Genomic DNA, 144179 nt, shown 5'->3' with positions numbered 1-144179 from the left:
GACTGCTGGCTGTAGCCTTATATTTAATGCATAGTCGTAACAGCTGATGTGTTTTTTCCTAAGTGTTACTTTAGTGTTATGAGCAATACGAGCGATTTAATATTTAAAAAATGTTTTGACTTATTCAAGGGTGTGTTCTTCTACCCAGGACCTCAGTATTTTCTGGGTACGGCCCTGGTTCCTCTTAATCTGCCCTCCATCGGTTCTTGTGCCAAATCATCGGCTGCTGCATTAACAATCTTTTTCCTTATCTAAACCAGCTTCTCTATTGTAGGTGATGTCGGAGATAAATGGCTGAATAAAAAAAGAGAGAGCCCTCTCTTAGTAGATGGGTAATGGACCTGATCAGCCCACTCAGCGCTGGCTAATACATCAGAGCAGTCACTCTGCCATTACATAAAGCACAGATAAATAAATAAACAAAAGCCAATTAGATTATTTGACTTGCGAATAAACATTCTGACATATATTGCTGCTGTTGTAATATCTCAGCCACTCAGCTAAAGTTGTGTGATTTATCAAACATATCAAAAAGTTATATATAAAAAAAAATATAGAAACATCTGAAAATGATTAGCTCCATGAAAGTAACATTTATTGCAAGACTGTTGCAATAGTTTCAGCTTGTAGATATCTTACCATCACCCGCTTGGCAATGGAACACTTTCCCTACTCTAATCCTAAAGATTACTAGATACTTGTTGTTGCCCTTGTGTTTAAATGAAGATTCTCTGACTTACAAAAAACAGCTTCTCTTGAACGCTATAAAATACTTGCTCAGATTCTCCAGCAGCTCCTGTAGAAAACACCAGGTCTGAGAAAGTGACTTCACACTCTTCACACGATTATCTACTGAAAATAAGGCCTAATAAAAGGTTTGAAGAGAAAAATGTGTCACAACACAATAGCAAAATATCGATCCATTAACCTCTGATGGCCGCGGGTGGAGACGCAGCCAATCCCAGTTAACGTTTGATGAGAGGCAGTTTATCACAGGGCCGACATTCAGAGACAAATCACCATTCACTCTCACATTCACACCTCCATTCAATCTAAAGTCTCCAAGGAACTTAACCCCAATCTGCATGTCTTTGCTGGAGGAAGCCTGAGTACCTGGAGAAACCCCCCCCAGGCCTCTGGATAACATGCAAACTCACGCAAAAAGAACCGAACAAGCTTGAACCTGGGAACAGGAACCTTCTTGCTGTGAGATAATGATGCGACTGCAGTTCTAACCACGGCACCACCACTTTTCAATAAAGAAAATAACATGATGGAATAATTGTTTCATATTTTCATATTAGGAACGGTCTGGAAGACATGCTGCTGGATCAACCTCAGTTGTATAACTATCTGTATGAATCTCTTATTGCTTTAAGTACATGCTACACAGTTTACTCAGGGCTCTTTGCTTTCACAGCCAGTGGGAGACTTCCTGCAGGAAACCCTTTCTCTTTCGTGAATAAACTTCTCACAAAGAAAAGTCAGTATACATGCGCGTTGTATCATTTCATCCACCAAAAAAAACAGTATCTCTACAGTACCATACATCGTACTTATTAACATGACATGAACATTTGTATGATTTTTCCCTCTCCCCCCCCCCCACGTTTCTTTCTGAGCTTGCTAATTTCCTACCTTTTCTCCCTCCTTCATTCCTTTCACTGCTCTGCTCGGTTTTCATTCCATGAGGAATGTTCCCTTCATTAAAGTGTCATACTGAGTCTCAACATCCAGACTTTGTCGGGGCGGACGATGTGTCACCATGCCAACCCTCTCATAATCTGTTCAGATGTTCACAGGCAGTATGCAAACACACACTGGAACTTTCATTGACATAAACATGAAATATGCACACAAAAAAGGGTTGGTTTATGGAACATATGAATCAATATGATAATGATCAATTGTATTTGTTTGTATTAGACACATTTTACAAGTTTTACAAGTAAAAAATAAAAAGTTGAAAAATGATATTTTAATCATATTTTGGCCTAGCCTGGAAACTGGACCAGTCAGAAAGCTCCTGTTTATTAGGCCTCACACATCAGTCTGGTGATCATAGTGGAGCAGGTGGCAGCTATAACACCATACTGGAGTCCAAAACAGTCCTCAAATGAAAGTGAATAGTGGACTGACACTTGTCAGGTGTTCCAAAACAAACTATTACTAATCTCGCTCTGCCTACTGATGTGTGATAGTTTGTTAACACATGGTTTACGGTGATATAATGTTGAGAGTCAACAAAAAATTATATTTATATTCATACGTCTGTAGAGCATACCAACAGCAGCTGGAGTAAGCAAAAGCAGGGAAATCTGTGTGACATCTATTTGTTGAAATTAAATAACTTGGAGAATCAACAAGCCAATAAAAAACAGTCAGACACTTGCCGAGACGTGGCTGCAAACTGCAGTGTTTTAGATATCAAGAGGTATGCATGCCAGCTACAATGCAATGTGTATATGTGTATGTGTGTGTGTGTGCGTGTGTGTGTGTGTGTGTGTGTGTGTGTGTGTCTGTGATTTTGCAAAGCCCAGTACAAGAACCATTAAATGTGATTTAGCCTCCAAAAGACTTTAATGTTTACCCTAAATATGAATATAGGCATTACTTGGCACTTGAGTTTTTCAGTTATGAATCAGATATATTCATACATAACTGCTCAGCTCTCAAACATTAAGTAAACGAAACAGTTTCTTCTCAGCCAAAATATCAGCTCCTACTGCGCTATTATTTTGAAAAAGCTCCCATGTTGGGAATAAAGAATCTGGGTTACTCCAGTCACATTTGTACTAAAGTATGACAAAAGAAATGTATATGCTCTGGAGCTGAAGCAATATCGATTTTTACCAAGGCTCAGTGGGACTGCCTTTGACTTTGAAATTATGAATCAAGAATTCTCATACGCACTTGGCAGATTTACTATTAAACCAGAACTACCTACAGAGAACATCAGGGCTTCCAACTCTGCCATGTGATGCTTTTGCAGCATGTGCATCAGGACGGTGCTCATGCACAAATAGGAGCAGTACAGTGAAGAGAACAGCACTGAGAAAATCCAGTGCTGTTCCCTTAAGGGCTAATATTAAAAGCACTGCATCCTGCATCGTGAGACCGATCCGCACTACTACATATCCTAAGTGACAGAAGAAATGACTTGATTGTGGATGATAATAAATCTCTTATGCTCAGGGTTTGATGGTTGTAGTAACGCTGACTGGAGTGTCACTCCTCCTCCAGGGTCATGTATTTTTTAAAGCCTCGCTTCACGCCTGTACAGACACAGCACAGTGACTGAGAGAGAAAGAAAAAAAGAGTGAGCGTGAGCTCCCAGCTGGAGGCAGCCATCTTGGAAAGGGTCGTAAGCATAATACTGGTCACGCTGTATCAGCAGCAGAGGAGAGATAAGGAAGCGAGGGAATGCCAGTGCAGGGAAACCCCTCTGCAGAAAGAGAGAGAGAGAGAGAGAGAGGGGGCATGGATACTGCAGATACTGTTGCAGGCAAATTAAAAGGCTGGGCAGGAGGAGGAGGAGAGTACAGTCTCTTGGGCTTTTCCACGGAAATGTTAGGAGTCTCATTGACTCTGCATCATATTTCACACAAAAGAAATGGTTAAATAAATCAGTATAGGCGCTGTACTGTCTAGATGTGTGCACTAATCTGACTAAATTCTCATCTGTCTGACAATCGCCCATGTAACATTTATAAGGAGGCAAAAAACATCATAGCAGGATTAGGTAGAAACAGAAGAATTTAGAACCTAAAGACTGAACCTAAAGATTTCTCAGTTTGACTTAAATAACGCTTGATCTGTGGCGGCTCCGAACAAATTTACACCATGTCAAAGATCCAGCAGTGTAGCAGCATTTGGCTAAAACAGAGTGACCTAACAATCAAATGTATACTGTGCAAAAAGCTCAGTAACAACATGGCCTACCATTTAAACACAGCAGGATAACTAAAACGTGGCCAGAACAATTCCACATTTCTCTGTTTTACAAACTCTGAAAACTCTGTATCTTAGCAGAGATGGACGTAAGATAAGACACATTGTGATACATTTAAAAGAAGATTTCAATCAACCAAGAGTTTCTCTAGAGCCAGAGTTAATAGTGAGTGACTAGAGGGTGTCACTTTGATCATGCAACAAAAGGGAATCCACCATTGCATCACCCATTTCTTGAGAGCTGTACTTTTGAAGCCTTGACTTTGGCATTTTGTGCAGCGCCATCTTGGATTTTTGAGCCCAGAGGTAAATCATATTTGGAGGGGCAAGGCAGGAGCTCGACTGAAAGTTTGAGGATGCTGCACGCACACACAGTCACACAGTATCCATGTCCCAATGCGTACTGCATTAATTTAGCCTGACGTTGTCATACTCACAATTCTAGTCAGAATGTGAGTGTGAGACCGCTCCATTGGGCTGTGATTATTGGGCGTGTTTCAACTGACCAGAAAAAAGAATGCCTCTTGTCTCAATTGGATAGACCTATAACCAATCAGATCAACGTAGTATGTGACGTATGTTAAGCAACGCATTGTGAGTTATTGACTAACGCCGGGTTCACACCGGACGCGGAAGCGATGCCAAAGCGACGCTTAAGCGCAAAAAAGCCTTAAAAAACAGCTGGCTCCCATCCACTCCCATGTTAAAAGCGAGTTTATCGCGCCAGGAAACACACTGATAAATGATTTTAAACGATATTGATGACCTATTTTATATGATATAAATTATCAAATATGCATCCCATACTTTGAATTCCCTTTCTGTTGTCCTGAAGTTTTAATTTGACCAATGACATTATTAAATGTCCCCCTCTACCCATCCACTACAGACACACAAGCAGTGATACAGATAAAAAGAGAGAGAGAGGGGGCTACGTATTCTCCACATAGACTGGAGAATACGTAATTTACCCACACCCGACATTTAACGGAGCAAACAGCAAAGTTCTTCAACATGGATGACATTAAATTAATAATTGAAATGGAGAAGTACAGTGAGTTGTATGATCCTCGGAACATGTTGTATAAAGACAACACCAAGAAAGACAAATGTTGGGACGCTGTTGCTTAATGTTGGAGTAACAAGTAAGTATATGCTTTTATACTACTGGATCAACAGAAGATTTTTTATTAGTGCTGCCCAGCGCCTCAGCGTCCGGTTTGAACAGCCAAGCGCCGGCATGATAAGGATTAGCGCGGCGCTGCACTTTGGCGTCGCCTCCAAGTTCTCTGTTCCTCTTTCTGCTGTCGATGTCTTCTAAAACAGACTCAATGGCAGCATCTACACATCTCACCTCTCCAGCGGCAGGCATGTTTGTTGAAAACGAATTCAACCCAAGCACACTTTAATGACGTGGTTGATTATGTCACCGTTGATCATCTGTCAATCATCGTATAAAGCCTGCCCTGACAATCTGATAGGTCCGAACAGTTTCTGCTCAGGCATAATTTCTCTATTATCTCTCTTTTTTCTCTCTTAAATAATTCATCCTCATCCCTTATGACATTGACTATTTGGCTTTTGTGTCACTTCTCAAAAACTATAAGATGGATTTTCATGTAAGTATACTACAGAGCCTGTGTGGTACCCAAAGGACGAATTCTTTATATTCATGATCCCCTGACCTTTCATCAAGGGCAACCATGAGGTCAACATTGTAGGTTATGAGTAAAAAGCCTCAACTATTTGATGGATTACCATGGCTTTATTTATACAGATAACCTTACTTTTATTGGGTCGACCTTTTCTGTTGTCTGTTGTTTTGTCCCCCTCTTGGTTCCCAAGCAGCTGTCATGAGCAGATTTCCTTTTTAATAAATGAAGAAGCAATTCTTCATGTTGGGCTGAAAAAAACCCTCAGAGATCCGTTTTATAATTCAACCGTGTTTCTCTGGAGTGGATTCAAATTACAGGATGACCAGCATCTTGGAGAAATGTAGTAAAAACCAAACCTTTAGCTAGTGAAACTAATTCAGGCACCAAAACATAAATTACTTTTCTAAGCAGGGAATCTTACAAAGGGTGAAGGCCAACTGTCTCCCCATTGTATTCAATATAAACATGTTGAACTCAAAAAATAAAGCTTTTCTCTGTGTTTATTCAGTATTTAATCAATTTGTTTGAAAGTGAGTTGGAATTTTGTTCCTTATGGGTTCTGTGGAGAGTTCTCAAATCATGCAGCTTGTTTTTAACACTTAACCTTATCTATCAAACCACAACCACCACAGGCAGGATACCAAGATTGCTGCCTTTGATGAGCCATTCAAGGCCAGGAGCATCTGCTCTGGTTGATCAGCAGCAAAGTGAAAACTGTTTATATTGTCAGCTTTCGACAAGATACTGGTGATGGGATGTTTTACAGAGAAAACTGCCTTTGGCCAGTGTCCCTGGAATGGCAAACCAGCTCACTGTTTACTCTGCAGTGCCTTTGGTACAGGAGGAATATTTTTTTTGTCGGTGTGAATTCAACGTTCTTTACGTTGAAATCCAAGACTTAAGACATGTCCTCAAGAGCACACCCACACACATCATACACGCACACATAGACGCACGCATACGGCTGGTTCAAGTGAGTGACAAAGTGCTGTTCTTGCCTTTGAAAATGATGTTGCTGTCACCACAGGAAGCAGTGTGACAGTGCAGAAGGAGGCTGTGATCATTATTATTTTCGTTCATTCTATTTGAGGAATTTGAGGCACGTCTCTCGTGTTCCATTTTTACCCACACTCTACCCTCTTTCATCTTCCTGCAGCTATTTTTACTTCCTCTCGTTTGAACAAGCGCAGAAGCGCATCCTGATGCCAGCAGGTCAGACTTGATTAGGATGTTTGCCGTAGTTTACTTCTCCAGCTCTGGATCGTCTGTGCGCAGTGCTGCTTTCCTCTGCCGTTTGAAATTAAAATTAGCCTGTGTACAACTGACATCTGATAAATATGTGTTCAAGCAGTATGGAGCTAGACCTCACAGTAAGGTGAGCTCTAAGTGTCCTGTAGCTTCATGTCTTTGCTACATTTTTTACGTTTGATCCGTTTAGTTTTGGTTTATTTTGTTGGTTTAATTTATAGAGCAGACTAAACATTTGCATATACATACATGTGTCCTGTCATCATCAACTACATGCACTCTGAAACTAACTGGTTTGTAGACGGGCATGCGTCCGATGTGGACATATTGGATGTTCGGCTATTGTAGTCGCTATCTTTTTCAAATAAAGTGCTGAAAATAAACAAACCGGATCCTGTAAATCAACCCAGTAAATCTTGCGATATTACTATCAGCCGAATGTAGTCAGAGGCAAGCATTCTTGCAACCTGTTTCTGCTCCTTTTTCATCTTCTTTTGTTCAATGCTGTGTCCACTTCCTGCAATTGGTCAAAGAGTCTGAACTTTGTTTTCACATCCAAACCATGGTTCAGGTTTTTAGCCTGTTGGCTAGTTTCACACCTTTGGTTCAGACTAAACGTCAGTCTGTTTGTATCAAAACAAAACATTGCCACAGCTTCACATTTGTAAGAGTCATTCTCCTTTTTCTTAGAGAACATTTTCACATTTTATTTACTATCTAATTTTACAAGAAATCTCAGATTGTTATAGGCGATCTAGCCAGACTTTAAAAAAAGCAGGATAGGACAAGATCAATATTAATCTGTCGACAAATCAAAGGCCTTGCAGAAAGGATTGGTCCTCCTAGGTAAATCTCCGACATGGTCTCAGAATGGAAGAGTGAGCTGTAGCTGTGGTGCTCCATGTCTGTAGTCTACACTGACCGTGTTTATGTGACACTAAAGCAAAAGGCATGCACATGGCAGAGTGGCTTGTGAAAACTGCATGCTGAATAATTGATTGTGTACATAAAGTATGGTTGTGGAAGCAAAAGAGGAAGAGAGGGCTGAGAGACGGAATGAAGGCAGGAAGAAAGGAAGGAGGCTACTGGAGCAGAGCTCAAAAGAAATCCACACATTATCTACAACAAAGCCTCGCTCCAGCCATCAAGTTTCCCTGCACCTTCGTTCTTCCCCCAATCACATGGGATGGATGGTTTTCTCAATCTGAATATTTCTTATAACATGGTAAGCAGACAGTAACTGGCTTCTTAAAAATGTATCACCCTCAGCGAGGAGGCTTGGTGTCACGTCCGCTGGAATCCCTCGGGGGCCTGTGTAAATGCGACACAGCTTGCAGAGGGAAACCTGCCGCTGCTTCAGTGACATAAATTAGGAAAGATGTCTCCTGAAATTGGGTTTTGGATGCAGCGAAGTGCAGGCCCATGCTTTGGGTCCGTGTGACAACATTAATGGTGCAGCGGGAGCAGTTTTCTCTGATTTGCCAGCTGTGGGGATAAAGGTTGTTTTTGGATCAACATGCAGCATCAGAACACATTTTTGCTTATGAATATTTTAGCTGCCCCACCGAGAGACCTTTTGCATGCATTTTTGTGCATTACAGTCCGCAGTGCAGACAACTGCTGAGCGGGATCCATCCTTGTGAGATACAACATTCAATTACGAGACATTTTCAGGGGCAGTTTTTTCCTTCTGCACCACCGCATCCACTGTATTGCCCCAAGGCTTCCTCCTGGGGGTTTGGCACACAAATGCCCTGTAACACTGATTCTATGTACTGTACAAAAAATAAAAATATCCAATTTGTGATGAAATGCATTTGGCCAACATAGACTGCGCATAAAGATGGGAAACATGACTAACCACCCGAAAGGGAAGCCAAAGCATCTTAATCACCACCTCGTGGTTGACTGCAGTATATGTCATAAAACATACCCCCTCCATGTTAGAGGACAGGACAAGGGTCAAATGAAAAAGCTTAGGATAGTATGTTGAACATTTGATTTAATTACTAATTTGATGCGTTAAAACATATATTTGTGTTTCGGGGAGACCTCTCTACCATGGCTCCATCCCTGATAGCTGCAGACTGTCGCTCCAGATCATATGACCAGAGCAATATGGCAGTGTTCCTATTTAGGGACCGAGCACCGAACGGAGGGAGGCCCTATTGAATCTGTAAGGAGTATTAGGGCCTGATCATCTACGGTGGGAGGCCCTATTGTATTTCGAAAGATTTTTGTATTCCCCTTATTCAGGGCCTAGACATGCTCAAATTCATTCCAAGGTTTGCAGGAAATTCCAAACTCCCAACAGTAATTGTATTCTGGAGTAATTTGACTTGGGCATGGCAAAATGGCTCAACCACGCCACGTTAGATAAATACTAACTTGAATTTCCATTTTTCGTCACACACCATATATTTATATTAATTCAGCGTCATAGCGCTGAATTAATAATAAATAATATTAATTCAGCGCTGATCAATGTGAAAATGTAATTGTTGTAATGCTATATCAGAGCCCTTACTTGAACAGATCTATAAGTATGTATGTAATAATATTGATGGCGCCACCTATTGGCAACAGGAACTAAGCTTTGTTTTACAACTATCATTAAATGTACATACAATTTCCACCGTGTGATCTGCAATTGACAGCGTGGACTGTAATGAGCAGTTTGCAGGCAAAGATCGACATTGCCTGAAGGACACAGCAAGTGAAGCAATTCTCCTCGCCTTAGTACTCAAAACGCCTGCAACGCGGAGACGTGCGCTTGGTCATTGATCGCCCTCTCCAGCCACCGCAACAGGCTTCAAAATGCATGTGCTGAAGCCCGTTAGTGCTACAACATAGCCCTATTTTTATTTAGGATGTATTGGCTCCATTTCAGTATCAAATGAGGGAGTGGAGAGGTGTTGTCCATCTTTATGTACAGTCTGTAGCTGTGTTGCAATTAAGGGGACGGATCCTTCAGAGGCTGAATTTGTCGACCGATTTTGCAGCAGTAGCAGAACTAGACAGTTCTATTTTCAAGGTTCCTTCAAATGCATTCTTTCATCCCCTTGAAACAAAGGGTCCAACAGGTGGATCGTCATGTGGCCAAGCTATCCCAGGATTCATTGTGCTTTTGTGACAAACAAATCTCACACTTTAAGCCAACCCTTGCTGGCAAAATGTTCCTCTCAATGTAAAATATCACAATATTGATCTTTGAAGATGTACGTCATGTGGTAAAGTTTATTTACACACTGTTGATCCTAGACACGTTTTAATTTTCTTGTGTGTATGACCAACAACCTGCCAGCTTAGAAATGGAGCAGACAGCTGACTGTGTGTAAAGTTAACATCATCCTGATCATTGATCAATTTTAAGTGGATCATTCACATTAACATAACGTCCAAACATGTATCTACACGTGTGATGGTGAAGACTTGCATGGCGGAATGACAAACGACGGCATAGGGTGACTACTTCTAAACAAGGACATATGAGTCAGGTCTCAACCCAGGTGCTGCCTCCTTCACAGGACGCGATCTATATGGCGCACTGTGGAAGCAGTCATTGTTGGCCAGGTAGAACAGGAAGGCCAAACCAAAATGGAATAGTCTGGTAAACAGAGGATTTCCATGATTGGCGTCAGCAGCTTGTCCCACCCTGACTGCTGTCACCTTGCAACAGAGCTGCAGTTGGACAAAACATGACAGCTTTATTGCCCCTTAGTTTTTGTTGCATGCGTACTGACAGCTGTTCGAGTTGAAGCAAGATTCATCCCAGCACCCTTGTCTTTTGGAAAAAACGGTTTGTCAGCAAAGTCCGATGACTCATGGGGAAGGTTAACCAGAGAAGGATCCTTCCGTTGGAGCCTTCATTTCTCAGGGTTGAGAGGATGCAATATGTCAGGTTACATTCTTCGTAGCCTTCGAACGGGGACCATTCTAGACTCTAGACCGCTGTGACCCAATCGGTTTTCTAATGCAGCCTCAGAAGGCTGCAGGCCCTGAATCGTTTTCCAAGTTCTGTCTTCACATGAGGTTTTAGTTTAGTTTATCTGTTGTGAATAATGGAGCAGTTTTATTTCAATTTCAATCATTAGAGCTTTCTACATGGAATCACACTTCATACTTTCTTCTGTTGTGCACATGGACCGGCAGTGATTGTGTGTTGCGCACTGAGCGCTTCTAAAACGTGGGTGACCTGCACACACTCCAGCCACTTGATGATTTATAGCGCCTACTAACTGTAGCACTAAATCACATCAGTAAACACAGCGGGCCTTAATTTCTTTGTGTGCGCACACGGGAGGCAAATGTACAAAAAGGCCCACACACTAACAGTAACGCAAGAACAAATGCATGTGGTAAAGCAACACATTCGCTCAACCCTACACTTTTGTACACACGCACACAAACACACACACGCACACAATTACACAGCTGACGTGTCACATTTTTCATGACAATCGATCCTGTGCAAAGAGCCATGGTGAGAAATGACTCACGCCACAGTCTGATCACACACATGGGGGCATGGTTGTAGGCATTTTCTGCTCCGCCGTGATATGTAAAGCATTAATAAAGTACTGTGGGAGGCTGGGATATTTACTTTGACTGCTGCTGAAATTACATATTTGACAGTGACAAATCAGAATGCATTGTTTGCTACACGAGGGGATGGATGGGAGTCGTACACTTAAGTATTATTCCAGCTACACATGTTAGGGTGGAGAATTTAAACCTACAGGTTAACAGATTGAGGAAGAAGTACTGAATCTGTCACTCTTGGTCCTCCTTACATGAAGAAATCAGGAAAATACTTATTTACAGCTAATTCAAACCTCACCAACTCTCCAACTGTGTTTCCCCAATGGCACACATACCACCAAATGCCACATCCACACACACACACACACACACACACACACGCACTCATTATTCATCCACCAGAGCAACCACCCCCACAGTAGAAAGGCATGCACAAATACACACACATGAGACTGTAACTACAGCATTTCCTCTCAAATATTTCCCCAGGGCCCAGTATAATGTTTCTGACTAATGTGGAAGCATACATCATGTGTCGGGGTTGGTCCCTTTATGGCTTGTTGCATAAGTAAGTGAATGCATTTAAAATAGCTGACCTGCATTTAAGAATAATTTGTCTTAAATATGGTCATTTCTCCATCTAAATTAGAATTCAGATAGACTTAAGATACAAATCATTGTATTGTTCATATTGAGAAGAACACTATACGTTTTTTAAGTAATTTTGTTGATGTGTTCAGCTACACACAACATCTATTCCACTTCTGTCTGTCCCCAGATGGGATCCCTCAAATGTGGATCTACTTGAGGTACGTTTTTTCCCCTTCGTCTCGTTGAGGGTTAAGGGCAGAGGTTAAGCCCTATGAGACTAATTGTAATTTGTGAATATGGGCTCTACACATAATCTTAGATTGATTCATTGACTCGCCAAAAAGAGCTCTGAGAAGAGATGTTGATTTGCATTTTAAGCTGGTAAGGGTTCCAGAGTGATTCAAAAGAGTTTAGATACTCTCAGTCCAAACAATTTCTACAAATCTCTACAAATGGAGACAAGATAGTACAGTGGTCAATCACCCTGAAGATTGCGTAATGAGATTTAAAAAAATAAGCACAGAGTTGCAGTCAAAGGCCTAAAGGGTAATTTGGGCAGGTTAATATCTCTGTTCATTGGTCATGAATATACAGAGGAAATTGCTTATAGTGATCACAGATATGGTGATCAACAGTATATATGGTGCAAAAAGCTTGGGAAAGAACCGTTCTTATACAAATACTGTTTGGGTACAATGTTCATTTGGGCTCTTTTCATACATGTTTGGCCAGTAGAAAAGTTATGTATTACTGTTTTAACAGGCTGTGTCAGTAATTTACTCTGTGTCTCTATCATTCACGCTGGGCACTTTCAATGAATGGAGGTACTAATTCTACATAAGCTGTTTTTTTATTGGTTGTGTCCCATTGTTGCTGCTCAGTTTAAATGTGCCATATCAATGTCAGTCGCTTCATACTATATATTTGCTGCCTGTAATTAAGTCACATCTGAGGGTTTTTATCTAGACATAGCATAGATGCATATCATTCACAACTCTGTGCTGATTGGCAGCTGTATTTTACTCATTCAGCATGAGCTTAATACACTTTGGTATATATCGCTCAGTTAGCACACTTGGTCGCACACTACTTGTCACGTTGCATTGTGGGATACAACGAGTCCAGTATATACATTATAAAAAGTATATTTTAAATTAATTACAATCCCTTTACAATCTTTATATTAAACTAATGAACTGAGGTGTCACACTTAACAAGATGCCAAAGTAAACAAAGCAGTGAGAGAAGCTCTGGGAGCTTTTGAGACCGAGCTAACGATGAGCCCTCTGAGCCGTTACCATGTCACCAAACCTCCAGCTGACACCAGGCTCCAGCAGACACATTATCAGATTTTCCATTGACATAACATTATTTCTACAGACTGCGTATAGTTATAAGACACATTACCTTTAGATTGCTACATTATATAGGGTCATTTAAAACTAGGGTTTTTTGATTCTTTTTATTATAGTTTTTTCAGAGGACTTCTATTAATGGGCTCAGAGGGCTTGAAAGAGGATTTCATCAAATATGACAAACACTGGCTCACAAACAAGAAACAACCCATGATGCACCGCTTTTAAGTTTAATGTTGTGAGTTTATCTAACACGTGCTGTTTCATTTAAACCAACATTTAACTCACAACTAAATTTAAACCCAGTATTCAGGCAACACCTCCCCTTTTCTGCTGACTCATAGAATCCTTCAAGAAGGAATTAATTTAGCAGGAGAGCAACAGGAGACTGGCCTTGTTAACAAGGTAATGGAAACCTGCTTTGGGGAGATATCTGCTTTGAAGCAGAATTATGAATAAATGGTGTGAATCAAGGTGATGGAGGAGAGAAATGAGGAATTATAATGAGCAGTTGCGGGCTCTAAGACTAAAAACTATATTTACATACAAAGACTGTGATGGGAGATTTTATATTTAGATATGTTTCATGCAAGGAATGACAGAGTTATAGATTGAAAATATTATCCTGATGTGTTCCTGTGTGTTTGAAGCCTGAAACATGCTTCTGCGACTGCGTCTGCGTCTTTTCACGCCGCTGTGGCGCAAGACTCGTTTTCATTCATGCTTCCCCAACCGTTGCGCGTCTTACAAAGCAATTCTGCGCCAGAACACTAGGCGGAGTAATGCTTTTTGTCGAGACGACCTTAGAGACGCCTTCTTTCTTCTTCGTCGATTGTTTATTTACATAGCCACTGCGGCTCATCGTAGCCTTTTTCTGGCGGACAAATCCGCCAGTCAATGGCAGGTTATACAAGTGATCATACTATCGGATATCTTCTGCCAAGTGCTCTTCTATTTGGTCCATATTCGTTCTTCTAAATCTTCCGTGATTTCTGCCGGTATTATGGGGCATGAAACCGGAAATGCAGCTCCAGAAGGGATGTGGAGCAGACCAATCACAGCCTTGCGGGCTGAGTGAGCTTGCGGAGCTTTGCCGTTAATTTTAGAAAAGGGGGTCGACACCCGTCAGCACGTAAGGAGGGATACATAAGCACGTAAGGGACCCGGAAGGGCTCTTGCGCTTACGGGCCCGTGAAAACGCAGAAGCATGTTTCAGGCTTAAGACTGAAAACATGTGGGGGTCAGCTTGGCAGACTCAGATGTGTATTCGTTGGAGATACCTCTGTGCCTCTGTTGAGACAAAAGGTCTTAACAGCAGGGGCCATCCTACTGTCTGCAGTAGAGTGCATAGGTGTTACAGTCAGAGACAAGGGTCTCTGGGAAAACAGGTTTTAACACTTGGAGTCTAAGCAAGCCTGATGCTATTGTAACTTTCGAAGGGGTTCTCATTCAGATTGGGGGTTCACTGAATCTAAGTCTGAAGACAACACACAGAGAGCTGATTGGATAAACATTCTACCTCTCTGAAAGGAGGGGCTTATTTAGTATAAATCAAATGTGATTACATTGTTCTGGGCCATTGACTCCAAGTCAGACAAAGTGACATGGGTGCTCTGGTCCCTGGCCGCAGCCAGGTAGAATTGTATGAACCAGAATTGATAATTGTTTGCTGTGAAATGTAATTAAATATACCATTACAAGACAAAATATGAATCACCCCACAGTTGAATTTATTGATGGTCATGAGAAATCATTCCACAGCACTTGGTCTGATGGGTAGAAACAGTTAACAGTAAAGTGATCCCGGGGATATGTTTTTCTGTTGACAAGCAAACCACTCCCCGGCCTGTCTTGCATTAAACTGCAAAGACGGATTGATGGATGAATGATACAAGAGTTGAATGATCTTTGGCTGGGGCATGTTAGAGTGCGAGGCAATTCCATAGATATGGATTCTGGCCTTGACCACATTTACCCCCTGCATTTAGTCTGTGGCCTCTCATACAGGTCAAGCCAAGGTCACCCTGAGGTTCAGTACAACACTGCTCTCCGGATGGTTTGAGTCATATAAAACCAGGAGACAATTTCGAAGGATAGAGAGAATATAGTTAGTCCACTGATGGCTGTTTAAGCCTATGCAGTACCACCAAGCTTCCTCCCACACTGTTATTCAGAGGAGATCAAAGAGACGCAGGGAGGAGATGTTCCATTCCAACAAGCTGCAGAGATGAGATAGACATTGGCTTCCTCTGGCAATTCATGAAAACAGAATGACGCCTCACCACCTCTGAAGGTCATCAAAGCACACAGACCTAAAACTGGTCCATCTTTTTTCACGTTTGCCTTCACCATGGCTTTAAGGAGGACTGATCTCGAGGCAGCTAAATTAAACCTTTCTTTAAAACAGGTGTTAAACCAGCATGGCTCTATGTTGGATGGCTAGTCTGTGACAATGATTGAGAATTAAATAATGATGGGTCTCCAGTCCAAATTGTTACGATACATCTCATTTGGTCAACGCTATTATCCAAAGAGACTTCCAATTGGTGCATTTAACATCTATGAGGGGCCATTTAGGGGTTCAGTATCTTGCCAAAGGTCACTTTGGCTTGCGGATGGGGAAGACTGAGGACTGAACTGCCAACCATCTGGTTCAAGGACGACCCCTCTTTCATTATCATCGTAACGAGCTAGAATCTGTGCAGCATAAACAAGGAGGCCAACCGCCCTATCAAGTCCTGTTTGAATATATTCTAATTAATTGTGATCCATATCAAATCTGTTCGAATTAGATTTTTGGGAAAAATAACGGCGCTTCTGCAAATAAATCTTTTAACGTAGCAAAAATGTACATGTTCCAGCAGAGGCGTTGGATATATCTATTATTTTGAGGTGAAGGACATCGATAATGACGACCAAACAAACTTTGCTTTGAGCCTTCCATGATTCATTAACCAAACTTCTCTCAGCTCCTTCATTAAAACGCTTTATTTCAAGCAAAGTCAAGAACAGACTGATGGATCGCTCTGAGATATTTATTCTAAAGTCTTGACTCATTCCATCACGCTCCCTCTGTCTGTTCTTGTCTTGTGGCTCCCCTGCTGTGCTGATTGTCTCTGGCATACAGCTGACTGTATATTAACATCGTATTGTTATACAAGCAGAGCAGAGGACGACAGTGACAAAAAAAAGGTGCCTTCCATTTTTGTCTCCCCAGTGCATCATTCATAAAGCAGTATGGTTTGCATGTATGAAATGGTTGATGACTGGAGAGGAGCAGAGGAAGGGAAAGGAGAAAATGTTGGGTTATGGTCCCAGCAGGCAGAACCTTAACAGATTTGTTGTTTTTAATAAGTACCCACATTGGACCTGTGTGTTTAGACAGTACTGTATAATGTGCTGCTTCTCATAAATATTCTAGTGTTGTGGTATAAGCCTTATTTTTCACACTGTGAATGTGGTTCCACTCCGATGTACAAGGAAATGATTTCCTAAGTTCTTGAGTTCATACTTCAGAGGGCCTGTTTGAATATGCATGGAAATATGAAAATGTACCGTTTCTTGTGCAGCTCAATCATCCGAGTAATTTTTTTAATTTGAAAAATCGTATTAAAGTACAATCCAATTTCTCCATTTACATTTTTGTCAACCACTTCACCTCTGTAGCACTACAGCTGCCCCCATTCATAATACTGAGGGGTGCTGATTGGATTAGTTCAGTGGTGTTTAGATGATTGATATGTTACTATTTAGTTTTATTCAAGGTCCAGTTTTTGAACTGTGTGTACTATTTGCATTTAACTTTTCTTTTTAAATTGAACAAAAGACATTCTGGATTATTTAAGGTTTGCCAAATATAACAGACCATATGCAGATTTTGTAGTTTTGAACTTCACCTCATATACCTTACTAATCAGAGTGTTCATTTTAAGGCTCATTCTTAAAGATCTCTGCACTGAGAACCTGTTATCACTCCCATTAGGGCAATAGCCATTGGAAATGCCTGAGAGCAGAAATAAGGAAAGTAGACCCACCATGTTTAGAGGTTGTTAAAAGATAGTTCAGAAAAAGGTTGTGCATATCATTGCTTGCTCTTCTGCAAGGCAAGGCTAATAAGTACCAAAGCAGTTTTTCTGACATTTACTCACATTTAAAAAAAAGATAGAATTAATTAACTAATTACACATCTCCTAGAGCGAGTGAGTAGCACCAGGATGAAACCGAAAGCATGAAATATGCCAAATCTTTCTAAAGGTGTTCACCCTTCCATGTAACGAATGCAACACAGGTCACACATCCCATCTGGCCACATCTGTGTTTATATGATAACCTACGTGTGCCTTCAAAGAGGGTTCAGTGGTGCATCCCTGTGTGTCACGCAACACAGAAGCCGAGGTGGTCCCACAAGACCTAATATCACACAAGCTGTAACCTGTGTGCTTCCGTTGACATGGTAACTTCTCCTTACCTGCACTGCATGTCAGTTTCTAATCTCTCATCCTGTCTCAACATTATCTTTACTTCATTACTCACTTCATGAGCGAGGTTTATGAATGGCATCATGTCACTTAAATAAGAATTAGGCAGTACTTATAGCATAATTGCATATTTAATCACTCAATGAAACCTATTGAAAACATTGCCAAAATGCTTTATAACCAAGAATTCAAGATTACACCCCCAGTTTAACATCTTTCAGCGGTACAGAAATACTAAATTGTTTATGGCTTGTGCTGCAGGAGGCTGTGCAGGCACATCGAGCTTGATCTGACATTTTTGGCAGAATACCTCTTTGCTTCAGTCTGATGCAGTTGTCATTTTCTCGTCCAGCACCCACATTATTAAAATTGCAAATGCTAGTGCACCTATCGGAGCCCAGGAGCACTTGCTGGTCTTAAAATGAAGTGTGATTAGGTGCATTATGGACCTATGGCTGAACTTGAGACAGTAGAAAGCAATCATGCTATAAACCAACCACTGGCATGATATTCTAAAGTGTTAAACCACATGAGTGGATGCATGACATGATCGAACTGTGCACTTCTGCCATTTGCCTTTGATCATACCCTTGGTCATTAAAGTAGATCATTTGGTCTTCTTGACTGAATTCTCCTAAGGGTTGACAGCTAATTAGTGTTACTTAGCTAGCAGCAGCTTCCAGGGAACTGCTGACTTGATGTAAGGATACGGTGCTAAACTCAATCTAAGAGATTTACACAAGCTTCCTGAAGGGCTGAACGTGAGACTATATATTTCATAGTGCATGAAGTTTCTATGACTAAATAGAAGAAATAGCAGTTCACTTTAAGCCTGTCAAATAAACAACTCACATGAATGAAAGAAACTTATTTTTTTTACTCTACAGTAATCTTCAGAAATGTAGCATTTTGTCGAGTTGTCAGAGCAAGTGACAGTTACAGTTGAGAATAATCATTCCGGTGCCTGACCCTTTGTGTTTGATATTATAAACTAGTAAGTATCATGTTGGGTAGGATTATAATGTCAAATGATGTACTGCTACACTAAAGTAAAATGAAGCCAGCACAGTCTCTTGAGTTTGTATGTGCTGTGTTAAACGCAAAATATTAATGATGTTTCTGTTTAAGGCTTAAAGAAAAGACCCAAGTAAATTGATCTGGTTTCTCTTTTGGCCTTCTGTCCTAATGTTTTTGTATTCTATATTGTTACCATCTCATGTCCTCGGGCAATTATCTGTTACCTGCTCTGAAAAAAAATAATTGCTGTTTCTTTTGAAAAAGCGCAGATTTGTTTTTTTTTATTTAGCTTGAGGCAATGTTCTCTTAAGACCAAAATGTTTGATAATTAGGTCAGATGAATACGAGGGAATAGAAAAAATATCTGGTTAACACAATATTACACTGCTGACTCAAAAGGACACAAATGTCCCACTGGCAATCAAGAGGTCTGATTTTAATGTCTATTAAAATGTCAAAAACAAATTGTATTTTATGCTAAGAATAAATATATGAGAAAGAGACCTTTCACTGTTACTTTCAAAACCATAATAGAACAAGCTGTGAATGTGTTCAATACATTACAGAAGTAAATTTGTGGCTCAGACGGTAAAGTGGGTCATCAACTAACCAGGTGGCTAGTACTGAACCTCAAATTGACCCTAAGAGGTCATTAATACTAGAAAAGTAGTTTACAAAAGTAATTCACTATTTGATCACATTCATTTATTAATCTTAAATTGAGGTGTGGTCAGGTGCATTATTGAAAAATTGCTATCTTGAGGTGCTGATTTGAGGCAGCAAAGAAAAACCTGTGCTTTTGACCAAGCAGGGGCACAGTATTATCAGATATTTTAAAAGGTACTCTATGAAGATAATGTGTACTGAAATAAGTGGGTGTACAACACTCTTCCACTGTGCACTAGCCATTTGCTTCAGATCTTACATTGTTAAAATATAGTGCTTGCTAGAAATCCTAAAAACACACAAAAATAACCTTTGTCATAATGAGTTGTTTCACATTGATTGATTTACAATTTAATCAACAATGTAATAAATGCCTCCAAAAGATGAATACAACTGCAAATGTCCCCATACTGCAGATCTCACTGATTCCCCGACTTTTCATCCAGTACCATCTTAAGTATAAAACATACAAATAAAGACATTGCTATTAGTTGTAGTAGTTTACTTTTTTGTGCTTGTTACCAGCATGGTAACTGTTTTAAAAATTTGATTGAACATGGTGCATGTTAAGACATGTCATTGTGGCCATGCCAGTGTTAGCATTTACCCAATGTTAGCATTAACACATTTTTTCAACATTTTATAACGTAGACAGTTGATAGGTTTTTCCCCCATGTGTAGTTACATTTAATTTAAACTTAATTTATCCAGTCCAGTGAATTTATGTTTTGCATTGAATTGAATGCAAAAAAAAGTCTAGGAAAGAACAAGGCTCCTTCCCCTTGTCTCTCTCCTTCATGCTAAGCCAGGTTATCTACGCCGTCAGAGCTGTGCCTAACACATAAACATAGTCATATGATCGCTCAACCTTGTTATCTCTGGCTAGGAAAAACAGTAACAACATCCACATCTCTGTGTATGGCTTCACATCATATTGATAAACTGACCAGCTGTTTTATCTTCCTTATGGTGAATAAACACAGAAAGGAAAATCACACTGTAAGCCATAAGGTGCATGTGTATGTGTGCGTGCATGTTTGTGGAAACACACAGTGGCTGTTTAGGTGACTGTCTTTTGTCTTTCAAAAGCAAAATAAAGACCCACGGTAGCATTTCACAAAAGGAACTGAGTGGAACCAGTCAAAGTCAAACATACAACAGCAGCGTTTGCCTGCAGATGAGATACAGGCCCCAGCCGATCATTCCCGAGAAGTCCAAAGTGCTGCGGGGATATGAGGGGGTGGACTGAGGGGCAAAGCAGAAAAACAGGAAAAAGATGGCGGGAAAAAAAGGAGAGAAAACTTTTTGGCCACTAAAGCAGCACCATTGGCAACAAAGATGCTCTTAAATAAATGAACCCAATTCCCAAGTGGGCCTTCACAGGGGTAATTTGCCAAGCCTATTGTTACTGCTGTGATGTCGTGTATTGATTAGCTGCACATTTACATCAAGGTGAACTCTGGGAAAGATCACCGGGCACAGTGTGTCCAGGGGGGATATAGAGTCTGCCTTCGCCTCTGTTCTGTCTACTTGTGCTGGCTCTGGGCGGGGGCTGTCTCTGATGTAAAGGATGCTGACTCTGCCTTCTCGTCTTGAGTTGAATTAGAGAGAAGGAACAAAATTGGCAAGAAGCTTCTGATTTGATGGCAGGGGAAACTGAGCGATAAAGAAAAACGAAAAGCGAGGGATTTAAAAAAAAGAAAAGGCGGAATAGGAGAGGAGGAAGATGATAAGCGGCAGAAAAAAAAGAGAAAACCAAAAACACAATTAAAGAAGGGGAGAAGAACAACAGGCAGAGCAGTGAGGAGAGAGAACAATGTGTAGCTGCCGCCCCCTGTGGCCTCTCATGAGCCTCATAACCTGACAATAGAAGGTGTTTCTTCTCTGTCTCTATGAGCGAAATGCTGATGCAGCAGCCTGTGTCCTGCACAGATAGGCCCTGATGCTGGCTGGCACATTCAGAAAGGCTTGCTGCTACACCTCTTCTTTTGCTGTTACAAGCTGTAAAGGCGCAGCTGAACCCCAACCAAACTGGATCCGTATGAACCACAGCCAAACCTGAAACAGGTGCAGCTAAACTGATAAACGGTCAGACAGATGCTAATTGTCTTTGCTGGAGAAAGAAGCGGGGATGTGACTTTGTGGCAGAGCCGGTTTGCTCTGGCGTCGCTTCGGGAGGTCACAGCTGCCCGGACCCTAACAGAGATTTCTACTGTCTTACACATAGTTTACGGACAGCAATGCTGAAGGGGCTACAGAGGAGATACTCAGGTGCACGAGTTCATCTACAGGAGTCACATCATTTCACACCAGAATATTGATGTGTCTCATGTAAGAATCACTCGAGAAAAACACAGTATTGACCTGTTCTCCAGGACTCGAGAGATTGTAAAATTGAGGGGCAGAAATGTGAGTGGTCGAGTTAATACAGTGTGCACCATAGATACAATTTGGATAGAGCTTAGGATGCATCATTTAAAATCTTGCATAGTTAAAGTCTGATTTGTTTATATATATAAATATAATTGGTTATTTAAGAAGGTGATCAAAACATTTATATTTTATTTAAACTGTTTCTCAGGTTTTTTGACTGCATGTGTTTGTTATTTAGCAAGTTACCATGAAAGTTGGTGGAATGAAGGGGTGTTAGTCCTGAAAGAACCAAATTACATTTTGGTGTGGAAGCAGATCGGGGGTGGTTTCAGAATGATCTTTTTTGCTATCTTTAACATTGTCAGATGGGGCTTTCTTTAAACATTTTTGTATATTTGTAAGAGAATAAACAATCTTGAAAATATCAGGCATGTTTAGGGGACTTCTATTTATGAGTGTGTCTGAGATTTGGTGCAGATATGAAAAAAAATCCAGAACTAGTGAATTTGAATGTGGTTTCATAACTGTTGGGCCTTGGTACAGCTATGCACTCTTAAGGCCAAATTATAGTCGGGTTGCACGCACGCACGCATGCACGCAAGACACGCAACACGCCCCTTTCGAGCCCTCTGGCGGCTTGAGTGCGTCCGCCAATTTTTCTAACTACACGACAAAGCTACGCAAGCCTCACGCAGCCCGCAAGGCTTGTGATTGGTCTGCTTACTACATCCCGTCCGGAGTCTAGTCTAGACCTCAGACCACAATAGGCACAGCCTATGGCAGAGCACTCATAGGTGCATAAAATCACGTGACTCCCGCCAATTTGCAGAGTAAATACAACAATTAAATGTTTGTTGCATGGTTGTATGGAAGAAGATTATTTGAGATTACGTAAATACATATTGTTAAGAAAAAAAAATCTTTTGTATTTTCAACAGATGCAGATAAAGTCGACAACTATATATTTTTTTGTAGAACTAAAAACATACATATTTATTGTTAATATCATAGCTATAATTTAGTTACATTTACATGCTCTCACAATCAATTTTATCAGTGTAATAAAAAAGTTCAGAACACAAGAAATCCCTCAAGGGGATATCAAAGGTATCAAAACTGTATGGCAAAAATCCCTGAGAGGATCAAAGGTCATACACATGGTAGCAAAGAAATGAAACGCTGAATCCAAAGGTGTCACGACAAACTGGTGATAACTAAAAAGAAACTGTGTCCAGGATTATCCGCTCATTATTTTCCTTCAGTCTGTGCTGTGCTACCCTGCTCTACTGGTCGTCCAAAAAAAAAAAAAAAACTACTGTGTGAGAAATATTAGGGAAATACAAAAAACAGACCATTTAATAAAAAGATTTGTATAGCACCTACTCCCAACATACACACAACATGCAGTCTCTCAAGTTACGTTATATGTAGTAAGGTCAACAAATTAGAATATTATAGAGAAACCCAACAGAGAGAAAAAAAACTCCCTTCAGAGATACAACACACCCACCATGATTCACTCACTGACAAAATGGGTGGAATGTTTATGATCAGAGGGTAAAATTCAGGGCAAAGCTGTGCCGCAATACACTAATTTATACACTCACATGTCACTGGAGTGTCAGCCGGTTCATTATGATCTGGTCAGTCGGACATTGCACACACCTCACAGCTTCTCCAGATGATCTCTACATTACTTCAGGGTCATGTGTGAAAGCTTCCTAAAGTGACTGTCTTTTATGGAGGGAAGTTTCCTAAAAAAGGCTACTGGATTTGTCGAGTAAATTTAAATAAGCAAAAAGCCCAAGAAATGAAGTCGTGCTAGATGTACAGTCATTGTTGCCACTAATTTCCTTAAAAAATACCATCAAATACATAAAATTTGTTGAATTGTATTTTACCTGTGATTGAGTGTGCAGCAAAGGGGGACAAATTGTAACTACAATTTGGTTATTCTGAAATGGGACAGTCATATTATCACTCAATGCAAAGTGCACTTACATTTTACATGGAAGAAGTAACAAGTAAAACATTGAAATGCATTTCATACAATGTCTTTGTAGAATCTAAGACCTTTAAAGTTTGAAATCTATATTTTTTGTAGAGAGAAAGATTTTTCCTTTTTCAGCCTCTGGCCTTTTATGTTCCCTGGAAAACGCAGAATAAAAATAAACCGCAAGAAAAAACAAAAAATCTAACAGCCCGCTTTGGTGTTAGAGGTCACGGCTCCACACATTTGCCTGCAGCAGTGTGGGGAACCATCTGGCATCGGTTTTTATAAGGGGAGTTACAGCCAAAGGGGATGAGCACGGCGTATTGATCAGTGATTCATCTTCAACATGCAGGAGCGAGGGATCCTGTGTGGGCTTTTCACAAGCATGTGCCTGTAGCAGAGTACAGTACAAATATACTGTATGTGTGTATACTCTGCATCACCTGGCAGTTTTTAGCTTAATGCATTTATGATCCTGGAGAGCTGAAGATCCCACTGGAAATAGCTGATAAGCAGCGTGATGAAAAGACCAAATCTTATGATAAAGCCAAGAGGCATGAGAGCAATGAAATTAAAGACTGTCATCTAGTGGTAAATATGTAAATTACATCTTGAAAAAGGGCTGATATGAACCATTACACTTGGTGAATGGTAGGAAAGCAAACTATTGGCTTGGGTTGAATACTGCACATGCTTATATTTGTCTTTAGCTTTGTCAGGATGAAAAGTTGAATTCTGTATCTAATCAATCTAAGTAGTGAATAGTGTAATTGGTCATTGTTGTACCTGTCTGTCAGGATCAGTAATCCAGGCTCCAGAGGGATATTTGCACATCCAGCAATCACCATGAAGCTCCCATTTACCCGCACAGCAGTTAGTACTTAAGACTGTATTGATCAACCTGAAGAGATTGATAATGAATTAATGGTACAGCCATGGCTACTGGGAGTCAATATGTAATGCCTTTAACAGATTTGGATACAAGAGCCCAAGAAATCAATAATTAACATTGGATTGTGTATTTCCAAAATGTTTGCCTGGTACGCTGAGCCGAATGGAAGTGTAGAGAAAGGGAAAAGGCCTTTTCTGAGAAGGGCCCAGATACTGCAGCTTGGATAAAAACATTATCAATGAAATGAAACAAATGATCACAAGTAGATTCTTGAACTATTTTTTATTTATTTTCATACCTTTTACCTCACTGTGTAATATTGAATGAAGGCGAAAATGTACAATCTATAAATGAAAGGATTTATTAACAATAGTTTGACTAGTTGGATGACGGCTCCTTCTAAATAGGTGTAAATCATTGACTGTATATAAAGATTGATGACATGACAGCTCTCCAAATGTGAAGCCAAATTGCCTCTTTCACACCCTCTGGTGGCTGGTTGCTGTTGAGGCCATAAATCTAACCTCTTCCATGTTAGTAGCTGGGTCTTGGCCAGTCTTAGCAATTCAAAGTACACATCACAGGTTTTTTTTGTCATTTCAGGTACTTTTTAATCACTCTGAAGTTTGTGCAAGCGTTTTCAGGTAAATTGGATTATAAAAACGGGGTGAAGCGTTATGATTGGCAGCTGAGACTTGCAGATGGCACAGTGTGTATCAGCGAAACCTTGCCACTGTCGCTTCATTCTCAGATGGCTACAAGATAGACTCTAAACAACATCATTGGCCTAAGATGGCAACGTTCATATGCCCATTCACTGATTTTGTACGAAAAACCCTCCATGGGAATGATGTGACAAATAATTGTTCATGCGGACATGAAGTCATGAGACTTAAGACATTAAATGAGCATCAGTAGTCTTGTCTTTATAGTAAAGCAGTGAGGTTAAAAACACTGTCCGCCTCTGTACAAGCCATGTAAGTAATTTTGCTATTGTCTAATATTAGCAGGCCACCAAAGACAGTTCTGGAGAAACCGAAAAGTCTACTTCTCTTCTTCACAGAGATACAATTTCCCCTGCAGGCAAATCTGTGACAGGTGCCTGGGAGAATGAAAAACTTATAATCCTGGATGCCTCATTTGTCATAGTAATATGAAACGACACATTGCCTCGGATGGAACCATTGATGGCATATAATGGATACGGTAAAGGCGGCACGGGTCGAGTAAAAGAGACTCCATTTACACAAACATTATACCGCGCTTAAAACTTTCTGAAAGCTCCTATTTTAGCCTAAAGGTATTTACCAAGTTGTCTGAGTTCAGGAGTGATTGAGAAAATGTCTCCCATCAACTCTGAGAAACAAAAATAATCCAAACTTTCATCTTAATGAGGAGGTGTGGCTGACCCCATAGTAACTGCATAATAAGTATTTTAAAGCTGTGGTTGGTATGTGAGTGATGATAAGGAACTCAAAGAATGTTTTTACTATAGGAGCAAATCTTTTCTCTGGTACACTATCAAATAAACGGCCCCAGGCATTCAGGCACGTAAAGGAACGTATTCATTGAAAACGAAAAATCAAGCTTCTGGTTTCACATGAGTAAAAATTCAGGCCTAAATAGAACCAGCTAAAAAGATGCACTTTTGATCATAGGTGTCCATAAAATGTCTGTAACGTTTGATTTGAAATGATGTACAGGTTTTAGGCATAATACTGTTAGTTAATGTTTTGTCCTGGTAAATGTAAATCCACTAATTTGTCTCTTTCAAGCTCTGTTTTAGTCTCCACCCATTCCTGCGAGAAAATCCTCCATCATGCAAAAAAATCTAGTTCCTAAGATAAACTGTGATTTGCTGCCGTCCAGCCTGGAGAGGGTTTATCAGAGCTTGTGTGCCAAAAACAGTCCCCTGCTGCGGCTGGAAACCGCAATAACTTAACCAGAAGAGTGAAGGAAGCGCTGGCCTTATCACACTTAAAGAAGCTGAATGAGGTTAAAACATATTGTAGAGGTCAGCATACCCATACGAGAATATTCATGAAGGCAGGGGTTTAATCACAGTATTAACATACTCTCTCCTTTAAATTTTCATGCCTCTGTGCCGGAGACAGCCAGTGGCTAGGGTCTATTCATCCCATTCTTGTGAACATGATATCTCAACAAGGCCTTCAGAGATTTTTTTTTAATTTGGTACAAACTTTCACTTGTCAAGGTCACAGCAAGCTTGCCAGACCTATTTTCGCCTTGTGAACATGTTGTCTTAAGAACATCTGGAGAGAATAATTTTAATACTGGCAAAAACGCACACTTTGCTTTACAGAATAATAGATTTGATTTGTGTGGGCAAAGGTCAAAGTCATGGTGGGTACACAGAAATTTTTTTTGGGCTCTTAAACATGATTTCTCAAGTTGTTATTTGGACTCAGAGATGAACAGATTAGTATTTCCGTGGTCAGAGGTAAAAGTCATGGTGACCGCAATGTTGGGAAAACATCTATCTAGACTGAAACTGCACCGGTTGGGAAAGGCATACAACCACAAGGCTGTGATTCTGCTTTCTTTTTTCCCCACATGGCCAAGTGTGGTGATCTGTGCTGCAGTATGTCTCACATTTATCTAGCCCATTAACAAGCATGACATAAAAAATCATTACAATGCCATAGCCAGGCCAAGGTCTACGGCCTCAGGTTGGATTAAAAAACACAGATTAAAATAAGATTAATCAGTGAACTACTATGTAAAAGATGTAAAATCTGCTGTAAGCCGTCACATTGGTTATATATGAAGTGTTGTTGACGTCACCAATTTTGGAGCCACCAACAGTTTTTCCAAACTAGTATTTCAACTAAGGTAGAACAATGTAAGAGTGTCACCTTGGTTACTTAACAAAATGATTACTATAGTTACTACTCAACTATGAATATGACCTTTGACAACAGCTAATGTTAAAGAAATGGAGGGCTTTGTTCCCACGTGATTCTAGTGCATTGCTGCATTCTCAGCAGCATGGATCACTCTCAGGATTATCAACAAAACCTAAACTGTAGTGAAGACCTCCTCCACTCCGGAGCCAACCCTCATTGAATGCCTCCACCAGGTACTGTTATGCCCAGAGAAACCTAACCAGGTCAATAGTCTCTTGAACCTTGCTTGTTAGTTACTGAGTAAAGGTGCGTTCACACCAAACAAGTAGTCAATTTTTTTGCCTGATGAGATTAAATACAAAGTCAAAGAAAAGACACAAAAACAGACGAAATTCGTGAAAGCCAAATCATCCTTGAGGCTGAAGCTTACAGGAGACAGGTCCTGGTACCGATCTGAGCTGGCAGGTCAAACCGGCCACCGGTCAGCCTGAGGTGGTGCTGGCATCATGACGGGCTGTCTTCTCCAGGGTTACTACAAAAAGGTAAAACATAGTAATTGTCAATTTGACCAGTAACCCTTACTGTGCAAACATTTGTAGGGCTGCGACAACTTGTTGTTTTATTTGATTTAAAAAATAATGAGAAACTAATTAAATAATCGATTAGTCAGGGTTTCTTCTTCTTCTCCTTTTCTTGGTTTACTGATGGATCATCAAGAACTTTAGGTTGATACCGCAGAGATGATGTGCTGCTGTGTAATGTCAAATCAGCTTTGCACAAGTTTTCCTTGCGTCGCTAAAGAAAAACATTCACACATGCAAAACTACTGAAGTAGGGGTTAGTGAGTGATTGGGTGATGTCAGACACAGTCAATGTCCTGTTGCTGTAACAGCACAGTGAACCATCATTAAATAAAATTAGACGCTCTTCCCAGCCATTATAAGGGAATGGCTTCCCTGAGCAAGGATGTTCACTTTTCGCTTGGTGCCTAAGATCAGCAGCCTCTTAATTTTTGAACGTCAGTCAAATTCAATGTGTGTGGCATGAACAAAAACAGAGCTGAGAGTGTGAATTAAACATAACTCAAACTGAGAACAACTTTTCCCTGTGCCTTTATTACTATTGCTCAGTACAGGCATACCCAGCAGCACCATAGACGATGTGTCTCCACTTTCTCCTGTTGTACAAAAATGAAGCTTTAATATCTTGGATAGGGGGGCCACCATTTAGTACGTTTGACTTCTGTACAGTCGTGATCGTCCGACCAAAACACGCTCTCGACCATATATCAAGACAGTCTCAGCTGTCACCCCCATTGCTGAAGCCAGTAACTTTGTAAAACCAAACTTACCTGAAAAATGAACTCTTGCAGCTACATCAGTTTGATAGATCACAACAAAATTGACCATATTAAGATATTTAAAATGTATTTAATTTATACTTTGACTTTGGTCTAATTTCCATCTCCTAGCATGGAGTAGTCAGGGTTTATGACCTATACTGCAGCCAGCCACCCACCAGTGGGCTGATCAAGACATTTTGCTTTCACTTTTAGGGAGCTGTCATATCGTCCATTGTTATATAATATCAAGGAGCAGCACACATACCTGTGCCTATAGCCAATCACAGTTAGCATCTGTACAACTGTTTGGGGGCAAATAAACACAGACATGTCAAACATTCCAAATAATGAAAGGTACTGAATGTTGACAAGATTGGAGTCTTTAGCTATTTGTCCAAGAAGTTCAAAAACCATTTCTTCCACATGACTCAGAAATGATCAAATATAAATATCACCACAAGAAACAGCATCTATGGCTCACCTAGCATGTAACACTATAAGTGTGTAACACCAGTCAGCTCCTTTCAAACTCTCCATCTCACTCCCCAGCAGGAGTTCACTGATGCCTGTTGCTCTGGGGCTTGAGCAGGGAGGCAGCAAGGTGGTCACACATGAGCTTATCTAGCAGGCCCAGACGCTGCTTGACAGCCAGTATCTTTTTACACCACTCTATTTATATGCAAATCTCCAAGAGGGTTTAGAGGAGCGGTGTGTGTTCGCATATGTGCGTTGTGTGTCTCAACCGTGTCTGTCGCCGCTGATCTTCTGCATACACATGAAAAAACACACTGTTTTATCACACTTTAACCTTCGCTAGTCCCAGCAGTTAACAGTGTCAAATTATACGAAAATATTAACTTTTCGTGAGGTAATGTCTACGGTGGCCAGGAGAGCTTAACACCCTGCAAGTTCAAATTAACTCACAACACAAGCAAACTCTGAAAACATCTTCATCAATTTGCGCCATTTGGGTGCAAACAGTGGCACTTGTCCGTGGTGATGGCACGTCACTAAGCATTAAACTACCAGGTTCAATACTGTTTGATTCCCCTGGGAACTCTTCTGTTGTAATTTTCTGTATTTGCTTGTGTTGTGACTTTTGCACTGCATGTGTTGTTAAATTGAAGTGTTTTTTGCTAATTTGAACATGTTTTTTCTATTGGCATGTGTTTCCTTAATATTCACTGCGTTCAGCTCTCACCGTAAATATCTTCTTTAGACTTTCCAAAAGGAAAGGGAATAGACCAAAGTTTCAGAAAAGGACAACACAGTGTGCTATTGTATTATTGTTTAACTGTGAATGTCAGCATGGCCTACCATCTGCAGTTCCATCAGGAGAGACTTCATTTAAAGAATGAACAAAAACTGATTACCATGCACAATAAAATGAAAGTGATTTGATATAAATAAGAGTCGATTTGGCGTCTAGGTCTACATCGCTGGTGGTGATGGGATCTAGGAACTGTTGAGGATCCGACGAGTGGAGATGAGTAGACTGAGCTGGGCTCGACCAGGACACTGGATATAGTGACTGAGGAGGAGGAGGGTCGCAGCAAATCACTGACATGACAGCGACACAGAGGTGAGCTGATATAAAGATTGACAGTAAAGACACGAATGCAAAAGAACGGTCTTGATTGAACTTCCACTTAGCTTCTATTAGTGATCCAGCATTACATTGAAAGGTGGTGAGACTATGAACATTTGTGAAAGTATACTAGTGCATGGACAATCACAATGAATCAAATCCTATTTTATCTCGTAGAAGTTCACACATTGCAATTATTATTAGCACCACAAGATGGCACTTTTGTAACATGAAATTGATTTGTGTGAACGTTGTTGGATTTTTTTTGGGGGGGGTTTTGACAGAAATGTCAAGGTCCATTTGAGCTCCTGGGTGGAGCTCAAATGGATTATTTATCTAAAAATAGATAAATAAATCAGGTACAGGAGCATTACTTCATTTCTTTAATAGTATTATTATCATTATTATTTTCATTCAGTTTTTCCACTCATACTAAAGCACACTGTGTTTTTTAGGTTTGTTCTTTTTTCAGTCATCTATGATCTGAACACAGTGAGGAGCAAGTGATCATACACAAAAAGCTGATTATTTCTGTAAGGACAAACTGCATTTAAAAGACTAAAATGCCTCCTGTTACAGTGCAGACTAGCGAAAAGAAACATTCTCCCCATGCTGCAGCGGATCCGCCTTTTAATGTCGACTCCAGGGAGGTAAGAGCAGCAGCCCAGTGTGTGATATTGAAGCAGTAATTCTGTTTTATTTGGTGGCTTCAGAGCCTAAGGGCGTATCGATTAAGTCATTAACACTGATCTTTCTGGATCACACAAACGACCAGCACAGCACTGGGGTGACTCTCACAACTGAAGGGGGAATTGCACTGAACTGACTTAAATGAGTATTAAGCTAATCATTTAAAATACATGATGCACAACCATTACGCAGAATTGGAGCACTGGGCCAGAAAACCCTTTTGCTCTGATAAATTAGCAGCATTCTGAGATCGATGGTGCGATGTAACAACGTTTTTTCTTCGGAACTGCACAATTTTCATTATCTGTACTTAGGTCGATTTATTTTAAGGTACTTTTACTCAGCTAAATATATCAACAAATATCTGTACTTTTCTCTCAAATACATTTTTATAATGCATTACGGAACATGTCCCACTAGACCCCGCCTCCTTCACTGAGTGCAAAGCATGTTTGCTGAAATGGATTTTGCTATGAGCCTCAGCCATTACAAACACCCCATACATGGCTGTATTCAAATTAGTATTTGTATATGATAGTCTCTACTATTCTTGTATTAAACATTAGAAAAAGTAAATTATGTAGTTGATTGTTAGGCCAATCTGAGCACGTACTTTTTACTTTTAATACTTAATGTTCTTTTACAAGCAGGTACTGTACTCAAGTGCTTTTAATTGGGTGTCTTTTTGTCTATTTGTTTGTACTATTACTTGAGTAAAATGTTTGACTACTTCCTCCAGTACTGTGCAAGAGTCAGGAGATCAATTTACAATGAAAATACCACATTTCAGCTGTTTATGATAGCAGTTGTGAATTTTGGCCACGTAGAATGACAATATTACATTTATTGCAAGAATGATATACCAAATAATCACATGAATAAATCGGTACAATGTGAACAATTTGTATACTCAAGTGTAGTAACCCCTTGAGCGATTCACACTGCAGCAAACATTACTTGACATTAGAACTTTAGAAGTCTTTCCCAAGTTAATGCACTGTTACTTTTATTTCATTAACTTGTTCAAATAAGAATTATTCACAAATAGTTGTGCCAACGAAAAAAAAACTCCAAAGGAATGCAGCAGTTAAAAAAACACGACAACTTTGGGTTTATGTGGCAGTCAGTCACACAGGAAATATTAAACAGGTTGTTGGAAGAATAGATTTAACTAAATATCAGCAAATTCTGGATTCAAATGGTGTGTTTTAGTAAAAACAGGACAATGATCCAAAGCCGACCTTCACCAGGAAACACTTGAGGAGGAAGAACCTTTAGGGACGACCCTCACAGCACCCTGACCTGTACATCACTGAAAGACTGAATGTAAAACATGTTGTGTTATAAAATCTCAGATCCTGAACAAAGAGTGGGTGAATATCTCTGAATGAAGGAAATAAAGATCAATTACAGGCTGTGATATCTGGTGGTGGGCGGTGGTGGAGTTCCCCTTCTCTTTTTTGCTAAATTTCTAAGTTAATTATTAGTTACAGTGCTTTGGTTTGAAGAGTTTGTTATGGCTCCAAGGGTGGTTCTTTAGTTTGAAAATCAAATGTAATTTGCTGACTCTGTCTTGCATACAATAGAATATATACTATATATATATTTACTAATTTAGTGAAGATTATTGTATCAATACTTTCATTATTTTCTGTGGGTTTTAATGCACTACAGCCATCTCAAAAAGATGGAATGTTAGTGAAGTGGAATTCAGCTTGTTAGGGAACCATTTGTGTCCCACTCACTACCTGGATTATGAACACACAGGTGGTAGATCCGTGTCGCAGCTGATGCCAGGAGCACAGGGAACAGAACACAAATGCTGATATGAAGCTAAGGCAATTAAGGGATTTATTAAAGAATACGTCAAAAACTAAAGTCTTTCAGTCTGGAAGGAGCACAAAGGTCAAAACCAGAGGAAAATCATCGAATACAAAAGTTAAATGGAGAACAGGCCTGAAATCTGGGTTCTGAATTTCAAAACTTTTTACTCCAGTTAAGGCAAAGAAATTATGACTCAATCATTATCAGTAAAGTGTATCAACTTAAAACTGCCTGAATGACAAATACTGTGTAAACATAAAGATCTAAGTAATGGGGCATTAACTGTCTGGTTGTACGTGTTAAATGCAGGAATGCACATTAAGCAGCACAGAGCCTGTGGGACTTATGTGGCTCTGTCATTTAGTTGATTTATCATTTATATTCTAGCGAATATGTTGATTTATCATTTATATTCAAGCAAATATTCAAAACTGTGTAAGCAACTTAAGGGCATTAGACATATTGTGAACATTCCTGCAACTGGACCCTGCGGCAGCATCTTTATTAGATATGTATTTCTCAGCTGTGGCAGGGAGGAGGAGAACGAGGAGGAGAATGACGATAAAGAAGCCTCCATCTTCTCCTCCTTTGGGGAGGAGTCCAGGTTTCCAGAGGATGCAGGGTCAGGGGAGAGCGGGTCCGGCTTAGATCCCGGATCGATCAGGGAGGAGGAGTCTCGGGTCTCCATGTCCGAGATGCTGGTGAGGTAACAGGCTTGTTTATAGAGACTAGTCTATAATATAATATTGAGTTTTTTTATTATATTTCAATATATTTGTTTGAGAGGGAAGCTGTGAGCAAACAGGAATATAATATTAATGTATTTAAAAAGGGGCACTTTCTCTCGAGGAAGGAAAAGGCAGGGTCTCAAGCCCCCTCTGGTGTCTATGTGTGCACATGCCAGCCTCCATCAATTTAATCTCCCTCACTTCAATCAAGCTGCACCAACTCTGCTCTGACTCTTTATCAGGATTCATGCCCAAATTGAATATCATGTATAAGACACAAGATGATTCGGGTGGTGTTACCACAGCCTCACAGGCTCATCACCAAGACGTCCAAAATAGTTCAGATTGTAACAGCAAAAAGAAAAAAGATTGATTTAATGCAGAAAAGACAGCAACTTCAACAACAGGCCGGCAAAATGTACAATAGAAGTAAAACCCAACACACCAACCCACAAAGAACGTAGCATCTGAGAATCTTCCTTCAACCTAAACCAACATCAGATGTAAAGCTCACAGACAGAGTGACTCCAGCTGGACCAGTTGAACTCCCTCCCGGTAGGTTTGTTGTGAACCTGAACTTGTACACAGCTGAGTTGCTCTCTCTCTCAGAGATTCTCAGAGTGCACTTTTTCTTTTTACAGATATACTCCACACGAGCTGAATACTCCGGACAAGTCCTTAAATCAACGTGAGTCCTCTTATTCTCTTGAATGAAACAAAAAGTTTTCTGATCTGTCGTATCACGGTGATTCAACCTGGATAGGTATGTGTATGTACAGTCAATGTCCACTGTTGATCCTCTGACGGCACAGATCTCAGTAGAAGTGTATCTCACATCCCAGCCAGTCTGTGTCCACAACACTGTAACACAGAGCACATCAGAGAATCAGAAGATAGACTTATACATTTATAAAACTAACACCAGTCGGCAGGTTTTCATTTTAAGACGATGAAGACTCCAAGATGAGGAAACTTTCAGTTCAAATAAAACACAGGGAAGTGCCCTTTAGACTTCAGTGTGAGGGAGAAACCCGCTGTTGGAGGTGAGGAAAATGAGGGACTTTGTATAAGTTTCTCTTATAATGGAGCAAACTGGCCAGTATGGAGGAAATTATCCGTGTCTTTTATGTTGAGTCAACCAAAGTTGGACGACACGTCTCCACTTCCTCCCACTCTCCAGAAATGAAGCCATAATATCCTGGATACCAACGCTGCCATTTTTCACATTTGGAATCAAAGTCTGCAAAGTAGTGACCCGGAGATGGAGCCACAGTATCAATGTCCCGCCCATACATGTGCTTGACCAATCCTGAGTCAGCCTCAGCTGTCAATCATGCAGTTTCTAATCTAATTTTCATTTCATCAAATAACTAATTGAAACCAAACTTATGAGAAACATGATGATTAGAGTGTGATAAGAACGACTTAAAATGACACAAACCATATTTGAGAAAAATGTATTTGACTTTTTGGATTGGTCCATGTCTTTCCCACTAACATGGAGGAGACAGGATGTATGTTCTATACTGCAGCCAGCCACCAGGGGGCGATCACAATGCTTTGGCTTCACTTCTGGGGAGCAGTCATGTCTTCAATCTTTATTTACACAAGCAGAATACTTATTACTACACTAGTTTGTCAGTACTGCGTAGTATCCCAAGAGTCCAATGTGTCCATGCAGAAAGAAGTATTTAAAGACACATGAAGTTATGGTACAATGCATTATCTCAAATACTAGAGCAGATGGTGCTGTTAGTGAAATACTGTAGATTAAACTCACCTAGTGACGGAGAGCGGAAATCCTTGTGTCCTTCAGCAGCACGGGAAACTCTGTCTGTTTGACGAAAAGTATCTGAATAAGATGCTTCTTCCTCCTCCTCCTTCTTCTGTTGATTCTTGTACAAGACGTAGTTCAGATGATCAGGAAGACAACAACTGCTCTGACACCTGAACTCTGCATTGTTATAAGAGTAAGGATTCACTGATGTGCTCAGCTCCACATACAAATATGTGTGTGACATCTTCTCTTTATTCGATCTGATCTTTATTGACAATTCTTTTTTCAGTGAAATGTGACCTGCCTGTTGGAGTCTAAATTCTTCTTCCAGTTTTGCAATTTTTGCAGTGACATTTTGGATTGGAGCGTTGATCTTCTTTTCATTCCATCTGTTCCTTATCGACAATTTTTTTTTTCATTTGAATGTGACCTGCCTGTTGGAGTCAAAATTCTTCTTCCAGTTTTACAATTTTTGCAGTGAAAGTTTGGATTGGAGCGCTGATCTTCTTGTCCTTCCATCTGTTCCTTATTGACAATTCTTTTTTCAGTGAAATGTGAACTGCCTGTAGGAGTCTAAATTCTTTTTCCAGTTTAGCAATTTTTGCAGTGAAATTTGGATTGGAGGGCTGATCTTCTCTTCATTCAATCTGTTCCTTATCGACAATCCAGTTTTATGTGAAATACTATCTGTCTGTCGGAGTCTTGATTCTTTTTCCAGATACAGAAACCCGAATACTGTAAAAGCGAACAACCAAAACGCGATTTGTATCACATTCCTCAGCTGCATTATGCTGATCTATTAAAGCCAAATGGCTCAGTTTTGTCTGAGATTCTGCTTGTTACCATTAGCTACATTAGCTACAGCTACTCTCTTTCTATCATATCCTCTCACAGCCAGTGTAAACACTTGGGCAGGAAGTAATAGTAAAGAATCTTTAGATAAGAAAGGGAAATTAAATATGCAAATGTTAAATTACTTTGTTAAAGGATACATTCGTTACAGCATATTTTGACTCTTTTGGTTTTGTGACTTTACCCTCTCACAGCTACACAGTCCTTGCTTATGACTAGTCTTGGACTGTTTTAAAATGTACTTCTTGTGCTTATGACTTCATTAGGTCCACAGTCTTGCACCCAAAATTTTTTGTTTTTATTCCCAATTGTGAAAATGCAGAGGGCAACCTTGCTCACGTAAAATTGAAATCATTTTAGTTAAGAACAACGACAAAACTCTTTTGGAACCTTGAAGTCTTTATAAATATAATGACACTTTCCAGGTCTACTGCCCAGTGTATGAAGGTAATACATATTTGATTGTTTTCTACAGTAGAATTTCATTGACTAATCAGAGGAATAGAAATATTTGTAGTTAGCCACAAGTCCAAATGTCATTTCAAGATCTAACTTGATATGGTATTTGGTGAAAATCTGAAAATACCTAATGGAATAGTGATTAACTTGTATCTGCTGCTTGACTTTTGTGCCTCTTTTGCTGCCACCTAGGCAGTTGGGGGGATGAAGAAAATGTTTGAGTCAACATATATACGAATATTACTCAAATCCTTTCAAGTTTACAGTTATGAATACTTAAATCTATCTGCCAGACAGAGAGATACATAACTAGGGCAGGAAATTCAGTTTCCCATGTAGGCATCTTCTTTAAATCCCTACAAATTGTGACTGTAAATGTTGCTAATGCTGCTGGTTTCTTACAGGGTTTATTACCTAGATACTTTAGTAAACAGTCCTGATTGGTGTGTGAGTGTGGGGTAGATGGGGGTGGGGAACTTGGTCCTGGTGGTGAGGAACTTGGTCCTGGTGGTGAATGGATTGTGGATGCTGCTGTGGTAGGAGGTGCAGGTTCAGGGTGAATACATTTTGATGTATACCAGGATGTTGACTGAAAGGTACTTGAGTGTTAGTAAGATTAAACTTGTAAACATAAAGAAAAACAGTATTGGATCGTACACAATTTTATGTTGCATGCAAGAAATGCAGGTTTTCATATATCTTCTGGGTGTGCAAGGGCAGAGTTAGTTATTTGAGGGAAAAACTGACAAAACTGATGTTGCTATAAAACACATATTAACTTATTGACACTCATTAACAAATGGCAGTTGGAAATAGTGAGCAGGATACAGGATCATAATACCCTGGGTAAATTTTATTGGCAGGTGGAAACCTACGTCAAGGTGCATAAGGGAATATATATATACACTTTATTACAGGCTCATGGCCCACATGATACAAAAAAAAACAATACATTACATGAAATATACAAGAAATAAGGGCTAAAAAAGGCACTCATGCCAGTGTTCCCAGATCTTAGATGTGTACTTGACAGAGCTGCGGCCAGGGTCTGTAATCAGATCAATTATAAAATTTGTAGAGCGGCCCAGCCGACTCATAAACTTAAAAGTAAGGTTTCTCAGCAAGGCCATGAAGGTGGTTAGACCCATATTACAGAACAGCTCACTGGCTCTAGTACTCTTGTGTTTCTTCAGGAGTATCATAAGACAGTCATTATTAGGTATGGGTATCTTTAGTTTTATTCCGATACCGGTGCTTAACCGATACTTTTAAAACGATACCATTGCCTAAACGGTGCCTGAACTGATACTTTGGGAGAGGTCTCGCCTAGGCATTTATAAGTACCTAGGCATTTGGGTTGATGAGAAGCTTGATTTTAAACCACATGTGAATCAACTTGTAAAAAAGCTAAGACTAAAATTGGTCTTTCTCTACAGAAATAGGTGCTGCTTCACTTTCCTTGGCAGAAAACGCATTGTTGAGTCTGTTTTTCAGTTATAGAATATGGTGATGTTATTTACATCCCAAACCACACTGACATCCCTGGATGCTGTATACCATTCTGCTCTGCGTTTTATCACTGGAGACCGCTATGGCACCCACCACTGTAGTCTTTATAACAAAGTTGTCTGGCCAGCCCTGTCTAAAAAAAGGGATGGTTATTGGAAGATCTATATTAACAAAACAATAATTGGGCTACTGCCATTATATCTCTCCTCTCTCATAAGCTGGAATAGTAATAACCTCAATACCCGCTCCCAGAGCTGGCTTTCATTATATCTGCCTCGTACTAACACTAACTTGGGGAAGACAGCTTTCTGTTATAAGGCACCCTTCATCTCGAATGAAGTCCAAAATTCTTTAAAGTTTGCCTCATTTATTTCATTAAGGGAATTCTCATGTCTTGTTTCATGTACGGCTGGCTTCTCCTGCAGTGATTGTAACTGTTAGTTGGGTTAGCCATAGTATTTTATAGTATTTTATTGAATCGTCAGGGTTGATTGTTTGTGACCTTTTCCCTTGTGTTGCTGTATGTATATATGCATATGTATTTCATTCTTATTTATTTATTTTCTCAATGTATTAACTGTTCATTGTACCCTCGGCACCATTGTAAATGAGGGCGCCATACTATGGCGAGTGGATAGTGCCAAACCTAAGGATTCCCTGGAAGAGGCGAAGGAGCAGCCTACCCTACATCGCCGTGGGAACGTGTGAAATTTTGAATGGGATTGATTGGGACTACAGACGAGAGACCAGCGGCGACGTCACGGCGACGGCATGGTAGATCTTCCCACCGGCGGCGGTGTCACGGCGACGTATGGTAGGAAATTCAGATAAATGACGTCTACTCTCGACGTGTGGATAAGTTCGTCGCCACTAAGACGCCTGCTGCCCTACGTCGCCGTGAGAACGCCTGAACTAGGTATGTGGCCACAAAGCGCTTCAGTGTGATTTTATGACGTAGTTTACGATTAACTAGTGTTTTATACAACCAGCACATTTATATCACTTGGAACAGCAATGTATAATGGTGTAGGACAGATAAACTGCTGTTTAAATGTAGGCTATTTTGATGGTGCCTGTTTTGATACTGTTATTCACTCTCAAAGTAGACCTATTATTGTTTTAGTTGAGATAATAAATTGCTAATTTGTTTGGGTAATTTACTGTAATTAAAATGGGTAGGTCTACAGACTTGGCATTAAACACCACTGAAAGTGTTATCTTTTACTACAGTATATCTGTTAAGAGTCACATTTATACTTAATATTTATATTAATGTAATTAGATAAATGAATTTGATTTGAAGGTTTATATTGGTTATTGGGTTTATTTAGTCAGAGTCATACAGAAGAAATTGTGTAGATTATTCATTGATTGATTAGTTTATTTTGATAACAATGCTAAGAATATCTGATGTGGTGTAAAATAAAGGAGATGACAATGGCAGCCAACATAACCAGCGTTAAATCTCCTCTCTTGCCTGTTTTCATATTTCCTTGTACACACAGGAGACTATAGATCTACCAACACAACAATTTATTATCCGTACAATACCAAGAATCAACAGATTTTCACGAGTATCTGATTACAATCATGAATACAATTTGAATTAAGCTCACATTCACAAACAAATATATTCTAAATGAATACTCTGAGCAAGCATGACAATACTGCAAGGCAAGCCATTACATCATGTCTTGTACTACACTAATGCTACTCGATACCTTTGCAAATACTTTGCAGGAGGGAGAATCCCAGCACAGTGACCTGACTGCAATCGTGTGTTTGAGGCACTTTTCATCCAACTCTACGAGCAGTACTGTGGATCAAGGCGCGTATGTGGAGTCAGGCACCAGTGTTTGAGCCATACCCCCACATCCGGCAAGTCATTATTATTAATATCATGGTGATGGAGAAAAGCACCACCCGGCTCCAAGTGATAAATACTGCAACAATCACAAGATGTTGAGTTTATAAACACTTTACCCAGCCAATAATAACCTAGTATATATAACCTAGTACCTAGTCAAAACGATTTATGACTATATGCTCTGTAAGGTGACCTTGGGTGTCTTGAAAGGCGCCTCTAAATTAAATGTATTATTATTATTATTATTATTAGTAGTAGTATTAGTATCTGTGCCATTTCCTGTGTAGCCATGTTGTCATCTGATATTATGCTTTGTTATACAAAAAAGGTAATACTTTTAGGCACTGCACAGGGGAACAAGCACGGGAGAACTGTCGCGAGCCCATAGAGGCTCCATCTTCTGTTCTGAGGCCTGCTCCTGAGCTCCTCTCCAGTCAACCAAACCAGCTCTTCAACCACTTGCCCACACCTCCACTTCTCCTGCCTGCCTCCCAGATTCTGGTTCCTGTGGTTCCGGTTCTAAACCTCCAGAAGCGTCTCTGATGTCCCTTACACCACCCAGCACTACCACAAAAATGAAAGACAGGAGGCAAGGAGAAGACTGGCAAAATAGAGAGGAATTACTCTAGGGGCCAGAATTTTGGAATACCAAGTGAACAGTAGCAATTTCAACAGTAGCAACATTTCAGCCATAAATAAGACTGAAGTGCATAATTAATTCTGAATGTTGAGCATTTTCATGTGAGAAGTGTCTTTTAGACAAGTACACTCCTACAGAAACTTACATAATTGTATTGTCTAGTCATTATTTTTGCCATTAATTGTTTAAGTCATTTTCTCTTATTTGATTTCATTGTGCAGTATACATTGTGCTCCACTTATTTTTACACAGGCATAGTATTGATTTGTGTAGTACCACAGGGTGGATTTTACCTTTCTGTCCTCTGAAACCTTAACACTTTGTAGTGCAGTACTGACATGAATGTTGAACAAAAAAGTTTCGTAATTAATGTGTCGTGTCTGTGTATATTTGCAGAAATGTAAGTAAAGAGAAACTCTTCAAAGCACTCTGACTTTCATTATTCAAGTGTGATACATTCACAGTGTTTCGGTGGCATATATGAACGACACGAGGGCTGAGAATATTAATATAATTATTTTCTAATTTCTTTTATTTAAAAATGAAGAACTTGAACAGTCATTTGATGTCATTTATTTTGCACAAATACCAAACAATAATAAGACAATGCATTTATAAAACTGGAAATATAAAAAAGGTAATTTTTTTTTGCAAATGCATAAATGAGCCAACCCCAAATTGGATGCATCAACCCAAACTGTCACATAAATAGTTTGCTCACTTATAGCACAAAATAGCAGAACTAGTCCGGTAAGTGAAGCTGTGCAACAAGTGACAAAGCTTGCCAGTAAAGGTCCATGCCGAAGACGTCACTGGTCATGTATGGATCAATCGTACCCCTTAAATGCTCCTCAATTGTCTGCTGCAGGTCTGAATGGACTGGTAAAACCTGAACCACAGCCACTGGGTCAGGCTCTGCAATAGGTCCTTCCCAGTCAATGCCCCAGTTTGTAGCATCAGCCTGTGGAAATATGGACCACATGTCGTAAGAATCGTAAAATTGGATATGTTTGTTTTTTATGATCAGGTGTTTTACAAGGAAATCAGTGTTACCAGATGAAGATCCTGTTGTGGCTCCAAAAGCAAGCCAGCCACCCATAGTTGTTGTGGGGACCTGTTTCCCTCTGTGGAAAGGGGATGCCTGTCCCACATCCTGATGAACTCCCTCAGATACCAGTTCAGTCTTTGTAGGAAGATGTAGTGGAGACAGATGATGTGGCTATCTTCATCGGGATTCAACAATCCAACCTCTTCCAAGTACCTGAAGGTGTGGTAGTAGTTTGACACCACCATGACCCACACATCACGCCACAGCCTTTCAATCCTCTGATTGTGGACACTCTTCCCTGTGATGTGGCTACGTCTGTCTGATTTATATCAGTTGGACGGATGGGCAAGAAAGAGAAAAATACTTTTTGGGGTTTGTTTTGTCAAGGTACAGTTTCATCATTTGTTTGTCCCTGCATATATTGATTAAACAGCTTTATATAAATGTTTCAACAAAATCACAAGTATACAACCAGTATGAAATAAATTCTAATTTCCTACCAGGGCCCCGTTCTGGATGTTCCAGCATGAACCTGGCCACCTCAACATTTTCTCCTCCCTTGTCACTTCGTACGCGTTGTGGCAAACCATGTTCAGCGACAGCAGTCAGAAAACACTGGAGTACAGTGGAAGCCCTGTTGTTGGTATTGGCACTGAGAAACATAATCCGCCGGCTGTATCCATCAATACCTCCATGTATTACAATTTTCCACCTGTGAAGAGTAACCAAAACACTTATCTGATGTGGGAATATGGGTAATACAATGTTGGGACGACATTCTTGCAAAACCACAATAATAAATTAATAATAAATTAATTAATAAATAATATTTGTAAAATGCCTCATTAAAAGGTCATACCGTATCAATTTATGATTCCCATCAATGTGCCACAGGGAGAGAGGACCCGGAACGCTGTATGGAACCCTTGGAACCGTGTTTAACTGAAGCCCACGGAGAAAATTACCAACCGGATCAACAGCTTTCAGACCCTGACGAACCCTGTGCTGTGTGACTCTTGAGGAGGACAGATACTTGTTTACATAGCAGTTTACAAAGTGTACTTTATTGTAATTTTTTGAACACTCAAATATAGATTTATAAATACTTATTTACTGTCAAAAATGCGTGAAGGAACTTTTTCTTGATTGTAATATGAATAAATAATAATATGAATATTATTATTATTATATATGTAATATGAAGAAAAAAAAATGCTAGAAATATGTCCAAAGTGACATGGGGCTTTCTAAAACTGAGACATTAAGCATTTTATCTTACTGCAAATCAATAACAGTCAAGAGATGACCAATGCCTCTGCTATTGGTTGCAGGGGGAACTAACTCTCAATGTAGTGTAAATGAATCAAATGTATTACAACACACCTGCTGCTGCTGTAAGTAGGCTATAGCATTAATGCTATTCATTATGCTACGTCCATGGCAGCAATGCATTTCACTAAACACTATTGCTTGATAAAAAATGTTTTTGGCCGATGACGATTATTCTGAGATAAACTAAAATCGGCCAGCATATTAATGGGTCGGGCTCTACAAGGTAGTAGCCTATTGTGTTTACCTTCCAATCAATTGTCCTGTAATAGTCTCTTTTTCAATGAGGTTGCATCAATTATTTGATTTGTGAGCACATTTACATAAGCATGTCAGATGAATGTTGAATGAGTTCAGCAATAAGTGTCCTCACCTTATTCCCAGAGAATTCAGATGTCCAGTCACAGTCCTTATACCTGCATTTGGGCAATTTGAGATGAACTGGAATATAACTCTGCAGAGTTCTTCATCTGTAATGTTTGAATATGTCTGTCTCACAGACAGACCATATTCAGTCATCCTCCTTCGAATGGTCCGCTTGCTTACTCCAAGCTGTTTCGCAATGTCTCCAACTTTGAAGTGGCTCTCCAGGAGATAAAGAGGCTGCTCCCTTGACATGGCTTGCATACGTGCTCCATCGAGCTCATGAATGGCCATGGATAAAAGCTGAAAGACCCGTTCCTCATTGAGCAAATCCCCTTTGGCTGCTTCAATTGTCAGCACATGGCTAATGTTTTCGAGAAATAGGAGAAGGTGATCGGTCCCAACTTCAGTTCTCAGGATTTCATCTGTAGCATCTGCGATGTGGGCCAGGCTGAAAAAATAAATCATGACATTAGCCAGCATTACTTTATTCTTTTTATTCTTTCTACTGATTTGCAATAGTTGAAAATGTCTGTGCATCCCATTCCATAGAAATGTATAGGACGCCATGTTTCAATCCGGTGTCCTTTTAATAGGTCCATGTACCATTGCAACCGTGCGCCAATGGGCAGCTTTTCAATGGATATGTTTGGGACATTTCCCCGGAGTCCTTATAATAGGCTACGCCTATGATATGAACCCACCCTTACAATAATAGGCTAAATAGCCTATAATAGATAGATGCTAACTAGCTGCAGTAGCCTACCAAAGCCAGCAGTTGTAGCACCTCCAGTTCTAGGACACACTGAATTGAATAGGCCAACCAAGTGCAAACAAGACAGTAGATCATCCATCCATCCAGTTTTAAGATATGTGTTCCACCTGCTAGGGTGACATCAGCAGCTGATGTCATATTTGCCAACCCTCCCGATTTTCCCGGGAGACTCCCGATATTGCCGGGAGACTACCGTTTTCCTCCCGCGGTTAACAAACTCCCGCATATCTCCCGATTTCTGACAAGATTTCTAACTTTTCTCCCTTTCTCCCCACTTTTGTTATCACAACAAAGTTGTCCCTGGGTTATCAGAGCTCTCGCTCTCATCATGACCACGCAGTGCCAACTCAAATGCACCACAGAACTTAATACAGTCTATAATTCTTGAGAGAATGTGCCTGTTCTTCCTTACTTCCTCATTGTGTTTATGGATGCCAATTCGGTACCCTTCGTCGAGCTGTTCCGCTATACTCAGTCTCCCAAAGAGACTTAGCTTCATGCTGTTAGTAAGATGGCAGCGAGACGATTCGTGTTTCTTGCATTTCTGGGTGAAGTGCTTTAGATCCCTCATCCCCGTCGTTGTAGTCCAGAGTATTTCAGTCCCAGTACATTGGAACAACAAGCAGGGGAAACAAAAAAACGCATTACTCACTGCACAGCCCGCTAACCCTAACCAGCTCCGGTTAGCATAAAGGCTGGAGGAGAAGCTCCGCCTGTAGGTTCTTCCGCGGTCAGTGCTTATCTGTTCAAGTTTTAAATCCGGACGGTCAGGTCCCATTTCTTTTAGTTTCTTTTTATCGACATCCGATCGTCGATTGAATGGTGTTCTGTGAATAGCTACAATAGAGTTTTCATTCGCCATACTCTCAGATTAAAACAAGTATCTGCTAAGTGCTAACTATGCTGCACCTGTAGATATGTGATGTGAGGGAATCACAAAAGGTCTCTGATTGGACAGTCCTGTCAGCATGATATATAAGAAACCCTTTCATTGGCTGTGGGTGCAAGGTACGTGCGCCCATGGCTCGAACTGTCATCCGCCAATGAGAACTGTCCTTGCTCAAATGTTCCTGCCCCTTTTTTTGGCTTTCATAGACTTCCACTTGACCGGCGCCCACAGCGAGGAGTGGCTTCTCTATCAGTGAAGTTATCGTATGTTATCATTCAACGAATGGCAATATATTATATTTGGTCACATTTAAGTGGTTTTTGACAGGGGCTTACGGTATCCGGCACACATTTAACGCTTTAAAACAGTACATTTCTTATTAAAGTATTTGATATATAATGTTTTTTTTTTTTTTCATCTCAAAATTGTAGGGTGGGCGGCGCCCCAGCGCCCTGTATTGACGCACCGCCACTGGTAAAGACTACAAATGTTACCGGGGCGGCAAACGTTTCCATGGTAACAGCGGGCTCCACAAATTAGAGACGAGGGCAATTTTGTAATGACCATAATGTAATGTAAATTACATGTACGTTAATGTAAAAAACATAAAATAATTACATATTTAAATTAAAACATTTGATTGATACTTGCATTTGAAAGAACGAGCGGTCTGAAACTCACCTGGCCATTTTGTTTGATGCCTTCCAATGCTTCCAAGTCTGTTCCAAGTAGGCTAGTCACACTGCCACGCAACGTAGGCAACAGCAAATTTAGTTTAGTATTTAGTTTAGTATTTTAAAGGGTCTTTATTACTGTATAATAAAGGCCCGTCAAACACACTGTTTTAGAAGCATTCGCTTCATGTGCTCCGTGGAAGTAAGGGTATTCCCATTTGTGCAGTCGTTATTACGGGGTCATCCCTATGTTCCCCGGGTCCTATGTTCCCCAGGTTCTGTGCCTATATTCCCCAGTCCATACAAAGAGGGGAACGTAGGACCCGGGGAACATAGGACCCGGGGAAGACACGCTCCCGTTATTACGACTTGTCGCATTCAAGTGCTCTGGTCGTAAATAAAAAAAACTCAATGGACGATACAAAGTTTTTTCTCCATTTAGGATTTGTATCGTATCTACTGCAGAGCTCATTTTTATTACAGCAGCAATTTCCAATTCACAATTAAAAATGTTGTGTTCGTAATCGGAGATACTGTGCGGATGAGTAGGCCTGCAGGAAGGAAGCACCCCCCCCCCCTCCCCCAGCATGACCGTTGACTGCTGCACTGCGCGCAATTGACGGCAATGGCGGATTCACAAGATTCAGATCAGCGGTAAGTTTGTCCTATATATTATAAAATTGACTTTGAATGGTGAGTCAGTATTAACTACGACGGAGTATTAGGGCCACACACGTGTCAAAATATTTTTGACACGTCGACTAGTAAATTAACACGTCTGTTCAGGTCCCCCTCCTGAACAGATGAATTTTCCCGCACAACTTTTTCAGCTTTTCAACACTAATCACCACACTGTGGCTCTGCCCTAAAACAGCGAGGATCTCTTTATTGTTAAACTCGATTCTGAAATACAATTTTACCAAGTTATCCACACATCCATTGGATTATTCTCAATTATTCTCATCTTATTCCGTAACTTTTTGGCTCACTAACTTCAGAAGTTTTAACCATTTTACATTTAGATGAATAGGCCTATGTTATGGCTAGGAAGGGCTGAAGTTAAAAAAAAATTTGAGTGTGACTTTTTAAAGAATGCACTGGTTAAATATAAATATATATATATATATCAATATATATTATATATATATATATATATATAAAGGTTAAATATGCCAATAAAGATGTCAGGCTACTAGCTAGCTATCATGAGATCATGTATTTATTTAGAAAAGATATTACCAGTTAAAAAGCATATCCCATGATGCAAAAGTATTTTGCGTGCACATTAGGGCTGCCCCCTGAAAGTCGATGATTCGATCAGTCGGGAACCCCCACAGTCTTTTTTTTTTCTTTGTCAGTGGTGTGCATTAATAAAACCTATTAATATTTAACTAAAAAAATTAACTACAAATATTTAATTTGAGTCCCGCCATTTTATTTTCTTCAAAACAGGGCGAGAACATTGATGGCGGAGCTGAGCCAGCTCCTGCGGCAGAATGGACCACCTCCTGCCCCCTCCCTGCCTCAGGTCACCCCACCTGCCTTCCCCTCCCTGCCTCAAGCCACCCCACCTGCCTTCCCCTCCCTGCCTCAAGCCTACCCACCTGCCTTCCCCTCCCTGCCTCAAGCCTACCCACCTGCCTTCCTCTCCCTGCCTCAAGCCACCCCACCTGCCTTCCCCTCATTCCCCTCCCTTCATCAACTCAACCGCCCTGACACTGTTAGGGCGGGTCTTGGAAGGATTTTTCAGCCCTACAAAAAAAAGAAAAAAGATTTTGCACAACCATGGGGGCATAGGTTTTTTTGTTGTGCCTCTACAGTCCAAACTCAAATACCAACGGTAGAGGAGACCTCCAGCCTCCAGGCAGCTGGCCTTGGATCCAAACAAGTCGTCTTCCCAGATGTGCAATGCACATCTGGGCAATTCATTGTTGTCTTGGAAGATGTTTTTCCACCCCTAAAACTAGCGGGAGGATTCAAGATTATGAGGAGCTGCCGCAGCAGGGATCTGATAGACATTCCTATGCCTGCAGGGGGCTATACAGTGAGCTTTCTCAAAAACAACAGCAGCCTAAATAAGGCAGTGGCCTATATAGTCCCCATGCAGCATAACCTGACTTTAAAGGAGGTTGAAAATGTAAGAAATACCTTATAATCTCTCTTTCGTTTACATGTTAAATTTAGCTGTGATACACCATAATTTCTGTACATTACATTTAAGGAGGACGACGTGGGGCATCTCTACCCTCAGGAGATGTGCTGCAGGTGTAACTCTGCAGTTCCGTTGCATCTTTTGCAGAGCCACCTGCAGAACTGCAACAGCAGGTAAGCAAATGTCACTATTCCGTTACTTTTTCAGTTCCAGTACAGATTTTTTTTAGTGAGCATGTGTGAGCCAAAGCTAAACTTTTCCTACGTATAGTTGATTTAATGACTATCAATCATCTTAGTTGGTGGTTCTTATTATTATTCACTCTGATAGTGTTGACTGCTGTGACCAAAAAAACCTAATATTGTTAATACACAGCCAAGGCTCTGTAAACTTGTATGTAGACAAAGGGTATGTAAACAAAGGGGCCCACCATAGCTGGCAACATGCCTGTTAACATGCAAGTTTACAGAGCCAAGGTGTTGTAATAACAATGTTGTTTTGTTTAGCACACACACAGTAAGGACAGGTAGCGGCTCGTGAGATATTCACAGATTTTGACAAAGTGATCTTCACAAGAAACGTTCTCCACAATAGCTGACTCCACCCTTAAGAAGAATACAAAAATAAAATGTTTTGCTTGATAACATTTACACAGCCATGTATATTTATACAGTACATCTCTTTTAATACAACTTTTCATACATAACCTGTCATATTTATGTTAATCTACATCTTTGTTATGTTCTGTAGCATTGGAACAATGGGGACCGACTCCAGCAGGACGTGAGTAAAAATGTGATCTACATATTATTTTTCCCTAGATAGATTACAACGTCACAGAAAACATAAGAGAGGTCATTAGGGATGAGAATCGAGCGTCGGTTCCTATTCAGAACCGGTGCCCAGTGAACCAATTCTTTGGAATTGTCAGCAAACATTCATTTTTTTGATAAGATAAGATAGTCCTTTATTAATCCCCCTTAGGAGAAATTCGCAGTGACCAGCAGTACAGTGGGAAAAGAGAGTGCTACAAAAGTATGCATACAATAAATTTACCAATTTGAAATAAAATATAATTAAACTATTAGAATAAAGATAACATACTATACTACATGTAACTCTCCGTTTTTAAGTGACTTGTCCATTAAAAAAAAAAAATGACTATGAGTATAAATGTAAATGTGCCAGAGGTTCCTGAGGTAATGCAAATGAAATAACTAAAAAAGGTTTAACTAACAAGGTTATCAAGGCTACTCTTACACCTCACCTCCACAAAAAACAACAACAATATTTCTCTTTCCCCTTGTGTCTATCCGCCATCCGTCTCAGTACCGCACTACAACATGTATGGTTTCACAGGTCAGAAAGTCCAACAACAGGTCAAATCATTATTAATCGAAATTAACACGTTAATTTGACAGCCCTAATTATTATGATACAGTGTTGGGCAAGAGTCCCTGCTGAACTGGCCATGTGGTGGGACGCACACAATGAGTCGTAAAAGTAAGGCCTGTGAGCCAAGATGAAACCAGCTAAAGTTTCCAGCTAAGATCAAGCATGGAGAAAGCATCTCCTCTGGTAGTCCCTTCATCCCTGGGGTTTTCCCAGAAACCCCTGCTCTCTTCCTGGCCGTTCCCACTCTGATCTGACCTCTGACACTCAATTGGCTTAAAGCCAGCATCATCCCATGACAACACCTCAAGGAGGCTGGGCCTCCACAGGTTAATAATAGGGGCTGCTCATCAATAATCGCCGCCCATTCGCGATTCCCTGAAGATAGAGCTGACCTTTCCAGTTAAGGCCAATGTATGCTTCTGCGTTTTGACGGACACCGACAGATAGGACCGCCCTCTCCAACGTGGAACGCCCTCTCCGTGCCTCTCCGAGGCTCCTTGGAGAGCTTTTCATGCCGCGGTCATTTTTCTAACTATACGTCGAAATGACGGACAGCCCACGGATAGCACTTGGCTGTGATTGGTCCGCTAACGCCAGCATTTCGGAATGGAAACTTCCTGTTCCATTCCCTACATCACAATAAACCAAAATCACAACTACGACTCTATGATTATTGTGACAAGTGTGTCCGGCTGACGGTGGCTGGTTAGAGCCTCGATAACGGGCTAGCCACCATGCTAACTGTGGTGGGAACAGCGCAAAAACCCGCTGACTTTAATCCCACGGCTCATGACACTGTTTCTCAAACACCTGGCTGTCCGTGCTGACTGTGTGTGGAAGCTGGGGGGGGGGGGGGGGGGGGGGAGCTAGCTGCCTCCGTGTAGCTTCAAGCTGTTGCAGCTGTTGAATTAGCAACGCAGTTTGGAAACAAGACCGGGGAACCGCTGCGCTAAGACACGATAACATAAGCATTATGACCCGCTGGGTGTCACTTTATTCAGCAAAAACTGTCGCGTCATCAACATCCTTTTTCTGTTACCATCGTTCACTGTGTGTGAGGAGCCGGGAGGACGTAAATAAACCAGCGTGGACTTCTTCTATGTACCTCATGAGGTAGGCTTGTCTAAGCTCGACTTCCGTTTCACCATCTACTGTTCTGGCGGTGAATTGTTTTCACAACAAAAAGGCTCGTAGAACTATAAATCAAAAAGGGTCCGTCCGATCCGTCCGTTCGTCATTCCGAAACGGACTCGGAGAAGCATACTGAGGCCTTAACGCGTGGCGAACTGGAGACGTCACATCCGGTTCCCTTGTTTACTATGTTCTGAGAAGCGCGCGTAATAAGCCGGCACTTCCCTTTTTAAAGTGTTACCGTCAGAGATATTGTGCGGAGATTTACATCTGTTAAAAGATACATCTCACGTAACTGGACTGCCCGCTTCGCCGGAAGTTTGTCTCTGACGATGTTTTGAGAGCTTTCCTGATCTCTCTATCTCTCCCTCTCTCTCTCTTTTTTCCTAAACCTGTTTTTACACACGTCCCGACCTACACTTACATATTTCATGTGGCATAGAAAATTCTAGATTTAAGGAGCCTTGATACATCTCGACGCCATTCGGCGCCAGAACCAGGAGATAAGAAATCCCTTTTGTCTAAAGATCCCCTTTGTTAAGTTCAGTGACCGGCAGCCATTTTGCTTTTCGCAACGTGGCTTCATTCATAAACCTCCATCTTGAAAGTACGTGAACGTAACATCCTGATCCTGGCCAGACTTCGTCACCACGTGATCTCGTCATTACGCCATAGCCACTCCCTTTTTTCTTTAGACACACACACCCACACACACACATGGAGACACAGACAGGCAGACACACACGACCACACACACATACACACCAGTAGATACCCAGTATTACCTGTGTGACTTGTGATAAGTGCTGCTGCTGCTGTTGCCATCTTTGAAATATTGGTTTTGTTAAATGAAGAATCATTGAAATAACATTAACTGTATTTCCCCCTTTTTAATAACTTGTAACTGTAATTAAAGTATTTGTATTTCTGTGATTATTTGTACATGTGTATGTGAATACAGCTGGATTACTATAGCCTGTGCTAGAACTTAAAACCCTTCATTGTTTATTATATAATCATTAATATTAACTATTGAGATTATTAATTTAACTTTTATCACTTGAGACTGATAACTATAGTTTGACTCGTTGGTCCCTGTAACCAGGGTGGTGCCCCGCTACGCTAAGCATTAATTACAGATTGTTTCATTCTTAATTGATAATTTTATTGTTTTCATTAATTATTTAACCATTATTAATTGATAACCGTATCATTTCTAATTAATTATTTTACTATTCTTAATTACTAGCTTTATAATTTTAATTTATTTTTAACAAATAATTTCTACTTTAATAATCATTTCTCATGATTATTAATAATTAGCCAACGTCAAATCTACTACTACTATTGCACAACAACAGTGAAGAATCAAAGGACTGATTATGATTGATATTACATGAAATGTGTTCTTTTTAAAAAACAAGATTTGAACTGTACTATGTTGTTAGCATGTTCTCTTTTTTGTGTCATTAAGGACTATTCAGCAGCAGAGCACATGGTCCATGAGGATTTGCCTGTTGCAGAATCATCAGTTGCTTTTCAACTGCCGGCAAGGTAATAAACAAATTATTCTTTCATGTTCTATTAGATGAAGGCTCATTGTATTATTAAACCAGAATCCATTTGACTTTGTTGTTGTTTTTCATGTGTTTTTCAGCTGAACCTGTTAAAACATGGCAGGTTCCAAAGGGCCTGACTGCTGCTGGCTTTGTCGCATACTTGACGTCAATTTACCCCCAAATAGAGAGGAGAAACTTTCAGTTCTGCAAAGTTAACCGCCATAGGGTCCTGATCTCCCTTGAGGAGAAAACCCCTGAACAATTACGGTCCAGTGGAGTGTTGGGTCGTTCGGCTCTATATATTCGCCCTGAGGTTAAGTATTGTTCTTTATTGAATTTTTCTGTTGTTGTACAAAATAGATGTTTCAATGTTGTATTTTTTTTTTCATATTTCATAGAGTGACATTGAGAATGAGGAAGAAAAGGACTTGGTGAGTTCCAAGAGAAAATAATTAATGGTGTTTTCCCTTTCTCTGCACAAAAGCATACATGAGAAATTGTCATGCACTTAGTAATGTATTTGAAGTGCACAATACAAATAAATTATAAATATTGATTTGTGTGTAATCTCACCCTTTATGCATCTGAAACATCAAATCAGACAAGTGATGAGGATGAAGGAATGCTGGTAAGTTTACTTAACTAAGCTGTTATTATCTGTGACATAAAGTAAATGAAATAGTACAATAAACTGGCAAATACTATATTAGATACCACCTTATAGTAAGGATGACAAATTGATCCAGTAAATCAAAATTCTACATTGTTTTCTCTCCATAGCCAACATACATCATTTATGATTAGAAGGCATATGTATTTAATTCACTAAAACTTCTGAAGGGTTAACAGATTGGAAAGTATACTTAACTGTGTGCACCCCAGTTAACAAGGTCCAGCATTTTTTAAACTCTAGAAATGTTTACAGGACTTGTCTGATCGAGAAGTAGACCTGACCCAGGATGAAGAGCAAAAGGTAAAGCAAGCGAGATCTATGAGTTATTCAAATTAAATCTAATCCATAGGAATGGTAGTTAAAGTGCTACAAGAAGAAAGGCACTGACCTTGAGAAACAGAAGGAGAAACATTGTCTGCTTTGTTGGATTTTCGGCAGTGATCGCAGCACAAATACAACACACAAATCAAAAAAAGAAAGAAAAATTGCAATGACAAATGAGAAAAATGACTGTCAGTCTCTGGCCAGGTATATACTGAAGGGCCAATCAAGGACAGTCTTTCCTTGATTTCTAGATAGTGATATATCCACCCCCTTTTATTCGGTTTTCGGTTCCTACACCAATGAATAAAGAAAATTAGAACTTTTTGGGCATACAGCTCTGTTAAACATTAAGAGACCAGTCTGGATTTTTCTTAAATCTTCATCTCTACATTACTTAATGGAAATGCTCTTAATGACTATATTCTTATTGCGAATTTGGTAGACATGTTTTCGGTAGTTTATAGTATAAAACCAAAATGTTCATTCTACTCAAACATATGCCAATAAATAGCAAAACGAGACACTGAACATTTGGAGTGGTCTCAATTTTTTCAAGAGCTGTATATCGAATGGTGATTAATCATTATGAATCATGATTAATCCACAGCTACCCTGTGATTAATCAGATTAATTAATTATTAATTGTTTGACAGCCGTAATATACAGCATATACAGTATATATACCTAAAAATACAATGCTGCATGGGTCAAGATGCGAGTCTGTAGTTGGTTTGTTTGTTCAAATATATGTGACTGATTTTGCTGACCACATACTATTATTTTATGTTTATAGAATTCAAGCATTGCAGTGACGAGGTTGGCTGCATCCCCTTCTCCACCCGGCTCCTCTCCACAACCCAGATCCCCTTCTCCACCCGGCTCCTCTCCACAACCCAGATCCCCTTCTCCACCCGGCTCCTCTCCACAACACAGATCCCCTTCTCCACCCAGTTCCCCTTCTCCACCCAGATCCCCTTCTCCACCCAGATCCCCTTCTCCACCCAGTTCCCCTTCTCCACCCAGATCCCCTTCTCCACCCGGCTCCTCCCCACAACCCAGATCAGATTCCCTGCAAGGCATCAAAAATATCTTGCAGGCACTACGTGCAAATGTAGCCGAGCTGACACCAACTGCAAACTGTTTTAACATAGTTAGGTCAGACATTTTGCAGAGTGCAATTAGAACAGTACAGAGGAGGGCATTTAACCCGACATTTAAAATAGATGTGGTGTTCATGGACACACTAGACGGGTCCAGAGAAGGTTCCGTCGACACTGGGGGACCAACAAGGGAGTTCCTAACCCTTCTTATGAGGGCAATTCTGGCATCCAGATTCTTTGTGGGACCAGAAGACAGCAAGCACCTAAGCCTGGATTCCATTGGTATGTTGACGACAGGACAGTGCAGACATACACACGTATATAAAAAAAATGGCCCAAACATGTACAAGGTAATAAGATATCCTAGCAAAGTTATATTGGTTTTCAACCTCAGGTACCAGTACATTATAAAACTTTGAAACTTTCCTACAATATTTAAAATGTTGTTTGTACTTTCAGGACTTAACCGGGGGACCTATGTCACCATTGGCAAGATGATCGCCATTTGTATTGTCCATGGAGGAGTGGGGCCCTATGTCTTTTCAGCGAGACTGCTCTGCCAGCTCACAGGGGAACCAGCTCCCCCTGTTGATGTGATGGAGATCGATGACGAGGAACTGAGGAGTCAGATCCTGAGGGCAAGTTACAAATGAATGAAAGAAATATTCCTCCTTTTGAAGACCATATAATAATTTGCTTGCACAGTTCAGATCATTAATGGATCCACCTTCAAAAATATGTCAAGTAATTTGAACACACTGGTTGTCTAATACATTTTAACCCATTTGATGGAACTTAATGGTCATAGAGTTGTGTCATTATTTCTTAAGGACTCAATAACTATCTTTTCCTTACAGATCCAACAGGCATCATCCATACTGGAGGTCCATGCTGCTATAGCCAGTGCGGCCTCAAATCTGGCGCTATTGGGGTCCCTGACAGTCATCAGAACGATGTCAGACAGGGATGAGGTTGTGGAGTCTGCTCTAAAGTTCTATTTGGACAACAGACTACATGTCCCTCTCCAACAGTAAGTGTTTTGATCATTTTAGCCCAATATGTAGATTCATTTAATATGAAAAGTGTCTGCTTAATGCACTGCATAAACCAGGTCAAGCAGGTAGGGAGGGTGTTACGCCCCATTCTAGGGGCCTAGGACGCAACAAGAAAAACCCCCACCTTCCCCAACTCACAAGTAGCCACGAGCACACGTTATTCAGTTTTAACCGAAAACAGGATTTATTCACACAATATTATGAACGTAAGTAACCCAGGATTGGCACATTCCTATTTACATAGGAGATTGACAAGAAACACAAAGCCACACACACAAACGCAACAGAATGCAAAGCTACGACCACAGTCGTAGCAGTGGGTTATACAGGAGATCACTTACCAGTTCGCTCCCCTACTCCTGACATTAATTTTTCCTTTGTTACTTTGAGTAAGGTAGGTTTTCATGGGATTTGTTAAAACAATGCCAAATGTAATTATTCCACGACCCTAATCTTTTAAAATAATGTTTTAAACCTAAAAAGGCACTGTTTTCCTATTCAAGTAGTAATGTCACTAATACAATCTTTTGGAATTTCTTTCAAAGATTGCGGCAAGGTTTGGAGTGCTTGGGGGTGCTGCAGGCGGCAGTAGGGAGCACTGCTTTTAGAAGGCTGTTTTCAGGTGGACCCCCTGCCCCACTGACAGCAGAGCAGGTGATGAATATGTTTGCCATCAACTACTCTGTTCGAGGGAGCTCACGCCGGTCAGAGGAGGAGCGGGCAGTTGGCTACTGGAGGGACTGGCTGATCGATGTGGAAGGTATGCATACTTTGGTAACTTGAAATGAAAAATGGGAATTGATGAAATAGGGCTTGGCAACCAACTGTGCCTGAGGACGTTTAAGTTTCATCAAACGTTGCGCCCACTGCAACGAACACCGGCGCCAATATGGTTCGCGCTCTATCCACTACGCCCGATAGATTGCCTTCTTAACTGAGTTGTTCATAGGGAGCCTAGCGGTGTACAGACTTCTGTCTTTCTTTTATCCCGTCAGACATTTTGGTCCACAAAAAAAAAATGTAGGTCACGGAAATCCCATTTTTGGTGGGATTTCTGGGATTTTTTTATCATTTATGGTTTGTTCAAAAATATGTGACCTATTCATGTAAGATCCCAAGATTGCAGAAAGGATTTTGAAGGCCCCAACAAAGCACCCCTGCGGTAAACTATTTGAAACATTGTGCATTCATTTGATTGAAAGTGTTGTTTAGAATTTTTAGGTTGATATATTAATCTGTAATGATTATTTTCGGCTAGGTGAAGCTTACAAAAACATTTGCCTTGAGTCATTATATTGACTGAATTCCTATCTTTTACATTGCAGGTGGAGATGCTGTTTTGGTGGTGGAGGACACGGAGAACAGAGTGACGCTGAACCAGCTCCTCATGTTCATCACTTGGGCAGACAGAGTTCCTCCCCTGGGATTCCCAGGAGAGCCAACTATACACTTTTTGCACACTGTCACGGTCTTCCCGGAAGCAAACACCTGTGCTATGATTCTAAAGTTGCCGCTACACAACACATTTGAATCATTCTCTGATTCAATGATATCAGGAATCATCCAGTCCCCCTGTTTTGGTTATGCCTAATTTTTTGCTGGTATTTAAACTTTTTTTTTTGCATGTTTTGCATCTTTAAATATGTTGTTTTGCATGTTCTGCATCTTTAAATAAACAATGTTCCAGTTCCACGTTTTTATGCTTTGCCAGACCCATATTGGATGACTACAATCAAAGCTTTTGTTTGGCCGTCTGCCAAAATAATACATGTTGGCTTACAACTAGTGACTAAAAGTCTTCTATCTGCCCAATAATGTTTTTCTTCTTTCTTGCCTTCTCAAATTCAAAATTTGTATGGTTGATTATCTGCTGTCAAAGCACAGATTCTGTTGAATGATGGATGCTTAAAATTTACTTTGAAACACAGATAAATGCGGTTGTTAATTCACAAATGTTTTCAATTTCATCAAAGAAATTCCATTGTGATCATTTACATTGCTACATTGATCTATACATTAACTACAACTTTTGAAAAAGAAAGTGAATAATATAGCCTAGATAGAAAACAGAAAATGTCATAGGCCTGGGGGGTATTCCACGAACGGACGTTTAACAAACAGAGTTAACGCTGAACTCTAGGTAGAGTGAGCCTGTGCCAACTAAACCAGAGCTGTCGGTTCCACGGCACCGGTTATGCATTAGTTCAATCAACACAGGGTTGGTTAACACAGGGTTGTGCGCGTCCACGCCAAACCTATAAAGAAGTGATTTATGGATCATGGAAACCCTGATCGAAATGGGGAAACGGGCCGCTTGAAAGTGAAAATGTCATGTTGTCCTGGGAACCGGATTTTCAGTTCTAAACAACCGAACGAGAGATGACATTGAGATGTGCGAGAGATGTGTAGTTTCTTTCAAAATGAAAATAAATCAATATCAAGAGGTGAAAATCACTACCAATCGAAACATGTCGAGGCGTTAATGTATTCAATGCACGCTACTGTGGAGAAGGCTATTTAAATATATTAAAGATTTGCGTGAGAATCTGTATCTCTCCAGCAAAAAGTCATCCGGATATAGCCGTGGTCTTATAAATCTCTCCCGGTGGATTGCACGAATAATTGGCGCTCCGGTATCAACAGGGCTCTCATCAAAAGGGAATGCCATTGTGAACACATGGAATCTGCGGTGAACGCAGCTTTAAATCCCCAAAACCGGGTTATGTTCCAAACTTAAGCTGCCCAAAACCTGGTCCGACCAGGTTTGATTCAGAGCATATGTTGCTATAGTAACTAACGTTTTTTATAAAATGTCATCAACTTATTCATCAACAAGTCATTGGATATATTAATACCAGAAAATAATGAAGAAAAAAATTATAAATATATAGACTGGGAATCGAACCCCAGTCCCAACGGCGACGGCGTGCATATCCTCTCCACACGGCGGCGGCGTAGCTTCTCCACACGTTCATTTCACACGTTGTTATCCTTCTCCAGGGAATCCTGGCACTATCCACTCGCCACCTGCAGCCGCGCCCGACTCATGCCGGGGTCTGACGGGAGGCGCCCCTTCCCGTGAAGGAAGGAGTGGAAGTGTGATGAGGCGGGAGGAACGATGACCTCAGTCCTCAATTGGCTAAGGCACCGAAATAAAGCACCGAAATCTGCGCCGGGCGCATTTCCTCCGTGGCGGTGCGCAGCGACCAGCTCTGTGTCGGCTCTGACAGGCTGGGGAAGGGAAGAACAAAGACCATGCCGAGAAAGGTTTCACAAAAGCCTCTGCATTTTGGGGGGACGAAGGCGGGCCGAAGCATTCCTGCGACACCCCCAGCCGGGGAGAAAAAGGGGTCACCGAGTGATGGAAAGCGACTATCATTCTTCAATTGTCTCAGGCACTGAGGTCAAAGTCACGAGTCAGAGTGTGTGTGTTTTGTATTTATTTGTATTTATTAGAGTATAGTGTAAACATTTGTTAACAATTCATTTATTATTCATAGTTTTAAGTTAAAAAGTGTTTTATATTTATTTATATTTATAATCTACTTTAAACAGTTCATATATTTGCCAATAAAAAAAGCTTTTTCTTAAATGTCGTCAAGCGTCATTTTGTGTTTTTTTCTTTCTAAGTATCGGTTCAGGCACAGTTTTAGGCACCGGTATTGTTTTAAAAGTATCGGTTAAGCACCGGTATCGGAAAAAAAAGCGTTACCCATCCCTAAGCAGGAGTGGAGCTTTTAAAGGCAGCTGGTCAATCAAGGCCCCAACTCCAGCACACCAGGCCTTCATCAGCAACTAGTGACGTCACCTGCAGATACGCAAACGCGTTCAGTTGTGGAGCGTGGCATCGGACTCCTGAAGTGCCGATTGCGGTGCCTTGACTGCATCCTTAGCTCGACCGGGCTAAGCTTGGGTGTGCCTCCCACCAGTAGCAGTCACGCTCAGGCCGTGTGAAGTAATTCTCTGCTTTGTCTCCACTTTAAAATCGGACCACTTTTTTTAAATTTCTGCCACTCCGTGGAACTTGCTTCATTAACAGCAGAAGTTACACTGTGCCACTCTGTGCATTTTCGCCTATTAGTGACCCCGGTGCTGTGTATTCCAAAAAAAAATGTTCTTCCGCATCTCCACCTCACTCACAAGCACCTCTATTTCCGTGTCAGTGTAATTGCGTTTCTTGTTTTTCTTATGACATACCCTACAAAACCATCGATCAGCAGGTTAATTCATATGCTTCTGCATTCATCCCGTGCTTTGCATTGACCATTTATGTTTGAAAGTGGGCGTTTGGAGGGCGGATTTGTAATGTACTGAGAGGTGTGGGATTCAAATGGTCGACTCGGAGACAGAGATGATAATGAATCACTTTTACTGGAAGATTATTGTACAAGGAGTGACAGTCCAGTAACAACAAAATTCCAATAAGGGTTGGGCAGTAGCAGAAGTCGAGGGAGACCCAGTCCAGGCTCGGCACACAGGTAAGGCAGTCGAATAACAACAAACCATTCCGATGAGTGTCAGGAAAACGGCAGTTTTCGAAAAAGCTGCTTATACAAAACAATGTCTCGTGTAAAATGTAACTGTATTGTTGGCTCCACGCACTGATACAAATTAAAGAATTACACCCCCTACTGGACAAACCTCTCCAGTTCCTCTTCTGACAGTGAAGACAGGAGCATGATCTGCTTTTTAGGTTGCCACTAGACTGTCACAAAGCATCAGCCCAATAACAATAATAATAATAATAATAACATTTATACACTGTTAATAATTAAAACAACAACACACATTTTTATAATAATTTTAATAATAATACCATTAGTAAGAAATTACCAAGAAAAGTAGATGATTATTATTTGTTCTATCGTAAAGAAAAACTACATCGAGAGACTAGCAATTTGTAGACTTTGACTTTCACCTTTGACTGATCGACTCCAAAACGTAATCATATGGAGATAACTCCCAAATAATATAGTTTGGTAAAAGTCTGTCCATGTGATGTTGAGTAATTTTGTGTCCCACAGACAGGGGTAATGTTGCCTATGCAGCTATGCCAGCACTCAGAGTGATGAATGCTAGTAGTGCTTCATAACTGCAGGATGTTTAAATAAACAACTTTTGTAAACAAAGTTTTTCTGATAAACTAAAATGTTGACGATATGTCAATTATACTGTATGTTCACAGCCAATTATACTGCCTCCCAGTGGCCAAAACAATATTGCATAATTAATGTACATACAAAATAAATCTGTTCTTTCTGAATTTAGTGTTAAAAAAAATCTGTTAACAGACTGCAAATGTCTAAAAAACTATTTTCTGTAACGATGATCTGTGACCATCAGTTTGACTGAAGAACTGTCAGGTGTGAATATTACAAAAACTAAATACATGTTAAACAGCAAGTAATGATTAAAAAACAAGAAAGAAAAAGTATCTTGATTAAAAAATGGATTATGGGTTGCTATGCAACACCATTTAAATTGCCTACTGGGAAATGAGCACGTTATGGCCTTGGCCCCTCTCTGAACAAGAAATTAAAGGCTATGCCAATTTCTGCCTTCACAAAAGAGGACAACACTTATTGCTAAAAATGTATCCCCACAGCAGCTGATACTGATAGTCCACTGCTTATAAACACTTTGGAGGTGTAGGCACAACACAGGAAAGTTATCTTAAAGTGAACATCATTAGAATCAACTGAACAAACTTTCAGTTGAGGGATATTCTGCAAGAACCTAAGAATTTTCAGTGAAACATGCAGAACTAGCCAACAACTAAGAGTTCAGACGTGTCAGGTGACAGTCACATACAGTTCATATTAAACCAGATGTAATGTATGTGACATATGTGACATGAATGTCACCTGACACGTCTGAACTTCTACTGAAGTGCTACTGAAGTGCTACATCTCACATGTTTCCATGCTAACATTGGCTAACCAGCACAGCACATGGGATTTTACAGGTATTTGATCATGACTCACGGCCTTGGATTTATGATACATTTGACCTAATGAAGAAAAGTTTTACGTCAAATAAAGTTAACATACATTTCCTCCTCAAGAGAATGTGAATGTCTACCTTTTTGTTTTGACTATCCTGCCAATTTTGAAATCTCACAATTCTCTACCTCATGGTGGCACTGGAGGTCAAGGCATGATGATGCTCCTCTGGCTACAACCATCTCCATACCAAAGGATTGAATAGCTGTGTGGCAGCATCCTCGGGGATTACTTAAAGATAATGTCTGCCAAATTCCTTCATAATAATTAAAATAGCAAGTTATAAGTGGGAAAGATAAAACTACCGCCCACTTTACTTTATCTCTAGAACATGATGTACTCTGTCAAGAGAACTTGCACGTTACCTTGGATACACCCTCAAGAGTTTTGAATGTATTAAATTTAACTCTCGTGTCCAGTGTTGAAAGATGAACGATAACTTTGCCCTCTGTACGATGCATGAACAGTAATGCATGATGTACGATTATTCTATCATTTTGTGTCACTTAGTATTATCAGTTGTAATCTGGAGTGTAAAACATGAATCACGTCTGTGTTTCAGCATCTCTTGTCACATGACGTCTTTCCTGCAAATCATGCATGTGACTAACCCTTGACACCGTGACTTGCGAGCTTAAAACAAGTCCGGCCTGTCTCATGTTTCAAAATAAGTGCCTTGTGCCTTGAAAAGGTTTTTCTCTGTAAACTAAATGGCATCGCAACCTCAACACAGATTGGAAATCCCTACTCTGGTTGCGTACCATCTCAAAATACAATCATCTTAAGCTTCTGGTACGATACTTGAACATTTCCTATCTGGCAACGCTGCTTGTGTCAGAAATGCTCAAATAATGGGGAACATGACTGAACTTAAATCGAATGCATCACTAGTTGCCAGGCAGACTCGTCAGTCAGTCTGTCTATACCTGTCTGTCTCTCACTGACATTGCATTGGTCAAGCGTAACACACAAGCTAGAGATGTAGTATTTAGGGTTACAGTTAGAGTGAGTATTTCTGAATGTTATGTAAGTCAACGTGTGTGTGTGTGTGTGTGTGTGTGTGTGTGTGTGTGTGTTTGTTTGTGTGTGTCTGTGTGTTTGTGTGTGTGGGAGCACTTCTCTGTAACATCGCAGGAGGGCTGAGTGACGGCCACTATGTCTGATCACAAAACTCTCACATGGACACTCTAAGAGGAATAAAGTGTCGATTTAAGGCATTTTTTACTGTTACTGAGCACTTTGCGTGCTGTGGAGAAAATGAGAACACATAAATGATGCAATGAGCTTTAAAATGGCCTTTTGCTTGTTAGAATCTTTTTTCACTGTTTGTCCCAGTGGATTAATCTCAGTAATAAATCATGTCTTGAATTGAAGTCATTAGACCTGGTGTGAATAAAGGGTTTTAAATTGAACCTTCCAGTGATAGCAGACTCAACAACCTAAATAACCCCTCAAGTCAACACGCTCATAAATCAAACCAGAAGCTTAAGTGTTGCATAATGTCCAAAGTGTGTCCAAAGTGCAAAATGTCCTTTTGTTATTGAGCTTTTACAAAGTTCAGCTCATTATCAAAAGAAACAAGTTTGACCATAGGATGAACATATTTTCATGAAATACACTGAGTGAGGTCTAAGCGTTCAGTGTTTAGCCTGGAGTTTACATCTCCTGGTGGGTTTTCACTGGATTATCCTGCTTCCTCCCACAGTCCAAAGACATAAAGACTTGGGTTAGGTTGTTTGGACACTTAATTAAATTAAATTAAATTAAATTGTGAATGGGAGGGTGAATGTTTGTCCCTAGTGAACCCTTCATCACGCCAACAGTCAGCTGGGAGTGGCTCCAGTCCCCAAGATCCTAACAGGATCAGCGATAAATATAATGGATGGGTGATATTTTGCCGAAAAGTTGCAGTTCCTAATTATTCAGGTTTTGTTTGCACTGCCATTACTATGTTTTATGTCAGTAGGACTATTTGGAAACTACTGGACAGATTTGCATTACATTTTGAGGAGGGAAGAAATTTTGGACAGGTGGACACCATATTTTTTGGGGGGATAGTTCACCGGAAAATGAAAATTCACTCATTATCTACTCACCACTATGCCGATGGATAGTCTATTCTGATGCAGGTTCACGTTCCCTCGCACAAACAGAACATTGCACACACAAAATTACCTTGTTTCGAGTCGAATGTTAATGCTGGTGCTGGGATCAGTTGGACGACACCACACAAGCAGTGTGGATGCATGTTTTTCTTTTGTTGTTTTATTACGTCTGAAGAAGGTGTCACTTTGGCTAAAACACTGCTTACCCCTAGGACTCCAAAAGTGATTTGCGGACTCAAACACTTCAGCTGCCCCTCCATTTCAAAATTCACCCATTATATTCTCACAATAAGCCGGTGAGTAAACTTTGTGTGAATTTTCAGTTTCCGGTGAACTATCGCTTTAACATGGTTGGTAGGGGGTCCGCCCTAGTGGATGTATGTGCTCTTCAAATCATCCAATAATCTGTTATTGTAGGCTCGCCAACTCACTACCTATCCTTTAGTCACTGCTCAAAAGTTATTTTTAAAGGAAAGCATTTTTGTTTAATTTGTAAGTCTGGTGCTACTGTGTTGTCTAAACATTTTTTTTTTTCTCCATACCTTTACTTACAACTAAATATTATGTAATTTCTTAAATAGGACAGCTTTTGACTCAGATGCCTATGACAGTAGGTGTTTAGTTTAAGAGGGCATAGAGGTAATGATGTCTGATCTACAGAGCCCAGCTTTACTGCCATACAAGCCTGTAGCCAGTCAGATTTATCTTTAGCTGCACGCAGCGTTATTTTTACCATGTACTTTTTGTGATGCACTCATTAACCTTGTTTATATAAGTGCTTGATAAATAAAGTTATTATTATTATGATCTACCTGAACCCCAATCGGCTGTCACAGACAAGCTGTTGCTAGGCGACAAGCCAACCTTTAAAACCTTCAAAATGATCCTCAGCTTTGACAGGGTGACATCCACCTGCCAGAAATACACACAGGGAGACAAACGTTTTAAGCTGGTTTGCCATCTACAGTCGCAGCGAGCAATTCGGTGAGCACTCAAGCCAAGTCAGCTTTGTTTAGCCTGTGTAAGCTGAATTCTCACGTCTGGCTCAGAGGACTGTACAATCTGTACACCATACGATTGGGCCGCTATTAAAGGCTGTTTACTGGTGATGCAGCCAGAATAGCACCTTTCATGCTCTTATTCTCGAGGCCTCTGTTTGCTGCCACTGCTGTTTTAATGCCTCTTTTTATTATCTTTTTATTATTTAAATCATTGATTCTTCTTCTTGTCATTTTGTGTTATTCTATCTAACCACTGGGCCACTATTACTAGTTCTATTTCTATTAACCAACATTGAAAAACTCCTAGTCTGCATTTACAGAGATGTTCTGACGACATTGTTCTGTGACTTGGGGTTGTGGGCGCCACCAACTTCTCCAGTCTGCAGAAAGGACTCAGAGATAAATGGATAACAGTCAGAAAACCAGGTAACCGAAGTTCATCTCTACTCTCCCCTTCTCTGCCGCTGAATCCCTGATGAATCCACCTCATTTGTGTTACATCTTTCCATGTACTCAATAAACCTCAGTCCATCCACAACTCTGCCCCCCCCCCCCCTCTCCCCGCTCTCCTGTGACCTCATCACCCCTGTCCTCCAATGGCTCCTGGCCCCTCAGCTTCTGATACCAACATCCTCCCCCTTCCACACAGGACCAAATATCGGACCTGGGGTAACAGAGCCTTCTCTAGCTGCCCCATCCCACCTGAACTCTCTCCCCCAACCCATCATAGAATAAACTGAACCCTCCACCTTCAAATCCTTATTTAAAACTCACCTCTTCAGATCTGCTTTCAATGTTTAATGATGGTATGTTTTTTATCTACAGTGTATATTTACTTTAAACTATTTAAAGTGTCTCTAGGTTTCTTGAAAAGCTCTATACAAATGATATTTATTGTCATTATTATTATTATTAAAAAAAAAAAAAAAAAAAACTAACAACTTTTTGAAACTAACACTTTAGTAGCACTTAAATGGCACTTACTTATAGCACTTTGTAGTTTTGCTTTATTTGAAGAAATTGTATTTTCTTGATTCTTGTCGTCCTTGGTATGTACCCTCGAGTTTGAATGCACTTATTGTAAGTCGCTTTGGATAAAAGCGTCAGCTAAATGAAATGTAATGTAATGTAATGTAATATTATTATTATTATTATTATTATTATTATTATTATTATTATTATTATTATTAACAAGCTGGAGAGGTAGACCAACGTCGAGGCTGTCTACAAGGAGGACCTGAGCTCATGAGGCGTAGGTTCTTTAGTGTGTACAATTAACTGCTTCAAATGTTGAATCAGTCAGTTGTTCCATGTTCTATGTTTGGCTGTGCTGGGGGGCAGGCATTAAAGCTGAGGACGCAAACAGACTTACACTACCACTACAATGCAATACTCATGTATAAGTACTATAACAGCACATAGTAGTCATAGTAAAATTTGTGTGTGCACAAAAGCCTAAAACAACATAAACCAAAGAATAATCAGATTTATACTACCTCGACAAACCAATTCAGCGCACAGAGCACAGCTCCAGGGAAGTCGTCCGATGAGCATCATCATGGAAATCATAAAAATTCTTCATGGTCGCTGAACACTTGGTCATCTGGCGTTGTCCTCTGAGAGCCACTGCATCCAATACGCAGCATTTACGCATGATCACCGCAGTATTTATGATAACAGTGAAAGGACAGATCAGTTCACACCTTCACAAACTGATCAGAACAATCAGTGGTATCCTAAACTCTGCCCAGGGACTTCATTTGGAAATGGCGGTGAACATAGTTTATTTTCTTTAGTGATCTCCATTAGTCTCCTGTGCGCTTTGTGCGCTTGACGGCACACGTGTTCAGAAGTCGCAGTATTAGATAACATTTATAACTGCTATTCAATGATATCTGCAACCTGACACAATGCAGTGGTTATCAGAGGTGTTGTTAATGTATTAATTCAACCTCTTTATTCAAGTTAAAGTATAAGTTAAGTTTAAGTAAAGTACAGGCTCTACAATGCACTGTACCGTCTATTTGTGCAAGGCAAACTTAGACTTGTGTCACATTAATATAGTTCAAAGATTTTAATTTACATTACATCACAAAATAATACAAACAGGAGTTAAAGCTTGTTTTGCTGCTGTGCTACGTTATGACCGTTATTGGTAGAAAGTACAAATAATTGTGTTCAAATGTAGGGAGTAAAGGAAAAAATTTATCAGCAAAATAACTACTCAGGTAGAGTACAGATACGTGAAAAATCGACTTAAGTACAGTAAAAAAGCATTTGTACTTTATAACTTCCCACCTCTGATGGTTATAAATGTGGTTAAAGCTCACCACTACTGTGGAGGCAGGAATCTATGTCATTTCCTCACACCCCCTTCACAGAACACTGCATGCAAGATAATGCAGGTGTTAACTGTGGTTCACTGTGGTGTACGGTGTCAGAGGTGTAGGTTACATCAAGAACACACACACATTCAGTGAAGATGATTATAAACCAACATCATAGGCTGTTACTTCGGTCATATCAATAAGTAGCCATTTAACAGTGTCACAGCACCATTAACCCACTGTGATGTTTGGAATTTTCGTACTGATGCCAATGTCACTGCAGGCGATCTACAAAAGCGCCAGAAGGTGGCGACATCTCCACAGTGTAAATGTGCCTCATGCTCCCAGTTTGGAATGGTGGCATTGATTTCCCTCACTCACACACACACACACACACACACACACACACACACACACACACACACACACACAGTCGTGTCTGCTTAACTTCAGATGACTTTCAATCGATTTCCATTGATTTCCATTGTTTTTTTTGGAAACTCTCACTAACGCTAACCTAAACCTGACATCATCCTAACCATAACCTAATCTCAAAATTAAGCTAACCTCACATTAAAAACATATTTTGACCTTAAAATGTAATGATTTACATCATCAGGAAGACAAGACCCTACAACATGAGTTATATCCGGAGCACCACCCACATACACACACGTGCACGCACCGGGCGCAGCGCTTTTAGATCCACCTGTTCACGCGCTTCCATCCCTTTACTGCTACTGATAGGTTTGTCAGAGAGACACACACAGAGAGAGAGAGAGAGAGAGAGAGAGAGAGAGAGATCTGGGTTTATATCAACGCCTTGTGCACGAAGTGAGGAGCTGCCCCCTCTCTCTGTATTTCAGCAGCACCACGCACACACACAGGATTGTGAATGGATCAGCCGGGAATCCTCCTCTCTCGGGTGCTTTTGCGCAGCAGCCTCGTCCCATCGGTTCCTTGAGGAAACGGCTTCACATGATCATCTCTCCGACGCTCTGGACGCTGGATCATGCGGAGCGCACTGATCTGAGAGCAGCTTGGACTTCGCTCACATCGCTGCTGCCGCTGCTGTTTGGAGGACGACGCGCGGCTCACCAACACCTGCATCATCTGGGGAGGGTTCCTGCAACAATTTGTTGCAAACATTGCGAAGGGCGAAGTCATGGTGCCGGCACCGCCTCGGCTCTTCATGGCACCGTGAGAACTTTCTCCCTGGCCCCGCTTCGCTCCATCTTTTCTTTTTGGATGTTTGTCAGTGGGATCGTGCTCCTTTGGGGAATCCTCCATCGTTTCCCTTTTCAATAATGTTCACTTTTGCTGCCTTCTGCTACATGCTGTCTCTGGTCCTCTGCGTGTCCCTGATCTTCTTTGCAATATGGCACGTAAGTACCTTAGCTGCGGTATATCCTGTTGTCTCATCATCGGGGATGTGTGTGCATATTGGATGCGCAGGTGTGATATTTGTGCACACATCCCTGTGCATCGATTCTCTTCAGTTTCGAGGCTCGTGCACAGTGCATGCACGATGATTCTTCTTTTTTTTTGTGCAGACAGGACAGGTGTGCACCTGTGTCTTCACGGAGAAGGCTCCAATCCTCAATACTGTGCATGCACCCGTCATTTGATTCACCATTTCCTCTCATTGGCTCACTTCCCACATTTGTACTGACCCAGTTCGATATCCAAAGATGCCTGCAGCCTTACACAGCATCTGAGATCAATTAAAGCCCCTAGCTTGCAGATCAATTAGGAAATCTTGTCGAGCCTTATCTCCGCTCTCTCATCTCCCTCTTATCCCTCTGCCTTTAATCAAGCCTCAGCTCAGCTATACACCAGTGCCTGTCTGAAAGACTGCATTATGATATTTGAATAATCTCATTATTTGCTCCCTGAGCAACATCTCCATCATGAAGGGCCTTACATAAAGACAGATTTGGGTCAGGTCTTCCAGCCTATTGCCCCAGGGCTGCCTTCTGTATTGAAACAGCAACCGACCTGATGCACTTGTGATGACTGATCCTCTGGCAATTACAGATACTAGCCGGTCCGCCTTTCTATGAGACACTGGCCCTGTCTCTGTTGCACAGAGCAGAATGCAGGACAGTGACACGGCAGACAGTAATTATAGCGCAAACAAAATGAGTGGTTATTAGAAAAGGAAGACCCTGTGAGATGCTAGTGACTGACAAAGAAAAACATCTCCATCTGTCCTGATTCATAACACAGGGCCAGAAGCCACAAGCGCTCCCTTCAAGTGCTGTCTACGGTTTAGAATCGGCACGGGTGGGAGGATCACAAAGGAAGACAATATCCTGTAGCTTCAGCAATAATCCACATCGCACCAGGCTTTATCTTGCATTCTGCTTAACACGGCAAAACAGTGGAGGAGCCTCCTCCACTGATTCTCTTTCCCGGTGACATACAGACATGCAGCAACAGTAAGCCAGGGCTCCATACTGCGAGTAAGCATAATTAGGTATATGTGGAGCTGTAGGAACCGAGCGGCAGGGCCAAGGCTGCACATTAACACCATCCACCTGCCAAAAGCTGGGGAATGTTTTTGGGGCTGGAACTGCTACACTTTTATCAGTCGCTTTTGGCAGGTGGCCAGGTTAGTTTTACGCCTTGAGCAGCAGTGCATTGCTAAAACAAGCAAGGGTGCTGAGTCAACACTACTCGGGTAAAACCAACCTATAAATAAACGAGATGTATACAGAGACAGAGGCTATATGTTTTTTTTTCTATACGGCCGCTTTAGCCCTACAAACGCCAATGGGAATAAAGTGAGTAACCAAGTGCTCTGACTCAGACGTATCACCGGTCCTATCAGCAGGTAGCACGAGTGCCGGAGTCCCAGAAGACAAATGACTATACATAGATAGACTTCTGTCATTAATTGACCATAATCAATCAAAGCACTCGCTGCCTGGTAAATTAGCTCATATGTCTGCGTCTTGTACTTATTTTCAGGTGCTGATAAATCTTTCATTAGCTCACACTGAACATAACTGACTCTTCCTCTTCCACTCCCCACATTTGCAAATCAAGCTGTGCCCTTAAAACAAACGTGAAGAGAAAAAACGGAGAGTGTGTATTGGCTATCTTTAGAATATCTACCAGTGTTTCCCCCAGTAAATCTGTCAGTCAAGGTGGTAAGCAGGTGGCGGTGCTGTTGGCGCGGCGCGTAGCGGCGCTGCGAAAATTTTTGGGGGTATTTTGCTCAAAGATGCCAGTACGCATGAATGAAATAAACAACTGTTTATTTCAATATAAATAAACAACAGTAGGTACAAATGTTGTGGAAAACATGCAGACACTACAAAATAGGGTTTAAGCCGGTTTTTAAGAAAAATCAAGCTGCCTCTGAAGATGACAGTTTGTGATGTCGGATTCCGTTCAAATTAACCGCCTATTCATTGTGGACGGCAAGAAAAAAAAAGTTTTCGCGCATGCGCACCTGATTCTGTATGATTTAACATGTACGCAAATAAGCATCATTCTTTGTGCCTTTTTTACGTAAATGGTATGCCACATAAGCCTTTACGTTACATATCATTCATGGACCAATTAAAATCGAGATATTACTAGACATTTACGCAGCTTAAGGCCAATGTATGCTACTCCGAGTCCGTTGCGGACTGACGGACGGACGGAGCGGACGGACCCTTTTTGATTTATAGTTCTACGAGCCTTTTTGTTGTGAAAACAATTCACCGCCAGAACAGTAGATGGCGCAACTGAAGTCGAGCTTAGAGAAGCCTACCTCATGAGGTATATAGAAGAAGTCCACGCTGGTTTATTTACGTCCTCCCGGTGTTCCAGTTTAACTGGCGGGCATGGCTTCTGGCGACATTCCAGATGTTGAGGCTGTTTTTCAGAGCCGGTGGCAGATTCGTCATTTTCACAAAGCGCCTGTGTGTGAAGTGCGGTGATCTACTGAAGGTCTTGCTGAAATAAAAATCCTACAAAAACCCTTCACGAGTTCATGTGTCTGTGTCAGCATCACGTTGAGACCGCAATATACATTTAAATGGTAAAAAAAAAAAAATAGTACAAAAACCTTGAACGGGATGCGAAACAACAAGCTGAAGCACTATAAGCTTCTAGCCTGATGACGATCTCACTACGCCACCGAGTCGCTGATATGTACATCGCGCTTTAGATAAATATCTTGTTCTTTGCTTTGTCAGCTGTATAGCACCAGATGTGCTTTAAGGTAACGCCCATGTCATCTGGTGATAGTCCGAACACAGAATAAACGCTTTAAACGTAATACCAGGCTTTACAAATCTGACGCTCCTCTTCATAGGAGACACAGGGAGCATTGAAGAACACACACGCGTCACCAGCTCCACTCAAAGTGCTTTTGTTTGTCGCTGGTGATCATTACAGCGCGCACACACCAAACAACAGGTCCATGTAAACATCCCTCACGTCAACAAGGCGGAAGCTCGAGCGGTGTTTTCATGAGTTAAGTTGGTGAACGTGCTTCTAATGGACGAGTGAAGCTTCACGTGTCCTCCTGTCGCTGCTGGTTAAAGTCAGCGGACGGGATTTTAAAAGATGTTCTCGTTATTGTCGATGATAAGGTTCTTCATGAGAGAATGAAAACAACCCAACCGCTCATCACAGAACGGGTGTGTTGGTTTTTCGTAGTTTCTGTAATGCAAGTGTTGTTTATCTGTGTGAAATCAACAGATGATGCGTGTGGTAAGCACACGGGCGCAGCGGTGTCCAAATGTGTGACGTGTGACCGATAACTCTGAGTTTACGGTTACATTTTGACTGTCACAAGTTAACCTGGGCGTGTTCCCTGAAACAATAACTCATGTTAAGATGTGCACAGGCTTCACAGTCAAGTCAACATAGAGGTGACCCTGTTTACAACTCTGTTCAGTGGTGCAGTGCGTAGTGCCGTTGTCCCAACGTTAATTTTTATGTGGACCACAGCAGATCGATTCCCGTGGTGGGATTTTTTCACATTTATTTTTCCATATTTGCCTCGTCACACATGTGTCATGTTGACAACACACTTCGGACAGATCATCTGTTGATTTCACACAGATAAACAACACTTGCATTACAGAAACTACGAAAAACCAACACACCCGTTCTGTGATGAGCGGTTGGGTTGTTTTCATTCTCTCATGACAGAACCTTATCATCGACAATAACGAGAACATCTTTTAAAATCCCGTCCGCTGACTTTAACCAGCAGCGACAGGAGGACACGTGTAGCTCCACACGTCCATTAGAAGCACGTTCACCAACTTAACTCATGAAAACACCGCTCGAGCTTCCGCCTTGTTGACGTGAGGGATGTTTACATGGACCTGTTGTTTGGTGTGTGCGCGCTGTAATGATCACCAGCGACAAACAAAAGCACTTTGAGTGGAGCTGGTGACGCGTGTGTGTTCTTCAATGCTCCCTGTGTCTCCTATGAAGAGGAGCGTCAGATTTGTAAAGCCTGGTATTACGTTTAAAGCGTTTATTCTGTGTTCGGACTATCACCAGATGACATGGGCGTTACCTTAAAGCACATCTGGTGATATACAGCTGACAAAGCAAAGAACAAGATATTTATCTAAAGCGCGATGTACATATCAGCGACTCGGTGGCGTAGTGAGATCGTCATCAGGCTAGAAGCTTATAGTGCTTCAGCTTGTTGTTTCGCATCCCGTTCAAGGTTTTTGTACTATTTTTTTTTTTTTACCATTTAAATGTATATTGCGGTCTCAACGTGATGCTGACACAGACACATGAACTCGTGAAGGGTTTTTGTAGGATTTTTATTTCAGCAAGACCTTCAGTAGATCACCGCACTTCACACACAGGCGCTTTGTGAAAATGACGAATCTGCCACCGGCTCTGAAAAACAGCCTCAACATCTGGAATGTCGCCAGAAGCCATGCCCGCCAGTTAAACTGGAACACCGGCTCCTCACACACAGTGAACGATGGCAGCTAACAGAAAAAGGATGTTGATGACGCGACAGTTTTTGCTGAATAAAGTGACACCCAGCGGGTCATAATGCTTATGTTATCGTGTCTTAACGCAGCGGTTCCCCGGTCTTGTTTCCAAACTGCGTTGCTAATTCAACAGCTGCAACAGCTTGAAGCTACACGGAGGCAGCTAGCTTCCCCCCAGCTTCCACACACAGTCAGCAGGGACACCCGATACTAACTACTACCGTTAGTTAGTATCGATCTAAAGTGTTTGCTTCTAACCTGACGGTGTTTGAGAAAGAGTGTCATGAGCCGTGGGATTAAAGTCAGCGGGTTTTTGCGCTGTTCCCACCACAGTTAGCATGGTGGTTAGCCCGCTAGCCACGTTATGAAAGTTCGTTATAACAGTATGTGACCGTACACACATGCCGTAAGTGCTCTAACCAGCCACCGTCAGCCGGACAACGCTGCTGGCTTAACACACTTGTCACACGAATTATAGAGTCGTAGTTGTGATTTTGGTTTATTGTGATGTAGGGAATGGAACAGGAAGTTTCCATTCCGAAATGCTGGCGTTAGCGGACCAATCACCAATATTTTTTTCAGTACATTGGTAGTCAAGGCGGGGGGGTAGTCTTGTTAAGGCGGCCGCCTTAACAAGATAGTGCTGGGGGAAACCCTGTCTACTGTCGTTAATCACTCCTCTCTGGCCATACCTCGACTCACTGTGGGTTGACGTCTTCAATAAGATCAGGTCAGGTTATAAGAATGGAACAGAATGTGGAACTTTAGAAGCTCATTAAAGAGAAGCTGCACAATCAAAGGTGTTTTTTGAGCTGTTAACTGAATTCTATGACTGTTCTTTGATGAAATCATTTATCTGTTGAACCTGGTTCACAACCAAACCTAGAGTTTCAAACCATCTTGGACCTTGCCCAGGCAAATGCTTAGAAAGAGTCCATGTTTAGGATGATGGTGTTGATATTGAGCCTGTATGGATGGATGGCTCAGGGCATTTAGTACTTCTCTGTGTCATGACATTTACATATATTTGAAAAGTTTACATGTTGGGCAATTCCCATCCACCAGAGACCACTCATGAGAGGGAATCTGGAGACCCACACTCAAATCGATGCCGAAACTAAACCCCTAAACCACCACATTTTGAATCATTCAGTGACGTCCACCGGCAGTCTTTGTCTCACACACACAGTCGCCAGGAGCCATTTGAACTGCTGGCACAGTTGATTGTCTCACACAGCAGTCCAAATGGCTCAGGACGACCGAAGTCTTGTTCATCGGGAAAACTCTGGAGCAGAGAAGCCTCTGTTTCATAGGTCAATTCTGTGTTCTTAGCCCCGCCTCCATGCACCGCGTTCTCAAGTGATTTTTTGAATTTTCACAGCGAGACACTTCACACAAACCTAGATGTGGAAGTTTCACTTTAAAGCCACTGCATGATAAACTGGTGACGAAGCATCTTTTGGGTAAATCAAGTTGATGGATTCATTAAACCATTGATGGTACCATTAATCACGATATATAATCCTGGCCACTGAACTGTACTTCCAGAGTGAATTTTCTTTAACAACCAGTTGCAGCAATGGGCAGAATGAGTCTGTTCATCACATAAAATAAAAGATCACAATCACCCACGGGAGTACTCACATACGCAATTTTGAAGCCATTTTAATTAACATACAAGGTGAACTGCGACCTCCCCCGAGCTCTACGGTTCAGCGCTTCAACAGCTCAACTCTGCTTGAGTGATTCAGCTCCAATGTAGCCACGCCGCTTAATGTGCTCCGAGTGTCATTAATGTCGAGAGCGAGGCAGACGCTCGTTTCGCCGGCATCTGATAGATGGGAAAGCCCCATAGCAGTTATGATGTAGAGACTGTCCCGGCAGCGTTGCAGAGGGTAGGGTGTCAATCTGATGTAATTTACTCTCCCACTTTGGTTTCCATCATATTGTAGCAGTTTTGGTATTTACTGGGTGGAAGGTGTAGAATCAGAATCAGAATCAGAATCAGAATTATTTTTGTTGCCAAGTATGATTGCACATACAGGAAATTGCCTTGGTGTCGTTCATTGGTGCACTGAACATAAAACAACAATATAAAAACAGCAGTATAAAAACAACATATACACATAAAACAACAATATAGAAACAACAATATAAAAACAACATATACACATAAAACAACAATATAGAAACAACAATATAAGAGCAACAATATAAAAACAACATAAAACAACAATATGGAAACAAAATGGAACAATATATATACAGTACCAGAGTTATGGGCACGTGCGGTGCTAAGAGATTGGTGATATTGCCACTAATATATGAAAGCACATTTTAAATGTATAGAGCAACAAGCCAAGAGAAAATGGACTAACCTCCCCTGAACCTCCGACCAACGGGAGTGTAGAGGCCCTGAGGTAACTTTCTGGTTTGCAGTAACTTGAATAATATGAGTAATAACAGTTTTTAAATCTGAGCGACGATGCAGTGGCAAATAATTCCATTTAGCTCAGCGATGACCCGAGCTCGGACTGTGCGGTCTATTCATCTGCAACTGGGCCAAACAGCACTTATTCCTCATGATAGCCCCCGGAACCAGAAGGGCTGACGCTGTAACATATACACCAATCTCAGTTTAAAATCATGATATTTTAAATGTTTCCTTAATGTATAGGACTTCCATGTCTTTTTAACTGATCTGCAGTTAAGTGTTTCGTTTTCTCAGCCTGATTCTAGCGGTTAAAGCCGCTGACTAGCATTCAGTTTTGTGGGTAATCCTACCTGCTCAGCAAAGTAACATGTGCAGCGAAGCTGTTGCAGAGTGGCAGTGAGAGTGTCTCTCTTTTACAATAAAGTGTACAAATACCATGATTCTGAAGCTGTTGTTTTCAGGGTAAAATAAAGCATCATTGATAATGTATATAATAGCTTATAGTTGATACAAACTATAGAATGAATATTGATGTAAATCAGCTAGAAATCAATTAAAATGTGTTTGGGCTTGTTAATTTGTGAAATGTATGTTCTGTCAGACAACTCACGTTCGATCATGTAATATATTTATTACAACAGATTTAGTGTTTGGCGTCTAGGCTCCAACTTAATCACTCCCCCATATGATTACACAGGAATGATGGGAGTGATGAGCAAATACTTGTAACCCCCCGTTGGAGCCTACAGGTGGATGCTGGGACTACAGGTGGATGCTGGGGTGGTGGAGGGACTGAAGCAACAGGTAGCAATACTGCAGCAGCAGTGCGAGCAAGAGGGGTTGATAGGAAATGTCTCTCTGGTTAAATAGACCACCTGATAAGTTGGGTGTGTATTATGGATGGTTGTGGAGATTGAGGTATGTCACATGATGTATGTCACATGATTGGTGCAGCGCAGCTCGAGTTGCCTGCCAGAACTAGCTCGCAGGCGTCGCCATATTTTATCCTCCATAACTTTTCTTATATTCTTCATTGAAGACACCTAAAGTGGTGTATAGACCATCTTTATTATTACCTTATAAACATTTACAGACTTATTCTTATTAGAAAGTGAAACCCATAGAAGCTTTAATCAAGACAAAATCAATCAATTATTACCAAGTTAAAAAGATACAAAGCAGTTTGAGGGATTTTTCCCAACCTGGCAACCCAGAACAGGTCCTTATTAGCTTCTCAATGGTCTATCAAATATTAAGTAAATAGTTTATCTTTGAAAAGACAGTGCTTCACTTTTGAGGATTACATGCCACTTCTCATAATGACATAAGAGATCTCTAAGTTGATGTTTTGCTCCCTTCCTGCATTGTAGTATGCAGCACTATTTGTAGCTCGTAATTTAATGGATTCTAAACTGACCCATACCACATCCTTCCATCATGTTTCATGGTAATCTGTTGAGTAATGTGTGTGTAATGATGTTAAATAACTGACTGGAAGACCAACAAAACAAAAAAGATGAGCTCCTTGGTGGAGATAATTTGTGATTTGTTAAGGAGCTGATAAATTGGCAGATTAGTAGAACATTTCTTCTCAGTTTCCAATCTCAATGTCCAACAAACCATCCTCTGGTTCCAGCTTTATATTTAGCATGATCTTCATGCTGAGTGACGGTAAAAGCAACCGTCTTAGATAACTGTCTGTAGAAAAAGCTAAGAAGTTTATCAGCCAATATGTCAAACTAATCCTTTCACTTAAGCTGTGAGTTAACCTACTAATATACCAAATAAGTGATACCTTATTACATAGTGGTACAGTTTCACTTCTGTATTGTTGTTTTTTCAAATTATTGTTTTTTCCCCCAAGGAGCAATGAAAGGGAAAATGTAATATGATAATAACTTTGGTCATGGTAATATGCAAAAGACAGTATGAAGCAATACGGTGAGAAATTAATTTGTTTACCGAAATGCGCTGTTTCAAAACTGGATTGCCTCAGGGTGTATATCAAATAAAATGTATGACTTCCTACTACTACATAGAAAACATTTCAAATTTAAGACATGCCTCACACACAAATAAATGTCAAAGATTGAGATACAAACCACATTTTGTCATTATTTCCTCATTGTACATAACAATAATTCCTAGTTTATATATATATATATATCATCTTCAAGTTTGATACGGCTGTGGCAGAGAGGAAGGAATATATTCCCCTCACCCTTCCTTCCAACTGTCTTCCATTAGTTCACTTAAATCACCTCACACAAAGCACACGCTGATTTGATTAGCACCGAGGCGACACCGCACATCAGGATTCAGTGCGCTCTTCAGGATGGATTTTGAGGGGTGCAGCTCAGCTCGCGTCTCAGTTGGCGTCGCTTCCTCGCCGAGCGTGACTTTGCATCACACTGAGATTTTGACAAGTACAGTGCATTCGCAGGCTTAACAGAGGTGTCGAGTGAATAATCGTTCACGCGGAACAACCATAACACTCCCTCATCCGTCCCTGTCTCTATGGTGCTCTGATGATATGGAGCAAAACAAGTTTTTTTATTTATTTGTTATTCAATGGGGTGCTCTATGCCAGAATGAGAGAAGATGAGGGTGCACGACAGAGGAGACAGACTTTGAGGAAGTGCATCGAGAAGAAAGATTGAAAGATTGTCAGAGTGATATTCAACTAAATGTGGTTGGTGCCTCTTTCATTTTAACCAGCAGAAGCCTTATCTTGTTCCCATGATCGGTATCACCTCAGTATGGCTCCTCTGGGGATAGACTGGTCAAGACCCAGAGGAGAAGGAAAAGAGAAAGTGACAGGAAGATAAATGGAAGGGGGGGTGAGGCTGGGTCTGCAGACGGAGAGAGGAGCTGCAGGAGTGATGGGGTGATGGAGAAATAAGGGGGAAAAGGCCAGAGAGTCTATGGATTTCACTTACTAGGGGTTCAGCCCAGTTCAGACTGGACTGAATGGATGACTGGAACAGCAAAGTGATAATCAGCCATGAAACGGAAGGATAAGGCAGCACTGCAGATAGGACGGGATCAAAAGAAGAAAGAAAGGATTCATTTAAAAAAGTTCTATGTGGGAAGGTTGAGTCTCCTTCAAAGTGAGGGAAGTTCCTGGGATGTACCAGGCAGCGTATAGATACCAATGCAGAAACAGATAATGAGCTCAAAGAGGAAATGAACTTCAGACAGAGGAGCAGACTATAGTAAGTAAAGCTTTATGTTGTGGGGAGGGCACTCAAAGTTCGTCTTCGTCTGGATTATTCATGTCTTTAAAACAGCGATGAAATAAAGATATGGTTCGCACTTAATGTTCTTGTTACAACTGTCTACAGGCTGCATCTGAAATAATTTACTCATTTAATATTAACTAAACACTATATTGGGAATTCAATATAAATAATGACTTAGTTTATTCAGAAATGCAAAAGTTAAAACTATTTCTTTATTCCAGTTGTCATTCAAATTTGGCTTTTTTTGTAGCAATGCATGATGGTAGCTAGCTCTCATTGACAATCAACTGGTAAATCCCAAAGTGAGCACATTTTAGACTTAGATTAGATTATTCCCGTAATAGCAGAAGGAAAAGGTGTGTGCAAAATAATAATTAGTAAGATTCTCCAGGAAGTTGGTATGGATGTCATTTTTGGGTCATACTATCTTTATCAGCTTTCCCAATTAAATTAGTTTGGCTAATCTTATGTGTTTTCAGAGCTGAGTGATGAGTCCAGTGTTACAACACAGGGTTAATACAACCCAAATTTGCTCTATGATTAGAAGTGAGCATATAGCTCTTATCATAACTGGTGGATGCCATGTTACCTGTTGAATCCAATATACAAGTAAAAGGCCAAAGTTTGATTCCTTGTACCTTGAGAGACGGTAACTTCTGTTAAGACTACGAAAACCTAAGGGAATATAAAGAAGAAGATAGGTGTTTAAGGTTGGAGACATAGGTCTGTACATTTTGAAACAAAAATAAGTTAATTCAGACCTTCACAGTTAGGTCTGTTAACGGGTAGAGTCAGCCTGAAATTGCACCCAACTCCCCTGAAATGTAAAGGAAGTAGCTCAGGCTCAAGGTGCCCTATCAAAACTTCAAGGGGAAATAAATGCCTGGTGATACGGCTGATTGTAATCTCAATGAACAGTCAACCGGGCTTTCTGGCACCAGCCACTGGGAGCTAATGGAGGTGGCGTTCACGGTATAGCCAAGTTGGTTCAGCGTCGATCCATGTGTTCATTAACCCCTGCTGGCTCCTCAACCATCAATCTGACTCCACTGTTACCATTGTTCCCTGCACAGTGCACCCACTGGGGGATTATATGGGTGATCCTTGTCCTCTTTTACCCATTTAATTTCCACTTATTTCTTTCTTTCTTCTCACAATTTCACCCGCTGTAGGACTTGCTTTTTACACTAGAATAATAAATAGGGAAAAATATGCAGTTTTCGAGCTTAGCTTTCTTTTTCACATCCTTATTCATTAGCTCTGTAAGTGATAATGTTACAAGAGACTGATGGCGATAACAGAGCCGGTGTTATCACGTTTCGATTGCCCTTCCAGAAGCCCTGACTGCTCCCATTAAGCAGCCCCGTCATAGACAGAGTGCTGGCCACCTCAGACAAATTGCTGCTCTGGCGCTTTCTCTGTGGCTACGTTTAGTTTGTGAACATTTCTCTGGACCAAGTGATCACAAGTGACAAGGTAAAGCTTGTGTGGATTGTGTGTATTAGAAACAACAAGATTTGCATAGATTTTCCCTCTGCTTAAAGAGACTTCAGCCGCCTCACATGTAACCTAGTGGATAACTGTCAGAACAAGGGGCCGTGCGGGGAAAAGGCTTTATTGATGATCAGAATGGTGGAGAGTTGTTCTTTTATTCATTCATTCATTAGATCCTTGCATGTAAAACCCAATACTGCTTCACTATGTTTACATTGTCCACAGCTTTTCAGCCATGTAGAAATCATTTACCTTTTGACATGGAAATTAAACTGGATTGTGATTTGCCACATGTAGCACATTGTGAAAGCTCCTAAGCAAAGACGACAGAAAGCTGTTCATATTGCCCTCTATGTGTGAGAAGAGAGGAAGATCCATCCTAGGTGATCAACACTTGAACAAAATGATTCATTTTCACTGTCAAAATAACAGCAGTAACTGGTTAGAGGTTACAACTCCAGTCTGTTAAAGCCAACCGTCTTTGTTATGTCTTTGTTTAAGCTGTGGCAACCTTTAACTACACATGTTACACCATAGGCTCAAAATAAATCGTTACCCTGCTTAAAGGCCAGGGAATGCAATGTAAATGGGGCACTTTACAGTTTGGTCTTCATTTTGGAAGGAGATGTGTTGATCTCAGATTTTCTGCTTCAAATCTCTTCGATTTTCTGCACTTCTGTGGTACAACAGTTGGTGTATGTGTTGGTGGGTTAGTGCTCTTATGGGGCAGATGCAGGCTGTGTTTGATTGAGATGACCTTGACGTTCGCTTCTTACACTAAATCAACTCTGTTATGGGAACTGTTGGATTTCTCTGTAATTTTGTCCCGTAAAGTGCCTACAGATAATGTACTGAACTGCGGAGAATGTCCAAAGCAACTAACTCTGATATTTGCATTCTCACTTAAAGCCCCTCCAGATAATTTCAGGAGATTATCCGGAGCTCAATGCGTGTATGAAATCAGTTTATGAAGCACAAAGCCCCCTCTCGTTATAAAAAAAGGTTTACTCTCCCAGCTTTAAATATGTTAAACTACCAACATTACTATTTATTCAGGTTATCTTTGTTTGTTTACTCGTTAGAATATATTCCAAACTACTCACAATTACCACCTAGAATAAGATCACAGTACACGTCCTAAAAGTTACCATACTATATCTGTTGAATATGCTCACTTGATCTATTAACCTAGTCACTGTAGCTGCATATGTGCTTATCATTTGCCTTTGGTGCCTCGCTGCACGACCTGATAGCTGAGTAAAGCAGAATGCTGATTTAGGAATTTCCGGGAAGGAAGAGCTTTATTTCATTTGATCTTGTCATATTGAACGGAGGAGTTTACTGTGCCAATACTATCTATTCTTGGAATATTCAGCTGTCTCACCCTGACAAGGTGTTCAGCCAAGATATTGCCACCAAGGTGTTCAGCACAGATAGTGTGACACTGACATGTTGGTTATTAAAAAAAAGCCATCTGCCACACATGACTCCCAACCATGGACTCTGAGTCTACAGGAGATGGATATTTTGATGTTCAGCATCTCCTAGAAGAGATAATTAATCTGAAAAGGCAGGGACTCAGAAGCATAGTACATTTGGGGCAGTTTTACAGATGTATTTATTATCTCTTGTTTAACTTTGGAGTGGGCCTGTGTAAACAGGAAAGCGTCCTGTCCCAAATTGCTAGAATAATATCTTGTCTCCTATGCATTTAAGCAGAATCCTATGCATTTCTTCAACATCAGTTCCAAACATCTCCATTTTTTCACTTCCAGAAAACAACTTGGGAGTTTTAGTACTAAAGCAGGGCCAGCAGCGTTTCCAAGCGTCTCTGTTTCAGTGACTCTAAACCTCTGGAGTAGTGTGAATGCGAGGTGTATCCATCACAGTGCTCAACAGTTTTCAAATGAAAACATATGGATGTAGCATTAGAGTCTCCACTTAACTAAACTTCTATGGGCTTAAGTACCCAGTAAAGGATACATGTTTCAAGAATGGAACTTTTAAACTGTGAGGTTTTCTCCTGAGCTATTTTCATAAATCATTGAGTGAAGCTTGTGATCCGTCCTCACTGAGCATCCCAATCCTGCTGGGCGTCACCAGTCCTTTTAAATTTCTCTTTGCTTTCCTGATATCTCACAATTGACCCTTCCATTGCTAAAAACTTGAATTTGACGCCGCAAAACCAACACAGGCTTACTGACATCAGATCTCTCTCTCTTTGTCAGCTAGCCTCTGCATTTTACTGTCTGCTTGAGGTAAAGATAGAATTGGGGGGAGATTTGTTATAACTGTGTTCCTACCTTTGCATCGTGTCCTGGTGGTTAATACAAAGATTTCATATGTGAAGCTCAGCATTCAGGCTGCATGCACAGACGACTTAAGCTTCGGCTTCACTGGGTTGTAATTTGTGCATCAGAGGTTGGTGAGAAGTGGTTGTGCAGAAAATTAACCCACGCCGAGTGGATATAAAGTCCGGATAAATATTTAAGGCAAAAGTTTAAATAATTTAATCAGACCTTGTAGTCTTTCACACTCGAGTGGAGGTTCCGCTGATTGTTGATTTTAATGTTATTTCTATTTGATTTCTTTGTAGGCACCATTGGCGCAAACATTTTTTTGGTTGTGGTCGTAGCTTCTACCAACTGACTGATCGTGGAAATGAGCACAAATTTACCTCCGTGGACTAAGACACAAATAAGGCTCCATCCATCTATCTGTTACCATCTCTCTCCCATGCAAAGACACATGGCAAGGCATCGGCCCACTAGCAGCCACAGTCTGCGCTGACACACAGAATCCAGTGAGCCAAGAGAGAGGAGCAGAGGGTTTGATGCCAGCCAACCATGACTTCAAAGCAGTCAGTTAAAGCGAACATCCACATCAAAAGAGAACTGGATTTGCAAAAAACAGAATCCAGGGTCTCCGCCATGGATCTTCTGCAGGAATCTCCCTCTGAGCATGTCACATATTTGAGTTTTGGTCGTCTGGTCTGTAGCTTAGAAACAGATGTTGCTTCTAATCACTAGCTGAGGATCATAAACCAATGGGAATGAAGTGGTACTATTTTCCTGGGGATACATATTTTTATTGTAACATGGCGCTTTTTAGCTTAAGTCAGTGTTACACAATTTACTTACTTAAATTAGTAGTTGATAACAAGGATTAATGTGTTTTTGTTAAATCTATTTAAAGAGGCACCAATAATCTACAACAGAGTATAAAGGCCACTAAAGGGGGAAATAAATATGTTAATATTATAATTTTATACTGCACCCTGTTTAAGAAGGGAAATGTCAAAAGATCAGCATCTTGTTAGGTTATATTATAGGTCTCACAAATAATATAAGGCTAAATATGTTTGGGTAATCAACACAAGATTATCTAAATTATGATCAATTTGAAAAGATTGTGTAAGAAAGTTTGTCTATTCTGAAGAAAGAACCACACAGGCTTAAAATTGTTGGTGGAGGGTGATTGTATATCTTTGGTAACATCTGATTGATATTTAAAGGGGTCTAATCTTTTCACAATGAGATTGGTTCAAACATTAAGATTCAGACAAGCATGGGTTATACCTGTGGAAGAATGTGTTCCTATATGTCTGGATTGATGCACCATGAAGACTTGTGTGAGTGATTGGTGTATGTGTGTGTGAGTGTGTGTGTGTATATTCCCATCGCCCAGGAGGAACAGCCTGGGGGAAGCTTGCTCACTGTAACACAGAGAGGCAATGAGCCAGGATCACTGTCGAGGTCCACTGGGAAATAACATGTAAAGAGATGGCTGTTAGTGCTGGGCGAGCCCAGGGAAATAACCCGGGAATGGTGTGAACCTCTGCCGTCTCTCTGATGTTAATTCCCCTCACACGTTCACATGTATGAATGCACACACCACTGCTTCCTCTGCTTCCTGCTCATACACTGTATACACACAATGCATCGTTAACATTTTCACAACACACAAACAAATTACTTTTCTTACCACACTCTAACTCACACTGATGCACTTGTGCTGATGTAACGTTGCACTGTTGCCCTCATGCACAAATACTGATGGACACACTCGTATTTCTTCCCTGCGCACACACGCAGTTTCCTCCTGAGGCCAAGCTATTCCAGCAGCAACATCTGTCTCTGGTGTGCACTTGCCTCCATTGCAACTCTTGCAACACACATGGAAGTGCTGCGTAGAATTTCTGCTGTTCATCATTACTTGATGCTGTTATTACTGAGAGTCATCCCAGAGTGTGGCAGTGAGTGGGCGGACAGATCAAATGACACCAATCCGACGGGTTCGTTTTATGTCTCTTGCATCTAAATGTTGTCCCTCTGGGCAGAAGTGATCCAACGTCTCTACTGGAGCAGATCATGTTAATGATGACGACAAGGAAGAGCTGATTGTGAAATGGAGGATGTCTCCTAGTCAGCCCTCAGGAGAGCTCCGGCTATGTACACTATTAAGTTTAATGCCAGGGCCTGTTTTGTTCACAGTGAAGCACGTGGAGTGGTTTGATGTTGATTCTAAATGCTGACCTTGATGTCTCAGGGCAGTAGAGGCGAGGAAATAAGTGAATAAAGAGCTCTGGCATACGTTAGGTTTGTGTGTGTGTGTGTATTTGTGTGTGTGTCGGAGCCAGCGAAAGAGAGGTACAGAGACGGTCACTGGTGGTGAGGCGCCGTCCCTCTTTGATGAGAGGGTGTTAACATTTTCAAATATATATAAATGTCATGATGCAGAGACACTCCGAATGGTTGACACTACGTGAGCATTGGCCCATGAAGGTTTACGATGACTTGAAACACTGGCACTCGCTTTATGAGTCATGTTCAACCCATAAATGTAGACTGCTCTTTTTGTAAATTTGTTATTGCACCTGTTGTTTTTAGCATTATTAAACACAAAATAAAGTCAATCCTACAACGTGGTTGTCTGCAGCCCAGCTGGATGCATAAAGCTTTACTTTCTGCATGAAAGGTGACAAACTCAGGAGGCTTCTGGCAATAATGATGCTATTCTATTTGTCCATCTGCTTTACTCATCCCTTCTAACACTACTCTCTCTCTCTCTCTCTCTCTCTCTCTCTCTCTCTCTCTCTCTCTCTCTCTCTCTCTCTCTCTCTCTCTCTCTCTCTCTCTCTCTCTCTCTCTCTCTCTCTCTCTCTCTCTCTCTCTCTCTCTCTCTCTCTCTCTCTCTCTCTCTCTCTCAGATAACAGCTTTTGATGAGCTCCAGACTGACTTCAAAGTGCCGATTGATCAGGGCAATCCACTCCATGCGGTGAGTTTCCTTTCCCCACTCATTTATACATTTCCACTACCACACATATTGTCCTACATGTTTCTTTCAATTACTGTCTTTTGTTTTGTGTTGAGGAAATAAATACAATCCATTCGCCAAGGGCTACAAGCATCAACACACTTGTCTCCCCCTTTCTGCCTCGGTCTTTCCATGTCTACATTCCTGTTTTTTCACATTTTCTCTCCGTCCATTAATTTTAAATCAGACAGCTGGCAACACACTGGTTTTCTGTACGCCTCTCCTCTCCTTACTTCCTGGCTGACATGCAGACTATTACAAGACATTGGGGCAAAGCATCAAGTATGAATGAATCATCTTTTACAAATAACCCCTGAATCCAAATATAAATAAAACAAAAGTAACAAGCCATAAAAGGAGATAGATATTAAATTTGCATTTGGTGTGATCCGGCTCACAGCGACAAAAGGTTAAACACCCTCATTGTAAACTGTGTCTGACCTTTTACTACCCTAAACCATCTCAGTCCTCACACCTCCAGCTAGTTTTTCATTGTGGCCTCCGGCCTTTTATATCTTAAACTAACTATATCCAAAATGAATTTTCAATCAGAATCCTGTTCGAAGCTACCTACCTGTTTACTGTGCAAAAATATGTATTCCCTGACTCTACATCAGATTCAGGATTTAAACCCCCTATCTGTATTGAGCGTTCAGGGCATGATTTATTAATTTCGCAGATTTTGTAATTCAACACCCTGAGCTTGCACTTTAATTGCCCCTGTGTGTGCTTAGATTTACTGTGCTCAACTGTGTGTTAAAGTAGCCACCTTTACAGGACTCTCAAAGAAATAAAGTAAACACACGCACACTGAGGACTAGACAATTTCATTAGTCACCATTTAAACAGACAAAAACAATCGGTGGAGATATCTGATTTTTAGACGTTTTACGCGTGCACAGAAGCCGCTAACGCAATGTTTGATGACAAGCAGGGACTCTTTCAGTGTGGGCCCAGGGTTTAGAGTGAAAACATAACAAAATCTGAATGTGAAATCAATATGTCCTGCTCGCAAACTGAAATACCAAGCTCTTGGTAAAAGATGGGAAAGGAAAACCCTGTTTAATCAAGACTTCAGTTATCAAATATGAATTTGAAGTCAGAGGGTGATGATCTTCATGCCTGGTGAATATACAAATGTGATGAGAGCAGACTTGTTCCGATCTTTCAGGAGCACAGCATCATTTGTTAGTACCTTCCCAAAATGAGCACGTACTGATAGGCCCACTCGAAGGAATGCTAAGCTCCTGTCAAGAAATATTGTGGAGTGTCACAGTGCGTGTTAAAATGGGAAATGAACACTGATCTCCTTTGTCAAAGTCACACTCATGGTTGACTTAATGACATACTCACAACTCCTTCCTACAAGGCTTTGCCATGCTAATAGCATAATTCATTATAAAGCTAGAGGTCCCTGTCATGTAAACATAATATGTTAGTGCTGATGATGTTTTTCAGTTCCAAAGTTAGCAGGCAGATTTTTCTTTCAGTGTCATAATCAGCCCTTTTGTTGTGCATAATTCCCTGCCACATTCAGATGACGGCTGATTTGCAGATGTAGTTGCATTTCTGCCTGTCAGGATTTTGGGTTATTAAATGGCCAAAGGACAACACACACCAGGGGAATATGATGTGTGTCAAAACACTTGAGCCTATTGCTTAACGAGGTATTATGTACTGACATGAGCTGCATCTTAATATCTATAAACAGATGCTGCACTTGAATATGTAGATTCTGTCGGTTAGGGACAAGATGTTTGGGCTCAGAAGCCCTCTTGTTTCTAGTTTGACCGATCCTGTTTGAATAGGCTTTGGTTGCCCGCTGGTAAACAGTCCATGTGTAGAGCAGAGGAGGTGAAACCCATTGACCGAGATGCATCAGCTAATGACTTTTAAATTGATCTGCATCCGTATACTGATAGAGATTTGCCAAATTGTCACCTGAACCTAAAACACCTACAAAAAGTCCATCCCTGTTAATGTTTTATTTGGAGAAACATTTGTCTCTTGTTATGATAGAAACTAGTCAGACAGAAAATAATTTGTATGGAACGGAAATGTCCAAACCAGGAGCCGCAAAATATTCTCCCCTTTTCCCAGAGGCTAATGCATCTAAGATAGACGACGGCCCATCTTGACATGCACTGTGCATGTTAGGATCCCACTGTGTTGGCTACCGGCATCAATAGGCATGAGTCTAGCAAAAATGTAGTTTAATTTCTCTCCCACATTGATACGTCCCAGATACCAGTGTTTCCCATTCATGATCTAGACCAGTGATTCTCAAATGGGGGTACGCGTACCCCTGGGGGTACTTGAAGGTACTCCAGGGGGTACTTGGGATTTTTTTTCTTTATATTTAAAATTAGCATCCATTCAAAAATCCTTGAAAAATTGTTACTTAACAAATATTCAATATAATATAAGTGTAAGTTTATGAACTAAATTTTATATTCAGTAGGCTTTTCAATTTAATTATCCTAAAAAAACAGAATCTCCCCCTAACCGATGGTTTGACCCAACCTGGCACACGCCACCTGTCATCGCCTGTCATCACCTGCCTTGAAAACTTCAACAATGGAGTCGAGTTGAAGTGCAGCAGCAATGCTGCTGAAACACGGAGGGACAAGTACCAAAGAAGGCGAAACCAGAGCAGAGAGCCTTCCCTAAACAACACCGTGAGAGCTAGTGCCTCTTCGGAGGGGCGCTAAAACGTAAAAGTTTTCCGTTGTGAAGTTAATGATTCATGACAAGAAGTCCGCGTCTCTACCGGTACCCTTTCAAAATAAAAGCATGTAATACAAAAGCGGAAATGAAATTGTATGACCTTAAAGCGAACAAATATTTCACAATAAAATAACAAAGATACTTAACCAATATTAACATTAACATAGATTGGGTTATTTACACTTATTGTTTTTTTCTGTGGGGAGAGATTTGCCAACAGTGGCATTAAGCCACCACATCTTCAGCGGTATCTCCAGACAAAACATGAAAGTCATGTTGCTAAGCCACATGAGTTTTTTAAGAGGAAACTTTCTGAATTCATGTCATCTCAAGACACGATGTGAAAAGCCTCCCAGAAGCAAGCGGAAACAAGCTACCTGTCAGTATTCTTTTCAATCCTTAAAGAAGATATTTTAAGATGATAAATATAAAAAAAATATGTTTTGAGCTAATCTTTTATTTAAAACTAAGTTAATGATTAATTTTTTGGGAAGAAGTGTTTAGCTATAATTAAGTTAATGATTTCAGTTTGAGAACATATCTTTATTATGATCCCAAAAGAGGTCACTTTAAGTTGATAATTATTTTGATGTGCACAAATCTTTATTTATATTGAGATAATAATAAAAGTCTAGTTATTTTTATATCTTTTTATTTCCAAATAGTTTAAGAGAGACCACTACAAATAAGCAATGTTATGGAAATTGATGGAGTTTTAAATTTGAATGTGTCTAGTTACAAGGACTAATAAATCACATTACATCTTTCTTTCAACCAAAAATGCTTTGCGCTGGTCAGGGGGTACTCGGCAGAATTTTTTCTTCAAAGGGGGTACGTCACTGAAAAAAGGTTGAGAACCACTGATCTAGACTGTGGCAACCCACCCTATTCTAATTTGTCCCACTACAGTTTTACAATGAACCCAAAAATGTATTTCACTTCTCATAATAACATAGTAGATCTCTTACAGTTTGCAGCTCCATTTACAATGTGCTCGCTTGCACTATTGTCCACAACATTTTTACCATCCACGCAGACAGTCAGACCTCATAGTTTCAGCTGCAGTTGTGTCGTGCAATGCAGCTCTGTCTTTCCCGTGTGATTTTTTCGTTCCCTCCTGACAGTACGTTCCTGCCATAGATTAAATCAACTTTGTGAAAAATGCTGCAGTTACCATGCTTTTATTTTTGGGGTCCAATTCATCTGGTGTGTCATGTGCATCAGTTGACAAATTGTGTTTCACTACACAAGGTGGATGTTGTTTGTTTCCAGTGTCTCACTGTTAGATCAAGGAATTATTTTGACTGAAGATTTCACTCGTTGCTGTCATTTGTCAACAGGAACAGCCCAAAACGATACATTGAGGCTCAAGTATCACCTTGACAGATAGATAGAAACAGTCTCACTGACTCACTGCCACACACACAGATAATGCTGATCATTTCATCCCATCCCTACTGTGTTTTTAAGACTTTTCCGGCTAATGCTGGAATTTAATATTTAGTGATTTTGTGTATCCCATCTGCTACTTAAATAGGAATATACTTTCTTTGTTAATTAAATGCCGTGGTTTAATCTGTGGCCTAGCAGATCTGCATTAATGCATTTAATGTCAAATGTAATTATATGTTTACATTTTAAATTATATGCATGAGTGTACTTTGAGAGAAAGTGCTCGTTTTTTAGCCTTGCAGTGTTTTGCTGCAACGCACACATTTGTTCACCCTTCACCTCAAACATTTAACTTCTTTTACCTTTTGTCACGTTGAGGAACTGAAAAAACAAACAAAGGAGAGTAAATATGTTCTGGTTCGTTGCTCCTCAGAATTGCCACACCAGCAATCAGGAGAAGCTGTGGAGTGTAATGCACATTTAGTGTTGGCCAGCGTAGGAAAGCATGCCCCAAGTGAAGTTGCTCTAGGACGACTTCCAGCCCGCTAAATCCCTTTCCCACGAGTCGTTTGGGCTTCCACTAACACAGTTGGCGCTTAATAATACATGGTGCTGGAGTGGAGCACAAACAGTTAGTTTGGAGGTGACTTTGACTTAAGAGCTCTGGACTGCACAGATCCTCCGGAGTATTGACTTCTATAGTTCCTTGGGGATGAGCGGCGGAGAGAGGGGAGAAATAGTTGGCGAGGGAGAGAGAAAGATGAACAAACTGAGAGCAAGAGAAGAGTCAGAGATGGAGACACACAGAGGGAGGGAGAGATGCATGAATGAGGATTTCTGAGGAGGCGAAATGAAAAGAATTCGTCAGCTTGAAAGGCATTTTCGAGAGTGTGAAAACAGTGCGTTAGACCAGATTGGGGTTAGCTTAGCCTTGCACTGTCAGCATAGGGAAACAGCAAATAGCTCCAAGTAAAAAAACACTAATAGTTTCCATTTCTGTTAAACCATTAATTTAAATTAGAAGTCATTACATGGTAGAAGCTTTAGACATAAATAAAGGGCCTGGATATTTTTTTAAATAATAACTTTCTTCGATATTAAACTACTAACATATCATTATCAATATGATATGAACTGCCCATTTCATGGATAACTCCAGAGGAGGGCCCAGGGGGACACTGAAGTCTAATTGGACCCTAAAGGTCTCCTGTCCTTTCAGAAGTCTTTAAAAAGAGGCACCTATTGGTATTGCTGGTTGGTATCTGCTGCTTTCCTCCTTTAGATATTCATAACGATGTTACTAATTAAAGGTTAAAACATATTTAAGTTATTCATGAATGTTAAGAGACTCTTCTATTCAATATTTTTACCATTAAACTTACATTTAAAGAATAAAATACTTAAAAGCCTCAAGCACATTTCTATGGAGGATATCAGTCCACTGTATGCATGTCTGAGTGTTATATTTTCAGGGTTTAGAATTATGGTCAGTGATTTATTCTGCACTATTAAAATATGACTTTATATATGTGATTACAGTTAACAAGCACTGATTCTTTCAAGTGTCTTGGGTTTTGAAATCAAGCTTGAGAATCTCACACTTTACCATCTTTCTTTGTCGGGTTGAGATTTCATTCTGACTGCAGTACTCAGCCGTAGTTCACATAGACACACATCACACACACAGTCACACACTCACAGAAACTATATATATATGCTCTCTATCTCTCTCACACACACACACAAATTCTTTCAAAATGTCTCCTAACCCGGCTTTCTTTCTTCCTGTCTTTCCGCCTTCCATCTTTTTCTTTCACGCATGATAACTAGCAGTTTCTGTTGCCCGTTCCCTCGGGGAGGAACCTCACTTTGTGAAGACCTGTCCCACACATACACACACACACACACACACGCAAACATACACACACACACACAGAAACACACATACACGCATACAAAGAATTTGTATGCGTGTGTTTACTGCAAATCAAATGAGTGGATAAGGACCCCCCCTCACCCGATGTCAGCACGGACTGGCTCATTGCCTATTTTAAGTACAACTCAGGGCCCGACTTTTTCTCCTCAAGCCCAACATCTAATGTGCACAAAATAAACACAGACAAATTGCCTACTTTGTTCATCTGACCGAATACAAAATGGCCAAAATGGTCTTCTTCTTCTTGTCCAGTTTATTTGCAGGTGGCAACCAACTTCAAGGTGCATTGGCTGATGTGCAGGTACCGCCTTAACATGCTCATCTTCTCCTTTGTTCGGTTATTAGCGGGTAGCCACCAATTTCAAGGTGCATCACTCCCATCCCCTGTGTCGGTGCACTGTTCCCTTCTTCTTCTACTTCTTCTATGTCCGGTGCATTACCACCACCTACTATAATTATCTTTTTTCTTTGCTCGCTGGGATTCTCTTCATTCTGTCTTCATCTTCGTTCGTTCTTTTTGCGAGTGGCAGCCACCATCTACTGCTTCTTCCTCTTCGTTTAGCTTATTAGCGGGTGGCAACCAACGTCCAGGTGTATCACCGCAATCCACTGTGGAAGCCTTTTTGTCTTTTATCTTACTTAATACAAATGGCCGCCTTTGTCTTTGATAGGAATTAAGACAAAATGGCCGCCTTTTGTGTTTAAATTATCATAGTTAAACAGCTAAATCAGATTGAACTAACATACTTCTTAGTGTGGCACAGCTCTAAATATAATGCACACTTTCTTTCTCACACTCTCTCTCTCTCTTGCTCTGAACAAGGGCAATCAACAATCATGTGACTGGTTATACTAAAATGAATTCACACACCACTCGGGTTGCAGATCCATCTGTTGGTAGCCATCTTCCAGTTGAATGACAGGTGGTTTGGCTGAGGCGTGAGGTGGCAGCTGATGTGGCACAGCTCTAAATATAATGCACACTTTCTTTCTCACACTCTCTCTCTATCTTGCTCTGAACAAGGGCAATTAACAATCATGTGACTGGTTATACTAAAATTAATTCACACACCACTCGGGTTGCGGATCCATGTGTTGGTTGCCATCTTCCAGTTGAATGACAGGTGGCTTGGCTCAGGCCTGAGGTGGCAGCTGATGTAATAGCTGTGAACGTTGTGCTCCCAATCAGTGGCCAGCTTCATCTACCAATTACCTGTGTCTGCAAGAGAAGAAGAATCAAGGCGCCATTGGGTCTCAGCCATTAGCTTGACCAGCTACAGCAGCCCTGCAAGGAGTCATCCAGCGTGCAGCACCACTTATTTCACGAAGATGGTTGAATGAACTTTGCCGTGCTGCTTTCTGGTGTGACTGGACCTTTGCTGCCAGCAAGAAGCAAACAGGCGTATCTGTGAACATGCACACTTACGTGCTCACACACATTGTCATGCATGACGACGTATTCTCTCCCACGCTGTAAAACCACAGCTTGCTGTGCATGTTTGTCATGATTTCACACCCCTCACTCCCTCACATGCAGACACACGCACACATAAATGCATTCGTGCTCTATTTGCATTATTTTCCACTGTACTGAGAATTGAATGTCTCCAATGCTAATGCCATCTGTAGCTTGTGTCACTGTCGCACATACGCAGACAGACTCCTACCAGGATGCACACTCATGTCTTTATACACAGGGATAACTGAGGAAGGAGATGAAGGAAAGAGAGACTGATGGTTTTGTTTGTTTGTGATGTCTGCTTCTGTAGCCTCTTCATGCCATTTAAATGACCCTTCCACACACCCACCCACCCACACATCGTATCTGCCCCCCCCCCCCCCCCCCCCCCCCGCTGTCCCACGCCTGTCTCCCCTTCTCAAGTTCAAGTCTTCCTTTAGTCACGCAGGAAATTTATTTCACAGCATTTGGACAGTTCATTAACATTATGAACATCACGTCCATCGCCCAATCAAGCTCACACTGCTCAGGCGCTTCGCTTTAAATGAGAGTTTTCTCCTAATTGGTGCGGTTAAATAAAGGTCAATTTAAAGCCCCCCCCACCACCACCTCCTCACCCCACTCCACTCCGGCCTCCCTCCTCCCAGCTCCTGTTTATAATGTACTGCCGCGCCACTCTCGCTTGTCAAGCAAATTCTCGCTGAGTAACATTTCAAAGAGCCATCAACCTAATTGCTTGCTAATGAGTAGACAGTTGCCAGTGTGTGCGCACATGCACCTACAGACGCACTCACACAGGCACAGACTCACAAGGGCACATGCTGACACACACACACTCCAGTGTTTGAGTGGGATATATTTTTGTGTCCTCATTCAAACCCGCCAGCAGATGAAGGCGAGCGGAGATGATGCATTGCAGGATAGAAATTGTCCATTTCCTGATGAGATGCATGTTCTCGACCAGGAATAGATATTAGCAGCAGATAATTCGCCATCAGACTGGTTCTTTCATGGCTGTTGTGGTTTGTTTGTGTCAGAAAGACAAGTGTGTGTGTGTGTGTGTGTGTGAAAGGACAGAGGAAGGGTTAAAATTCCTTGTTTTGAGGAAGAGTTCCTGCACACGTATATGCAGGAAAATGTAATCCACCACTGTGAATACAAAGTCTGAGCCCGACCAGACCACAATCGCCGTATATGTTGCACTTCAGAGTGGCTTCTCCTTGTACTTCAAAACATTTTAAAGAATGAAAAATGTAAAAGGAAGAGCGAAATATATTTTTTTCTCTCACATTTTTTCCCACGCTTCCCTCTGATGCTCTTGTGAAATGAGGTAAAGCCACATGAGGCATTTGCTGGGTGGGGGGAGATGGGAGATTGAAAGAGTGGAAGTCGGGACACTTTTATCAGCCTGTCTCTCTGCAAACACTCCCAGACACACACACACACACGGTCCCAGGCACACACACACAAGGTCCCAGACACAGGCAAGACTAAGAATAAATGTTACAAAATGATAAGATTGTCACACTCATTTCCATATTCATTTTTTACTCAGCTTCTTCTCTCTCCTTTGTTACAGTGGGGTTATCTCAGACTTGTTTGCAGCCTCCCACCCAAAACCCTCGGGTTTCATTATTTAAAGAACAAACATAAATTAAACATTTAACAGTAGAAATGTCTTTAAAACTCATGAAAAACTATAATGATACGATAGTGCTCAATAGTAAAAACTCAACAATACATATTGTTAAGCCCTGTTAAGCTAAGACCTCTACATGTGAGCATCAAATTTGAAATGAAACTTCTAATTAATGCAACAGCAAGTAGAACTCAGCACAGTTGCTAAATTACTGTGCACATCCATCAGACACACATATGAATACATAAGAATGAAGATGAATGAATGTACTGTTATCAGAAAAATGTCATATATTTACAAGAATACAGCATTTTTACATTATCATTATCAGTAAGTATCAGGACTTTGAAAAGATTGCACAAGAAATGGAGGAAATGTCGACTACCAGCTTCATGTCGGTAACATTTGTTTAGCGTAACAGCATTTTTCTCATTACATTATGTATTTATTGTCATATTTTATATGATCATGTTTATTTTTGAATATTTAAGACTTTAATTTCAAAATCTCTGATATTTGACCCATTAATGGTGACAGGAGAAAAAACATAGTTAATGGGCCTATTAGCTAAACAGTGGACAAAAAATGCTAATAAATCTATGTATTCACTGATATAAGAAGCCCTTGTACAAGCTGATATTTGACTAGTGCAGCTTTCATTAAGGAGCTTGGGTAAGGTCGTGGGGACCATGTTTAGCATTAAGAGGCTGTAATAGATAGCTTAGATGTGTGGTGAAACAAGCAAACGAGACACTTCCAACACCTCTACAGCTCACTGATTAATGATGTTTTTTTAAACAGCACATGGCATTTCTTGACAGTTCATTCATCTAATGAACAGCTGTTTACAGCATCTTTGGCTAAAGTGCTGGTTTGTTGTCCCTGTTGTGTGAGATTCAGACATAGACACATATGCAGATATACTTATCAAAAAAGAGCAGGAGTTGTAAAAGCTGCCGAAAGAGTCATGGTAACACGTTCAAATGTGAAAAGTTAAATAACACATGCCGTGCCACACAGTCGATAAAGACTGTGTGGCACGGCAGGCTGCTATTGATTTGTGTATATTAATACACTCCACAAACACACTCACTGCCCAATCCTAACCCTAACCTAAACCTAAGAGTAAGTTAAACCAATAACTGAGGATCTGCCAAAATGGCCTCACTCCACAAGGTCTATGCTCTAAAAGTACACACACACACACAAACTGCTGCATTACTATGTAAATGGTATTGTATTTATATAGCACTTTTTTAGTCTTGATGACCACTCAAAGCGCTTTACAGTACAGTTTTACATTCACCCATTCACACATACATTCATAAAGTGCATCTATTCGCAGCGCTATTGTTTTTTTGTATGAGGGGCAATTTGGGGGTTCAGCATCTTGCCCAAGGACACTTCGGCACGCAGATGGGTCAGACTGGGGATCAAACCGCCGACCTTCAGGTTCTTGAATGTAGGCTACAGTGTGAGGTATACACAGACACAGTTTCTCTCTTTGGTATCAAGCTGATGAAAAGGTAAATCCCAGAAACCAGACCAGCGTGGATCAGAAACCACTCAAAATAGTGTTTCCATTATGTGTTTTCAGTCCAATTATTTCAGCAAGTTTTTGTTTGGCTGCTAAATATCAGTCTTTTTACATGCTGGCTTTAACACTGTGTGTGAGCCCAAATACTTTATTTTTTGTGTACTCCATCGTTCCCATGGAGACGCTGTTGTTGACTCGCATGCAGTCCAGGAGGAACAAAGTCAAATGGACTGTCCACGTCTCCAGGAGCACAAACAGTGTGGCGCTCAGAGCGATGTATGATTTATGAGCTGCCACAGCTGTGCATTGCCCCCCCATGGAACACACTGCACTGCTGCTCCACTCCATATTGGGTCTCGGTAGGAGTTCAGTTAATATTTGATGATGATGTTAAAAGCATCGGTGAAACGGTGCCTCAGCATTGTGGCGATTGCTGATTTAGGCATTTTACAGCTGAATACACACACAAAGACCATAGAAATATTAAAATGTACTTACTCGATAAACAAGTACAACTGCTGCTGTAGAGAAACTCAGATTTTTCTCACGACCCCAAAAGGAAGTGATTGAATAGTGAAATTGCCATCACACTGCACTTTTTATATGGAGACTTAATGCAAAGATCTACGGGGTGGGTGTAGTTAAGCATTTTTCATTTCTCTGCAGTACATGTTTTTGGTACTCCATGTTGCACCTTTGCTTTCACCAGAAAGCAAAGGTGCTTTCTGGATCGCGGATCCAGGTAGCGAGACTACCTGGATCCGCGAGTAATCAGAAGCTGCTTTCAGACGTGCACTGAACTGAAGAGATAACCGCAGTTTGTCTGGAGGGGGTGTATGTGTGAAAGCAAATATCTGAGTTAAAGCCTCTGGAGTTTCAGCGGGCTATCTCCGCCTGGCCACTAACCCTAGAACACTAACGTCTGGTGTTTTTTACCCGATCAAGTGTGGTCATGGGATTTTCGTTGTGTTGCTGGCGATGGTCCTTGGGTAACTTCATTCTGATAACTTCATTCTGATCACTGACATCATAGAAGGTCGGCTAGTTTCCCTGCTCCCATCTCTGTTTTTTTCAATAGGCACGTGTTCGGGTAATTTTTACTCAACATTAATGATAGAGGGTAAAATATTTGTTATAATAAATAATATGATATAAGTTGTAAATGATGCGGGGAGACTGTGCGTTCACCGGACGTGTCCCAGGAACGTCTGGACCGAAGAACAAGTTCCCTGCTGTATTATTTTATTATTTATGAATTTTCTTTACAACTCCCTAATTTTTCACAAATTTTAGAGCTTTTTTTATAGGTTCGCCACATGCTACCTTTTTTTCATTTTATGAGATGTTGTACAGGGAAAAATAAAAGAAGAGTTGTTCAAATTGCTATGTAGTGTTGTACATCAATATATTTTGATGAGAAGTATTTTTCATCAGGTATATTATATCGGGTAAAATGTAACCGACGTTAGTGATGGTGTTACTAATTGTACGTAAGTGTTCTAGGATTAAGAAGGCAGAAAGCCTGGAGGAACAGATGTGAGGAGCAGGAGGCACTGTAAATGTGTAAAATGGTAAATGTTCAGACTGTCATGTGTGAAAACCCATGATGGCTTCTGTTGTCCCATCATTCAGGAACAGTAGACACGAAACCTGAGGAAACTCACTCATCTCAGCAGGTCCTATGTTGGTAGAGGGTCATTATAAGCATGTTTTGAAGGTTTAAGCTATGGAGAATAGAAAAAGGAATGACAGAGGCACCAGAACAGCTCACCGGTGAAATCTAAACCAGACGCTGGTTTAAGTCACAGGCACACTTTCTGATGTTTGCTTTTGCTCGTCATAAAGAACAAGAGTTCCTCCTCACCAAGCCCTTTCTATGAAGAAGTGAGACACATTCACTCCAAGTAGTGAGCTGACTCCTCCTCTTCCAAAGATCAGCCTGAAATTGAACACACACCGTCACACAGATCTCCAATATTTAGCTAGTTTAGGAAAAGGGTGTTTAAGAGCCGCACAGAAATAAATAATATGAGCAGGTAATGGAGACGGGAGCTGATTGGCTGCTGTGGAGGACATGACGGTGAGAAGAGGAATATTTAACTTGCAAAATTGGGTCTAACTGCATTTTGTGATTTTCTTCAAGGCTGAAGTCTGAACTGGACTTGAATCCAAGCCTTTAAGACCTTAAAAGAGTTTGTGAGGTGCATTCATGTTCAGTATAATTAATGTGGAGTAAATTCGGCTGTGATCGTTCCTGTAGCTTCTCATCATTCATAATTTTGAGCAGCGTTCTGGAAAGGTGCTCGTACTGAGCATCAGGCCCATTCGACACCGACAACGTCTAGATACTTGCACTATTTCGATTCTGCTTCCTCTTTGATCACGTGTCAGCTTACTCAGCCTATCATAAAAAAACTGACTAATTGGATCAAGTGTGACTCCTCAAACTTACCTCTCTCTGTGTTTGTCTTCTTACAGAGGGAGAGACTGCGGAATATTGAGAGGATCTGCAACCTGCTGAGGAAGGTAAGCAGAGGACAAATTATCATCATCCTCCCACTTTTGATGTGCAGATTTGAATTACTATGCTAATGAGAATAAAATGAAGTGTAAGGAGCACTGCACCTTTCAGTGAAAATTGAAATGCAAAACGTTTTGCTGATGAAAATTTACGTTACATGGACAGATGAAACGTTAAAGGATATTACACGTGCTTGAAATGCATGTCATTTGCAGCACAAATGTACTTTTCTATTTGCAAAGCTGCTGTGTGTGAATGTTGTACTTTGCACATCAGTGTTTGCTCATAAAACTAGTGATGTAGTCTGTTTATTCTGTTATTAGCAATTTTGTCCTCTTGCCTCATGTTGGACTGACATCGGGAGACTGCTCTGTGCTCTGTAGATGGAAGCTCTATCTCTGTTCTCTGTGTGTGTGTGTGTGTGTGCTTGCGTGCATCCGTGTGTGTGTGTGTGTGTTTGCAGACATTCTGCCTTGAGGTACAAGTGAGTCTGTGAAGAAGCCTCCTCTCAGCTTCAGTGTGACATCTGTTTCTCACTCCAACTCCCCGAAACTCAAGCTGTGCACACTGCATCCATGGGTGTGTTTGTGTGTGTGTGTGTGTGTGTGTGTGTGTGTGTGTGTGTTTATGCTGGAGGTTCATTACTCCAGCAGCTGATCTTGGTTATCAGTGTTGTCAACTCAAGCCCCCGGGCCCTCCACTGGCCCCTGGAGAGGACATTTTTCCCACAGCACTAACACCGAGACAAATACACACATGAATAAATGCAGCAAAGCAAAATACAGTACAAATACACACACAAGTGCACACATCCAGATGCACTGTCCTTGCAGCTGTGATCGGCTGTGCACTGATAACTGGAGGTAGCTGTGGATGTGTTATCGCAGTGCAGCTTAAAGGTGACCTCCAGCTAATGTATCACTGATCTTTGACATTTTAATCACCACGAAGAACATCTCCAAAGCCTAAAGTCACACGGCGTTCTAGACCTGTGACGAAATCAGTATAAGGTCAAAATCTGCAGCCATGCGGTCAGTCTATATATTTGATTGATTTCCTTGTGGGACAGAATTGCATTAGCTGCATTATTACGATGGGTTATTGTAATTGGAAATTGGATAATGCAGCTTAATTCTCTGGAGACATTAAACGGTTCACTTCCCTGTTGTGGTCATATGTAACTTTTTCCACAAGCTTACTATAACACAATATTATGGTTCTGGCAATCTTTGAGGGCTCTTCTGTGCATGACACCTGCTACAAGCCCCCCCCCCCCAGGCCTTGTGATAAACTAGCAACCAATTCAGGGTGTAGTCCACTTACCTTATGTGAGCTGGGATTGGTTTGAACCCTTTTAGGGCCCCTAATGGATTCAGTAAATGGTATAGCGGATGGATGACAAAGTCGGTCTGTTGGTTGGTTGATCGGTCAAACCACTTTGGTCCTAACAAAAATAACTCTACACCAGAGGTGTCCAAACTACGGCCGGCGGGCCATCTGCGGCCCGCCATTCATTTTAAATCGGCCCGCCTCAAAGAGAAAAAAAAAATATATATATTATATATTATATATATATATATATATATATATATATATATATAATCTTTTTTTTTAACTAACAATTTAGTAGCACTTAAATGGCACTAAATTTTAGCACTTTGTGAATGCACTTGTTGTAAGTTGGATAAAAGCCTCAGCTGAATTTAATGTGAAGGACTATGGCCCACTGTATTGCAGCTGTCCCTCAGAACGCCCCCCCCCCTTCCACTGTCAACAGTCCGCTCCAGGGCGGGGGGCGTGGCGACTTCATTTTTTTTCTATATGTGGCCCTCAGGATAAAAAGTTTGGACACCCCTGCTCTACACCTATTTAATGGACAGACATGACATTTGCTACAGCTGTTCTTGATGCAAAGAGGATGAACTACATTGCCAATACCATCTAACGTCTTGCATCCCCAATGTTCAGCTTCACCCAGCGATACAAATATCATGTATATGTTATGTATTGGAGCACCATTAGTTTTGCACAGTGCAATTGAGCACAGTCTCAGCTGGGATGGGCTCCGACGCTAGCCACTTTTTTACTCTACACTACAGGTAGGCAGATTATTGGAGCTACAGAGCTGAGTTCACCTATAGCTCTGCACTGAAGAAAACTAAAGCCCCGTTAATGACTGAAACCCTGTGTTGACATTGGCTGTGTCCGAAATCCCCCACGCATTCGCCTGCCCCTACCTTATTGTATAGGGATGTCTATATAGAGGACTATAGCGTGAGCTCATTGGCAAAGGAAGAAACGCTTCCAGACACTCCTCTGAACATTTTCTCTGCGCCCGTAATTACGTTGTTGTCGCAGGATTATGTTGTTCAGCAACAACGTCAGCCAGTGGAAAATCCCACAGCAAATTGTATTTATTTATTTAACACTTTAATATTTATCTGCTCAGGTCTTACCAGAGATTTTACTGTCACAAGTAAACCCGTCTGTCTTTTCTATTTCCTTGTTGTGATATTTATATTTTGTATATATTGCTTGGCTTGTGATCGGTTCTACGTTACATTTCACGATGCATTGTGGGAAACAATGAGTCCACCATATAGGGATTAAAATCTTCACTGAGCATTTGGACAGCATGGCAAAATTGCAAATTCTCTATATAGTGGACTATATAGGGACTAGTGAGTGATGTCATACACAGCCATGACTTTGGTGACTTGTGTTACTCTTCTTTATGGGTGTACCGTGGGTATATCCTCCATTCACCAGTTGGTTCTGTATGTTTGCCGAGTATTGTACTGAAGCCATTAATTCCTGAATCATGTGTTGTACTGGTCACACATCTGTCCTGTCTGTTAGAAGCATCATTTGTTCAAATCCCTGCACAGCTATCTCAGCCATATCCATAGCAACGCAAAGTCAATCACAAATGCAGCCGCGGTCGGAGCAATAAGCCAATAGACGGCCACCCTTCACAGCCAGGCTGTAAACTCTCACAGGTCAGCCTTTTGAAAGGAGAAATGAGCAATAAATGCATCAAGTGTCACCTCTGCTCCTCTTTAGTGTCTCCAGAGAGTAAACCTCAGTGTATTACAACAGGACCAGATATCTGTGAGAAACGCAGAACCCTTGCAAGGTGTGCTACCTTGGAGTTTAAAGCCCATTGTGACCTTGTAAACTCTCTCTCTCAATAACATTCAACAGTCAAAAAAAAAAAGTACAGTACAGCTGGGCTGACAGCTCCTTTCCTCTAGTGCCTCGGTTCCCGAACTGGGGTAACTGTACCCCCAGGGGTACGCGAAGTGGTTCAGGGGGTACATGGGGAGAACATTTTATTTGCATTTTTAAAGTGAATAAGCCCATTTACATTTTCAAACTGAGTTATAAATAATCATGCAATATTAAATAGTCTAAATAGCCAAGTCGCATTGCCAAAAATATTCATGTATACCCATATTCAGCAAAATAATTACACTGCCAATAAAAGTTACAGGTAGGTTAGTGACCGTTAGTAAAAACGAGGGATGGGCATAATTAATCGACAATCGATTAATTGATCCTTAAGAATTTCCTAGATGACATTTTCATAGACCTAATTCTGTTGAGTTCACTGCCAACACTGCGAAGCTATACGTCTCCATGAGCGCCTGAGGAGTCCACTGCTCTCTTCAAGTATGAGGTCTAGCCCCAAAATTAGCCCCTTCGGACCCAGACAGAGCTGGCTCTGGGTGAGGGGTGACAACCACCAGACTGAGAGGTCGAGAACCGTAAAATCCAGCTAGCTCACAGCGGCTAGCTGCACTCTCATCTTAAGAGAACAGTAGCGCATATTTTCAAGTGTAACCAGTGAGCGGATCCCATTTAACTGCCACAAGAGTTGTTCACCTTGTCATAAAGATCTATATTTTCACTGCATTTTAACAGAGCCTATAAATAGTGCATTTTAATATAAAATATTAACGATTATCAAAAATCGATCGTTAATTCTCCCGACAATCGATTAGGAACTGACAATCATGATTAACAACTGATTGATAACTGACAATTGATAGATAAACTCAGTTTGATCTAAACTTCCATCCGAGTCCTGAAATCCCTGACAATTTCAAAGTTTCAAGTGTTATATGCTGTATACGTGCTTCGGGGGGGGGGGGGGGGGGGGGTGTACGTAGCTGGGGATTGAATGTCTGAAGGGGTACGAGACTGTAAAAGCTTTGAGAACCACTGCTCTAGTGTGACCGCGTTTCACCTGACACGGATCATATTTTTCTTATTTATCAATAGAGTTTGTTTACGCCACTAAATTTCCAGCATACAAACCTATTTTTGTGTCACACAAATAGGTTTGTATGCTGTATGCACACAGTTTTTGGAGGTATTTTTGGTATGTCACACACTGTGCCAGTCAGTGTGGATGCCTGAGGTCTTGATGCAAGAGGATCTGCTGCATTGTGAACGCTTTTCCTCCTTTGTCCGGAGCTCCTCCTCTGAAACTCTACAGCTCGCTCCAGCTGGCACAGTCCCAGCGCGGTGTCCCTGATTGATTTGGTTCAAAGCTTTGGCTGCGTTTCTTTATGTTGGCACACCTACTTTATAGTTTTCACCATGGAAGTGGACACGGGCCATTTTTGATCTCACTGCAGTGTTTTTGTGAGTGTGTGTGTGTGCGGGTTCTCCTGGGCATGAAGCGGTTGCAAACACATGGAGATGACAAAAGCTTGAAGGGTTTATTCTGTCCTTCTACACTCAGCTGTGTGTGTGTGTGTGTGTGTGTGTGTGTGTGTGTGTGTGTGTGTTTGTGTGTGTGTACGAACTTGTACAGATATCTTTGTGAGGATCACTTTGAGTCTAAAACCTACAGAGTGAGGACTAACCCTAACCCGTTCCTTACTTTCCGACACACTTTCAATTCGATATTTCAGGGTTAAGAAATGTTTTTAGGATTAGGGCTAAACGTTAGGGCTAGGGGTTAGACATTTAGTGTTGATGGATAATGTTAGAGTAAGGAGCCAGGGAATGCCTTATGGCAATGAGTGTCCGCACAAAAATAGATATAACATGTGTGTATGTGTGTGTGCAGTCTTGTGGATTGAGTCGGTGCGTTGTCACAGCAACTGAGCAAACCTGAGTGTACTCATTAGCGCTCTTCCTTCCTTTATTTTTGGTCCTGTCTCACCCTTTCCCTCCTCTATCTCTCCTCTTCTCAACCTCCTCCCACTCTCTCCCCCTCCCTTAGTACAGTAATGAGTAGATGATGGAGGATGAGCACAGCACATAATGGTTTATTTCTAAGGTCCCAAGGGTATTGTCTATTTTAATAACTGCCAGTGTCTTCCAAAACCATCCTTAGCTGCTTTTCACTTGCGTCACCAAGGTCATAACAGTCAGTATTAAAGATAATCCAGATAATTCCATCCGTCTTTAGCAGTGGTCACAGAGAGCAGGTTACAGTTTGAGATGGTTGTCTGCTTGATGACACTGTGTCAAACCGAAAATTAACCAAATCACGACCCCACTGACTTCGTATCAAAACGAATACAAACAATTGAACAGAGGCAGCAGCTCTGCCATTAAATTACACTTAAACTGCAGTTATGCTTAATGGATTCCGTGCACTGACGTCAACACGATACCTTTCCCTTTTAGACTCAGGGCTGTCTCCTCCTAAACTATAGGTGTTGCCTCTGAGAAAAAATAACACTGCCAGAAATAAGCCAAATAGAAACGTGAAAAAAATAAAAGAAGAGGCATTTCCCTGTCAGGACACAGGCCTGGGGAAGGCTCCAAACTATGAAGGTTCCCCAGATCCACAGTTCCCTCAAGAGGATCAGAAGATAGAGCGAATCCACCAGTATGCAAAGGTGTGTGCACGTATGTGTGTGTATGTGTGAGAGAGAGAATGGGTAAAAGTGACCTGTAGCACTTGGAGCTGTCGATAAGACAGGAAAAGTTGGGAAAAACAAGGACTCTTCCCGAAGCTCGGCCAAACTGAGCAACCAGGGGAGCAGGGACTTGGTAAGAGAGGTGAACAAGGACCTGATGGTCACTCGGGCTATGCTGCAGAGAGCCTGTGAGGAGATGAGAGAAACTTTCAGAAGGACTACCGTGGATGTGTTTTGTTAAGTCGGGAGAATCTATAAGAAAGCGGTTGGTGATGTCCTGGGGGCATCTGTTTAAGGTTTTGCTTTCTACAAACAGTCACTCAACTAACCTGATTTCCGCGCTGCTCAGGACCAGCTGGGTTTACAGCTAACAGGAGCCACACTTGCAGATGTAAGAGCAATTTAAGTCACATCCATTTCTTGTTTTGTTCATGTATAATGGTGGCACATTAGTAAATTAAAAACTGTATTTATCTGCCACCACATTCAATAGAACCTCCAGTGGTATACATAGTTCATGGTTGGTTTAACGTGGTATCTGTGAAAAGGCTTCGGTGCGTCACGACGTTTTTTTTAGCCTTCCCCAGATCTGTGCCCTAAGACAATATAGTCTCTGAAGACAGCTACTCCCACCTCATGGCTTGGTTTTGGTCTAATATACATTTCCCCATCACCAATCAACTGAATTTACTCCAACAAAGAAAAAAGGTTGAAATAATGATCTCAATTTTAAAATTCAGTTTACAGTATGTCCTTCTCAATGTCTTTTCAAAACCATTAAATTCTGGTTTTACTTTCATGGGCTCATTATGGACTATTAGGCTGAGCAACAACAAACTGGTAAAAAGTGTTTTTTCCAGCAGAAACACTGAGCAGTGGGCGTCATGGGGACAAAAGTCTGTGTTTGTGTGTGTGTGTGTGTATGTGTGTGTGGAAACCGGGTCATTGAACTGCTTAATTAAAGTGACTTAATAAACATTCTAAAATTAATAAATCACAAAACCTTCTACAGGTTTTTTCCTTCTTTTTTTTCACATATTTTGTTGATTGACATTGGAGCTTTAGCTTTAAAAACACCTAATTGTGCTTTTGTGTCGAACAATAAGACAAACATTATGCGACTGCCAGACACTAAATAAACCGACAACAATAACAAGGCCATCCGGTGTGTTGCTGATAAATGGCTGTACATGTGTGATTTCTCGTGTGTTATCCTTCACGCAGCAGCTGTGTAAGTACCCTGTCAGTCACAATAATGAGCTTATATGCAAACCCCAGTGCTCCCTCGATCCCACACACTGTTGCCAGGAAAGAAGACCTGAGAGGTGTAGTGAAAGGAGGGAGGGGGAAGAAGGGGGGAGGGGGAACCTCATCCTAGACAAGAAATCACCAGCCACTGTAAGGCTCAGCAGGAAATAAATAATAATGGTGTGCCGCATGACTTTCTCTCCAAACAGCCCAGATTTCCATAGTTGTAGTCATCATAAAATAAACTCTCTTCTCTAAGATTCTGTACTATTGTGCACAGGAAGTGTTGAATAAATGATGATGTAATTGGTGGTGGTCTGGATGCTGATTCGGGTTATAGAGTGGGGGCTTTCAAAGTCTTACACTGTGCTCAATTTCTCAAACTGCAGACCGTGGCAAAATTTAACACCGTTAACCTCATATCTAGGAAGAACCTTTAATTATTTATTTTTTTTAGAAAACAATGGATTCAACTATCTTGACACTAATCGATGTATACAAACAAATAATGTGTAAAATAACAGTGATTGAAGGTCGAGATCAATAACATAAATGGAATAGAATGGGGGGGGGGGGCACGATGAGCAGCACAGTCATGTCAGGTCTGTGTGGAGTTTGCATGTTTTCCCTGTGTCTGCAGCAACCCACAGTCCAAATCATGCATATTGGAGGGTTAATTGGAGACTCTACATCCATTTGACGATGCTTCAATATTAAAACGTTTTTGCGCCTTACCAGTTACAACCTCTGTCTATACTTACTCACGTGACCGCTCACATCCACTGGACCTGCACGTGCCGAATAGAAACACATGTGTGTGATGGTTTACTCAGAAAGCGTTTGGATGTTAGCTGCAGCTTTCTCTAATAATAGCTTTTCTCCTATGTAAGAACTTGTTCCACTGTAAAACTCAAAATATATCTGCTGAACAGCTGTGAGCAAAGACAACAGGGCCAGTAACCTGTGTAATTAATTATCCAGACGTGTTCTACACTGGTAGCTGAAGCAAAGCAAACCAGTCGGCAAAGCTAAGTCGTGAACGCACAGACCCAAACAGAAAGCGGTTGAGGGCAGCAGCTTCTCTGTTTTTAGCAGCTCTAAAACTCTGGAGTAGTGTGGAGTAGACTAAGACAAAGTTGAGTCTTTTTCAAACAAAAACATAGTGAATGCTGTACCCTGAATTGTCTTTAGGTTTGAATGTTAGTAGGTTGGGTTGTTTGTCTCCGTAAAGCCCTTTCAGACATGACCTGCGGGTATAATCTGGAGAATTGGCCATGGAGTTTACCCGCCTGCCTTTCACCAATGCCCTATGAAGCAGGAGGTTCCCTCCACAGATGTGTTCAGAGCAAAAAATCGTCCGCATTATTCAAGGGGAGAGATGGAGCAGCCAGGTGCAGCAGACAGAAACAGGAAGCGATGTATTAACTCGCTGCATGATTGTCTTTACAACACACAGACACCAGTGTCAGCTCTTATCACCACAAACTCTCTTGACATCTTCGACTGTGTAGTCTATGTCACCGCGTTTTCATCGGGAAATATTTGTTCTCTTTCAGATTCTTTGCATCTGCCACGGGTAAGAGCATCATCAACCATCTCCAATTTCTACGGACTATATACTACGAGGTCAGACAGAGAAAGTATGAAGAAACTGGGGATCGTCTCATTTGGACAATGTTGCAACCGCCAAGAGAAGCGTTACAGATAATGGATGGATGGAAAAAAAGCTTTTCATTAATGTTTCACTGACGAAACACCCCTGTAACCAATAGTATATCCCATACAGCCTCGGTTCCCAAACTGGGGTACATGTACCCCCAGGGGTACGCAAAGTGGTTCAGGGGGTACATGGGGAGAACATTTTATTTGCGTTTTCAAAGTGAAAAAGCCCTTTACATTTTCAAACTGAGCTATAAATAATCATGCATTTCTAAATAGCCAAGTCGCATTGCCAAAAATGCTCATGTATACCCATATTCAGCAAAATAATTACACTGCCAATAAAAGTTACAGGTAGGTTAGTGACCGTTAGTAAAAACGAGGGATGGGCATGATTAAACGACAATCGATTAATTGATCCTCAAGAATTTCCTAGATGACATTTTGTCATAGACGTAATTCTGTTGCGTTCACTGCCAACACTGCAAAGCTATACGTCTCCATGAGTGCCTGAGGAGTCCACTGCTCTCTTCAAGTAGGAGGTCTAGCTCCAAAGCTAGCCCCTTCGGACCCAGACAGAGCCGGCTCTAGGTGAGGGGTGACAACCACCAGACTGAGAGGTCGAGAACCGTAAAATCCAGCTAGCTCACAGCGGCTAGCTGCACTCTGATCGGGGCTAAAGAGAACAGCAGCGCATATTTTCAAGTGTAACCAGTGAGCGGATCCCATTTAACTGCCACAAGAGTTGTTCACCTTGTAATAAAGATCTATATTTTCACTGCATTTTAACAGAGCCTATAAATAGTGCATTTTAATATAAAATATTAACGATTAATCAAAAATCGATCGTTAATTCTCCCGACAATCGGTTAGGAACTGACAATCATGATTAACAACTGATTGATAACTGACAATCGATAGATAAACTCAGTTTGGAGTCACAGGACTCCAGTCCGAGAAAGTTTCAAGTGTTATATGCTGTATACGTGCGTCGGGGGGGGGTTACGTAGCTGGAGATTGAATGTCTGAAGGGGTACGAGACTGTAAAAAGTTTGGGAACCACTGCCATACAGCATGAACCCACCCCTCCAGTCTTCTCCTACATAAGCAACATCATGCACTACAGCACAGAGTGCATCGGTGAAGCTAGACCGTGAAACAGATGTGCTTCGTACGAGGCTGTGCTCACACATGAATGAAGAGGTATTACACAGTGTACACTCCATCTGCCAACACCTGGCTGATGTTATAGCAGCATGTTGTCAGCAAACAGACAACACTCCCTAATAAAAAGATATATATGCAAAGCAGGTTATAACAGCAGCACGGTTTGCATGGTTTTGATAGCAGCTTGCTCGCTGCCGCAATGGAGTAGAATATGACAAGCAGCGTAATCCCCAATCATTGTACAGTCGTACTCCATTAGATGCTACCTCCATCCAAACATCTGTGCATCCAGATGTTGCTTGTTGGACTTAAGTAGACATCCATCCATATCTTCCTACAACAGACCTTTCTCTTAACACGTGGCTTTGCATGGGCATGATTAGCAGATGCTGAATGCTGCGTTTGCAAATTGAAGCTCTGCAGCATCATGGTGTGAACTCTCTCCAGGAATATAAACTCAGCAGGTAAGCCTGCCTGTTCCAAGTTAACTCAGATTCAAGCCCAGGGCAAAACTGCAATGCATCCTGAACTCCATCCCTATTCATGAGGAGGGAGCACTTGGTTTAAAACTTTGCTGGAAGGAGATGGGGTGACGGTTTGTATCTACGGCATGGCACAAAATAAATCAGCAGAGCTCCACTTCATCGATTTCCCTGTTTGCATGAATATGATGAATAAAAATAGGATGATTTTAAGGAAAATATAAGAAGAGCACTGCGCTTATCTAACATAAAATCCCTGTTTCACCAACATAGTAGTTGTTTTCTAAATCACAATCTCTCAAGCAGTTTTAAGACATGACCTTCGTGGGGAGGGGGAGGGAGGGTCCCCTGTGGTTGCCGTGATGCGTTTGAAGTTTCAGTACAAAGGTCTCTTTGCCTCTTTGCCTCCTTCCATCCCTCAGACCCCCCCCCCATCTCTCCCTGACTCGCTGTCTTTTCCTGTATCCATCATGCGTCCATACCCACATCTCACTCAGTCTGTCCCCTGTCCTTTCTTTGTGTTTACCCACCATTGTGTACACACACATCCACACACACACACACACACACACACACACACACACACACACACACACACACACAAGCGAGCTGCTTTCAGACATGCACTGAACTCTGCAGATACTCCATAGAAATCCTGGAGAGGTCGATGTGGGAACTCAGCAGGGGATCCCCCACTGGATTCAGCATGTGTGGTTGATGTCCCAATTTTTTTTTTAAAAGGTGAAAAAGTGGTGACAAAGGTAGAAGACTAAGACACCGTTTTTGGTAATAGGAGCCGACACCGGCTATTGTGTGAAGTGAAGAAAATCACCTGATCTCCACAGTAAATACGTCACTTCCGGCCTCGGTCTGCTGCGCCCGTCTGCCCAACCTCTCGTCTGAATAATACGGAGGATTTGTTCAGGGTTCATACACATTTTGACCAATGGATTTCCATGACTCTTCAGTGACTTTTCAATAAGTGGGGATTTTATTTTTTTTCATGACTTTTCCAGGCCTGGAAAAACACATTTTAACATTCAATGACATTCTAGGTTTTTCATGACCGTAGGAGCCTTGTTTGTTGCTGAACACGTCTGTGCCGATAACCTCCCGCCGTGTTGTGCATGTGTGAAAGGCAAACTGAGGGTATAGTCAGTATCCAATTCTCCAGATTTTACCTGTAGGTCATGTCTGAAAACAGCTACACACACACACACACACACACACACACACACACACACACAGACACACACACAGACACACACACACTAGCCTCCTAGAAGACAATCCTCAGAAGCCAGTAGGAGTAGCTTGGCGTGCAGGTGCTGTGGAGTGTGTGTGATTGTATTGTCTGATGTGGGGCCACAAAGGGCCCGTCCTGCATACTTTGATAAAACTCTGTGAAGTTTGCTAAGACACAGGACACAAAGTAAAACTGCAGTCTGCACTGCACAGATGGCGATTCTGTGTGTGGGATTTAGCTCTGTATGTTTGTATGTGTGCGCTTGTGTGTGTTCTCGTTTGGCTTGTGTTTATGGGTGAACGTTCTTGCATAACGGTGGATCCTCTAAACTAATGGATTCAATGTAGATAACTTAAAATTGCATAAAATGAAAGGGACACTTTTAGAATCTTTCTATTCTAAGGACTATATTTTCCTACAGGTGCACTGCAAGCTCACGTTGAAATGCCGTTTTTATGCAGTTTTCTTCTGGCACATTTTCCCAAATTCCTGCTTCCAAAGGTGTGTGTTTCCTCACATGTGGGGGAGAGGTGCGGCTTGTGTTTATACCGATTAGGTGATGCGATGGATTACTGGTTCTGATTTTGCGCCAAATTGCCTTAGTGTATGATTAAAACACCTTTTATCACAGGGGCAGGGCAATTGTTTTGGCTTTGCCTGGCAGACAGACAGAGAGAGAGACACACACACAGACTGTGGGACTCTTTCTGTTTGCTTCTTTTTCCATCAGCTGCAAATTTAGAAAAAACAACAGACACTACCAACAATGTCATCCATGAGTGTGACACATCAGTGCGGCTGTTCTGTGAAGAGTGAACGACCTGTACAATCACACAGATTTGTTTGTCCCTTAAACACCTGGTACATGTGTTTTATCTGCAGTCTGTGATTTGGGAGAAGGGTTGTGAATAATTCTACACGGGGCAGGCACAACAGCATCACTACATACATCATTTAAATGGCCATGATTTTAGTGGATTATGTTCACTTGTTTTTCCTGCTGCTCAGCACCGTCTTCACGTTTCAGGCTCGGGCTCGCAGCTCTCCCACATCCTCCTTACCTGACACACTTGCGTGGATACCTTATTAAATTATTGAAGGAGTTCTCCAAACCCTATTTTGAAGATTAAAGGATAAAAGTGCTGGTTTTTGTTCGCCAAATAAGAGCAGTCCGGCAGTTGAAAAAAAGTATTTCTTCCTACTGCTTCCTTATTTATGCTTTAGAATTTGCTGAGCACTCTGTGGATTAAATGGTTCAATTGCATTTCACTTGTAATGCGCCATGTTACAGCATTCATCATCTCAAGGAACTTTACAAAGTAAGGTTGAGATGTTAGAAATTATATTAAAAAAAAACTAAAAACAAGTCAGGTTATGTTCACTTTAATCATCAGAATTGAGAAAAGATGTGATGTTAGTGACGTCCACCGTGGTGTGACTGTTGGTGGTAGACAGGCTGGTTTTGAATGTTTACCCAAAATGGTGCGTCCATAGCTTTATATGCCACTCGGAACGAGAGCCTCCCCATGAACAGATAACGTTTATCTAATGAGCAGCAAAAATATACAAATGCTCTTGCACAAGGCTAAATATATATGTGTGGAAAAGGTCAGGGAATATTTAATGTAAGGAAACTAAAGTATGTCGTTAAGGGAAGGATCGTGGCAGCAACCCTCTGCATCCAGCAGGAAAGATGCACCAGTAATTTACTATACAGTCATCTACCACCACAATCTCCTTATCACAACTTCTGATACGATAAATAAATTTACTTAAGCAGCATTTTCCTTTGCATGTCTTCTGTGTGCTTTTGCCAGACAGAAGCTGTTCTCTATGAACAGTACGTGTTACAGTAGTGGGGATATACTCAGAGTTAGTCATACACTCAGCCTATGTGCTTCATTCTCTATGGGTCTGCGTGTACCAGACTGTCACCTTGACAGGTTCTACATACAAACATGTGTTTGTATCTGTGTGTATTCATACACTTGAGTGTGTGTGGATGTAGCCTGATGAGCTTATATTGTTTATATTGGTTTTGAATATTAGACTTTTGTGAAAGTTAAAGTGTCCCTGAGCCTGTAGCGCATCAGTAAAGGATATAACAGTGTCACATCATCATTAAGAGCCTGCAGGGTTATTTATAGACAATTTGTTCTCATAATGATAATTAACAACACATTAGCATAAGAGAATGATAGTAATTGTGTCAGAGAAGTTCAGTGATGGAGGCGTAGCTGAACTCCTTCTGAACCATTGCTCCATTCCCAATGCAATTGTCTGGAAAATTTAAACAGCATCATCTTCTTAGTCGTTAACAAGCAGGAGCGCTGTTAGCATATCTGGACCCACTGAAACAATGTTGCTCCGGGTCCCAGTTTATTACTGTACATTCCAGTAGAAGCTTTATACTACAAACAGCCCCCTGTAATCATCATCCCTTTTTACCTGGTTAGTGACAGCTATGGGCTCAAGGAGGAGGGATAACATGTTATTCAAGGGAGACCGTAGCAACTGCCATTTGTTCCCAATAAAGTAGAACATACTGGCCTAGTATATGTACACATTCAAGGAATTTGACTCTGGTTTAACACTGCTATTATTGTACTTACATAGAAGTAGACATACAGCAAGGGAAGTAAAAGAATGGTCCAAAACTATACTTAAATTATACCGGTGGAAAGTTTTGCACTGTTATCCAAAATAAATACTATATAAATATGAGGGAATTTGATATTTACATTGGAAGAAATTATGGACTTTGCTCTCCTTTAACTCCTTTCAATATCCCTGTTGTCCCATGGGTGGTGACATGGAAGACCATATTATTACAATGCTTTGTTGTTTAGCGCAAATTATTTAAAAAGTGTATATTACCCTCCTTATTTCATTGTTAAAAAATCGCCAGTGACAAAAAGTATTTCTTCAAAATCTTTATTTAGGATTAAAGAAATCAAGAATAACCCAAAACAGTAGTTTCATCCTGTGGGGACCTTAATTAAATTAAACTGCACGAAAACGAATGCTTTGACACCAAATTGTCAGACAAGTTTGAATTGACTATTAGAGCTACTGATGAGATTGTAACATCGGAATGGGAAGGGAGCTGATGAAGCCACTACTCAATAAGAAGGGAGTCTGAAACTAAGGGAATCGCTGCATCATCGCCCATGACCATCATTGTCCACATCTTCTGAAACAGAACAGGGTATAATCAAAGGGAAAGGCTTGGTCTGCCAAAGACGAGGGGATGCAGAGGAGAAAGTGTGGGAGAGGAGGACTCATTAGCTTGTCAGGGAGCCTGCAAATCTTTGTTGGAAGAGACCAGGCTGGATATATGGGAGGGGGCATGGAAGTGCTAACTAGAAGAAACAATACCGCAAGGCATAGCAACATATTCAACCCAGTATCTTTAGGAAGTTCAGTCATAGTGGACGATTCTGCACTTAAAAATTCACGTTCCAATGCAGATGTTCAAATAGTGGGTACCCTTTGTGTACTGAAGTGGGAATTTAAGGAATGGATGTAGGCAGCTTTGGCTGAGTGGTCATCAAAACTAGAATGTAAAGCATTTTTTTGTCTTTGTTTTATTTACGCAATTTCAAGCCTTTACTCTTGGCTAATGCGATGACACTAGTTGGCTTCTTAGCCAGCAACATACACACCAATACGAAATCTGCAGTCCTTGTTTTTGTGAGCTCCAGCTGATTTTAATCATCCAAATAGTAACAACAGAAATGGTAATTCATTCAATTTTTGAATTATCTTAGTCCAGTTTTTCTTCCTCTTGTCATTTAACGTTGATTCAGGGAACTATATTGTCTGGAGGTCAGTTCTTGGCATGTTCATGTTAAACTGCTCTGAGTAAGTCGTTAACCTTCAGTGGGATGAGAGAGCAAACAGGTTCAAGAGAAGATATCCATTATATCTACTACACAAGGATTCACTCGTGCGTGCTTTAACAGTCTCAGACGCTGTGATGGATGCTCCAGCTAATAGTGTTTGTATCAAGAACCCCTTCAACAACTCAACTTTCAACGACAGTGAGATTACGACCCTGTCACATTCACATTTGTGTGTGTGTGTGTGTGTGTGTGTGTCTCAAAGTCAGAGGGATATTCTACTTGGCAACCCCCACTTGGAAGCCTTTCATTACAAAATGAGAAACACCACTTTTAATTTAGTGACAGCTACTATAACAAAATGGCAGCTGACACATCTAAAACGTAAACGTTGATGGCAGAATATTTCTTAGCAGTTACTTTAGTAGTCATGACAGTACAACACCTTTTTTTAAGGTAAAAACTCAAAGTGATGCACAGATATCACAGTAAATCTTTGAATTTAATTCTCCAGTTTCCTCCGGCTGAAGGCAACATTGCATATGTCGCCCGACCCGAAGCTCCATCCGAGTGTGTGAGGGCTTTTGGAACATGCCCACGCCTGGGGCAGCCGTCCTCACCAACTCATGCAGAAAGAGCATTTCATCAACTCAATTGCAAAAACAAGACTCTTCCAATTTCACGCCTATCATTCCTGGCCTCTGGGTGAAAGGGCATCAGCAGAGAGCTGCTGAATACTGTAGTGAGCGCAGTGTGTTTGAGACGAGCAAGAGGGGTCTTTGATGTTTCAGCTCAAGGGAACATGGTCTCTCAGCAGCTTGGCAATCAATGCAAGAAGCCGTGGAATAATATATGGTATCACTACTGTTGTGCCAAATCCTTATATCTTGAAAATGTCAATATTTAAGCAATTATAAAACTGCCATGATATTTTAATTAGAACTAGAATGTAGAATACCGCTTCAATGTAAAGGAGTTATTTAAATTCTTTATATCACTATTTCAACTTTTGATACTTACTGATGAGATCTCTGAAGAACAACACGGGAGGTAAGCTGATTGTACATGTTGAAAACATACCAAGATAGATCAATGTTTTTGATATGACCATTTATAGATCGACAGCCCTGGTTCACCTTTGAACTACAACACTATTGGAGTTGTGCACATGTGATTTTCCAGGGCAGTGCAGGATTATGAGTGAAATTACAGATGGAAGCTGAACTCTATCTTTTGTATATAGTTGTCTTCTGCTTTTAGTATTTTAGCTTTTCGGGCTTTATCTATAAATCTTCACACTATAATATATATATATATCTATACCTGATCTTTGAATCTTGAATCTTACAAAGGTAAAACACAAAGTAAAAACTATTATTATGTTAATACATTTTAAATGGTTGTAATAAACTCCAAATATCAATAATGTATCCATTTGATATTGACATTTAAGTGAAAGAGTGAACCAAAGAAAACAGGTGTCACAAAAAAAGGTTGAACAAATTGTAATGTTTATCGTTAGCAGGAAGTGACTTGATAAAAGACTGCTGACAGGGCATGGGGCACTTCAGGGGCTTGTCAGATTTCAGCTGGACCAGTGCCCCCCTGGCCAGGACCCTGGAACAGCCCCTGGTTGCACTCAATAATGAGTGGGGGAGAGTTTAGGAGGAGGGAACCACATGTTCACACAGATTTAAAGAAACCAGTGATTTCTCTGGGGCACCTTTGTCAAATAATAGTAAAAATAAACCTGATGATGTCATCAATCAATTGCAGAAAGAGGGAGAGTTTGAGTGATGTGGGCATTTATTAATCCATGAGAGTCTTATGGAGGTGTGAAATGATTCATCGATTCTCAAAAAAAAAATTGTATCAGCTAATTGACTAATAATATAATTGCTTAAGCAAAAACAAAACCTCTCAAACAACAGGATTCCACAATTGTTCTTAGACAGGTATTCAGTTTGATGGAAATAATACAAGAAACTATTCCATCCATAACCTTATCCATGATGTAGTATTGTCTTTCATGCTTTGCAGTCTGGTTCGGTGATGATGAATGATGCATGACACAAGACCAAAGCCACTTTACTTTGGACTAATCTATTTATCCATTGTTAAATGGTTAAAATATATGAGGTATAACTAATGTGCTGATCCGAGTGACACCTCCCAAGTCCTTTAAAACCCAGGTGTGATTGATTATATATATTGCTATTAAAGCTTTTTGCCATTTTTTGTTAGTAAGAGTGAATTCTTTCTGTAGAGGAGACTTTTCCAAATCACAAGAGAAAAACAGCCTTGTGTGTTTGTTTGTGTGTGTGTTTGTGTGTGTGTGTGTGTGTGTGTGTGTGTAAGCATGATGTGCGGCCACCAATGAAGGAGGACCAGTATACCATCTTGATAATACGTCCTTCAAACGTTGAAATGCTAAACTAGTGAGGTTTTTGTCGGTCTACCTCACAATTGTTTAGCAAGATGAGGCCCAAAGTGCCCCAGCCACTCTGCACTGTTGGGATCTGTGCTTTCACACGTGATGCAGCTCTGCAAGCTGCACAAGCAGGTGGCTGACAAACAGTCAGTGTGACCCGGGTGTGATGGTGACTGGAGAAATGAAGTTGTGAAACTGGTGAGCAGCCTCACAATGAACATGCTGCGTCTCTCTTTCTATTCCCATCGCTTCTCCATCATCTCTTTTATCCTCTATTTATTCCCCTCAGTTGTTAGTGTTGCTTGTGAGCCGGCGAGTTACCCCGCGCTCCTAAAAAGACAGATTTGAAAAAAGCCTCTCAGCGCACTCCATGGCGGGGGGCCTGACTAATTGGACCTGGAGAGGTTGGGCCGAGTGGAGTCGGCCCTGCCAGGTTCCACTTGGGCTCAGACACACGCGTGGGCAGAGGCGCTCAATTACCATGTTGGATGGTGATTTGCAATAAGAGGTCTGCCTGAGCGCCCGAGTAATGAGAAGGAAAAAACTAGCATGTGATGTTGAACGAGCAGAGAAAATTCGAGTGATCACTTAGAAGTGAAAGGAAATATGGGCTTGATTACCTTATTATCAGGGACAGCGGAATAAAATAAGTAAAGTGTTGATTTTGCCACCTTACTTTCATTTGGTAGTTTTTTTGTGAAAATAAATGTGAATTTCTCATCTTTAGTTGGACATTAGTTGGTTGATTGTTGATGGTTTTAGCCTCAATTTAATGAACAAAGATTCTGTCCAATTTCAATCAGTGAAATATGACCCTAAGTTTTTTAATTTACAGGTCGTCCACCAAGATAATTGGTCATATAGTTTATATGGCATTTATGCCTACTCTCACATACAAAACATTCCAGCTGTACAATATGGGTAAAATAATGTATATTTTACCCAAACAGCCCATGAATTTATTTTGCAGATGGCAGTGTGGCTTTTTTTTAATATATTTTATAGTAGTAGGGCTCTGGGAAGCAGTGAAGTTCAGTAAAGAAGCTGGGTGGCAAAACAGATAGAAAGGTATTGCTTTTCTCTTATTATATTTAGGCTGATAATAAAGAGACAGTAACTTCCAGTAGTAGTTTTGTCACCATGACCTTCACAGGCAAACACTGTGAACTGCAAGAAGTCCCTTTGTCAAAAACCAGTAGTTACATCACACAGAGCAGCTTACTCTATAACTACAACTACAGTGTTTGTGCTAAGGCGGGGTAATTGCAGGTGGAACAGTAAGAAGATTCTGGTTTCAAACCTGATGACCAGCCTTTTGTGTGACCTTTTTTTTATCTGTGCCTGCGTGGGTTTTCTACAGCTACTCCAGCTTCCTCACACAGTCCAAAGACAAGCGGCCTCAGCTAATTGGAGTCACAATTGCCCAGAGGTGTGAAAGTAGGCGTCAGTTAGTCTCTGTGTCAGGCCTGTGATGGACTGGTCAGCTGGCTCCCTCAAGGATAAAGGGTATATGGATAACGTATGGAAATGTTATTGCCTCCTGGCTCTTCTTAATACACAGACATTTAAGCACTTTCGATATTCTCATGTCCCATTGAGCAAGAAAAACTGCTTAAATGTTGCCCTCACAGTGTGTGGAACATATCATTTATCATTTTTTTTTTTTTAAATCTAAGTACACTGTTTGTCTGATAGCAGAAGATTATGATTCAGTTTTTAGCTAATTATGTTTAAAAGTAAGACAATTTAGTAGACCTAGTAAAGTGTCCATCCTAAAACCGCCTGTGTGTAATGTTATCTTCTCATGTTTTGTGTTCATTCTCCGGAGAAACTTCAGATTTGTCTTCCTCAGTTCTACAATACAGTGTTCCTTTTTGGAAAAGGCACTTGGTGCATAGTGGAATTCATCAAATTAAGCAGAATTTACTATATAACCGTTCATGTGTGTAGTTTATATGTAAGTTTTCCTAATTTTTGCGAAAAAAATTTGCGAAATCAACACAATCTTCAGACACAAGTTGACATCTTTTCAATAAAAAGCTCCATAATTCATCTAAAAATAAAGCATTGCATTCTTTAACAAAATAAAGAATGTCCTTTATTAATGTGTTGTGAATGTTGTTGCCATGGCGGAGAACAGCACCCACGACTACTATTATGTACAGAATATGTACACTTTCAATGGTCTAACATACACAACGCTGTGAGCTTGTTCAGTGTGGAAGGCAGCATGGTTGCAGTCTTGTTTCTAAATTGCAGAGTGGCTGTGTATCTTGGGACTCTAGTAGTGACTGGGGTAAAATGTAGATCCCCATATGAATGAAGCCTTGCCAGTGCTGCTTGCTGGATGGATCAGATGGGTTATGAGGGGGAGCCCCCGGGCACCACAGCCAGAGAAACAGATCTGCTGTCCCAGCCAGGCACAGTCCCAGATGGGTCCCTCAGCCACACACACACACACACACACACACACACACACACACACTCACACTAGTTCGTGATTGAAGGAAGAAAAAGTACATAAGCATGGAAATTGAATGCATATGCTTTCATACACACATATATATATGCCAAATTGTAAACACACACACTGAATATAAAGATACAAAGAAGTCATTGCAAGGGCATCTGCAGTGTTCAGTGGAGTTTATGAATTGTTAATTCGCATTTGTGTGTGTGTTTGCACTGAAAATATAAATTCAATATTTGTAATGGTAAACAATGAAGAGCCTCTGTTTGGTCAGTTTATTTTGACAATTATAGGAATGGGTGCGACTGCTCAGCAGACCTTGGCTGAATGGTTTGCCGTCACACTGTTGGATTTAGAGAGCAAATAGGACTTTATGCTTTCTACCCAAATTATAAATAGTAAAAAGGGAGTTTGTGTTTTCCAGAACCTTAACTTTAGCAGTAGACTAGTTCAGGGCTTTACATTGGTTTCTCCATGAGTCTCTGATTTTACATAGATTTGCAGCTTCAACTTAAGAGTTGGGATGTAGTAGTAAATGTGGGGGGGAACAGAGGGCCTCATCTGCTCTCAGACATGCACTGAACTCCGGAGAATCTCTGGATGTATGAATGCAAATGTCCAAAAACTGCTAAGATTTGTTGCTGTTGTGAACTTGTCTATGCAGAAAACCTCCTGCTGTGTTGTGCATGTGTGAAAAGCAAACTGGTGATAAAATGTTGACCCGATTTACCAGACTTTATCCTAAGGTAATGTCTGGAAGTGGCGGATGTAGTTGTTGTGACACATCCTTTGTTTGATATCAACATCGGTTTGCCATTATAAACGACAATAAGCCAGTAATGTATTTCTTGTAATGGAATGCTAACTATGTTTCTGTTTGGGCGAATTTCGGTAACCTTGGACAGTTTTGCAAATGTTAACTTCATTTAGTGTTCTTTATGCCGAAGAGGAAATACTGCTTGAGTTTATAATCTTGGACAGGTCATTTTGTTATGCCAAGCTCAACATTACCCATTAAAAAAGGTGATTTGTGTTATTGCTAAACCTATAGTAATAGTCCTGTTGACTAGATTTAGTTAGAACAGGAAATAAACAGACAGGAGTTTCGGTGTCTCACGTTACCCAAATTCACCCTCTTTTATCAACAGGAACATAACAGCCTGCACAGGTTTCACTATTGTGTTAAGGTTTATCCTGCCACTGCTGTTCTTCATCTCTGTTCTACAGAGCCGACGTATGGCCAGGATTCTGTCTACCTTTATAAAATCCAAATCTTCAACTTTAGTTCTTGTCACACATATTGCTGTTGTTTTTGTTATACAACTAGGTTGAGTCGTACAAGGATTATTGAACTTTTACTTGAGTTTAAGAATGTTCTGTCAACTGATTCATAAATACAAAAACAGGCCACCGACTGTGTCAAAGTACATTTAGATGGATCCAGGGGTCCACAGATGGATGTAGTTGCATTTCATTTAAACCATTTTAAAGGTCATATCTGTGAATTGTTACAAATGCATTAATTCCTCTGTTTTCCAGTATGTGGGAGCTGGACTTAGAAAAATAAAGATGCCTGAATTGGTTTGAGTCACCAGTTTTAAGCCATAACTGGATGAGGTCAACACATCTAAATCACAAAACCATCATTGAACATATGATAGGATAATTTAATCTACCGCTTTGATACTTTTATATTAAATGCTGAATAAAAGCGTAGTTATTTGGAATTTTTTAACAAGGCCACTTGGGGGCACAATGCTTTCTTCATCTTGTTGACATCACATTGTGATGTTGTTGCATTTAAAGTTGCATGCACATCTCAGTGTTGTGTGGTTCCTGCAGTGACAGATCGTGTTTGCACCTTCATCTGAGCACTGAGCCAATAAACATGAGGCATCTCAACAGAGAAGAGAGAATGTAAAGCTCAGTGTGACTATTTGTCTTTAACTTCAAGCTTTTTCTCTGTGTGGGGTGTTTCTGTGTGTGTGTGTGTGTGTGTGTGTGTGTGTGTGTGTGTGTGTGTGTGTGTGTGTGTGTTTGTTTGTGTGCTCTCGTCCTTGTGCTGCACTGTGCACAGCTTCACTGCTGCATATGTAAAAACTAATGGATATATTTCGGTTTTGTCTTCACAGCAGTTTTCTGGTCTTCCACTGTTAAAGAGCTATTGAGTGGAGACGTGTTTTTCTGTTATTAGGAGGCATGTAGCCATCTGAATAATGCATCCTGAACACGGCCTTGTTATGGCAGAGTATACAGTAATGTTCAAGGCTTCAAGGCCCAGAGTGGCACCATAATGTGCCGCCCTGTACACTGTTAAATATACATGAGTGATAAAGTGGCTTTCTTTGTGAATAACATTAACTATTGTGGTGAAAGGCTTCGGTGGACTAGCTTTGGGTTATTGTTTGCAGGGATTTGCATGACAAACAATTTTAACCACGCAATAAAATGGTCGTAAGACTCACATAGCTTCGTAACCCAGGCTTTAGTGTCTTTGTGTCAACACTTATTATATGTGTTTAATCTAACATAAAGTTATCATCTGCAACAGTGTCAGGGCTAATGATGCACAAATCACTGTTGCTTAACAACAAAAGAATCTTAGCTGATCATAATGAACAAATATATATTAGAGGTGCCAGGTATCAAACCAAAAACATTCTTTCTCATTTATATTATATGATAACCCAGGCAGGGGGAAATGAAGTGAAGTGAAGAAATTGTATATATGCACAACGCAATTCTTCTTCATGTGACCTTTGTTTGGCTGTTGGGCTGCCTCTGTTGAGGACTTGTCGGGTGAGGGCGTATGTGGATGAAATGCGAATGTTTCGTAATGGGTCATTATAAAAAAGTACATAACTTCTTTTAACTTCCCTCAACCTTTCAATTTAATTAAGGGGTTAGTGGGTGGGGGAGAGATTGTGGAATATGTTGGGTTTGGTGGCGAGCACCCTCACCCATATTCTTACCCTCACTGTTTGCCAAGAGGTGGTCTTGCCATATGATAATTATGATAATGATGGCACAGTGCCATCAGTGTGTGCTGCCCATTGCGAAGCTAAGCTCCCCATAATCTTGAATGGGGGCATTCAGCTACTTGGAATACATGCAGATAGACAGATTTCAGTGGCTAAATATAGGCTAGGCTAAGGATTTGCATGCTAATGATGCTTGATGCGTTTTCTTTCACCTGTGGGCATTAAAATGATAATGTGGCATCTGCTAGCAAACTGCCCTTTTAATGTAGTTTTAGCTCAAGTAATATCTGCATTTAGTATCAGCACTGCAGTAAAAAGAAGATGGAGAAACAGATAAAACTGAGTGTAACATTTTATCAGGGATGTACATCTAGTTCATTTTTGGAAGCTGTCATGTCGATTTAAAAAAGTGTGGCATTTTCTTTACGGGGAAGCAGCCATTTAAATAACAGCAATCACCTCCCCACGTACACATGTTCCAACCAACCAAGTGCAGCTGCCCAAGAAGATGAACTATGTGACTAATCCTCATCTTCTTCCTGACTCTGTCTCCCTCCTCTGTAGTTGGTGCTACCGGAGTATTCCATCCATGGGCTCTTCTGTATCATGTTCCTGTGTGCCCAGGAGTGGCTGACTGTAGGCCTCAACATCCCCCTGCTCTTCTACAACACCTGGAGGTAACTATCCATCCGTTTGATTGGCCTTCTGTGTGTGTGTGTGCGCACGTGTGTGTATGTCTGAAACTATGACAAAAGAAACCTATGCTGGAAAAGTTGTAGATAACAAAGAGACTTGTGATATTTTTTTTTTGAGAGAATTAATTATATCCTAATGTGATTCCAGACCTCACAATTTACATGAAACATGTACTCCCAAACTATAGTTATGAGTTGAAGTTGCCAAACCTTGCACATTGTTTAACCACAATTTACTAACCATAATCTCTTCATAATCACACCAAAGTTGCCATTGCAAATTTATGTATTTTCTACTCAAAAGTTGAATGCGATCTATGTTTTTTATTTAATAATCCTCTATCGACTTCCTCTCTTAGAAATAAGATGTGTTATAACCCATACAAATAGCATAGCTTAGTATCAATAAATACCACAAAGTATTTTCATGATTTCTCTCAGTTTGAGCAACAGTTGCTAAAAACAGTCCTTACATGGAAACACAAATTCATCCCATCCCACCTTCCAATCTTGTCCAATCACAACCTTCTTTTCAGCAAATATGACAAATTTGTGTAATTTTTCAAGAAACTTATTCATGTTTGTCAACAGACTCACTTCCTGATTCTGAAGATGCAAAGGTGTGTGAGACACAAATGTCTCAAATTTAAAACAGACTTCTGAAGTCCAATTCCTCTGCACGAAAGTGGGTTCTTCATTACTTGAAACGTGTTAAAAGAAATGAGAGTATGACAGAAGCGGTTGCATTCATATCTAATACAACTGGCCTATTGTGAGCAACAGAGTGGTACGCTCCAGTTATTGCATAAAAATGTTCTAAATGTGAAAATTGTTTAATGCATGAAATAAAAACATGGTTCTAAAAGAGCTATTTTAGCTTTTTCTTTTTGTTCCTCTTGCAATTTTGAAGCAAATCAGCCAAACCACATCAACACTATGTTTATTTTCTAGAAAAAGCTGCCGTATAATCTGACATGTAAGGCTGCAACAATCCAACAGAAAGTCTCCTAACTGAAGGGAGACTTTCTGTCGTAAGTAGTAATGAATGGGCTAGGGACTGAAGGTTAGGGGACTTATTGATCACGGCGTATCTAAAGCAAAAGAGGTAACAAGATCCTTTGGTTTCTCTTCAAAGCTTTGTCATTGTTCTTTGTTCTGGCTTCTTCTGACATTTCTCCACATCATGATACACTGCCCCTGTCATTCATCTGTTTAATGGCATCTTGGGGTTATGTCAAGTTTCTGAGCACAAAACTCCCCCCATTTAGGCTGAATGAAATGTGTGGGTTAAAGCAAGTATATCAGTGATGTACGCACCACTAGCCCTTTGAACAGCAGTGTCTGAAAATAGGTCACCAATCAGCAATCTTTAGATTCCTTTAGCTGCTCCTTCTGTATCTGTTTTTGTCTTTGTTGCTGCTCTTCCCGCTCGTCGTGGGTTGGACGCTGGCTGCTGACAGCCTGATTGGTTTAGGCTTGTGTGCTCAGCTGGTTGAACTTACAGAGTGAGCAGAGAGGAGAGGAGAGCCAAAGAGGGAAAAAGCATCTTGCTGTCTCATTAATTGGAGTCTGTGCCAGATGCCCACCAGCTACAGATGCTGCCTCCTGCACAGCTGACAGAGAGAGAGAGAGAGAGAGAGAGAGGAAAGAGACAGAGAGAGAGAGAGAGGGGGAGGGATGTTAACACAAGGAAGAGGGGGTAAGTCATTGAAGCAGGAGGATGGAAGGTGAAGGAGGTGGTAGCTGAAGTCAGATAGGTTTGATGAGAAAGGACGTGAGTAAGTGACAGGAGGCCGATCTAATTTGGACAAGAGATGCACGGGGGAGTGAGAGGGGGAGGAATGGAGTCACTGAGGGTGGAACAAAATGAACACTCAGTGTCCATGTGTCACAGCAACAAAAAGCAGTGTGTGTATATGCTATAGCTTTTCGCTCAGATGTGAGGCTCCGATCCGATTTTTCTGGGGGACTGTTTTGAAAGGGCAGATTCGCACAGATAGCATTGATTTTGAGAGGTCTGTCGAATCAAAGTCTTATTGAAGGAGTTCCTGTTGCGAGGGAAACCAGTTGTTGTAAATTGCTCACTTGAAATGACTTCGGAAATTAATCAGACCCCAGTTCTGGTCAGATGAGACAAAAATCAAACGCTCTTAGAGGAACCACAAATGTTCCCGTTGTTGTCTGTGTCTGTTAAACACATAATATACCTGGCAGCATCATTCTATATTTGGGGAGTAGATAGATAGATAGATAGATAGATAGATAGATGGTAATAGTACTGATGATATGATGGTATTGTTAGACAGTATATAAAAATAGTACAGTATATATAGTAAATAATATAACATAATATATATTTATATATGATAGTAATAATTATACCAATATAATAGCAGTATATAGTAATAATGGCAGCAACAGTATATATAATAATAACATGTACACATGTGTAAATAAGTATATATAGACTATACAAAGAGTATGATATAATATGATATGATATATAGAACGGGTATAAATATAGGTATTTGACTATACAATAGATAATATAATATACTATGAGTGTAAGAATATGTAGACAGAGTGTGCAAAGACAATCTTATTGTAGAAAATGATGAATTGAGACTCTGACAGAGGTAGATGAGTTGTACAGTCTTATTGCGGTTGGGAGGAACGATTTCCTGTATCGTTCCTTAGAGCAGCGGGGTTGAATGAGTCTGTGGCTGAAGCTGCTCCTTAGCTTGTCCAGTGTTTTGTGGAGGGGGTGAGAGGGATTGTCCATGATTGCCAGCAGTTTTGCCAGCATCCTGTCCTCCACCACCTCCTCCAGGGTGACAAGCTTAGAGCCAACAACAGACTCTGCCTTCCTGATTAGTTTGTTCAGTCTGTTGGCGTCCTTTGCCTTGATGCCCGCACCCCAGGACACCACAGCAAAGAAGATGGTGCTCGCCAGAACAGACTTGTAAAACTTCTCAGCAGCGGGGACAGGGGGACAAAAGGATGAATGCAGTTAAGATTTAGAGGGGGGGGAGACTAACCCAAAGAACAGACTTAATAAGTCCGCAAACCATCTGCCTACGTTTACCCAAGAAGACTGGAAAACCTGACACTTTGCCCTTTCGCATTGGCATCTGTTATATACTGATGTTTAATTTGTACTCACAGCTTTAACATTAGCTTTACGTATGAAGTGTTTGTCCTGAGGGTGGTGCAATAGGAAAGGTCAGTGACCATTCAAACCCCGTAGAAAGCTCTTCACTGCAGCAGTTCATAATAACCCACATTCAAAATGTAAATTTGTTCAAATAATACATTTCATCCACTTTCATGTCTGTTTAATTAAGTCACAGGTAATTAAGAAGTGTCAAGATTTAAAAGTCTTATTAATTCCTTTACTAAAAGTCAACACTGTACTTAAGTGGTGTGGCCAAAGCCCAGATTTAAACCTCATAGAAAACATCTGTGCAGAGACATGAAGATGACAGGCAGTCTCAAGAAGACTCAAAGCTCTAGCTGCTTTCAACAAAGGGCTCAATTAAGGCAAAACATTTAATTGAATGCATTTTATCCAATTTTACAATACAAGAGTTGTTTCTTGTTTGACATTTCTGCTTAAACCACTGAAAAATATAAAAAAAATATGAAACTAATTATTTGAAAATAAAATGTCTTTCTGACCTCGGGAAATCTGTTCTTCTCATATATGCCTTGTCCACTACCTTTGTGGTACACATCCAATTCCAGGGAATGTCAGGACTACTTTGCAACACGGAAAACATGTAAATACATAACATACATAGGAAGTGGGTTCAGGCAACATCCTGGTTCAGAAGGGCTGACATGTATATTGCTGCAATGTTCTGGATTTTTCCACATCAACTGTAGATCAGTGAAACATGTAGCCAAGGGGCTTGGGAGGTGGATATATGGAGAAGGAGCGATATTAGGTGTAATATAAACTGCACAAGATAAATGGGGCAGATATTTCCAAATTATTTTTTAATTATTATTGGATCCTCCAAAGAGCACTAATAATGGGAACATGCTCCTCAGTTTTGTCTTGTACTACAACTTGACGACTGATGGTCCAGAGGGTCTCCTGCCAGCTCCTCGAAAAAGCCCTAGATAATGTTCGAATGAGCTTATTTGACAAAACCGCAGAAGGTTATCCGGAGGAGTCACCTAGGTGGCTCAATAATTTTTGCTATTACGCAACGTAATAATAATCAAATATCTAAGAATGGAAAATTGGAGCCATATACGTAGAAGATACTGGGACAACGAGATTGGAGAGCTTTAGATTTTGGAGTAGTAATCCAGTGTGTACAATGCTTTGTCACCCGGATTACCTAAATTAAAGTGATGATGGTGTATAAAGTCCCTCATTGGCCTGTTAGGGCTGTTCCTTTGGCTCAAAGTGTGACAGAGCAACACGCAGAGAGACAATGTGCTCGGCCTCAGTGGAGAATTAATGATCGCATTAGTCATGCGAATATGTAACTGGCTGCTTCATTTGTGGGGAATATTTGGTTGTTTATCAAAACAAATAAGTTCTCACAATATGTGAACGTGGGTGTGTGATGCGAAATTTTAAGGAAAACTGGCAGTGTGCAGTTTCTTAGAATGCTTTGGGTGCCAGCGAAATCATTCTCAAAGTGTCTGTGTGTGTGTGTGTGCGTGCGTGCATGTGTTGTTTAACATATTGCAAAAGATTTGTTTACGCATCTCACTCTTGTGACATCTGTTACCTTTGCTCAGGGGAATAGTGTAACAAATGGTGTTGTTTTTTTATTTTAAATGACAATTTATTAGCAAATCGTATCGTTAACTATTATATTATCTTGTTTACCTCATCATCAGTCATTTGTGCATGTAAATGTTGCAAGAATACATGGTAATGATGTTCAGTGACTCATTACAAAGACCCCTGTTTCACTCAGACTACATCAAGATGCATTTTCTGCTGCATTATAGAGTATTTCACACATGCATGAGTCATACTTGGCCGACAGTAACAGTGACTTAGTGAATGTACATTGTAATTAATTCATGTCAACCAAATGTGCAATGTTTCACAATCATTAAAAACCAATGAACATTCAGTATGGCCATGCATTAACCATCTGTTCACCTGGTTACGACAGAACAGGCCACATGCATTAGCCGTGATGGCAGCTTTCTGGTTAGACTTCATTACCCATCAAACCACTCAAGCCATCATTTGAATGTGCAATTCATTATGATGGTCTGTATGGACTAAACTACCAAGGAGTAAGAAGAAGCAAACCATCTGAATGCATCTGGTCCCTACCATAATGTTCAGTAATCTGTTGTAACAGATTCCTGTTCATTTGTATCAACCCTGGGGTCCACTAAAGGCAAACTTCACCCTATAAAACCAGGGAGAAGGCAATTGCATCAGTGCATGAACAGCTCTCTCTCAAATCAAATGCCGGCACTTCACAGAGCGGCTTGATTTCATAATTGTAACAGCCCTCCTGAGATAGGTCTCACTGGGATGTAAAAGCTCCTGGAAGAATCCTCCAATTCCCCCAGCCCCTACTCTGCTATTAATCACCACCAGATTTTGGGTTTTGTTTTGGTGACACACCTTCATTTGACACAGCTTAAGAGGGAGATAGAGAGACCGCTGTTTACAAATATTGATTAAGCTAAAACCCTTAAAATATTTTATGCAGATTCTCTTATAGGGTGGATTTTCTCTTCAGCCATAAAACAATCATATAAATTAATTTGAAACAGAACAAAATTACTCTTTGAATCATGTTAATGCATAAGAAAATCTGAGTTGTAATTAAACAACTGAGGCTGACAGGAGTAAGGAACCGCATCCCTGATACCTGTCGAACTGACCTTGGTGAAAATATATTTGAATATCTACTGAAATACTGTATTGATTCATGCTTTGTTTATCTTGTTGGAAACAAACTGTTTCTCGACAAGATAAGTCCCATCAACTTATATCCCTGATTGACTGTTTGCTGCTACCCTTACTTTTTCTACACCTGTCAAGCTTTCCATTTATGGCACATATGTAGTATGGAGTGATTTGAAATTCCCAGTAACATGCGCCATCAGTTATCTTACGTCTAGATAGTGATTGTCCATCCTTGCTAGGCAGCAGGATTCCGCACTAAACAATAATCTATCTCGTCAGGCTCCAAGCCTTTCGCATTTGGCTACAGTGGTTATCAATAATTGAAATCCTATTAGAGCTGCTGTAATATATATATATATCCAAACATTGATTACCCCAGGCTAACCGTCAATGCTGGATGACTTTAGAGATCCGTTGGATCCCAATTTTGAAGGAAGGAAGAAAGCTTTGAGTTTATTAAATCACATATCTCGAGTGTCATGCTGAGTTTGGCTAGAGTCGCTTGAGGTTAAACTGCTCCTAATCCAGGACAGAACATGAGAAAGCAGCTAATGTTAGCCTAAACCCTAGCAGTATATATAATCATGCTTAACCTGGGCGTTCTAGTCCAGAACAGAGTTGATGTTTTTTCAAATGTAACCTGTAGTTAACATGGTTAGCTAATGATACCCCCCTTAGCCTTTGGAGTAACACTAGGTTATAACTGGCAGTTTAAAGGTAGTTAACATGCTAGCATTTACATTTAAAGTTAAAGTAGGTAAAAAAAAATTACCTACTTCATTATAGCGGCATGATCATGGCTTCAGCATGTGGAGAATTCTGAAGCTTGACAGGCAAGACAAGGAGTTTCGCAAACAGTCAATCACCTCAAGCCTACTCAATTGCTATTTCACCCACATCTTCTGCATGATGGTGCTCCGCCTAACTCATCATGCCATCTTTGTCCATAATTTGTCTTTCCCATTTCCTCCGCCATCTACCCTGCCTCCCTCCCTCCTTTCTTTCCCCCTACCCCTGGGTTCTGGAACGGGTCAACTACCCGCGGTGTGGTCTTTGCCCTCTGTGGTAGGTACTTTCATTCCCCAACGGATACTAAGGAGCTGCTCTACGACCCGGCGTCCGTGATGAACGGCGACACACTCAAGTTCTGCCTGAAGGAGGCGTGGTGCAAGCTGTCCTTCTTTGTCCTCTCCTTCTTCTACTATCTCTACTGGTGAGCACAAGGCAGATAGTGTGGGACATGATTGGATTACATTTAAAATAGATTACATTAATCTAATTGCAACAGTTGGAGTTTACAAAAAGCGGAACTGAAGGTACTGTTTTAAAACATGTATTAGACCTGTTTTTGAAGGAAAATTGTGAAAAAGAAATATTTACACTCACATCGCTTTTGATTCCAACCCTGCTTCTATCGTGTGGGCATTTAACTTGTTTGATTCCCCAGTTCTGACAAAGCAATGTGAGTGCAAATCACTGAATAAAGTAACCAATTTTCTGGCAATCACATGCAAGTTCTCTCATGTACTCTAGGTTTGTTAGGCTAATAATAAGTGTATGTAGGGACACTACTGATAATGCATGTGATGTTAAGAGAATTTGATTCTTTACTTCATTGACAAGCACCACTGTACATGGATAAAACTACGTCTCTAGATTGCTTCTTGATTTAACATGTGCCTGATATTTGCCATTGTTTTTGCTAGATATCTTTCCTTTGAAATGCACTCAATGGTCCTGTCCATGTCTAACGATGCTGTTATTAATCACTCCGGATTCCTGTCCCATGTGTCATGTGGGTGCTGCAGTGTGTGGAACCTGGAAATATCCCTCTAATAGGTCTTATCAATGGAAACACTTAAAGGTACAATCCTTATCTTTTTTTGATATTCTATGCTAGGATAGTAAATTGAAAGAATAACATTGCTTTGAAGAAAATTGGACCTTTACAATCTTCCATATGGCTACCACAGTGTTTCATAAAATCACCATTTTATGGAGGCCAAGCTTGCATTCAATTATTAATATCATACATGGCTGCTGTGGCTGTATGGCTTTCAGCTGTATAGCCACGTAGCTTGAGATTTTTGTGGAGCCAGTTGCAGATTGTACTTTGGGGATTTGGCGTCTCTGTAGACAGGGCAGTATTAGCACAGATCTAAGGCGATTTTTGATTACAAATTATTCCCGAACCTGAAAAGGATTGCAACTTTAACATGAAGTTGCTCTTCTATGCGTGCGATTATGCTGTGATAAAACATTTAATACATGCTGCTAGGTTGGTTAGGTCCCACCCTTGTATGATGTGCTGTTGTTATGTCTTTTTAGGCAGCAGGTATGTTTGTATGCTGTTAACATGTTTATCACAGCAATACCACACAGGTAGAAAAGCAACATCATGAGCAATGATGTGTTGTCCTCTTTCTATAACGCTAAATATTTTCGGTGTATTTATGTGTTTTTAATAGAAATATCTTCACTAGACCTCTTACAAGTTAACCTTTATCGTGATGACAATATATCATAAAATCAAGATATTCCAGAGAGATGAGGCGCCGCTTTGTGTTGATCCCACTGGATGTTTTTTAAGATATCGTATATACCTGGTCTCATTCCCTTGGCAAAAGCAATTTGCTCTTCCTAAGATATCATCATAATGACTATAACCTTTCATCATTAATCGTAAAGACGATGTATTTATGAATCGGAAATTTTCACACTATAGAGTATACTCCCTCCTGGCATGATATAGTAGCAATAATTAGAAGAAACAGACAAAAGGGTAACCGATATATGTCTTTTTTTTATGCTCACATCACGTTCATTTTCATATACCAGTGCATTATCAATATAAACTATTACTGTATGTTTGTATGTACACTTGTGGACACCGGCTGACTACAGCTGTAAACAGAGCATTCTTCCTGTCCTTAAATCATCTTGCTTCTCCATCTCACTCCATCCTTTCCTGCCTCAGCTCATGTTGGATTGATCTGATGTTTTAAAGACCACTGACAACAGCAGCGGCACCAGCAGCAGCAGCAGATGTGAGGTATAGCCCTTTACTAAGCACAGTGATGGCCCATTCACTTTCAGTTCAGCCAAATTCAAGAGAAACACTTTTTAGACGTATTTTGGATATCAAACATGGTCTGATTTTCATGTAGGAACAAAAAAAATCACAGTTCAGCATCAACCTGGGAGCTGACCAGCATCTAAATGTAGTATTCTTTCATTCACAAATCTTTGTGAATCAACTCTATCATGTTGATTCATTTTGGCCACATACACTGACAGATGTGCAGGGCAAACATATTGTTGGTCAACACAAAGAGATGATTTGATGAATAAATAGAACCGGTTGAATTGGAAGTGAAGAGACCTGAAACCTGCTCTGTGGGGCTTTGTTTCTGTTTTCTTATATCATGACACTGACCCTTCTCTCTCACCGCTCCCTGAAACCAAACACACTCCGGGTCACTCTCTTGCATCTGTGACCCAAAGATCCTTCACACCCTCACAATAAATCTTACACTCACATATACACCAAATTAAATTGTGCAAGCCCTCACAGACACATAGACACAGAGAAGAAAGAACACTCTGCACCTGAGCACTCAGCATCACACCTGGGTGAGGGGTGATGTAAAATCCTCTTTGGTCGGGCAGGGGAGCATATCCAGTGCAGATGACCAACTGGAATCACTCTATAACTCTTGACGTTGTCCATCTGGGCGACAGCAGGAGGAAAGAAGCTCAGGGGGAATTGAGCAGATTAATACATTTATACACACACTCATCTATTTACGTTGTATGTTGTTCATTGAGATAGAACTACTTAATGTTTCAGTTGATAAATCAAGACCTAGAAACCAAGAGACATTTTTTTATGATTTAGCACAATATCATTATACATAAATCTCACTTTCCTCAGCAGAACGACGCCCTGCCTGGATAACAGTCTCCCTCAGAATGTGACCTCTGATCTTTACCCTCCAGCCTCTCTCTTCCCTCTCTCCTCTGTGGAGACTGTGTGTAATGTGATGCACTCAGGTGTCTAATCCCTTTTTTTCCCCATGGAAGAAGAATACAGGCCTCTGTATTTTTTTTTTAAACCCTGTGCTCTAACGTCCTGGTCCTCAGCATGATGTTGGATGCGCCTGCCCTGCGTGTCGTGACTGTCATCCTGCTGTACATTTACAAGTCATACCTTTTTTATCCCAACTGCTGCTCCTTCCACCTTCCAGAGTACATAACAATCTGCCCTTTGTATATGCTCACAAACACACACAAATACACTGATACACACACACCTTTGCTCATTAACTGGACAGATGAAAATGTCTGTACTTATGACTTCATCATTATCTAGAATGTTTATCACTGGCAGCCATTGAGCTACGGACCAATGCCTGTGGTCATTTTCCAGTGACGTAGAAGCAAAGGTGTTCATTCAAGGTTTACTCTTGTAGCACAGTGGATCCACTGACTACATGTAGCAATGTGAACATAGATTGACGCAACAAAACTTGAAGGGTCAATACTGCAATACAACTTGCAATAAGACATATATCTTAACAACAAGGTAGACTATTAACTTTAGTATACTGTTTGTAGAGATAGATTTTAAAGCATGCTGCACTGAGTCACAAGACACGAATGTCCTATACATTTTTATGAATTGCTTAAAATTCCTTCAATGAAAGAATATTGGAGAATCAGGAGCCTGTTGAAACTCGGAGACTGTCTTGAAAGAAGTTTAAAACATTACAGCGTTTGGTGAAAATCCCGTAATAGTTGAAGGAAATTAGATTTCCTGTCCTTTCACCTCACACATTAACATGCAAGGCTGCACTGCACTCTAATTATAATAATTGGATGTTACCTCATTACCACATGTTGTTACTGTGTAATAAGGTGTCTTGTGAGGAGCCTGTGTTCAGCACAATTTCACCTGACGTTAGCTATAATGATCCTGGGACCTAATTGCACTTTGCTACAGTTATAATGCAGATCCTGGTCTAATGGCTGATTACGCTCATTAAAAACCCAGCTGGACTTTCACAATTAAACAAACAGAAAGTGTTTGTTATTGTATTTCTCCCCCCCACCCCCACCCCAACCATGAACATAAAAATATTACAGTGCTGAATGATTTTATTACAATCATCATTATCATAAGGATTATTTTGTTGTTGTTAATGTTGTAAACAGTGTGATAAGTAGTCGTGGAAATGTAGCAATGCAACTGTATTTCACATTTTTGAGAGAAGTATTTCTCTGCTGCAGTATCTCATGACACAAGTCATATTTTAGCATACAGTCTTTAGTTAATGTCAAATTATGCTAATGTTCTAGTTGCATTATTAGCTTTTTTGTACCACCCCTGGCAGCATTTTAGCACAATTCCCACATTAAGAGAGGCGTATATAGAAAGATGTTTATATACGTTATGTTTAAGAAGTTCGATCAATGAGAGAGAGTGGGCTGTTGAGGAGGCCTGAGCTTGGACTGCCTGTTTCAGTCGTAGGGGTTGCATAACAGGTCATTTATGATAAATAAAGACGTTATTTGAACTATGAATCATGCAAAGCTGCTCTAGTGGAGTCCCAGAATAAAAATATAGAGCCTTTAGATATAAGCTTAACAAAAGCGACTCTGGAAAGCAGGAGAGACTGCAGGTTTTCTTCAAATATAGATGAGACAATGCACATATACAAAGACATGACTTCCACCATCTCATTTCTTTTATCCAGAGATTATTTACAGCAATGCTTATAGATAATAAACCCACTCACATACAGTTTACAACATCTAAATAAATCAATCAAATGTAAACCCACATATTTATGGGTCAGTTATAAATTCCCAACCGAGTCTGGGCTTTGACAAAACATGCAGACCAGCCTGTCCCTGGTTCTGCAAGTTTGTAACTGTAGGACAACAAGACCCTGAGGAGAAATCGTTCACTCCTGATGACTCTGGGATGAATACTGCAGTTTGGAGTCATGAGTTACTGTCAGCGAGATGCAAATCTGAGTTCCTGTCAAGTCACAGCTCAGAGAAACTGAAAAAGTGTTGACTTCCCAATCTGTGATTTTTATGCTGTTGACGTCTCATGTGATGCTTAATCATCCTGTTTGTTTTCCAGGTACACATAATCATATATAGTATTTTGACTGAAGCTCATTGGTGTCGAAGCATCACCCTGGTGGAATCACATTACACTTCGCAGCAATGTGTCTTACAGCTTATTGTTTACATTCTCATTACATTACATGATGCTCATCAGCTCTGCTTTTTTTTATTTTTCATTCAGCTGCAAGGTTTTTCACTGCTGGTGTATTCTTGGAAATAAAAAACAACACGAACATGCCAGGAAGGATTGTTTCCTTTACATTTTTACATCATAGCAGAAGAACCCCTGTAAAATTGCAATGCAGTGTAGAAAGAATGTAAAAAATTGGGATTTAGTTTAGCAATTCAATGTTATTTACCGTACTTGGTGGTAAAATATATTTTGTCACAATGATTATGCCTCTCTTAAAATCCAGACTGTTATCTTATTTAAGCTTCTGATACAGATCTAAGTCTAATTGTAAGGGCTCACCAATGTGATTAATGCTAAGATACATCTAAACAAAATTACAGCTATTTTTAAAACAAAACATTTATTTAATTTGTACTTATTTCTTCCTATTATATAAACCTTATTCAATTGATTGCTCCATACACTGATATATTGTTGTGATCAGTTTCCACATTTTTCCTGTTAGCAGTGTTCAGGAATATAAACCATAAAACATACATGTTTGTGTGAGCATGGACATAATCAGATGATGAAAGACAGGTTTGCACAGACGAGAGGAGTCATAAACTCAGCAAACTGACACAGTGGTGTTGGTTTCATAGTGATTTCGAGATTGGCTAACGTTACGTAAGCCATCATTAGCTACAGCAGAGCAAGTAAGACTGGCAGCAAAATGATAAGGTCTTTTAATCTGAGAGCAGGACTTATTAATTTCACATTATTGTTTTGACTGAAAACACACAACGAGGGCGGGAACATTTTATTTGTCAACACTAAACCTGGCATTCTATTGGTTGGGGAATTTTGACAGACTTGTTGCACAAAAAACTCCAAAATGTAGAAGAAAAATGCAGGAGCAGAGAGAAATAAGAAATGGTGCTATTCTATAACAAACGATTTCCACTTTTCTTTTGTAAGAGGAACAATGTGAGCATTATGTAAATTTAACCCGACTGATTATTATTGAACTTGGACCATTAAGGTGCATAGCAGGATCCCTGACACTGTGTCTCTATGGCAGAAATTCAGCCTTTAGAGAAGATTATGCAGATTATGACAATGCAAGCTTCAAAAGGGACATCACATATTAAAGTCTGTTGTCTTGTCAGAATCCGAGATGAATAAGTCAACTGCTGACATCAAGTACACAAACAAACTGACTTCCCTTAAAAATGCGAGCAGCTGAGGCAGCAGTATTGAGATCAATCACCAAGAACTATGGATGAATGAGATGTCAAACACACACACACACACACAAAGTTGTAACGTAATGCTTCAAATGGGCCTTTAGATGATTTCAATAGTTATGTAATTTTTTGCTTGTCACGTCTGCGTCGTCTCACTTCCTTTCTCCTGTTCTTCTCTTGTGTTGCAGTATGATCTACTCCTTGGTTACCTCATAACAACTGATTTATACTACAGAAAAATAAAAAAGGACTCTGGATTCACAGGCTGCCCTTTGGGTCAGTTCTAGAATTGAAATGACAGGACATTTTACAGAAAAAGACAATGAGAGAAACATGTTTTGTGTTGTGAAGCCAAACGATGAACACGTCGGGGCTGACGCTCATTCTATGCTCTGGCCCTCGCCCCCAAAGAGGAAAGGACTTGCTTTATGTTCGACTGTACATAAAAACTGAAGACTAAATCTGCTGTTTACAGTCTGATTGGTCATAGCAAGACCCAAGTTAATCACTGCCTGGCCAATGTTTGTATCACACACACGCACACACACATATAAACACACATCCTCTGAGTGGTACCATACTCACTGTACAGTAGCAGTGCCGGTAGCCCGGAGGACGAAGAGCACAGTAGCGTTTGCACAGTTTGTCTCAGGCACAGCACACGGTGAAGCACTGTCCAGCCCAGCGCCGCTCGCCGACCCGCAGTCATTCCTCGCCGACGCCTCGCCAACCGTAGCTTCCCCGGTGAGCCCGATTCGAGGGGTGGATGGACGAGTTGACGGATGGATCACACTGTACAGAGAAGAGAAACAAGCTCTGGAGGAAGCACCAGGGAGGAGAGTTCTCTTTGTATCTCCCCACAGATGGCACATAACGGTCCACGGCCTGTGGACTTCTCTTTCTAACATTATGTGAATGGCTTTTGTGACGTGTGCAATTTTGGTGTATTCTTTAACAAAAGGCATTTCTAATTGATCTATGGCAAAAGGTATTCTATACAGCAAAAGCCTTCTTCGTGTTGTCCTCGTGTTGTTCAACTGTGGGAAACTTTTCTAGAACTCGGAACCGAAGTAAAACCACAAAAAAACTGAAAAATGTCAAAGCTTTTATAGTAGAGGAGCACACAGTCTTTGCACAAATAGGGTCTTTGATCTTGCACAATATTCGCAATATTTGGCTATATATTAGAAACGATTTATGATAGTCTAGACACACAGGAGACGGTCTTCCAACATATAAAGAACTATCCAGCCCTGTTTGAAGATAATGGGTGGTGGGGGGTGGGGGCTTTTCTAGCGCTATTTACACCATGGACCAAAATGTTGTCTTTCCAGTATTCGAATTGATTTATTTATTTATTTATGTCTATTTGTGAGATGCTGACAGCTTGCCTCCATACTCTAAAATAAGAATAAGAGGAAGTGAAAGGTGTCTCGAAATAATCTCAGTGATTTGAATAAAAGCAAAAGTAGCAGAAGATGCAAATAATATTTGAGGAACTGCCTGGGTATATTGAGATGTTATATAGTTATTTCCCGGAGATAAAGTCCCCTTCCATATGCAGGTTAGAGGTCGTCCCTTGCAGCTGCAGGGCACTCGGCGTCTGGCTCGTAGGCAATTCTGCAGTGCAGGCGATTGGACCTCCCCTTTCCACATGTAGCACAGTTTGCCACTTATAGATCTTTTGGTACGCACCTGGTATTAACATGTGGTATTAGTTGTCACAAGTGGTCACAGGAGACACATTCAGGACACACTTTAATGCCAGGTGTGAACACACGTCCGTATCGCTGGCTACAAGTGATTGGATGTCTGAGGACGGATGGTAATACCAAGTGTGTAGATCTCCAGCGTCATCCCTCACTTGATCACGGACTCAAGGAGCAGATAGGAATGCCCACTTCTTGTTGTTTTCTCTTATTCTAAGTCATTTTCTATCCTTACCGTGTATGTGACCAACCGCGTAAAATTTAGATATTGTTTATGAAATAAAAATATTTTAAAATCAAAACTTGGTGTCCGTATTTGTCAACTCGTCATACTTTTGCCTATATGTTATGTTTAGATAGGATATAACACAGAGATGGTGTCGAAACATGTATTTAAACTATTCACCCACAGTGACTGTGTAGAGAAAAAACTCAAGGAGACCAACAATTTTCGTCGTTATTGCTAAAAGAATACTTAGATGCCATAAGTTAACATTCGTTCCTGTCCACCTAAAGATCGAAAGTCTTTTTCCTGTGAAAAAATATTCCACCGTTCAACCATGAATGAACATGTATGAGGATTCAGACGTATGGTGGGTTAAAATAAGAGTGTATTCTACAATATGTCACTAAGTACATATTGACTTGTAATGTTATTGTGTGGTTAGATGTCCTTGAACATCAGACACAACTGGGGAGCGGCGGTGGACTAGTGGCAGAAACTTGGACTATGGGCTGAAAAGGTCTCTGGTTCGTCTCTGGTTTCGACTCCACGGAGAAACAACAAAAAGACGAACCTGGATTGATCTGTCCAAAAATCCAAGAGGATTCTCCCTACCCTGTCTAGTGCCCCTGAGCAAGGCACCTTACTCTGTGTTTCCTGCACCAGATGGGTCAAAAGCAGAGGTTAAATTTCCCTACCTGCATGAGTGTGCCTGTGCATGAGTTTGGGACAAATAAATGCATCTTAATCTTAATCTTAATCTAATTAGTAAATTAGGCTAAATAAAAGCCACTCTGCTTTTAAAACACAGTACTGCAAATTTTGCCTTGACACCACAGAGCTAAAGTCAAGTTACTGTAAATCTCCTTCCTCAATTTTGCAATTTATTTGCTCAGAATTTGACTTCCACTCTCCTTTACCGCAGTAAAACCAGCCAAACTGCACTTTACAGTCTGTTAAAACTCCTGCATTGGTTAAAGGACAGATATATAAAGTGCAAAATGTAACTGAAGTATACAAAACAAAAACGACACAGGTGGACTGGAAAACACAGAAACACGATAGTGATGGGAAAAAGACAATCAACATATTCAAGGACATTATGTAAAAGACAGTCCAGCCAGGAAGTGACACAGAGGAGCAGACTGAGATGATTGGTTTGAACTGCATTTAAATACACATTTCATGGTTAAATTGATCACTGACTGTGAAAGAATAGTTTTAATGTGTGTGTGTTTGTGTGCGTGTGCAGGTACACGTAAGTGAGTGTGTGTTTGTGTGTGTCTGAGCCAGACAGGCTTCGACAGATTGGTGACAGTCTGTCTGCCCAGTATGCACCTGGGTGCTGTCTCTATCACTGCCATGTATTTCCTCTTAATTAAACTAGTCACATGCTCTTGACCTTTTGGCTCTTCATTGTTTGTGTATATATGTGTGTGTGTGCAGACTGGAAGTGATTAATCTGTATGAGCCCCCCCATCCCACTCTGCACCTCCTCATCCCACCCCTCTCTCTCTCTCGCGCTCTCTCTCTCTTCCCCAAATCCTCACCAGGGCTCCTCTTAAAGCTGTGAAATGACACTGAGCTCTTGTCCTCCGGCTCTGGCACACTGTGCTCAGCCGTCTGGAACCTGAGGTTTGTCTGTAAAATTCGGTTTCCTGAACTTTTCACAGCGAGGGAGCCACTTTTAATCTCACACTGTATGGGGCTGAAGCCCGCTGATGCATTTTGCTACTGTGTCGACGTGAAGGCCCTTCAGAAAGAAGCCCTGGGACTCATGTAGAGTTCAAACTTTTTCCAAACTGTGAATATAGGACAGGGAGTCAGTTTTTGTAGAATGGACGGACATTGGTCACAGGAGACCTGAAGTTTATCCAGGTTGATGGTTTGATCAATGAGACACTGTCCTGGGCGGCTGTGGCTGAGGATAAAGTGGTCGCCCTCCATCCAGAAGGTCGGCAGTTCAAGGTCTTTAAGGTATACTACTTTGAGTCTATCATATGCTTGTAAAATATTTATATATTTATTCCTTTTATTATTCCTTTTTACTTAAGATAGATTTTATACCTACTAAGGAAACCGTAACATTCTTAATTACCTTTATGATATGGATATAAGACTGACGATGAAAGACTGACATGTTGATCACTATTGATGGGTTTGCATTACCATATATTACATTACATTACATTTCAATTAGCTGATGCTTTTATCCAAAGCGACTTACAATTACTGCTTTCAACCATGATGTTACAAACCAGGAACAACAAGAATCAAGCAAGTACAATATCTTCAATCAGAATCAGAATCATTTATTGCCAAGTAGGTTTACACCTACCTGGAGTTTTCTTTGGTGAAAAGGTGCATACATTGAATATAAAACATGATAACAACATTGGGACCAGTGTCAGTCTTATTGAGTCACTGAGTCATCTTTTCTTGAGTGCTGTTTCCTGACTTATTCACTGACTCTATGCACCTCTCAAGTCGCCTGCCATCTTTTTATCAGTCCCCACGGAGCTGGAGTCCTTTGTTTCCACCGTATCGCAAAAACTTTTGTCTTGACCATTTTTTCTATTGTTTGTTTCACTACACGTCCTTCAGCCTCTTTCACTCACCTCCCCCGAGATCATTTTATCCTCAGACACTGAGCGGGAGAGAGAAGGGTAGGGCTGGAAGATGCACTTAAGCATTATGGTACTTGACGTGTGCAATTGAGCCGTCCTGCAGAGCTGGATGGGCAGTCTGTCAGCGCCCCGTGTGCTTCATATGGCTGTGCTGTCAAACTGCATTACTCACAGCGCCACTGGTGACAGGGGGATGATTTCACCTGTGTGGCCAGTGTGCTCCAAACAGAATTACAGTTCAGAGGTGATTCAACTGATAAAAGTCATACTGCAGATTTACCCTAATGAGAAAAGCTCTGTTTGTATAGTACGTTTGTGAAGTCAGAAGTTACTTACAAAATATATGTACACACATACAAATTGGGTTTGCACACCCCACTTGTGATTTTATCTCTGATCCCTTTTCCTAATGTAGTTAATTTATTTTCACCTTTTTAGCCCTGCCACACATCTCCTTTTCATCTGTCTCCCTTTGGCATACAACTGGTTGGCGATGGTATTGTTTATCTCCCTCTACAGTCCATTATTGCATTTTGTTTAAACATGGTGCAACTTCTGCTGATGTCCATGGGTGGCAATTCCGTCAACTGTTTTTCCTTCGGTCTATCAATCCATACAAATTTTTATGATGAATTAAGGCAAGGTTTGCTATCAATAAATCAATCAATGTATCTATCTCATAATTACTAAAGCTGCTCACAAGCTTCGTCACTTTGTCCAAAATTCATGTCTTTATTGGCACTTGCTGAAACGACCTATGCTGCCATTCTTATTGAAAGAGTACTACCAGTGTTCATTTTATAAGCAACATATTTTCAGGGAACGACAAATTGTGCAACAATCCAGGCTCTATGTAAGCCAAAAAAGAAAAATGTCAGTTTTTCTTACTGACTGAGACAAAAACTTCTGATAAAAACTTGTTTTTTTCACTATCAGGAATCAAAATCTTAAATTTTCAAGTTCAGTAGTTAGTATAGTAAGTATAAAGGATTTACTTCCACTGATATAACCTGGTTACTGGTAAGTCACTGTATCTGATTTATTAAATATTTGTGGACAGGAGAAATCTGGCTCACCAAGGTGGGATTGTTGTGAAGAACAGAGGCGATTTTCTTGGCCATGTTTTCATGTTATTGGTTTCTAACTCGTATCTATAACTAAGGCTTATTACATTGTTCTAACCAGAGTGGTAAGAACAATGCAATGAATCGTGTTCTACATTTAAAATAACCAACAGTCATGATATTGTTGAGAATAGTTTAGTCTTTCTGGTTTGTTATAGTGTATTATATTGCTGTAAAATAAATATAGTTCCTGTAATTGAACCACCTGTACAATGTCTTCCCTAATTCCCAAAATGCATATTCGCCACGTATGACCTGCTGGTTTCTCTGTTTGCCTCTGACAACTGAGAGCACACTGTAGCACGTTGAATCCCTCTGTGTTTCACAGTTGCCTCACCTCTAAGTCAAAGGTTCAGTGGGTAGAATTTAGTGACATCAAGGTTGATGCATGTTGCAGCTGAATACCCCTCACGTCACGCTTCCAAACATGAAAGGATCATGTGGAAGCCTTCGTAGAGACGACCCGCTCCTGGTGTAAATATAAAGTATTGAAATACAAAGAGACCATTCTAGGGTTAAGGAAACAACAAATCCTACAATTTATTTGAAAAACACTATTGAAAACATCACTAAGATCATTTTGTATTCAAATTCTGCCATTATATCCATTTCACCTAAATCTTACACACTGAACCTTTAAGTAAACTTGAGACTCTATGATTACTCATTGGCATGGCAGACCAACCTCCGGCATCCACGTTGTGTATGGCCTGTGAGACAATCGATAATTACAAAAAAAGAACTGAGATTTAGCAAAAACAAACAAAAAACTCATGACAGCATTAAATTGTGTTTTCAGAGTGCTGCTAGAAATCAGCAGTCAAACTGGAAGAGTGACCAACACAAGACCACATTCTAACAGACACAGTTTTGTGGCGAGCAAGCTAACAGCTAATAAGCTGAAACTTCATGCAGAAGGAGAACTTGTTATAGAGCCTTGTTGCTACTGTTGAGCTGCTCAACTCTCAATTCTCCAGATTTTACCCAGAAGTCATGTCTGAAATGGTTGTCAGGGAACCACTCAGTCCCTTTGGGTCATGTTTTATTATTTCCTTGTTTGAAGTCACTAACCTCCCGTCTTGTCACTTCCTATCCTTGCGTGTCTCCAGCTGCTGTGACTATCTGGCCAGCCCTAATACGTTACACCTGTGTATCATCGCCTCTCCTCCCCTTGTGTATTCCGTGCTTCCTTTCCCTTGTGCGCCTTTGTTTTAGTTCCCTTGTGTCCAGCCCAATTTCTTTCCAGTGTTAACTTTCCCCGGCTAGATAACTCTGCTCTCATTCTTTAATTAAGCCTCTGCCTTATCCTCCTCTTCGTTTTTTGCCTGAGATATTCGTCTACCCGTGCACTGCCCTGTATTTTGGGGAATCTTTATTTCCAACTCGTGCTTTTGAGCAAAACGCAAAAATCCAACTGACAGAGAATAAAACCTTTGCAGAAGGACAAACAGGAGCACTAAGCAAGACCAAGGATATAGTATGACCAGACAAACTGAAACGGGACACTAGGAACTCAGTCGAAAGGACCAAGGAGAGCAAGTGCCTGAATCCACAACGATGACAGCTATGTACTGGTTTCTCTGCATTTGGTTAAGTATCACTCCTCGACATTGCTGACATTCAAAGGTATCTGCCTCCTCCAATATTACTCTGACCTAAGTTCACTGAGCATGATTACAATGTTCTTCCCTGGTATTTGAAGGATCATTTCCTTTAACGCCACCTACTGGCCTGGCATGCTTGTTTGAGCATTGGGAGTCGTTTTTGTGTTCCGGTCTGGAAGGCGATATCTTGTAATACTTTGTTTGGACAGAGATTATTATTGTTTTTAACTGAAAGGTAAAACATCAGTTGAATAAATATAAAAAATACATATAGTGCATCTACAGTATAGTACTTGTCTATAACTTGCCGTTGTGAGTAGTTTTTTTAACACTGACTTGGTTCTGCCTAGGGATTGTTCACAGAAAAATTTTAATTCACTAATTATCTAAACACTCTGGAATGGAGGAGTGAGTGAAGTGTTTGAGTCCAGGAAACACTTTTGGAGTTTCAGGAGGGTAAACAGTTTTGCAGCCTCATCCAATACAATTGAAACAAATGGGAACCCTCCTTCAGAACAAATAAAACAGCAACAAAAAAAACACAACATGCCTCCCTACTGCTCTTGTGGTTTCACCCAAGTGTCCAGAAGCCGCAACACTGTTTACCATGGGTGAACTAACCCTTTAAGACTGACTATCCAAAATGTGGAGAACCAGCAATCACGCTTTACCAAAGAGAGGCAGTCCCAGCTATTGTATTAGAGAGGTTAGTGTGATCTATGTGCTCAATAAGAACTGCCCTCGAAGGTGGTCATAAACATTTTTAAATGGCCCCTTGATAGGAAAAAGATTTGTGAGTGACTGAGAGAGTGACGTGTGCATTGTCCCCAGGCTCCTGCAGCAAAAGCTTCTCTTAATTGTAACTGATCAATAATTAAACACGATATAAGCGGTAAACATAATAGCTGACAAAATGA

The 144179-nt window shown here is 40.8% G+C and overlaps 2 protein-coding genes across 2 annotated transcripts; one reads left to right on the top strand and one right to left on the bottom strand.

Moving 5' to 3' along the window:
* Window positions 1-41540: 41540 nt before the first annotated feature.
* On the bottom strand, window positions 41541-42658 carry LOC133973834 (uncharacterized). Its single transcript, XM_062411901.1, has 3 exons — window positions 42453-42658; window positions 41958-42271; window positions 41541-41865 (listed from the first exon to the last, which is right to left on the bottom strand). Exons 1-3 carry the CDS (start codon window positions 42613-42615, stop codon window positions 41647-41649), a joined length of 696 nt encoding a protein of 231 aa, XP_062267885.1. The 5' UTR covers window positions 42616-42658; the 3' UTR covers window positions 41541-41646.
* Window positions 42659-67940: 25282 nt separating this feature from the next.
* On the top strand, window positions 67941-137969 carry cnih3 (cornichon family AMPA receptor auxiliary protein 3). The gene is made up of 6 exons (XM_062410757.1): window positions 67941-68191; window positions 85158-85226; window positions 98434-98481; window positions 122449-122561; window positions 129548-129691; window positions 136164-137969. The coding sequence occupies exons 1-6, from the start codon at window positions 68114-68116 to the stop codon at window positions 136189-136191; spliced, it is 480 nt and encodes a 159-aa protein (XP_062266741.1). The 5' UTR covers window positions 67941-68113; the 3' UTR covers window positions 136192-137969.
* Window positions 137970-144179: the final 6210 nt, after the last annotated feature.

Source organism: Platichthys flesus, chromosome 18 (assembly GCF_949316205.1).
Source record: "Platichthys flesus chromosome 18, fPlaFle2.1, whole genome shotgun sequence".
Classification (NCBI taxonomy): Eukaryota; Metazoa; Chordata; class Actinopteri; order Pleuronectiformes; family Pleuronectidae; genus Platichthys; species Platichthys flesus.
The sequence above is the reverse complement of the archived record's forward strand: the minus strand, read 5'-3'. Positions and strand labels throughout refer to the sequence as shown.

Coding starts and splice junctions, on each gene's coding strand:
- LOC133973834 (XM_062411901.1), bottom strand. CDS start 42,615: ATGTTTCTCAGTGCCAATACCAACAACAGGGCTTCCACTGTACTCCAG. Junction 42,272..42,452: donor ACATCCAGAACGGGGCCCTG/GTAGGAAATTAG, acceptor GATATAAATCAG/ACAGACGTAGCCACATCACA. Junction 41,866..41,957: donor CACAACAGGATCTTCATCTG/GTAACACTGATT, acceptor ATATTTCCACAG/GCTGATGCTACAAACTGGGG.
- cnih3 (XM_062410757.1), top strand. CDS start 68,114: ATGTTCACTTTTGCTGCCTTCTGCTACATGCTGTCTCTGGTCCTCTGC. Junction 98,482..122,448: donor TCTGCAACCTGCTGAGGAAG/GTAAGCAGAGGA, acceptor CCTCCTCTGTAG/TTGGTGCTACCGGAGTATTC. Junction 122,562..129,547: donor CTCTTCTACAACACCTGGAG/GTAACTATCCAT, acceptor CCTCTGTGGTAG/GTACTTTCATTCCCCAACGG.